Source organism: Vicugna pacos, chromosome 1, assembly GCF_048564905.1.
Source record: "Vicugna pacos chromosome 1, VicPac4, whole genome shotgun sequence".
Lineage (NCBI taxonomy): Eukaryota > Metazoa > Chordata > Mammalia > Artiodactyla > Camelidae > Vicugna > Vicugna pacos.
In genome coordinates this window covers 114,917,456-115,061,634 of record NC_132987.1, presented here as the reverse complement: position 1 = coordinate 115,061,634, position 144,179 = coordinate 114,917,456, and the positions used below count along the sequence as shown (strand labels likewise).

The following is a 144,179-nucleotide window of genomic DNA, read 5'->3' as shown; positions in this document are numbered from 1 at the left end:
TGGAGATTAGGCCTCAACATGAGTTTTGAGGGGACACCAACATTTACTCTATAGCAAACACACACCAACTTAAAACAAAATGATGACTTGGTTAAGAAAAAAATAAAGAATGGTGGTTAATGACATACAGACTAACACTAGACTATCTGGGATGGTGTCTGGATTTTGCCACTTAATTTTTGTGTGACCTTATCCAAGCTTCTCACCCTCCCCGAGTCTTAGTTTTCTCATCTGTAAAATGCCACCTATTTCATGGGACTGTGCTGATTAAAGAAAACAATAGACAAAGTGCTTAGATCCATGTCTGGCAAACAGTAAACTCTAAATAAATGTTAATAGTCGGTTCATGATGCTTGTTGTCATAGCGAAAAACAGAAGATCTATCCCGGGAAAGAGATAGGGGCTGACACTTTTGCCCAGACTTCCCTCTCAGACATCATGGACTTCTGATTGCTGTGTTCAAGTAGTTTTCAAAAAGGAAAAGATTTTTCCAAGGGAGGCCAAGATCCATCCACTGCATGTTAACTCTTGGCCATCGTGGCTTGGCTTGGGCCATCACGAGCCACGACAGTGGCAGGAACACAACAGTTTGTTTTCTGTGTGTCTCTCCTAATCTGCAAAACAGATGCGGCCTGGACGGTCTCCAGTCCGGGCTGTCTTCAGGAGGAATGAAGCCCCACACCTCTGGCACACGGCTCCATGTTCCCAGTGTGGATGGGATCCCCATAAATCAGGCCACTCATTCCAACCCCACAACCTGCAGTGGAGGAGTTCTTGGCAGAAGCTCCTATTTTCTTAGCCTATGACTTTCCGTCTAATCATTTCGTCCTGTAAAATCCAATTGGTTGCAACTAGAGACAGAACGATTTTAGCTGTGAATTTCTCGTTCACGCTGAGCATGTGTCTCCTGTCTGCGTCCCTTGGTGAGTTCCCAAGCCAGAAGAGCAGATTATGGCAAATTCCTCCCAGTGGACTCCAGTCCCGGAGAGAAAGCCAATTCAAGTAGAACATTCAAACTAAGAGCACTTAGGAGCCAAGACAGACAAGGGGGCATGAATGGCCTCCGGACCCTCACCCAGCAGGGAGCCCACCCAGAGAACCAAGACCTGGGGACCACCCCACCGTGGACTCGCCCCCTCGGGGGAGCAGAGCCAGACCCCCAGCACTCCTGCTGCTGTACATCCTGGGGGCTAGGGCGCACCCAAAGTTTTGCCCCTTCACCTTTCCAGAAGCTTGTTCCCTGTCCCTGCTTTGCATTCTCTCTAGGGAATATGTTTCCTCTTTTGTCCACATGTTCCCTGATCCCCAGACTTGTCGTAAAACAGCTGCATGGCCTGAAAAAATATCCGTTTGATTTTCATTCCATCTGCTGGCAAAGTGACCTTGGCTAAGTCACTTCACCCTCCTGAACGCCTCCCTGTCAATGAAGAGGAAGGAGGAGCAGGTGATACCTGAAGTCTTTTTAGCTCTGCACTTTCCGTCTCCCTGAGTGGATGGCGGTAGGCCAAAAGCAAAGGCTCACTGTGCCCGCCGATGGGCAGAGAACAGGGCATCCCTGCGGGAAGAGCATGTGTCCCCCAGCCGGCCTGACCGGGTCCCTTCCTCCAGCCCACAAGGCCAGAGTGAGACAGGACTGGCCCCTGAACCCCCTACCCCAGCAATTGGAGGAATGAGCCTGGTGAGGACCCTCCAGAATGAGGGGAGGCAGCTTGCCACCAAAAATAGAGGAGCAAACACATTCCCACCCTCTTACAGGGAGCACGCCTGGCCACAAAGCTCAAATCTGGGTTGGGGGAGTGTGGTGTGCGAGTGTGTGTGGTGTGGTGCGTATGGTGTGTGTGGTGTGTGGTATGTGTGTGTCTGCAGTGTGTGTGGTGTGTGTCTGTGATGTATATGTACGTGCATAGCCTTTTCAATAGCTAACGACACTAAGAATAATAGGTGTTTACTTGAGATCAGAAAAGAAAATTACTGTACAGGACATTTGTGGGAGCACTGGTGTGACTTGAATGTGGACTGTATAGCACATATTTCTATAGTGTCAGTGTTAAATTTTCTGAACTTAACTACTATATTGTGGTTATAAAAGTGAGAGTCCTTATTCTTAGCATTCAGGGATGAAGGATCATGGTGTCTGCAACTTACTCTCAAATGGTGCCATAAATAATGGTAATAATATAGTCAGTCTGCTTGTGGAGCTGACAGCACACGTAGCTATGTTAACCACTGGGCAATGTAGGTCAAGGGCAGACAGATGTCCACTGTGCTAGTCTCACAACTTTTCTGCAGGCTTAAAATTTTTCCAAATAAAACGTTAAGAATAAAATGAAATTTAAAAATTTAAAGCGTCTAGGGATTTTTCAAACATCTTAGTTCAGGGTTAAAAGCAGCGGGTGCAAAGACAGGTGAGAGCCTCTGGTTCTAATTAAGTTCACTGATCCTCTTGGGTTTCAACGTCACGACCAAGGCCAAAATGCTGACCTGGCCTCACACAGCTGTGTTTCGCTGGAGAGAAGCCAGTGGGGGAGGCCCGATCTGCCCTCCAGGAAGACACTATCAGTGGGGAAGAAAGGCAGGCCACGCAGTCCTTGATGGCCACCCAAACACAATGGGCCACTAGGACCCACGGCCCTTCAGCCTTGGAGGTGAGGGCGCTTGCTTCCTGAGAGCATCAAATCTGACTCCAAGTTCCAAATGCGGCTGCAACTTAGGCAAAACCTCCTCTCTCCCCACCAAGCTTCAGTGCTTGCTTTCCTTCTTTAATCTCCAATTTCTGTTTCAGTGACTGATAAGTGTGAGGCCAGCAGTGGACCAGGCTGCCCCTGGGAGGCAGAAGGGCTGGGCTCTTGGCTGTCTGTGCCACATGGCCTCAAACCAACACCTCTGCTCAACAGACATCAGCTCCACAGACATCCTGGCGATCCAAGACCTGTTAGGAGGGATCAGACAACCACAGAGCTTTCTGAATGTCATTGCATTTCTTAAATCATTCTGATTGTCCCCATAAAGAAACATCATTATGGACACAGAAGTGGGCACCTGCATGGACAGAGGGTCCTCCTGGTCACGTTGGGTGGGGTAGGGGCTGGGGGGCTGCCCACTAAAGGAGGGCTTGGAGGCAAGAGCACCCCTCCTCTGGCTCTTTCCAAATCTTTTGCTCCTCCTCTTACCCAGGTGGCAGCACCTAGTCATGCCTGTGTGGCTCTGGAATCTTCTCCCACACCTCATAGTTGCTTCATTTTCTTCTCCTTCATTTCCCTGATTTTCAGGCATCCTGCGAATCCATCTTGGTTTGATATAGCCAAGAAGAGGCCAAGCTGGGGCTCCAATTCCCAATCCTCTATGCCTCTTGCCTGGAGGCGGCCTCTACCTGGAAGTACCAACATGGCCCTCCCAGCTCTAAAGGTTCTAGGCAGTCTGAGTGGTTCCCACAAGAGACCACAAAAGGTAGACAGTTTTGTCTGCCAGGGTGGGCAGCAGGAAAGCCTGTGTACCCAACCCTGTGCTCCAAACAAGTGCTTGGGAAAGAGACAAATAATTTAAGAAGGCATAAATGAGGGAAGTCAGTAAGTATTCCTCCCTAGAAGTCATGGCACCAAGAAAAGTTCCTCCCACCATGTTCTCTCCCATTTTCTGACTATATGTGATGTCCCCAAAGTAAATCAGTCCCTTGGATTAATCACTAGATCCATCCCAGGTTTTAGTCTTACCCCTTCCAAATTTTGAGTTCAGATCCCTTTCCTGGCCCCCCCATATTGCTTTCCCCTCTCCTTTCCTTATCCTTGCATATAGTTCCACTGATATGCTTGAGTGTGGCATCCAATGACGAGAAGAGAATTCCAGCAGACCCCTATCACTTCTCTGCCCTGGTCCTCCCTCTTGTGGACCACAAACCTCTCTTCCCTGCTTCCATTCAGCTCCCCTAGGCTGGAGTCTCCACACCTTCACCCAACCACCCACCCTACCAATGAACCCCAGGGAGACTTCTCCTCACCCCATCCCTGCCTAGGAGAAGCATGTCCCTGGTCACATCAGCACCTCCCATCCACTATGGGGAGTAAGATGATGCAGGCACACTTTTCCTCTACATAGCACCTACTATAATTTACAGCCTCCTCCTTCCACCCATCTCAGAGTATGGTCTTGAGGATGATCTTTTAAAGAAAAAAAAATGTTCCTAAAAGCACCTTGAATTGTCTGAAGATGTCAGTAACACCACTGACATTATTTCTTAATGGACTTTATTTTTAGAGCAGCTTTAGGTTCACAGCAAAATTGAGCACAAGGTGCAGAGATTTCTTATATACCCCACCTCCACGCGTGCATAATCTCCCTCATTCTCTACATCTGTCACCAGATGTTACATCTCTCATGTTACAGTCAGTGAACTGACACACGGTTATCACTCCAAGTCCATAGCTTGCATTAGAGTGCCTCTCGGTGTTATACATTCTGTGGGTTTGCACATATGTATTACAACATGTATCCCCCATTGTAGTGTCACAGAGCATTTTCACTGACCTAGAAATCCTCTATGCTCTGCATAGTTATCCTTCCTCCCTTCTCCCTGGCAAGCCCTGATCGTTTTACTGTCTTCGTAGGTTTACCTTTTCCAGAATATCACAAAGTTGGAATCATACAGTATTGTAGCCTTTTCAGATTGGCGTCTTTCACTTAATAGCATGACTTTAAGTTTCCTCCATGCCTTTTTATGGCTTGATAGCCCATTTCCTTATAGCTCTGAATAATATTCCATTGTGTGAATGTACTAGTTTATTTATCCATTCACCCACCAAAGGACCTCGTGGTTGCTTCCAAGTTTCAGCAATTATGAATAAAGCTGCCTTAAACATTCATGTGCAGGTTTTTGTGTGGACATAAGTTTTCAACTCATCTGAGTAAATACCAACGTGGATCGTATGGGGAGAGGCACTGCTATTATCAGCTGTACTTTTCAAGCAAAGAGTCCCTCCTTCTCAGCTCCCCCTGGGGTCTGCCTCATGCCCCACAGCCCCCGGATTCTTAGCATCTGATTTACTTGACTATTTAATATAGCTTAAAAAACCTTTTTATTTTGAGATAATTGTAGATTCATATGCAGTTGTAAGAGATGGTTCAGGAAGGTCCCTTCACCCAGTTTCTCCCAAGGATAACATCAACTTGCATAACTATAGTGTCACATCACCGCCAAGAAATTGACCGAGTTATGCATGTACCAGTTTGTTTAACCATTCACCCATCGTAGGACATTTGGGATGTTTCCAGTTTGGGACTATTACAGACAGAGCTGCTATGAATATTTTTCTAGAGTTTTTTTTTTCTGTGTGTGAGCATAAGTTTTCATTTCTCTGGGATAATGTCCAAGATTGCGATTGCTGGGTCACATGGTAAGTGCATGTTTAGTTTTGTGAGAAGCTGTCAGACTCTTTTCCAAAGGAGCCGTGCCATTTCCATTTCCATCACAACGTGTGAGGGAGTCAGTCTCCCCCATCCTCGCCAGCAGTTGGTGTTATCACCGGTTTTTATTTTAGCCATTCTGATAGGTGCATGGTGATATCTCATCATGGTTTTAATTGGCATCTCCCTAATGGCTAATGATGTTGAACTAGTTTCCACGTGCATATCTGCCTTCTGCATATCTTCTCCAGTGAAACTGTTACCCCAAAAGGGGGAGAAAAAAGATTCTAGTTCTTGTCTTACTCAAAAGAATTCAGATGGGAGACAGAAGCATTGAGTAGTGAAAGATTTTAAAAGTTTTATTAGCAAAAGCGAACTACACCTCCAAGAACAGGAGGCAGGCTGATCCAAGGGTGGATAGAAATGGTCTTTGTTTGGCCCTTTCTTTTTACCCTCACTTGGAGATGGTCTCTTGATTGATTGATGGCCCTTGCCCCTGGAATGCTTAGTCATGTTTATCCCCTTTTGCGCATGTCCTTACCCATAATGCACACAGAAAAACCCAGGGGGGGGCCCTAAACCGCAATGCTAATTACATTTTTACAATGAGCACTGGATCATGTCCAATTGGGTCCTGGTTGCTACTGCCAGGCCATCAAGTTCTAACCTGTTTCTTGTCGGCACTCATTTAGACTAAGTAAAGCCCCTTTATGCTGAAGGCGGGCACACCGCAATCTTCCAGACCATCCTCCCTCTCCTTCGCCATAGCTGCCGGGTGTCCCCACTTATCTAACTACCTAACAAAACATCTATTCATGTCTTTGCCCATTTTAGAGCTTTTCTACTGTTGAGTTTTGAGAGTTCTTTCTATATTCTAGGTACAAGTCCTTTGTTAGGTATATGATTTGCAAATACTGTCTCTCAGGCTGTTACTTATCTTTCCATTCTGTTCACAGGGGCTTTCACAGAGCAAAAGTTTCAATTTTGAGGATGTAAAATTTACCAGTTTTTCCCTGTATGGATCATGTTTTTGGTATCAAGTCTAGAAACTCTTCATCTTGCCCAGGTCCCCATGTTTTCTTCTATTTTTTTTAAATTTTAGGTGGAGTTATTCTAAGTTTCATATTTTACATTTGAAATTGAAGTCCATGATCCATTTTTTTTTTCATGATCCATTTTGAGTTACCTTTTGTGTAATGAGGTGAGGAATAATGTGCGGAGTTGCAGTAGAGGTTCTTTTTTTTTTTTTTTGCCTGTGGACATCCATCACTCTAGCATCATTTGTTGAAAAGATCATCCTTTCTCCAATGAATTGCTTCTGCTCCTTTGTCAAAAATCACTTTGACATATTTATGTGGGCATTCACTTGACATTCACCTTGACTTTTTTCTTTTTAGAAACTCTCCTGCCTGGCAGAAGGCCACTGGCTGTGCACATCTGAAGTCTTGGAAACTCTGGATTGATAGGTAGTCATTACTTCAAGCAACCTGGACTCAAACTCCCACGTAGCTGCAAAGCATCAGGGGTATGGCGAATGGCATCCTAACTTAAGGAAAGCAAGGAGCAAAAATGGTCTGGGGAACAGGAAGTGTCCATCAGCTTAACTAAGATTTTATAAAAATGGGAACGAGCGAGATAGATCTTTTTCCAAGATGGCAGCAAAATGCGAGTGAATCCCAGCTTTCCTTTCTTGAAAGCACTGAGCTGTTCTGAAGGCCGGGGAGGTCAGTGATGGGGACTGTGGCACCGTGGTGTGACCATAACCCACAGTAAAAGCCCCATCTGGGAGACAAAGCCATTCTCAGCCTCCAGTAACAGCCAGGGTGCACCTTTTATAGCATGCCTTGCAGTTCAGTGCAGTATTTATCTTCAGAGGTGCTTTTCTTATATTTTTTTTGGTTCTCCTGGGAAGTGTCAGACTCAGTCTCCTCCTGAGAACTTCACCTGGAGCAGGAGGAGCCAGGTGGAGTTCATTCTGAGCCAAGAACCCACCTTCTTCACTTCTCTTCTGTGGGACTCTACTGAGACCACCACCTGGCACTTGTACCACCCGACAGCCTCCCAAGGTGGGGAAGGTGGAGGTGGGGGAACACTATAACCAGAAGCCTCACAACATGGGTCCATTTCCATTCCAGGTCCAAGTTAGAGAGATCAGGCCCCTCGGGACAGAGCGGATTCCCTTTGCCCTGCAGACCCAAGGCTAGGAATCACGGCTCAAGACTTTTTTTAATGTCAGAATGTCAAAAATTAGAACAAATTTCTCAAAAATCAAGATATTGCCTCTTCACAGTTCCCTACTCAGGCTGGCTTTCCGAACCACCTTAAAGAAATGCAGAGCTTCCTTCTGCATGCCTCAGAATCTCCTAGAAACAAAGGCTATTCAAGACATGGCACTTGGAGCAGCTTCTTGGGTTCCCAGGGTAGATTTTTCTGCCTCTTACTGGACCCAGAGCAGCAGAAATGCCTGGCAACCAGGGTTTTTGGGGGCAAAAGCTTCAAGAACACTGCAGCCCAAAACGAACACGTGCCAAAGTCATCAGCCCTTTTGACTCCCTCCTTGCCCAGATGTGTTCAAGAGGAACACCCCAGGGTGAACTCTTGTCACAAAGCAATCTCTTGCTGTTCCCAAGACAAGCTAGGAGGGCAGTCATAATTAGAGTGTCACAAGCACACCACAGCTAATAAGTGACATAAATAACCATATAAATGTCAAGCTGTGAATCTGAAGCTTGACAGGACCTTTCAAATCCAACCAGAGCTTGGCACCGAAAAACATTCCCTGAATTTGCACATAATCTGCTTTTTGCAGCTCTTTTGAGAAGGAGCTATTTACCCAGTAAGCATGTTATTCTCCACCGCAGATTATGGTCATTCCAAGTCAATTAACTGCATTCCAAAGAAAACAGGAGGAACCTAAAATACAGGACTTGAAGGTTTGGGAGGGAGCTAGAGAAGACAGGAAGGGGTCTTGTAAATTGTGGTTACTAATACGTCCACATTGCCCACAAGCTCTGGACAGCAGACAGCACCAAGCCATTTGATTTTTTTTTTTAAGAGAAAAAATTCCATGTTGTTGCTAGGATTTTCACTTGGCCCATGTGGTGGAAGCTGTCCTGGCCAGTTGCAGGAGGGCATCAAGTCAGGGCTCTCTCCAGAGTCCCCATCACAGAGGGTGCCCACAGTGTCATCATAATGCACTATCCATGGTTATGGAGCCCTGACAGCTTCTGATCCCCCAAAATTTCCCCTTTTTGCTTTTTAATTTTTGAGGTAAATTCATGTAACGTAAAATTAACCATCCAACATATACAATTTTTTCAGTGGCAACTACTGTAGTCACACTTTGTGCACGCACCACCTTCTATCTAGCTCCAAAACATTCTCATCACCATAAAAGAAAACCCCACCACATTAAGCAGTCACTCCCCATCTTCCCCTCTCCTGAGCCCCTAGCAACCACTAAATCTGCTCTCTGTCTCTATGGATTGTTCTACCCAGGACATAACGTAGAAACGGAGTCTTACAGTATGTGATCTTTTGTGACTGGATTCCTTCACTTAGCATCATGGTTTTGGGGTTTGTTTGTGATGCGGGATGGCTTACTATGACTGAGCAATATTCCGTTGTGTAGATACGTCACATGTTGTTTATCCATGCATCAGCTGAGGGACATTGATTGGGTTGCTTTCTCCTTTTAGCTGTTATGAATAGTGCTGTTAAGAATATTCACATACAAGTTTTTGTTTGAATGCATTTTCAGTTTGGAGAGGTATGTGTATTTAGGAGTGGAGTGGCTGGGTCAGAAGGCAATTCTATGTTGAACTTTTGGAAGAAATACCAAACTGTCTTTCCCCTGCTTGCTTTTAAAACCATGTCTTTCTACTATGTCTGAAGTTTAGGACAAGGGAAAGGAGGCTCACCGGTGGTTCACTCGTCCGTCTCAATACCAGAAGTCCAGCACTAAACTGATCTGCATAACTCCAAGGGGAGCTCCTGAAGAGGGCCTGGCCTTTCCACACCTCACCCTCCCTGCCCCAGTAAGAGCTGGGGCTGGATGATCATGGGGGAGAGAGGAGGAGGGACAGACCCAGTTGGGCAGTGGACTCCAGGAAAAGTACACACATTCCATGGGTACACCAGCCCGTTACCTGCTGGGATGCAGAGGGAGCCATTAGAACTTCTATTTTGATCTATTTTTATCCAAAAAGTAAGAAAATAAATGTTTTACTAATCTTTATGGGTTGAATGGTGTTGACCTTCAAAAAGATATGTTTGAGTCCTAACCCCAGCACCTCAGTGTGACCTTATTTGGAAGTCTGATCTTGACAGAATTAATCAAATTAAGTAAGTTTGTCAAAGTGGGCCCTAATCCAGTATGACTGATGTCCTTATAAAAAGGGGACATTTGGGTGGATGCAGAGAGACAGACAGAGAATGCCATGGAAGACGTAGGCAGAGATCAGAGTGATAAGTCCAGAAGCCAAGCAATGCCAAAGACAGCCAGCTAAGCCCCAGCAGCTGGGAGAGAGGCCCTGGAAAGATTCTCCCTCACAGCCCTCAAGGGGAGCCAGCCCTGCTCACACCTTAATCCCAAATGTCCAGCCTCCAGAGCTGTGAGGAAACACACTTGTATTCTGTAAGCCACCTTGTCTGTGATAGTACAGCATCTCTAAAAGCTAATATTCTAACCTTTAACATAAAGGTGCTCACAGGTGCCCTTGCGTCATCCCTCACACGCAGGAGTTGAGGTTTCTTGAGGGAGGAGGAGTTCCCCACCACAGCAGGTGGAGGACCAGCCCCCTTCCCAGACAGAGAGACTAGAAGCATGTGGAGTGCCACCTGGCACCTTCATGGCAGGCCCCGGACAAAGCAGCTCCCAGAGGGGGGCCAACAGGGCTTGCGTAGCTGGCTCCTCCTCCAGGCCTAGTCCCGCCTGCGTTGACTTTGACAGAAATATTTATACTAAAAGGCTGAAGCTGAGGGAAGATTTTACCACCTCTTATCTCTCGTAGTTTAGAAAAACAACCAACATTTCATTGACAACTGACCCCACGGCGCCTGTGTTTGTGGCTCGTTTCTCTGGGGAGCCTCCTCTTCCCAGAGCCCAGTCTCAGTTTACATAGCTCTGCTCACTTCCTCTCAGACTCCCAGGGGAAAACAAGATTCTCATGAACTTGCCACATCCCTGGTAAGGTCCCCTGAGCACTCCGAGTGCCCAAAACTTGAGATGGGCATTGCTCCACATTCCATCTGTGTGATGGCAGCTCCCAATTCTAGACCTCCGGCCAAAACATCATGAGTCTCTTGACGTGAAAGAGCCCTGGAGACCCTTCCACCCACCCCAGCCCCAATACCCAACTTCCATCCATCGACCCCAGTCCACCCATGCACTCTCCAGAAGACTGCAAGGCAAAGGCTCTCCAGCCTCACACCCACCACTGCACTTCCCTTTCAGTCCAAGGCAAAATTCTGCAAGTTGGAAGCACTCACCCTTTGCAAGGAACCAAGCGTAAACCTAAAGCAGAAATCTCTGTGCCCATCCACCCTCTCCCCATCATACCCTCTGCCATCTTCCTCTGACTTAGCCTGCCACTCCTCCTCCCTCCTGCTCTCCAAACTCCAGGCCTGTGATGACAAACTCCCTGCACCCACAGCCACTTCTTCACATGTTCCCTCCAACCCTCGGCTTACCTGTGTAACTCTCAGCAATGGCCAGACACACCAGACACCATCGAGAAGATTTGTAAAAGGGTGCTGCTGCCCAGACAGGCTTGGTTACCTAATTTACATGGCACAGTGAAAAATGAATTTGTAGGGCCTTTGATTCAAAAGTTATGAAGAATTTCAAAATGCCAACAGCAGAGGATTAAGCCAAGTGTAGGGCCGTCCTGAGCACAGAACCCTGTGTGGCTGCAAGATTCATGACCCTGAAGACCAAGCACTTGCCCTAAACATTAGATTTAATTAGCCTGGGGGCCCTGGAACCTGCATTTTCAAAGCTTCCCGGGAGTTGCTCGAGGGACTGAGCTGGTTGCTACTGGCTGACCCAGGGGCACTGTTTCTGTTGAGCCCCCTCAGATAGAAACTGTTTATTCTTACGCTCTTGACTTTGGGGCTAAGTGTTGGGCTCACATCTTTCCTGTTCCATATTGTCCTGCCAGAACATTTCTCTTTCCTGGTTTTGCAAATTACCTGCTCAGCTGAGGCTAAGAACATTCAGCTCTCTTCCTTGCCCCAGTCTAGGTTGTTTCTGGACTTTCTTTATCCAACCAAGACTTAGCACACAACTTTCTTCACCTCCGTTCAAGTTGCTACTTCAGAATCCCCATGGGAGGCTCATTCAAGATCCTGACCCCTCGGTCCTGTTCTTCTGTCTCCAGGGACCATCTTCCTTCCTCCTCCTCAGCACCCCACTCCCATGTGCACCTGAACCTGGCAGGCACAGAGGGGTCCTCCATCTCTAAATCTCAAACTCAAGTGCCCCCACTCTCTGACCGTAGTCTCCTATATTAATTTATCTCTCAATTCCATAATCCGGCTACATACATCTGTTACTCAACTCCATTAAAAGCTTTGGTCCAATGACCCCCCAGATATCTCTTCTCTGCTACTTTCACTCTCTTCACCTTCCATTTTATCCTGCTTAGATTCAATACTCTAGTCCTCCAATTACTGTCTTCCAAATACTATACATTCCTTTCCTCTTCTATCCTTACATCCCACTCATCTAGCAAATTCCAGCCCTGGATGAACAGCAACATCCATCTCCTCCATGCCTGCTCCCAGCCAGCAGAGCACTGATGGAGGCAAATCCCACACCTGCATGAACCCACCTGAGCCGTGCCCTCAGGACTGCATGACCATCAAAGCTTCTACATGCTCCTCTGGTCAGCTTAGGCTCCAATTTCACACAATCTGTACTCCAAATCTTCTCCAATCTCATTATATCTGCAACCACGTCTCCTTCCTTCACTCTGTGCAAGGGCCTTGCCTTCTATCTCACTAAGAAAAGAGAGCCAATTGCTTGCCACCAAATCTATAAACATATATTCCTGAGTTTGCCCCCAACTCTCCATCCTCTTGCTAAGTGTCAGTTTCTTCACCGATGCTCTCTGCCTCTCTTGCTGCTCATCTTCTCGGGGTCTTATGCCCTCAATTTTCCTGTCTCTGGACTATTTCTTCCATCTCTTCTCTGCTGTAGATCCTTCCCATCAGTACTTAAATGCCCTAGATTCTGCACCTCTTTAAAAAGAAAGAAAAGAGAAAGGGGGAAAAGGAGAGGAGAGGAAAGAAGATCAAAAAGAAAGGAAAAGAAAGGGAGAAATGAAATGAAAAGAGAAGAGAAAACAAAAGAAAAGAAAAAAAAGAGGCATCTCCCATCATGGCCACACTTATTGGAAATGTCTGTCTCTCACCTCCCATTTACTCCTCATCTCCTTCCCTGGCTTTCATTCCATCATTTCAATGAACCCATTTCTGATAAAGTCACCAATTACTTTCATTTTAAACAGAATGACCACATTTGGGGCCTCTTCTTTCTTGACCCCAAGCATCACCAGAACTGGTTGATGACGCCCTCCTTCCTGAAATATACACTCCCATTGGCTCCTTCACACTATTTTCCTTTCCTGTTTCTCTGGCTTCCTTCCCTTCCTCAGTCTCCTTGGGGTTCCTTCTTCCTCTGCATAACTATTATATGTTTGAGTTCTTTAAGGCTCCATTCGAGGTTCTCTTTTTTCCTCCCTCTACTCTCTTTTCCTAGATAATCTCATCTATTTCCATCTCTGTAAATATCATGTAAATGCTGATTCATTTTATCTGCAAAGACATAAAATATCAATGGCCATTTCTCTTGCATTATGTAAGCATCCTGGATTGATATAGCAGTGCCATGGTTATGGAGGCCCAGGCTCTTTCTGTCTTGTTGCTCTGCCACTCTCAGTATATTGCATTCATCTTCATAGTCCTAGATAACTCCATGCCTATATTCTAGCCTTCAGGAGGCAGGAAGGGAGCAGGGAGCAGATAGATCCCTTCCTTCTAAAGATACTACTCAGAAGTTGCATGTGTCACTTTTGCAAACATCTCATTGGCCAGAACTTCAACAAATAGCCATGCTTGGATCCAAGGAGGACTGAGAACTATAGGCTTCATTCTGGGTGGCCACATGCCCTTCTAAACTTCTCTCGGTGTGGATGAAGGCAAAAACCAATACTGAGAGAACACTAGCAGAATTGGCCACAGGGGTCAACTAGATTTGCCAACTTTTTATTTTACCAAATAAGAACATTTTTTAAAAACTACCACTCATTGCCATTGTTTCATAAAAGAGGACACATTTAATGCCAAAACTGGAGAAGATATAATCTCAGAATAGAGAACAGTCTTAAATTAAATGACTTTAGATTTATGGAAGAAAGCACTGTATCAGCCTCATTTTTCTCATCCCCCTGTGAAAGTCATCCAGTTGTCTCCTGACTGGAATTGGGAGCCGTGACTGAGGTGTGGCTGGTAGAGCTTGTCAGAATCCTCTTCATCTCCCTAGTTCATCCTGATTTATCAAGACGGCTGCGATTGGTCCCAGTGTGATTTGACTCCCAGCTCCCACCTAGTACTGATATGGAAATCCAAGCTTCCAACCACCCCATCAAGGTCCCTCCCATCGCCAAATGCCCAAGGGGACCCAGGTCCTATGTAGTTGGGTTCACTGCTGTGGCTGAAGAACCTAATCCCATTGCAAGACCCTCCATTATATCAAGGGTCCCCAGGAAGTCCAGCCACTCCCGAAGGGTGCTCCAGGCCAGGGAGTCTCCCCAGCAGAGGCAATGATGTCTGTCTCCTTTTGGCCAATTTTGAAAGGTCACACCTGTCCTAACAGCATGCCCTCTTTCTGCCTCACATCCCTTCCACATAAAACCAATCCCCAGGAGACCGGTCCAAGGACTCTTGAGGGACACTGGGCAGTGTCATCTATCAATGGCCATGTCTATCACAAAAAGACTCAATGTTTTGTCTTGATTTCTCTTAAAGTGAGTCTCTCCGGAGACCTCTTCTCCTCTCTTTGGTCAGGAGTTGTCTCCACCCCTAGGTCCTCCAAGATTTTTCTAGGAGGCCTGTAAGCCTGTCCCCAAATCCCAGAGTCCACTAGACAGTCATACAGATTAGGTCATGGAACAGAAGGAAAGCTGGGGGGCTGAGAAGTGGCCCCTGCTCAGGGAAGTGGTAGAAAGACCCCTGCACCCCTTTTCTGCTCCTGCAATTGCAGGGAATACTCTGCGGGGTTCAGGGCATGCTCTCGGCTGTCTTGTTGGAAAGGAAGCCTTGGAAGAGTTGGTTTTCTGACATTTTTTGTGTGTCCTGCCTTTTGAAAATGAAATACTTCACTCACACACAGAGTCCTTCACAACATATTCCCGAATCTTAAAAACTTAGATGATTTTTATCAAGAATTTTCCCCTGCTCCTTTTTTTTTTTTCATTGAGACATTGATGAGTCCGAATCCCAGAATTTCAGGCAGGAGGAGACTTAGAGAGTGTAAGATCCTGTGGCTTTGTTTTATGGTTGAGGAAACTGAGGCTCAGAGAGACAGAATGACTTCTGGGTCCAGGTCACACCATGGCACCCTCGGCAGGGTACACCGTGGGAGGGTGGAGGGCTTGTCTGAGAAACAGGGGCCAGCCCTGAAGGATTTGACGCTTCACCCCAGTGCATTCAAGGTCGTCTGCCTGTGGCCCCTGCAGTTCGGGGCCCCTAATTGCCCTCTGTGCCGAATGGCTCTGACACCCAGAGAGGAACTGCATAGGAAGCTCTCACAGGAGGGCTCTTCGAGCTTCTCCAAGAGGAATTTTCTCCTGTTTACAGCAGGATGCACCCCAGGGGCAACGCCAACAGGGTTTGCTTGTTTGTTTACTTTAACCAAGAAGGGAAATTAGTGGCAGAAGAATATTTTGATAATGAATGGAAAGTTAGTCATGACATTTTTGAGGGGAGAAAATATAAATAAACTTTTTTTTAATGAGAGCTGTCTCAACAGACGGTAGAAGGGATGCGTGAGTCTCAGCCAATTGGAAGAGACATTTGGGGTGCTTGGGGTGCCGACTATGGGCTTCTGCTTCCCCTGTGCATGTAGTATAAGCCTCTGAGGGCAGGGAGGGTGAGGCGTGTGTGTGTGTGTGTGTGTGTGTGTGTGTGTGTGCGCGCGCGCGCGCTGTGTGTGATCTCCTAAGGCAATCATTGTTAATGGAAAGGTTTTTAAATATTTGCAAACGGATCTCAGAACTCTGCAGAACACAACAGTATCTGTTTCAAAACAACCTAGGAGTATTTGGTGTCTGCTTGGGGCTGGTAAATTTCCACTGTAGGCAACGCTGGCCAGCTTTTCATTCCAGCCCGACTCACTTCAAGTGGCATGATTTGATTAAGCATTTCTTCACTTTTAATTGCGTGCCAAGGCCCTAGGGCATCATCTGTTGGGTGGCCCCGAGTGGGCTGAGTGGGAGCGGAAAGACATGTCAGTCCAGAAAGGCTTGTGCCCTTATTCTCCAGTGTAATTCCGCTCGGTACCTGGCAAGCCTTCCTGTTATTATGAACGGGACTGTTTTGGCTGACGGTGGTTCTCTACAGTTCAAGGTAAGGCACATCCAGGGGAGAGCCTGTATCCAAGGAGCTCTTGGCTGCACCAAAAGGTGGGAGGGCATCACACTGCATTTGGCTGAACTCCACCCACCACCTGGGAAATTACATCCCTGTGCTGCCCACTTGCAAACTCGAATACCACAGTATTTTAGAAAAAGGATTGTTTAATAATATCAAAAAAATCTTAACCTCTAAGCACAGTCTACGCCTCTGTAAAATGAGGTAATGATACCACTTCATGGGGTTGAGGTGGGTGTTAGAAACATTGCAGATCAAGTTCTGGAACACGGTGAAATTGCAAATCATATTTATAGGTGGCACCCTTGATTGTCACAGAATCTATTACCCCCATCTTCCTTCTTTAAAAAACTCCTGCTTTGTCCATACATCCACCCCACTCCCAGGTACCCCCGGCAGGACCTCAGGGAGACCCTCCATTTTCGATGGCCAGTGATTTTATCAGGATGAGCCTGAGACACAAGGATGGCCAAAAGACATGGACCTGCAGGTGGAGGTAGGGTGAGGCAAGAGTTGGAATGTTCTCTCTCCTAAGAGAAAGCCACCAAAGAGAGTCTCCCTCATTCCCCAGGGTGTTATTTCTCAAGTTGATGCCACCGTCTTGAAACCAAGATGAGGCCGACTTCAAGGATGGCAAGGCATAGAGAAGGAAAGAGACTGGGTCCTGGAGGGCAATATCATCAGGCCGGATGTCTAACCAACCTCAAATCCCATTGCCCCTCGTTTGTCAACACCCCCACCGCCCAGAGTGGTACCCCAGGCTACTTACAGTCCCCAGACAGGGGAGACGTTGCAAACCAAGGACACTCAACATGATTGGTCTTCTCTAAATCTTCTCTGGCTGGAAATCTTCTTTGCCACCCGCCTTGTGAGCCATTCCCCCAGGAGTGAGCCATCTGCCTGCTGATGGGCAGTGATTGGTTCATCTTCACAAACTGGAGGCTAAAGGGATGACATGCACAGGATGGGAACTTTTTCTGAACTTTCCCAGAAGAGTGGAAGCCATGAGGAATGGAAGTGACAAGGGCAGCAGAGGCAGGGAGGGCTGGCTCAAGAGAGGAGAATGTAAAGGACATTTCATCTCAGAGAAGATTTGCACAATAACAACAATGCTTCGAGTCTTCAGATGCTACTCCTGGGGGTCCTAAGAAGCTGTGGGCTTTGGTGGGGCTTTGGCATTATAAGTACTCTGCCCACTGGGAGGCTCTGGCCGCAAATAACAGAAACCCGAACTGGAACCAGCAGCCTCAATACCGGAATGTACTATCTTCTATAATAAAGACTCCCTGGAGGGGAGCTTTGGGGCCAGTTGAATTAGCAGTTCAAGGATGTCAACAAGGACCCAGATCTTTTCCTCTCTCTGCTTCCCGTGTAGGCTTCATTCTCTGTCTGGTATCAACATGGCTGTAGGAATTCTAAGCATTTTCATAATGACCTCCACCAAGAAAACAGCTGGCTTTGCATTCCATGCCACTGAAGGACTGCTGACTAACGATGGAAGGGCTTTGAAGGAGGATAAAATCCAAGGTCCCAGTACCCAAAGCGACATTTAGGTCCAGGGAGACATTTTAGAGGCCATGAAAAGACAGCCTGCAGCCAGCCACCAAGGACAAAGAAGGAGGCTTGGTCACACAGCTGCCTGTTCGGAATTTGGAAACAATTGTTTCCATATTTCGGAGTGTTTACTGTAACCTCTATTCCAGATTACTAGAAAAGTGGCCAGATTTGAGGGGCTCTGATAGCAAGACGCTTTAGAAGCAATGCGGGCAGCGGTAGAGCAAACCTTGCCCGGAGCCCCGGTCTCCCTCAGACTCTGTGGGATGACAGCGGTCCTTGCCTCTGCTGATGGAGCCTTTGGCAAGGAGGCACATTTGCCTTCAGCACTCCGCCAGTGTTTCTCAGCCTCTCTGTCTCAAGACCCTCTGCTGAAAGACACCCACTGGTCAAGGAAAAGACAAGCGTGACTGTAAGTCAAACTGCTTTTTCAAAAAAATTATCCAGAAGTTTCCAGAAAAATTGAGAAGAATATTTGCAACGGCTATGACAAAGGTTTGATATCCTTATTTTATCATGAACAGTTTTATCAATTTTTTTAAACAAACGCGCACAACTTACAGCATATAAAGACATACAAAATGCCACTATGCACTGGTAATAAAAAAGTAGTTATAAAGCAAGACACATTTGTTTCTCTTTTTTGTTTTTTTTCCGTTTTGTTTGGTTTTTCCCTTGATAAAATGGTAAAGAAATAGCACACAGTGGCAAGGGAAGTGCCTTTGGGACTATTATGCACTGCTAATGGCAATAAAACTCAGGCAACCTTTCCAGAGGTCAGCCCAGCAAAATAGAGCAAAAAGATTTAAAAATGTATGTACATGAACTTTGAACCAGCAATTCCACCCCCAAAAATATATTCTGAGGAAATAAGTGTGTGAGATACTTCTGTCTACTCGAGAATATTCAACATAGCATTGCTTTTGACATTCAAATGTTGGAAATTACCAAAATGTCTAATGAAATTTGAATTAGCCAAATGGATAATGGTACATTCATTCCAGAATCCACAGAACCAAAAAATAATACGAAAGAAGAATTCATGAGAGGGGCAATGTCAAGTTAAAAGAGAAAGTTACGAATCATTAAGGTTATTGTAAATTTTCATAAATATTTGCATGGTATAACTTCATGTCATCTTTACTTTCAAGCATTCTGCACACAGTCTACACACAAGAGAGACAGTCAAAGTATTTAACAACTGGTTTTCATGAATGAAGTGCCATCACCCCAAATACAGGCTCTGGGTTTATTTTTACTAACTACATTGTGTATCAGCTATCCCCACACAAAGTAGTTTTATCAAATTATTTAAGTACTTAATTAATTACTTTGCATTATTTAATTATAACTAAATCATTCAACTGTTCAAATAAATAGTATTATTTAATTACCCACGTATTAGTAACTTTACTAACTTCTTTGTGTGTTTTCATATTTTCAACTTTTTTATACTGAAAATAATTTATTTATCAAAAAGCAATAATAGTTAAATTAAAAAGATCGATGTTTGGGTATTTTTCATCGACTGTCCTTTATGCAGCCCTCCCAGCCTCTGATCCGTGTCTGGTCTCCATTTGGAATCCCAAAAGCTACTCAAGCAACTATGTTTCTCAAAAGCCATCAGAATCTGACCTTAACATCAATGACTAGATGTTTGCCCTTGACAGAGTGTCAGACGGTAACATCCCTGCACACCTGGGGGTGCCAACCAGAGGGGACAAATTTGGAAGCCTCTTAAAGTCCTGCTTATTGGGCAGTGCTCCCAGCGTTGATAACAGAATAAATCGCGGTCACAGTTCTGAAGAGCAATCCAACCCCGTCCATCAAAAGGTGTTTTGTTTGTTCGTTTGTTTTTCTTGAAGTAGTCAATTTACAATGTTGTGCTAATTTCTGGTATCCAGCATTACAGTATAGGGATTTATTTATACCATAATATATATGCATATACCTTTTCATATTCTTTTTCATTATAGGCCATACAAGGTATTGAATTTAGTTCCCTGTGTTGCACACTACATCAAAGCTTTAAGTGCACAAACCATGGACTCAGCATTTACCCTGCAGATTGGCCTATATCCTTACAGAACGGTGTCTGCATAATATACTCCCTAGAGTGTTTTTGGAAATAGCAAAAGCATGGGAAATAAATCCAATGTCTATTAATAGAGGCTCATTAATATATGGGAAATCCACTACAGTTGCCAAAAACGTAAAGTAAAACTACATGTATCCAAAATGTATCAATAAATAAAAAATTTAAATCTGCAGAACAGGTATACTTGATCCCATTTGTGTCAAAAGAGGGGGAAAAAAAAACCTGTATCTGCAAATATAACATTTCTGTAAAGGTCCATAAGAAGTGGGACTTAAGGGACTCCGGGGAGGGAGGGGTGACTGGTTGGGGCTCTTTTTCTTTCCACTTCACAGCCTTTTGCAGTATTTTAACTTTTTGTCATGAGTAACCATAGTTTTTAAAGATCTGCCTCCTGACATCTGAGGACAGGCGTAGACAAAACAGTAGACACAGGCCGCTGAGCCAGGCAAGGGCTCTCAAGTCTGGGTCAGTAATTTACATGTCAGGGTCTTGCCCACAGAGTGATTTCCATTTTAGAAGTCAAGGTCATCTCAGGGCAGTGCTTCTCAAACTTTTCCACAGAAGTACCCCCGATGACAAAACAGAACAAACACGTAACCTCAGGGGATGAAGGAAACTGGCCCAAACCTCTGCCTCAAGCAAAATTTCTTTCGTATTCAAACTACCTTAAAATTTCAAGCAAATTTTGACTTGATTTTACTCCACAATAGAGCCATCTTTGGCTTATTGTAAAAATTAATTTTCTCTGTATGACTGAAGCATGATGCTAGACCCCAGAAATTGATACAACATTGTAAATTGACTATGCTCAATAAAAAAAAGAATGCAAGTTTTTTTTAAAAAAAAAATTTCTCTTTGAATCTTATTTGTGGAATTCTGGTCACTATCTTGGTAAATTCTTAACCTCCATTTTAAATGGATAAAAATTCTAGATAAAATTTAAGAAGAAAAAAAAATGTATCCCTAGTCAGGAAAGTGAAATTGCTAATGGGAACTCAAGATGAAGGGCTCATGGAAAAGCAGGCTTTGATAGAGGCTGGAGGATGGGGGGGTTCAAATGTGATGTTCACATGAAAAGAGTCTGGATCTGACTCTAGAGGCCAAGGAGTGAGAACTGATCTAAATCATGGGCCGGGAGTCACAAACACTGCTCCAGACTTGAAATATGAAAAGGATTAGAAACATTCTACCCACCAGTCTGCGAAGTGACAAGGAAGCTGGTCATCTGCTTGGATTTCGGAGGAGAAAAAGATGAGAAAGCAGAAATCCAGGTCAGCACTGGGAGTGGAAGTAAGTTCCCACCCTGCCTAGCACAGTGCACTCAAGCCACAACATCAATGTCAAAAGTAGTTGAGCACCAGAGAAATTCGCAAGGGCTCTGGGAGAACAAAACACAAAACTGTTCGGTGGAGGTGGTCTTCAAACCCAGGAAAATGGGACTAAAACTATACAAATATAAGCCACACTGAAGATAAACTGAAATAAAAAAACTGCATGAGAAAATGGACCAGAATGAGGGAAAATCACAAATGCAATAAATGAGAAAAATTGTATATCAAAAACCAAATATAATAGGATGGTATAAAAGAGATATTTAACACTTTTAAAAATATAAGAGAGGAAATAAACTATAAGAACAGAATGAAAATAGAACAGAGATATTGCTAAAGGACCAAATGGAAGTTTGAGAAAGGAAACATAAACTTTCTATAGGAAAATGCAATTGATATGATCAAAGTTGCTATAGACGAGAGCACTGGTGGACTGGAAGATTAAAGGAAATTACCCAACACCCTTCAAAAAAATTAATAAAGGGATGGAAAATATGAGAGAAAAGTTAAGAAACATAAACAATTGAGTGGGAAAACCCAAAATATATCTAAAATGAGTTCCAATACAGAAAAGAAAAATTGGGCGCTATTCAAAGAGGTAATGGCTGAGAATTTTCACCATCAAAGTAAGATATGAACCCATAGTTAGAGAACTATATGGAAATCTGGAAAGGATCATTAAAATAGATGCATAGCTGTCATAGTGAAACTACAGAATACCAAAGACAAAGAGAAAAATACATCTTCAAAGCTCTGCAGGGCAAGTGGGGAAAAATTTACCAAGGTTAAAGGAGAACTAAAACTATGTAATGCATTCAAAAGAATCGTGAACATCTTCTTTTCAAGCGACCACAGAACCAACCTCAAAATTTCCAAAAAACAAAAACAGAACAGACAACATTCTTTAATGACAATGTAGAAATGAATGTGAAAAATCCAAAAGCCAAAAGCCCTAAGTAGCTGGAAAATGTTAAACATTCTTTCAAATAAATGTTGAGTCAAAGAAAAAAATACAAACATATTGCAGAATGGCAGAAGGTGACACCACAGAAGAGACGTCATCAGTTCCCATGGCAGTATGGTTAAAGCAGTGCTTATAGACTTTTATTAGTACAGAAAAAATAAAAGTAAATGAATGAAGCAACATAAAAATAAGTTACAAAAAATTAAATTGAAGGATACAATAGCTGAAGGAACAAATTAATAAAGTCATAATGTAATGATCATCAAACAAGATTGTAGAACTAATTAACAAAAATCAAAAGCTGTTTTTTGAGAAACAAAGTAACAATAAAGTATATAAGCTTATGGTTAATAACATCAAGAGGAAGGAAGAGCAAATATGCAAAATGAGATTAAATGAATCCAAATAACCAGACAAACCATGGAAATTAAGCAAATCATATTAAAAGTAGTTTGTCCAAGGTTATAAAAATAAATTTTCAAGTACATTTGAAAAGATGAAAGGGCAGTGTTCTAGAACTGAGAGCTCCAATACAATAGCTACCAGCCACATGTGGAAATTGAGCATTTAAACGTGGCTAGTTTACGCTGAGATGTCTTGTAAGTGTAAAATGCACACTGGACTTCGGTAATTCAATAGGGATTGCGCTGAATCTGTAGATTGCCTTGGGAAGTATGTCCATTTTAACAGTAATTATTCTTCCAGTCCAAAAATATGGCACATCTTTCCATTCACATCGTCTTCAGTTTCTTTCATCATGTCTTACCGTTTTTGAAGTACATGTCTTTTGCTTCCTTAAGTAGGTTTTTTTCTAGGTATTTTATTCTTTTTGGTGTGATGGTAAAGGGGATTGTTTCCTTAATTACTCTTCCTGCTATTTCTTTGTTAGTGTATAGAAATGCAACAGATTGATGTATATTAATTTTGTATCCTGTAACTTTACCAAATTCAGTCATGAGCTCTAGTTTTCTGGTAGTATCTTTAGTATTTTCTATGTATAGTATCACGTCATCTACAAACAGCAACAGTTTTACTATTTCTTTTCCAGCTTGGATTTCTTTTCTTTCTTTTCCTTTTCTGATGGCTGTGACTAGGACTTCCAAAGCTATGTTGAATAAAAGTGGTGAGAGTGGGCATCCTCGTCTTGTTCTTGATCTTAGAGGAAATACTTCCAGTTTCTCACTGTTGAGGATGATGTTAGCCATGAGTTTGTCACATATGGCCTTGATTATGTTGAGGTATGTTCTCTCTGTGTCCACTTTCTGGAGAGTTTTTATCACAAATGGAGGCTGAATTTTATCAAAAAGATTTTTCTGCATCTATTGAGATGATCATGTGGTTTTTATTCTTTGATTTGTTGATGTGGTGCATCACACTGATTGATTCTGCAAGGAAAAGTCCTTGCACCCCTTGGATAAACCCCACTTCACTATGGTGTGTGAGCCTTTTGATGTATTGTTGGATTCCGTTTGCTAGTATTTTGCTGAGGATTTTTGCATCTATGTACGTCAGTGACATTGGCCTGCAATTTTCCTTTTTGTGATATCTTTAGGGGGGTTGTTTGTTTGTTTCTTTGTTTTTATCAGGATGCTGCTGGCCTCATAGAATGTGTTCCTTCCTCTGCAATTTTTTGGAATAGTTTCAGAAGGATAGGTATTAACTCCTCTAAATCTTGGGTAGAATTTGCTTGTGAAGCCATCTGGTCCTGTAGGGAGTTTTTAAATTACTGATTCAAGTTCAGTACTAGTAATCGATCTTTCTATTTTCTATTTCTTCCTGGTTCAGTCTTGGGAGATTGTACTTACGAATTCATCTATTTCTTCTAGTTTGTCCATTTTATAGGTGTATAGTTGCTCATAGTAGTCTCTTAAGATCCTTTCCATTTCTGTGATGTTGGTTGTAACTTGTCCTTTTTCATTTTTGATTTTACTGATTTGGGCCCTCTCTCTTTTCCTCTTAATGAATCTGGTTTATCAATTTTGCTTATCTTAAAAAAAAAAGCCTTTAGTTTCATTGAGCTTGTCTATTTTTTTGTCTCCATTTCATGTATTTCTGCTCTGATCTTTATGATTTCTTTCCTTCTACTAACTTTGGGTTTTGTTTGTTCTTCTCTCTCTAGTTGCTTTACATATAAGGTTACGTTGCTCTTTGAGATCTTTCTTGTTTCCTGAGGTAAGTTTGTATAGCTATAAAACTGCCTCTTACAACTTATCTTGCTGTATCCCATATAGTTTGGGTCATTGTGTTTTCATTTTCATTTGTCTGTAGGTATTTTTTGAATTTCTCTTTGACTTCTTCAGTGATTCATTGGTTTTTTAGTAGTATATTGTTTAGCTTCCATGTGTTTGTGTTTTTTGCAGTTTTTTTTTTCTTGTAGTTGATTTCTAATCTCATAGCATTATGGTGGGAAAAGACACTTGATGTGATTTCAGTTTTCTTAAATTTACCAAGACTTGTTTTGTGGCCCAGCATTTGATCTGTTCTGGAGAATGTTCTGTGTGCACTTGAAAAGAATGTGTCTTCTGCTGCTTTCGGATGGAATGCTCTATAAATATCAGTAAGCCCATCTGGTCTAATGTGTCCTTTAAGGCCTATGTTTCCCTATTGATTTTCTGTCTGGATGATCCAACATTGATGTAAGTGGGGTGTTAAAGTCTCCAGTTATTATTGTGTTACTGTGAATTTCTCCTTTTATGTCTGTTAACATCTGCCATATATATACTATATATATATATATATATATATATATATAGTGCTCCTATATTGGGTACATATGTATTTACAATTATTGTAACTTCTTCTTGGATTGATCCCTTGATCATTATGTGGTATCCTTCTTTGTCTCTTGTAACAGTATTTTAAAGTCTATTTTGTCTAAGTATTGCTATTCCAGCTTTCCTTTGATTTTTATTCGCATGGAGCACCTTTTTCCATCCCTCAATTAGCTTTTTAATTGTACTTTTTTGTGTGCAGATTCTAATGTATATATTGCATATATACACATGCATAAATACATTTATAAATTCATCTACTTGTACAGTTTATGTTTGTGCATTTGTATACACTTAAGTTTTGTGCACTTTTACTATCAATAAAAATGTTAACAAATATATTAGCAAACAGAGTTTATCAGGAGATAAAAATTATAATGTACATCATGACCAAATAGAACCTATTCTAGGAATACAAGGATGATACAGCATTAGAAAATTCACTTAATTCTAAGGAGAAAATTATGTAGTCACCTCAATATATATTCAAACAGAATTTTGACAATATTTGACAATTCATTCTTGATTTTTCAAAGCCAATAGCACAGGAAAAGACATACCTTTAAGCTACATATAACCTCAAAACCAAATGTGTGCCTAATTAAGAAATACTAGAAGCTTTTACCCATAAACCAGAAATGAAACAAATATTTGCTCACTATCACACTCATGCTATTTAATTTTGTACAGCAGTAGTCGCCAATACAATTAGAAAAAGCAGAATTGAAGGTATAAAAGTTGAGCAAAAAGACATAAAACTATCACTATTTACAGGTGATTTGCTTTATAATTTGAAACCCCAAAAGAAATGAGTGAAAACTACTGCAGTCAATATGAGAATTCAATCGAATATCTAAAATCAATATACAGAAATCAATAGCTTTTGTTTACACAAACAAAATCAGTTAGGCAATGTAATGAAAGAAAAACCCTCATTTACAGTAAAAAAAAATATTTAAAATAAGCTTAAAAGATACATACAAGACCTACATAACCCTTTAAATATTCATAAGAGAAAGAGGGAGAGAGAGAGAGATTTCATAAATGAAAAGACATACCATGTTCTTGGATAAGTAGACAACTTTATGTCAACTTCCCTTACCTTATAAATGTTAATTAATAAGTATTATCTCAATAAATATATTTTAAAAATTTTTATCTATACAAGGTGATTCTAAGTTTCACATGGAAAAATAAACAAGAATAACCCAGATAATTCTGATTTTAAAAAATAAGAAGGAATAGCTATACTATATATTAAAGTACACTTAAAATCTTCAATAATTAAAACATTGTAAGAGTAGAATATGATTTGTCAGACTGACATATAGCACACAATTGAAAATCCTGAAAAATACCTAATTACATATGGAAATGTTGTTCAAGATAAAGGTGGCATCTCAGATACATGGGGAAAAGATAGACTATTCAAAAAGTGGTATTGATAACAAATATTTTTAAGATAGTCTTCATATCTACAGGAGAATAAATTCCAACTGTATCAAACATTTGGACATAAAAAGAAAAAATAAAAATACTAAGCAGAAATGGGAAATGAGGGATGTCTTGCTATGACTTAAAATCTAGAAGCCACAAAATAAATGGTTCACAATTTCAACTACATGGAAATCAAAAACTTATGCATGGCAGGAACCAAACTGATGTTTAAGAACACCCCATGCAAAGTTATTAAGTAAAACAAAACTATACATAACTCATACCATAAAGGGCTAATTTCTAGAATATTGTATAAAAAGCTCCTGCAAATTGATGAGACAAAAGACCAAAAAACAAACAGAAACATGGGCATGAGTGTGGACAGTTTACAGGAAATATACTTGGTTCTTAAACATACAAAATATGCTCAAAGTCAATCACAATAAGAAATATAAAATTAAAACCACATTGATTTTTTTTTTTAATTTTATCAGAAATGGCAAAAATTCAAAAGTTTGAAAGCAAATGCTGTTGGTGGGCTGTGGAAACACAGGCACTCTCCCTCCTATGTTGCTCCTGGAAGCGGAAATTGGCATACCCCCCACGGAGAGGAATTTGGCAACATCTGTCCACATTAGAGATGCAGTTACCCTTTGACTCAGCACTTTCACTTTTAGGAATTTACCTTCTGCATAAACATAATCGTGTGCTACATGAAGAACTACAGAGTTCTCCATGGCTACGTTGTTTGAAAGCAAAAGATTGCAAAGACTTAAATGTCCATCTACAAGGGATTGTTTGGGCACATTTTGGATAGTCACCATCAGTGAAGAAGAATGATGACACACTTCATGTACCAAGATAGAAAGATCTCCAAGACATACTGTTAACTGAACAGAACAAGGTAGAAAACGCTGGCTGGATCGTGTACTACCAAGCAAGTGGAAAAGGTGTGGAGAGCTGAGTGAGAGTATACATTCAATCTGCTTGTATGTGTGAAAAGAAGGCAGGAGGAAGAGTGGGGTAGAAGGAGGAGAAGAATCTCTAGAAAGATAAACAAATTAATAACAGCGGCTACCTCTTGATGGGGAGGGCTAAGTTCTGAGCAAATGAGAAAGAACGCTTTCCACTGTGTACTGTTTTATAATTGTTGATTTTTTGAACCATATGTTATATCACTTATGCAAAACATTAAATAAGTAAAACGTTTGGCTCTGAGAAGGAAGTAGAGGACAATGGCCCCTCTCCCCCTGTCTGGTGGCCCCAGGAGCAGCCAGGCTCCCACTGGGTTGAGGAATGAGCATGCATGGTTGTCTTGGTTTCACAGAGCCAGCCCCGGTGTGTGTAGCTGACTCTCTGGAAGGTTTCAGAACTTGTTCAGACCTGTCCAGGGAGGTCAAGGGTGATTCTAGAGCGAGAAGCCCAGGTCAGAGACACCCTGCAGTGATGAATCTTGCGATTTCAGAATGGACCCCTGCCCCCTAAGCTAGGAGGGAAGTGCCTGGGCGACCTCTGAGGGGCCACCACCGGTGTGTTTTAGAGCTAGCTGCCGGGAAGGAGCGCTGGGCCACCTGGCCAGTTCTGCAGAGGGCTGTGCGTGGCAAGGCATTGTGGCATTTTCTGAACTGGCCTCATCAGATTTCTCTTTCCCTCATCACCCTTCTTGCCCGTGAGAGACCTCAGACAAGATTACAAAAGCAAGGAGGGTCAGAGACCTGGAAAGGAGACTGGCCTGTCAGCAGAATGCAGCTGCCCCCAGGCCCTTGGCCCAGGACCCAGCACTGGCCTAGTTAAAGATGTGAGGCTGCAGCCTGGACACCGGATTCCATTTTGTAATTTCCCGAGGGGGCATTCCATCCAGCTGCCAGCATAGTCATTTACTACCTTAGGAGGCCTTGTCTCACTGTGTGGCTGGAGGACCGTCCCAGCAGCCTCACCTGTGGGCTGGCAACACTGGCCAGGTTGTGAGGGCTGCCAGGGCCTGCAGGCCTCCCTGACCAGGAGGGAGGGGACTCTGCTTCTCAACTTCAGGTAATCCTTTGGTCCACAAAGCGTTCCTGACACCTGCTAAGATCCCAGCACAATCCCGTGGTGCCCCTGGGGTTCCAAAGCCCCCAGCTTCCTCCTGTTTCAGGCCCCTCCACACAATTTAGCAAGTGGGAGAAACTGTCTTGTCTTGGTCACCACTTCCTTTTTCGCAGCTACACTTCATTCCCAACAAGACTGTGGCCTGCTTGAAGCATGGACCTGTGTTCTACTTCCTTGTGTCCCCCAGAGACCTCAGAATGCTCTCCAACACAGCAAAGCTTTTGATAAATGCTTACTGGTAGCTTCCCAGCGTCCAAGTTAGAAATAAAGTTGCAATGCAGTCAGTCAAGACCCAAGGTGGCTCCTCCGCACTGCTGTCCCATGACTGTCCAGAATCCTCACCTTCAAAGCCTTACCAGCCTTTCCTAACCCCTGCTCCCCACTTCCACCCGCGTCCAGCCTGACCTTGTCCACATCACTCACTCCCCTCCAGGGACCATGCCTGTTCCTCCTCCAGGGAGAGCCACAGTCCCACCTCAGGCCCTTAGCACAGTCTGGTACCGCCCCACCTGGAAAGTTCTTCCCCAGAAATCCATAGGGCTCACCCCCTCACCTCCTTGTCAGGCCTCTGCTCAAAGCCCACCTTCTCAATGAAGTCTCTCTTCCTTACTCTGTTCAAAATCACTTCCCTGTCCCTCTTTCCTGCTTTAGTTTTCTCCACATCACTTGTCACCACCTAAAATACTCTTCAGTTCTCTGATTTATTTTATTATCTGTCTCCCTCGTGACAATGGGAGCTTCTCAAGAGCAGGGATTGTTGTGTATCCGCAAGCACGAAGCAGGTGTTCAGTATACCTACTGAATGCAGTATATACATTAATACAGCACATTAATACACGTATTGGTTAATTGAAGTAGCCATGACTCTTTGTCACAGTTAATCCATCTAAAAACCATGTATATTGCTTATGCACATGGATTTAAAAAACATTTCCATATATTTCTTGACAAACAGTTTTATAGACATGATTTCATTTTATTTTAGTCTCAGGAATTGTTATTATTTGGATTTTTCAGAGGTAAAAACTAAGACTCGGGGAACTTAGGAGATTTTCCAGGACCTTTAGCTGGTCGCTAGCAGACCTGGGAAGGCCAGGTCTTTGTCACCTTAAGCTTAGCTTGGCTCACTTATCTCAGGCTTTTGGACCCGGGATGGCCCCTTCTCTCCTTTCTGTTCTGTGGATATCTCCTTTCAGAACAAAAACCTGTATTTCCTCCTTTCCCAGCTCTTTCCCCCTCCGCCCAGACAGCTGAGGCCCATCACCCCTCCCCCTTCCAGCCCCAGAAGAAGCCACTGTGGCGGGTTTGGGCAGAGGCCTCTTGGGCAAGGTTGCATTCTAATTTTTGGACTCTGTTCACTAGGTCTTTTACATTGCGAGGAGCAGAAACAGGTCTGGATTTTCTGAAATAATGGAGATTTATTGCAATAATTCACGTGGAGTTAAGAAAGACAGGGATCTGGTAACACAGTCCAGCTTCATGGAAACGCAGCGGCATGCCCACCACCCTCACCCCGGGGCTGGAACAGAACACAGGCTCCCAGGCGCCTCCCCTTTCTCTGTCTGGCTAACTCCTTTCCTTCCATCTCGGATCTGCATCCCCGCCTCCCAGGCAGTGGCAGGCTAGCAAAATGTCTCTCCTTTTTGGCCCTGGAATTTTCTGTGCGTCTCTGGGTCGAGGCTCTGATCCTATTGCTGATCTGGGTCTCCCTCTGCACCTTCATTACACTCACACCTTGCTAACCCCCTAACCCTTTGTTCTCTAGGATCCACCAGTCACTTCTAAAAGAGCACCGTAGTTCACGGGTGAATAGAACTAGAAAGGTGCCCCGTTCATTCATTCTACGAACGCTGATGGAGTTGCAGAGCCTGGAGGGATAACTTGGGGGACAATTCCGAACAGGACTTATATCTTGGGTGGGCAGGCCGAGGGCTGGGGACAGTGGTTTACAACACACACACATACACACACACATACACACCCGCAGTAGGGGGAAATGCCATCATAACCCCCTCTCCGAGCAAAGACTCAGACATGGCTGAAAGCATCTCTCGCAGAGGTGGGAAGAACAAGAGGGAAAAAAGACAGCTCCTGCACAGCGGCCCGGGTGCACGCGGCCCGACGCCGAGCGGCTCTGCGGGGGTCCCGCCGCCGCGGGCTCGGGAGCCGGGGGCCGGGGCTGCGGAAGGCGGAGCGCGCGCCACCGCCGCCAGGGGCCGCCGCAGACGCCCGCTCGGCGCGTGGAATTTTCCACCGCCCAGCCGAGCTTGCACAATTGCTTCTCATTGGCCGAGCGGGGGTGTCTGTCCCCGCTTGGGGACGGAGATTAGATTAGCCTGGGAGCCCTCCTCAGTGGGCTTGGCAGGGTTCTGATTAATCAGGTCAGCGGGGCCAGGGAGGGGAGCGGAGGGAGGGTGGGAGCCAGGAGGAGCGCGCGTCTGTTTTCAAACCCAGCTAAGCCCGGCCTTTGGATGTCACCTTTCTACACAGAAAACGCTCCAATGAGCCGGGAACAGTCGAGGGTATAGATTAGAATTTGCCTCTTCATAGTAAAATTCCCCTAGAAACCGTTGGAAAATAAGATTCCTGATGCCCAAGTCCTGCTCCCTCCTCCGTTCCTCGTCCCCTCCCCCCTTTGGTCTCTCTGTCTGGCCCCGGCATTTAACCCTTTGAGCAGCAATGCCATCCACAGATTCTATTTTGACAGTGACTTTCGCAGACTCCCCAATCCAATCAGAGCCTCAGAACCGAAAAGGTTTCCACGCACCCCCTTCCCCCAGCATCAGTCAGAAAATTACCGACAGTGAAATACAGAAACAAGGATAGTGGCTCTTTTCTGTCTGTTGGAGAATCAGCATAAACTCACACTGACGTTAAAATGCTTAGCAGGACTTGGGAGACAGTCGCTGTGCTCAGAAAGATTGTCCGTATAATGGAATTTATGTGTGAGCTCATCGTGTTGATTTATGATTAAAATACTCCTTTGGTTTTGTTTTCTCCTGAAGTTTCTGGCGTTAGGAAGCTCCTTTTTGAGAGTTATTGTTAAATCTGCCACAAAGGAGGGCTCTGGCCCTCAATGGATGTTTGGTGGGTGAATGAATGATGTTCCCTGAGGTCAGGGTCCTTAGAATGACAGTAGGATGAGCTTCTGGGTCCTAGTGCTGGCTCTGTCATTTGCTTGTCATGTGACCTCAGACAGCTCAATTTCTTTGAGCCTCAGATTCCTTGTTTTTAAAATGGTGCTAGTAGGTGCCTTAAGAAGTTAAACAGAGAATTATCATATGACTCAGCTCTTCCACTCCAAGGTGCATACCGAAAAGAAGTGAAAACAGGTACTCAAAACAGATGCTTGTACTAGAACTGCTGTATTAATCACAGCAGGCAAAAGGAAACAACCCAAGTGCCCATCAATGGATGAACAGATCAGCAAAATGCAGGGGACTATCCATACAACAAAAAATTACTCTGCCATAAAAAGGAGTTCATCCCTCTACAACAGGGATGAACCTTGAAAACATTACAGTAAGTGAAAGGAGCTAGACACAAAAAGCCACATACTGTACGATTCCATTCATACGACATAGCAGGATAGGTCAATCCAGAGACAGAAAGCAGTCGGTCCCCATGGGCTGGGGGAGCAATGGAAAGGAAACAACTGCTTAATGAGTACAGGGCTTTCTTGGGGGGGGGGGGGGATGAAAATATTATGGAACTAGATAGAAGTAGGTGGTGGTTGTGTGGACCAAAAAAAATGTTGCCTGCCATTTCAGTAAACATTCAGTAATATTGCCCACCATTCTGGTAAACAGGATACTGGCTCTTAACTAGACAGTTAAGATGCATATCAAAGGGATAATTTGGATGAGCCCAGACTCTTGCATCTTCTCATACATAGAAAAGCACTAAAATCATTAACCAGAGATGTGTGTTTTCTGTGATTGAGCAGTAAGCTTTTTGGGGGGTGGTAATTAGGTTTGTTTGTTTTAATGGAGGTACTGGGGATTGATCCCAGAACCTCCCGCATGCTAGGCATGCACCCTACCCCTGAGCTACACACGACACCTTACCAGTAACCTTTCAATTCTCCACTACTTGTTTTTGTTTTGGGTTTTTTTCAGCAACTCCTACATATCCTGGCTCCTCCCTTACCTCTTGGGAACAGCCCCTCATCTGAGAGGCTGTCTCCCGAGCTATAGTCTCAGTAAGTTCCCCGAATAAATCAAAACCTGTAACTTTTAGGTTGCTCTTTTGTTTTTGTTTCTTTTTTTTTTTTCGTTCCAACAGTTTTGCAACATTGTGAATGTACTAAATGCCATGGAAATATGCACTTCCAGATGGATAGTTTTATGTTATATGAATTTCACCTTAATACAAAAAAACGTAGTGGGGCTAATATAAAAATACCCTACTGGGGATTAAATGTGACCTCTGTGGAGAGATGTTTGAGCAAGTTCAACACTTCTTTGATTCCGTCTCCCTGATTCCCTGGGCCACGTGGATCCTTGAGAACAGGGGGCTTCATGATGGTGATCTGAGCCCCAGCGCCAGAGGTCTGTTCTGCAGGCAGGAGAGACTCAAGTGACTATGAAAACCACCGAAAAGTGGAGTGGTAGGATTGGAGTGTTTAAAAATCTTGATACAGATTCCTCGGAGTAACAACCACAGAAACGGTGCTGTGACTCGCCACTCAGACTGGGAGCCAGGCGGCTGGGGTCGCCAGCTCCACCATCCTCCACGCGTGGGACCTCCAGCCAAAATTCTTGCCAAGAATCAGTTTTCTCATCCAAACAATGGGGTTTATTGAAGTACTTACCGCATAGGGCTGCTGTCATAATTCAGCTAATTGATGCATATGCTGGAAATAGAGTATATTCTCAACAAATGTTAGCCAGTGTTTTATTAAGGAGAAGGTAAACAATGACCAAGAAACATTGGCGGCTTGGGCTCTGTTGGGGGGCTGATGGGGTGAGGATGACAAGGGGCCACTGTAAGCATTTAAAGCCAAAGGGGGCCTTTGACGTTGTTTCTGAAGGTGCTTTAAGCAATTTGCAACACTGCAGAGTGAGACAGGGTAAGGGAAATTGGGGGACAGAAGACAATGACAGGAAGGGAGAGAAGCTGAACATCAAAAGGATTATTCCGAAAATTAAGAAGGAGGAGCTGTCAGATGCTGGGAGTGGCTCAGAGGAGGAGATAACACAGAAATTCAGCAGTCTCCACAGCGCATAGGACTGGATTGCTTTTGTAGTAACTGTGAAAGGGGGGAAGAAATTTTGTCCCTTGCAACATGGTGTTCGGAAAGTCCAGCTCTCAAAGCAGAATCTGCTGTGCCAAGCAGACACCCTCAGAGGAAAACCGCTAATGAACTAAACTTAGTAGAGACCCACCACACAGGCGTCCCTGAACCCCGCGTCTCATTTCCACCTGAGTTGAAAGTCCCATCATGAGAGTGAATCTTTCTGCAAATCAGCCTTTAGCAGCAAAAGGGAGGGCTGCACGGTGCAGAATTTAATAGGAGTTGAGATATTTGATGGTTATCTATGGTGACCCTGACTCAGTTTCTGAAATATTGGACATCATCCATATCGTCCTGCTACCGTCCCTGTAACTGGAGGCCTCCTGCTGTCTCAGTCCTCGGCAATGTGCCAAGGTGAGTGCTGGTTTGTGATACAGCTCTCTGCATGGTCAGCCTGGGTCCCCAAGGCCCAGTTCCCCCCAGCCATGGGGTACAGGGTCTCCAGAGAGAACAGGTCACCAAGCCCCAGAAGTACGTGACATTTGGGCTTTGTTGGAAAGCATTGTCTTCAGACCATCTTTAGTCTTCATGGGTCAACTGAAAAAGAAAAATCACAACCTAAAAGTTGAGTTATGTTTTATTCGGGGACCTTACTGAGACTACAGCCCGGGAGACAGCCTCTCAGATGGCTCTGAGCGACTGTTTCAAAGAGGTAAGGGAGGAGCCAGGATGTATAGGAGTGGTTGGTTGCTGGAAAAAAACAAGTAATCAAACATCAAAAGATTATTGCTAATCACAAAAAAACAGACATCTCCAGTTAATGATTTTAGTGCTTTTCTATGTGTGGGCAGATGTGAATCTGGGCTCATTCAAATTATCCCTTTGATATGCATCTTAACCAGCAGGGCCAGTGTCCTGTTTTTCTCCATCCTGAATCCCCTCAGGGTGCACCACTGGGGGTGGCTGCAGTGGCTGATGGCTTGCTGACTGCCAAAGTTCATTGTTTACCAGAGTGGCAGGCAGCACTCTTTGTTTACTGAAATGGCAGGCAACGTGGTTTTTTTTTTTTTTTGTCCACACATTGATAAGAATAGAGATAGAGATAACAAGCGTATCAAATCAATACCGCAGCTTAAACTTAAACAATGTTATCTGTCAATTATTTCTCAATAAAGCTAGAACAAAGATGCAGATACAGATATACACAGTTAACTGTTAACAGTACATAGTTACTGGATTCTATGAAGGACTGAATATAAAAAAGACGAAGTGTCTGCTACTAGAAATCATTTGAAACCACAGTTCTACATGATCATGCTTGTTTTATATCTCCCCTGTCTCCCTTCCCTCTCCACTCCTACCCACACGCCTCTACCATTGATGGTAAAACACTCACTTTGCCTGGGATGGCAGGAAACTCACAGTGAAATGTACCGAGCAATTAAGCATATTCAGTGCTTTGGAGTCATAATTGATTTCAAGCATATCTTATTTTTTAAATATAAGTAATACATGTTTATTGTAGAAATTTAAAAAACACAAGTAAGCAGGAAAAAAATTAAGCCCTCCAATATTGCCACTCAGAAATTATTACCCTTAAAGTTTAAAATTCCAATTTATATTGCTTTAATAGTACTCGCAAGCGTGTACGTGTACACACACGCATCCGGAAGATCAGCTGAGGATGAACTTGGGGCCCCCCATGAGCTCTCGTGGGCGTGGAGAGAGCTAAGGGGTTTACGCTGGGTGCATGGCGGCATAGGGGCAGGCAGCGCTGTAGCAAATGAAGAGGTCAGCGTGACCACTGGCAAGGCAGCCTGCCCCTGAACTGCAGCTCAGCCCCCAGGGAACAGCCCCTGTTCATCTTCCCCCTTCTTTGCAGAAAGCAGCTGACCCCGCCCAGCACAGGACCAAGGCAGGTGTTTGCAGCAAAGGGAGTCATGCATCTGGGGCAGAACACTTTGAGGTACCAGCAGCAAGAGTGGAGGCTGGGACCGTCCCCACACACCTCAGCACGTGATGGAAACCAAGAGGCCAGAGAGAGAATTTGAGGGCATTATGCAAATAAGGGCCACCAGCCAGGGGAATTTGAGTAATTACAATTAATGTGACTTCGTTTTTTCCAAAGACTGGTGAAGCCTGGGAAAATTAGCACATATATATACACACACACACATATATATAAGTACTTAAATATAAAATTGGATCATACCCTAATTTGATAAGTAAACTGTTTTCTTTGCTTAACAAGATCTCATATTTTTTTCATGTAGAGAAAGAGATAACTACGATAATTGGTTTCAACACTAGAGACAAATGAAGGTGTTTCAGGGCCCCCATGAAAGGGACAGTAGATTTTGCAGATGGGAGAAGGTGTGAGTTGCCACAGAGTCTACTTTTAACAGTTCTGTATACTAGGATTCTACAAAAGACTGAATATGAAAAGCAGGAGGTGTCTGCTACTAGAAATAACTTGAAACCACAGTTCGACATGATTTTTTATGCCATGTGGCATCTCACTGTGTGGATAAATGATCATGTATTAACCAGGCCTCTATTTTTGGACATTTCGGTTGCTTAGAAGTTAGGAGTTGTGTTCAGATGCAGATATCGCACTCCTGAGACACCATGAGGTCACGGTGAACAAATTAGGATTTTATTTTTCGCATACAATGAAAAATCTGGAAAGAGGCAGTGCAAACATCAGGTTAGCGGGTAATGGATCTCCAACAGCCCATCAGTTCTAGGCAGGATAAAAAGGGAGAGAGGGGGGCAGAGGTCATAGGTCAGAAGGGATCTGGTAACTGAGTTGATTTTCCTCACAAAGAGCTTTCCTGGAGATGCATCTGAATGACTTCTCCTTACATTTCATTGTCCACCCCTATTTTCAAAGAGGCCAGAAAACATTTTTAGCTAAGTACCTTACTCCTCCCCCAAACTGGGGTTCTGTTACTATGGAAGTAGGTTAGAACAACAATTAAACCCTTATCTCAAAATCCTTTTTATTATATCCTTGAAGCTACATCACAACCTAAATTTTAACAAGATCACAGCACAGAAATAAAATTGTTCCTTTAAAGACACCTCAGCAGTATCTAATAAAAAAGTCACAAAAATATTGGTATAATCTCTTGCTATTTTGGATCTTTGTTATTTTAATAACTAAAATGTTTACATGATTGTTTTTCTGAATTGCTTAAAAATGTTTTTAAACGATGGAGTCATCTTGTTTCCATTCTTATCAGTGTGACATGAATGCTTTGGAGCAGGGCTTCTTAAATTTTAATGTATGTACAAATTACCTGGGATCTTATTAAAATGTAGATTCTGATGCAGCAGGATTGGGGTCAGCCTCGAATCTGCATTTCTAAGAAGCTCCCAGATGACACTTGCTGGTCCACAGATCTGGCTTTGAGTAGCGAGTTCCTAGTCGCCCCACTAGTGCAATTTCCTCATCAGACAAAACACGTCTGTATTGTTTTTTAAATTTTTTTATTGAAGTGTAGTTGATTGACAGCATTAGTTTCAGGTGCACAGCAAAGTGATTCAGTTATACGTATACATGCTTTTTTTTCTTTTCAGATTCTTTTCCATTATATGTTATTACAAGAAATTGAATATAGTTTCCTGTGCTATACAGTAGGTCCTTGTTGTTTACCTATTTTAAATATAGTAATGTGTGACATTAATCCCTGGCCCCTAATTTATCCCTCTCCACCCTTTCCCCTTGGGTAACCATAGTTTGTTTTCTATGTCTGTTAGTCTATTTCTGGTTTGTAAATAGAATTTGTATCTTCTTTTTTTAGATTCCACATAGAAGTGATATCATATAATGTCTTTTCTCTCTCTGACTTACTTCACTTAATATGATCGTCTCTAGGTCCATCCATGTTGCTGCAAATGGCATTATTTCATTCTTTCTTTTTTATGGCTGACTAATATTCCTGTGTGTGTGTGTGTGTGTGTGTGTGTGTGTGTGTGTGTCTCACATCTTCTTTACCCAGTCATCTGTTGATAGACATTGAGGTTGTTTCCATGCCTTGGCTATTGTAAATAGTGCTGCTATGAACACTGGGGTGCATGTCTCTTTTTGAATTATAATTTTCTCTAGATATGTGTCCAAGAGTAGGATTGCTGAGTCACAAGGTAAGTCTATTTTTAGTTGTTTAAGGAACCTGTGTGCTGTCCTCCACAATGGCTGCACCAATTTACATTCCCACCAACAGTATTTATAGGAGGGCTCCTTTATCTTCACACCCTCTCCAGCACTTATTATTTGTAGACTTCTAAATGATGGCCATTCTGACTGGTGTGAGGTGATACCTCGTTGTAGTTTTGATTTGCATTTCTCTAATGCTTAGCGATACTGAGCTTCTTTTCATGTGAGAGCACATCTGCATCGTTGAGTGAGAAGGGCTCTCTTCCCTGAACACAGAGGAGGGTCAGGACCAAACATCCCCAGTGAGGATTTGGTCCCCAAGCCAAATGTATACCCTTATGCTGCTGCAGAGAAATAACTCAATTCAGTGAGACTTCTGAGTGACCTGGGAGGTCCCTGGGAAAAGTGAGGGCTTCCTTAAACACGTGAAAGTCTGAGCTGCCAGTGGGGAGAGATAAGAAAGTCAGCTCCTCTGCATCTCTAATCCAGAGACCCAGAGACTGAAACAGCCCAGGTCAGAAACCAGGAGCTGCTCTGGGCCTCTGGGGCCGGTGGCAGGACATGGGGGTGGGGCCGACTGTTAAAATGCTGATTTGAGCCTGGTTCCCTTCATTCCACACCCACACCCATTTCCAGCTGGTAGCCAAGCTTCACACTTCCCTGCCTCTGGGATTTGGGCCAGCTGAAATTCTTCCCTGCTTTTGTAAAAGCTAAATCCCTGGATGAGATTATGCCAAGGGCCTGGAGGGTGAGAGAAGGGAGAAGAAGTGGGGAGAAGCACTCCAGAGCGGGTAGTGTAAGGAGGAACTGGGGATTATGGACCCCAGAGGACCTGTAGGGCCCCCAGAGGCGTGGCCCCAGGTGCCTCTCTCCAGATCGCAGTCCTGCAGATGCAGCTGAACCACAGGGTCTGAAGGACCCCGTGCCCAGGCAGTGCGAGGGTAGGGAGAACGGGTTGGGACCCGGGCATTTGAGGGGAATCACCTCTGTTTATACTCTGTCTCCTGAAGCCTACTCTTCTGGATCCTAAGACAGCCACACCAGCTTTCCATGTATGCTTTGAGTTTGCGTCCTCCATAAATACCCTTTTCATCAATGAGAAACCAGAATATGGGCGAGAAAATCTCCCTAGATTAGAAGTTGAGGTCACGGGACTGCAGTTCCCATGGTTACTGGAAAGCTTGGGTGCCCAGCCAGGTGATTGGTGCCGGTAGACTTTCAACCTGGGAAGAGTGTGTGTGTGTGTGTGTGTGTGTGTGTGTGTGTGGTGTCCACTTCCAGGTGGGCTCAGCCCACGCCATGCCTGTTTCCCTAATGGGACAGAAATAGTGAAACCCCATCCCAGGAACGTGAACACTCTTCGGTGGCCCCTAGCCCACACCGAGGAATGTCATAGCACCACTCGCAGAGAGAAGAGACCCAGAAATCCCAGAAAACACAGCTGAGAGATAGCTTTTGTGTCTCTAGGTCAGGAGTTCCCAGCTCTGGCACCTTAGAAGCACCCACCTGAGAAGACTTTTTAAATGCTAATGCCCAGGCCCCATTCTCAGGTGATTCTATTTCATTGATCTGAAGTGGGACTGGGCATCTGAACTTTTTAAGGTGATTTCCATTTGAATCAATATTTTTGAAGGCCAGCTAAGTTAATCTAATGTTCGATCAGACTGCTTTGTAGACTGCAAATATTCCAGAAGGGAGCCAGGTAGAAAGTCACCAGTTTTATACAGTCAGGTATCTGTCATTCGGTGGCATTACCAATGACACCAGGGCTGGCTGGTTTGAAGGACAACGCTACTAAGATGTCACGTGACCAGGCAGAGCCAGGACGCATCCAGCACACCCGGCCTCCTTGGGAACGGCATCAATACTGCAGCTCCCTGCAGGAGAAGATCGTGGCTACAAAGCACAGAACAGGAGCCCTGCCTGCCCCTCAGCAAATAATTAGGGCTGACCTGCAGCATTACTTGATATCCACCTCCAAGGTCAATGCGAATGAATAGGTGTCTCTGCTCAGTTTCTTCCCCCAAAGCAAATGTTTCATTCATCTCCATTTCACCCTCCATTCAGAGTACACTGTCCGGCACTTCTGAGTCACTCTGAAAACAAGCCTGTATGAGGATATCGTGGAAATAAAGCCATTTCCATGAGACATAGTATTTCTTGTTCAACACCGCTTACGAGAGCTTACTAAACCGGCAGAGGAAAAAACCCAGCGATTTTCAAAGTATAAAAAACTACCCATTATCCATTAGAGAAACACTGGTGGAAGTCAGGAGCTTTTGGCTTCAGGCAGAACTAGGGACTTTGAGGCTCATTTTTCAAATGGAAAATGCTCTTTTCTTCTGTGCTGCTCACAGCACCTAGTTCATGCTAGGAAGCCCGAACCAGACCTTTTGAAAATGATATTGTTCTAGGACTAAATGACTGGGAGAGACAGAGAAGGTTTTCAGTCCAAGGATGAAAACTTCTGAATCCTTAAACTGAATCCCACCCACTTTTCCAGTCCAAGGATCCCATCCCTGCCTTCACTGTCCCCTGGTGCCAACTTGCTAGGTATCATTAATTAAAACCAAAGCTTCCTGCTTGTAGGCACCAGGCCCCACCTGCTGCCCCATCTTTGCAATATTGATCCCAGGCCTTCCTCGGCCCAGCCATCCTTCTCTGCCACCAACTCCTTGGCTCCCGCAGAATGGAGGCAGGTGTGTGAGGGTTGACAGGCCCCCAGTGGGTGCACCATTCCCCTCTCCATTTTCTGCAGAAGTGTCAACATGAACATGCTTGGGATGGGAGGCTGGAGAAAGGGGGAGGGTCAGAGGATCATGCAGGGATCATGCAGCTGCTGAAGCCCAGAAGAAAATTCCCCTCTGCTACTGAGAAACGGCAGGAGAAGGTCACAGCTGCCACCTCCTGAACTTCTGACCACTTGATAAAGGTGGCTGAAGATGAAGAACATTCCTTCACCAATCTTGCCTTCGCTTTCGATGAACAGTCAGGACACAGGTTCAAAATTTAATAGCTCAACTGTTGTCTTGGACTGCCAGCCAGCGTGGACATTGTAAAGGCAAGAGAGGGTGGGAAGAATGTGATTTCTTCTTCACCCCAAGTGGCTTTATAAAACAGAAGGCCTTGAGAGGGAACGGACTGAGTCCTCCTCGAGGGCCAGCAGTACTGAGATTACACTGAATGGCCCTGGAGACTCCAACCACCAACAAAAGCAGGGTGATTTTTGCCCTCGCTTACGCAGAAATTCTACCAGTCAGACATCCGTGTTCCGCTCAGGAATCAATTTTTCAGAGGGTAATTGTCCAGGTGGGAATTGGCAAGGTTCGACTCTGTCCCTGTTGCACTGTTCTCTGTAGCTGAAATTCACCACCTGGAATTTGAAGAACAAACGAACAGCAGCAGGTCCCTGGTGAGCCTGGGACTCAGAGGCAGGCCTTTCTGCATAGAAGGGGGACTTAGCTGTCACAGATCCGGAGACTAATGACTCCATAAAGTGGCCTGGCATCGCCACCTGTGGCAGTTCTGTGGGTGCCTTGGGGAAGAAGCACTGAAATGACATGAGTGGGCCTGGATTCTGACCTGGGTCTTGAAATGCATGTGAAGGGTGGCGTGTACACGTGTGTGCGTACGTGTGTGGGGGTCTATGTGTGCAGATATCTGTGCCCCTGCATGTAGTCATGTTCATTTTCCAGGTGACAGCACCAGATCCATCCCCCTCACAGGATTGCCTGGTAGATCAAATAAGAAATGAGTAGATTAGGGCTCCCCAGAAAAGTAGAACCGATAGGATACAGGGATAGAGATGGAGATAAAGATGGAGATAAAGATGGAGATGGGGAGAGAGGGAGAGAGATCTGCTACAGGGAATTGGCTCCAGCGATTGTACAGGCTGAAAGTTCCAAGGCCTGCAAGGCGAGCTGGAAAGCTGGGGACCCAGGAGAGCCCAGTGACAGCGTGCCTGTGCAAGTCCAAAGGCCTGAGCGAAAGGGGAGCCAGTGGCGAAGTTCCAGCCCGGAGGCTCAAGACCCAGGAAGACTTGACGTTTCAGTTCAAGTCCAAAGGCAGGAAAGAGCTGATGTCCCAGCTCGAGCAGCTGGGCAGAAGGCGTTCTCTCTTACTCAGGGAAGGATCAGATTCTTAATTCTATTCAGGCCTTCAACTGATTGGATGAGGCCCACTCGTATGTATGAGGGAGGGCAATCTACTCACTCAATCTACAGATTTAAATGCTGATCTCATGCAAGACCATCCTCACAGAGACACTCAGAGTAACGTTTGACCAACTGTCTGGGCACCCCACGAGCCAATCAACTAACACATAAAGTGAACCATCACAGTGGAGTCAAAGGCAGCATCGAGTACTGAAAGAACCCCTGTTTCTGGAGCCCAACAGCCCAAGGTCAAACCTAGCTTTATTACTTGCCAGTTATGGGATTTGTAGGTTACTCAGGCTCTCTGGGGCTGCCTCAGATGCCTCTTTGGTAGGATGAGGATAACGAGAGAGTCAACAATGTACTGACATGACACATAAAAGGTACCAAAGCATTTGCTGTTTTGGGTCCAAAAAAGTACGTTTCTTAAGGTGCAGTTTGTCTTTTGCATTCAATGTACATCATCATTTAAGGCAAAAGAGACTGCTGGACATAGAACATATAGGGGGATAAAGAGAAGCATTCATAGCAAGGAAAAAAAGCAAAAGACCAGAGGGTGACACAGACCTTGTTAGCACATCTTTACTGTTAAATCAGTAGACCAGGATCTGGGGTTTGGAGGAGACATCAGAACTACTGGACTGCGGGGCTCCTCTGCTCTAAGGGAAACTTTATTTTCCCAGGAGGTGTACGGGCCAATATTTACCTTGGAACCACAGGGTGGCTGTGCTCTTTGCAGAGTATGTACATGTTTTACATTATATGCATGAGTGTTGGATGATAGTGAAACCTAATACATTTGGGACCTGATACCATCATCCTTCATGAAAGCAAAATATTTTCCCACTCTAGAAATCAAGTTGGAAAACCTCTCTCACAGTTGGTTTGGATTTTAAAGTCACAGTAATGGCTGCAAAGATGGACTGTTGGTCCAGATAAGACTGGAGCCAATCTAACACCTCATTGCAGGGTTGGTCCCTCTTCAAAGTCCTGTTAAGCATGTGGGTGGTGTTAACAGCATCCTTCTGGCAAGTAAAATGGACCAAGAGAACGGCCTAATGGTTAGAGAAAACCTAGATGGTACAACAAGGAATGCAGCGGCCGGACCAGCCACATGAGACTGTTGGGGGCCAGCATGACGGCTCTCTCAGAGTGTGAGATATTTGGGGTTTGGCAGATCCTGAGAAGCCAGCTGCCAAGCTCCACTGCCCCCTGCCCCCCTGGTGTATTTCAAAGGAAATTAAATCCACATGTTTCTGATTTGCTGACACTTACAGCTCATCCAAAGGTGGTTTTGCAAGAGTGGTTTGGACACGAGAAGCCTAGAGAAACTTTAATTATTATTGCTTTTTCTCATTTTGAAATGCAGACCTGTGCGCTCCCATAATAAATGCCAGGCCTACACTATCAGAGCCCAGTTTTGCCTTCTCAAAACTTTTCGTCCTGGGCCCACCAGAGACAGACAATTGAAGTCAACTAGAGAGGACAAACACTGACTTTAATATCCAATCTAGAAGTTCACCTCGAAAATGGTCGCTCTGAATGGCCCCTTTTGACTGAGCTGTACCTAGACCTGCCAAGGCTAGAATTCAAAAATGGAATATGCCCAGCATGGACTGAGTCCACAGATTCCATTGTTGCCTGAGACTCTGGCCAAGAGGATGGAAACCTATATTCAAGATGGCATCCATGGTAGGTTCTGGGGACCTGGGTCCAAGGACATGGGGCAAGAGGCCTCAAGGACAAGAGGCCATCACAGAGGTGTTCTTTGGAATGTTCTCAAATGTCCTGCCGTGTCCCTGAATGAAACTTAGACAAGCAGCAATCCAGTTTTGCTTCAGGGCAACCGAATCATGTTATACACTTGGAAAGAATGAGCGCTCTGGATGTGACATGTGACCCCTACAAGTCCAGTCACATGAAAACTATTGGCCAGAGAGATCAGGGACCAAGGGTCCCCGTCTTCTGAACCAGGGATTAACATTTTTGGTTTCTCCCATCCCAAACTGGGACATTTTTGAGAATGAAAGGGGGCACTATTAATAATTTTGCAGGGTCAACAGGCATAAGCCAGGACTGTCCCAGGCGTGCAGTCTGGCACGTATGGCCACCGTCCACGGTGAGGCTCACTGCCCAGTCTTTCCCATGAAAGGACGCGTGTACCTTCACCTTCAGATCCCTCTTTGTTTGTGTTCCCAGCGAGTCCGGTCTGTTTTATACACAGACGCAGCGATACTGAGGGATTAGCTGTATTCCGGCTGCAGTTAATTCACTGTTTTCAGTTCCCAAATGCAAGCCCCATCTCAGCAATTAATTTGGCCAGATGAAGTCAGGCTCTCCTACACCTGTTCCCCTGTTTAATTAGGCTCTAATCTTCCCGAGGGAACTGGAGGCACCGGGGAACATCACCTAAGCCGTAGATTAGGAGGGCAGCGTCAGACACCCTGCCGTCACCATAATGCACAGGCGACACCCCTGAAACAGCTCCAGCCCTTCAGTCTAGAAATTCGCCCTGACAACTGTGATCCCCCAGCATGGCTGGGGAAACGATCCCTTCTTTTGTTACAGATTCCCTTTCATCTCCTCCCAAGGGGAGGAAGTGTTCCCAGTGATGCTTCTCTCTGAGGTAATTGTTGGACCGGAGTCACCAGTTAAGGCTGCCTATCTAATTAACAGAGTCTGTTATGATTTTCAGGATAATGAGGTGGGAAACAAAGACATCAATTTTTTTTTCCGTTCGTGATATTTTGGCCCCTTTTCTTCCTTTTGGAAGATGACCTGACATTAATGAGAAACGAGTACTTATTGTTGGGGTGCAAACAGAGAGATAAATGACATCGGTAATTAAGTCTCAATCCCTCTTTGGTACACAGAGCGATTTGTCAGGCAATATTACTCAATTAATTAATTCCATTAGAGCTACCACATTTTCCCCAATCCAGCCATTCCACCATCAGCAAGGACAATGGTATGGTACAAAAATAGAATGGTTAATAAATGCACAGTGAACTTCCAAAAGAAAGTATTTTAGCCACCCCAGGAAACCTAGCCAGAAGCATCTGATTTGAGAACGTGTAAAGTGCTCCCAGCCAGCCATGCACCTCTTCCTATCAGGGACTGAACAACATTTGGGTATTTCTGAGCTCAAATGCCTAGAAGGAAAAAGGGGGACATGGGGCTGGTCCAGCTCATCTTATTATGCTATATCAGCGGTCACTGTCAAGGCCTCTGGTCAGCTGCCTGTCTGTGGCCAGAGAGGGAACAGGATGACATGAAGTGTGGCTGTTAAGGGCCAATTCAAAGGGCAACACGATTGGAAGGAAGGCTTCCAGAATGGCAGCTCCCAAACGGTGTGGTCAGTTTTCTGTCTGCTTTCTTTCCTCTCTTTTGTCAGAGGAGAACCCTGACCCTCTCCCTGCCCATCCGTCTCTCACTGCTCACAGCTCAAGTTAATTCTGCTTCCACTGATGCTCGTGTTAATAAAAAACAAACCCATGTTCTCTTCTATTCCTTTCCTCTTTCCACTTTCCTTTTCAATGCTTGCCAACTTGTCTCAGAATCCTTTACCTCCTTCTTAGTGAGAAATATGACTGCAGAAAAAGATAAAGTGACAGTCCAGAACCACATTTAAGAAAAATCTAACAAAATGGATTAGTATCATGACATTCTAAAGAGAAAGGCAACCCCTCCTTCATAAACTTACAAACACCCATTTACCTCTTTATGTCTCCAAATCAACCTTTCCTTCCACCACTAATGTTAGCATAAATAAAACACTATCCCTGTGTATCATTCATTGCTTTATTTTGCGTTGATTGCTTTCCAGCCCTATGGGAGCACTGCGATCTGCTCTACCTCATTGCGATGCAGCAGTATTTCAGCTGGATTCAGGATGAAATATGCCTTTGTGTGCGGTTGTGGGAACCTACCTCTCATTCCCAGGAAAACAGCTCACTTCCAAGGTCCAGAACATAGTCTGTTTGTAAAGTGGGTAGCTACTACCTATACGGTCCGAGCCCCTTTCTCATCTCTTGGCTATTCAAGGTTTCTTTTGTTCTCTAAGCCTATTCTCTGGGCAGGGGTGTGAAATCAACAGGGAAGGCCACCAAATCTCAAAAGCCAGGCTGGGAAGGAAAACGCCCAGGGCAGGGGTTTTCAAACTTGAGCCAGCAGCAGAATCACCTGGAAGGCTTGTCTGAACAGACTGCTGGGGTGGGATCCAAAAGTTGGCATTTCTAACCTCCCTCCTGTGGAAAATTTGCTTTCAGAAAAAGACGGTCTCACCCAGGGATCACCCTTTGAGAGCTACTGGACTAGATCATGCAGGTACAGAGAGGTACAGGGAGGTAACTAGGTTTTCAGAATCCTGAGCATCTAGCCAACAACTTGGTTGATGCAAAGGCTGCGTTTCCCTTTGCATCAGCCAGGCGTGGATCATGACAGAAGCAAAGAAGCCATCCCTGCCTGAGTCTCCCCCACCTTTACCTGTAGACAGAGACCACGCCTGGAGTGAGATCAACAATTTCCCTGGAATAGGCCAGCATCACTTGCGGTTTTATAATTAGATCTAGAAATAGTGCCGAAGTCTGCTGAGACTGTGGGATTTCTGAATGTTTGTGAAAATGCTCTGGTTTGTTTGCCTCTCTGCTTCTCCCCGGTGTCACACGTGCAGAAGTTCAACAGGCTGGAAAGTCTTGGGGATCTTCTGCTGTTCTTCGTGGAAAACTCAGAAACTCATAAACCCGTTAGAGCTGGATGGGGACCTGACCACTCTCACTCTTCATGCTGTGATTCCAATGGTCATCGGGGCCAGCGCTTCCCAAACACCTCTTTGAACCCCCTTCACAGAGATGGACAACCCTGCCAGTCCCTTAACAACTCATCTTCATGTCTTCATCCTTGTATATTGCTTTAGCGTCTTAGCTGGGATTCCTCACAGAAAGCAGAGCCTATGACAAGGGCTTTTGTAAAGGAAAGTTATTTTGGAGAGTGAGCCCAGCAGACAGGAGTCACGGGCAGGAGGAGGAGAGGGCGGCCACGTGATTCATCACGTCTCCAGTGAAGACCCTCTAGGAAGCTGTGTCCAATGAACATCAGAATTTTCAGCCTGAGGGAAGAGAGAGGGAAGCATTAACCCACAGGCTCCCTTTCCCTTTTGGAGGGTTGTCCCATGAAGTGTTGACTCCCTCACAACGTCCAGGTTGCACACCCATGTATACCAGGATACTGTCCCAGGAAAGCCCAGGGCTCAAAGAGAGACACAATGGGTAGCTGCAGTACTGTGCCATCTGGTTACAGCTGCACAAAGCCGGTTGCCCAGCCATGCCTGGCATCAAAGGTGGGCCAGAAGGTGAGAGACACGCACAGAAGATGTCCAAGATGGTGTTTTATGAAAAAGAAACTGGGGGGTAAAAAAATATTTATATTTCATCTACATATGTTATAAATCTGATATTAATATACTCTTTAATATCCTACACATTCGAACATTTAATCAATGTGAGGGTTAACATCGAATTTCAGAAGTAAGTGTCTAAAACCCATAAAACTTACAGTGTGTCTACATGCCCTATTTCTAGAAACTTCTACCATTCCTGTACCCTAAGGTCACTAGCAAACACTGACCAGACATAAACTTTATGATAACCATTTTAAGGCCATCAGATACAGGGAGAAAGTCAATAAAAGAGTTATTCTGTAATAACTATTTGGTGTTCGTGTTAAAATACAGGTTTGGGGCATCAAAAATTGCTTGCATGACCTCATGTCTGAAATTTTTATATTTGGTGCTTAAAAAAAATCAACTAGCTGCTATTTATAATCACTTTTGTACAATCATTTGTTCCTAATAAATGAAAACCAAATTTAGACATAATTGTCACTGTCTTTTTTTTTCTCCAACACTAAGTTTCTGAAGTCCAGGGGCCTCTTCAAAAGGACAGATTTCTGACGAGAAAAAGACCATCTTCAGATAAAGTGAGCATGAACATCAAGCAATTTACTGGATTATTAACATGAATCTCAGCATCTGTGCTGCTGACGCTTCTAGTCTTTAACAAATGGGCCATTCAGGATACGGACCCAGGAACATATGGCGAAGGAGAAAGGCTTTTTGAAGCTGGACGTCGGCGACAAGCGCTGCGGCTCAGCTGTCGGGGAAATCGGCCGAGGGCAAGCCCGCGCATGCTCAGCGCAGCTGCCCGCCCCTCCGCGCATGTGTACCTGACGCCCACTCCGGGGCTCCAGCATCGTTCTGAGATGAAAAATAGAAGTCTATAAATTCTAACAACTTTCTGTCATTGAAATTTTTCAAAAATATACAAAAGTGCTAGAATAATGGGCCTGCATATACCTCACCCAGCTCAATTATGGCCAATCGTCAATACGGTTCTTTCTTTTCTTTTTCTTTTTCTTTTTTTTTTTTTTATCCTCTTTAACAGGCATCGTTTTTTGCTTCTAAAGACAGGAAACCCGGGGGAATTTTCGTGACCCCCTGAGGGTTTGTGACCTGCTGGTTCTTTGGTTCACTGACCTTGTTCAATCCTCTCTTTATACAAGGGAATGCTCTGCTTCTCTCATTCTCTCTGGCTATCTCTCACGCTTGCAGCCAATTAAGTGGACTCTGTCTATGATTTCAGCAATGGTGACATATAATCCCAGTGTTAAAGGATGGAATTTTCCAATGCAAGGAGCAGCAGAAAACGAACAGAGGAAACATTGCCATGAGCAAAGGCTTCTCAACACAGTATCTCTGACTGTGCTGCAAAGCAACCCAGCGTTTGGATGAAAAGTGAAAAAAAAAAAAATCTGACAATGGAGTGATTGTTCTCCCTCCACAAGTGATCCGTACTATTTCTAACCCTTTCATGAGCTGTGCTGGCAACAGGCAGACATGGCTTAGGTCTTCCTCAAGTGGTCGGCAACCCCAAAGGCAAAGGGAAGAGAGACCTGTGTTTCCAGGAGACCAAGATCCCACACCAGGATTGCAGCCGCCAGAACCTTTCCTCACCAAACAAAGAGCAGGGCAGCTACTCACCTCCTCTCATCTGTTCAGGAGGAACCCAAACCCAGCCACATGGATCTGCTTCTTGATTTTTGTCCTACCGCTTGCCTACTACTAGAAAAACAACCGAGGTCTGCCAAGAATCTGCAATCTTCTAAATCTCTAAATAATGACTAGCCTATCCAGTGTTTCCATCCAAGGAATTGTTGGTCCCTATACAAGAAAACCCTTTGGGGTGAGAGTCAGGAGTCCAAGAAAGGCATGTGGTTATTTTTTGCTACAATTTGGAAAGAAAGGGAAATCTATTTTTGACATCGGCTATTCAGCTTTCCAATCACATCAGCCCGTAAAACATACCTAATTGAACTGTTGATTCCAAATTGTACTTAACTTTAAGGCTTTTTGGTTTTCTAGTGTGCTTCAAACACACACACACACACACACACATACACTTTCACTTACATTCTCTTGCCTTGGCAAAAGTTTTGGAGTAAGTTAGGGAAATTAATGCTCCTGTTTCCATCTGACAACTTTCATCTTTAAACAAAATAATAATAAACAGGAGTGATCAAGTGGAGAGTTCATTGCTTTGTTCAGATGACAATGCTAAGACTAGTCGTGGCATTTGGTACAATTAGTCATTAAAGAAGGAGCGATGTGCTCACGGCTTATGAGGGGAAAATGAGATGCAAAGGGATAAGGGGAGAAGAAGGGACTCCTACAGGGGTTTTGGAATATTCCAGCAGGTGTGTGAGTCATTACATTGTCAACCCTGAACTGAAGGCAGAGATCAAACATGAAGTTCACCAAGGGCTTGTGAAAACTAATAAGGGTTGTAATATTGCTGACAACTTAATCAAACCCGTTTGCATACAGACTCGAAAATGATTTCTCCACGTGGGGGCCCCTTGCTGGAAGGGAAAGCCAAAAACACGTGTTTCATTGTTTTAAAGAGAAAGCATATATGTATTTCTCATAGTCATGAAAGCATTTGCAACCCAGAATTCAGCTCGTCTTTTAGCTGAAAAACAGAAAGCCACACCGAAACGATTCCTAACATGAAAGAATGGAGTTAGTTTTGCCTTCAACTCATGTCAAAGGCAAAAAAAATTACTCTTCTACAGAGATGTTGGTTTGTGTTGCTTCTCCAAAATAAAATAAAATCACAAAATGAAAGCATTCCCTGCCCTTCTCACCTCGGCTTTATCAGCCACCCACCTTCTCTGAACCCCTGGAGAATTTGGGGGACTCTCACTCACGCCCCCACCATATCGTCCTCTCGCCATTTGTGGACAAGCCCCCTCAGCGCTGACAGCCAGCTGGATCTATCACTGCAGCCCCCACAGGGCTTTAAGTAGGACCCTAGTGTTGTTGAGTGGTTCAGCGCCTTTAGTAATGGTAGGATTTAAGTCATAGCTATCAAATTCACCTCTTTTATGAAAATAGGAGAGACGGAAGTGAAAGAAAATAAAAATCACAGCTGGAGGTTTGGTATCAAGCTTTATTAGACGTGGAAATAGTAATACACATATTAAGCTAAAAAGAAACCGAGTTAGAACCCCTATCGGGTGACCAGCCTTGCCAGTGTGCCTGGGACTGCTGGGTTTAGGACTGAAGTTTCCACACCCCAGGAGACCCTTCTGTCCTGAGCAAATTGAGACAGTTGCAGGGATCACTCTGTAAGTTCTCAGTGACTCTCAGAGACCGAGATCCAAATGTTGACTTCGCTGGAATTCAGCAAGATCTGAGAGAGCTCATCAAAAGTGCACAATACACCCTATCTCCACCCCACTGTGAGTCTCCATCTCAGCCCCCTATTTATTTCCTTTGTTCCACTTTAAAAATGTGATTATTTTTCTGTTTATTACTTACTATCTGTTCTCCTTACTCAGTGTGAGCTCCATGTTGTCAAGGGAGTCATCTAACCTGTCTCCCACTGTAGCCCTGGAACATTCCCTGGCAAACAGAGGACATTCAAGAAACAGGTCTTAGGAGCAGAAATCTCCCCCCCCCAAATCATGGACTCCAACAGAATTGCTGTACTTTGCTGATTCTGAGATACACAGTTTTATGAAGTTTAACATCTCTGCAATCCAGATGCATCTCAATCAGTGTTGTCTTTCAAAAGCCATCAGCCAAGTGGTGTCATGACGTGGTCATTGGCTTTGCCACGCATGTACTTAGTGGTAGATGCTCACACTGTCCTCCCTTCAGCTGAGGTATGTGTGTCTATTACTTTGACCTGTGAGCTTAACTGCCATTTAGAATGGCCTCCAAAAAATTTCACTATGATTCAGCATTGAAATGACAAGCTATTTCATACTCACAAAGGCACAGAAGCCAGGCAGCAGGATGTAAATGTGATATGAGTGAAGAGTATTTGTCACAAAGGAATGATCGCAAGTCCACATCTTCTTGCAAAGAAACAACCAAGTGCCTTAGACACCTCAGAATGGAAGATAGCCACGAAGTCAGGCAAGCTGTGTTACTTTCCTTTACCAAAATATCTGTTTCACCGCCAGCTCTCACAGAGATGAAGATTAATTTCAAAGGAATCTGATGTGATTGATTCATATGTCGCTCAGGACTGTTGTTAGAGGCACCTGTCACAGTCTATTGGAAGTGTTTTTCCTTTTTTATCAGTGCATAAAATAATGGTAGATCTTACAATCAATAGCATCTTAGTCTTGACTTAATGGAACAAGGTATCAGCCTCTCCTAGCCTTTTGTTCAGTTCTGTGGATCACCAAGGAGGTTGTTGGTACATGACAAGGTCAGTAAAGTCTCGCAACTCATCCAGTCTGTGCAACTTTTCCAGAAACTTCTGGTGATTGAGTTCTCTGGCTGCTACAGCCTGAGCCTGAGAAGGGCTCTCCAGTTCCAATACCAACTTCAGTTTTCAGGTCTCCATAAATTTCCCATTGGTGCCCCTCATGCAAACTAATGTATTGCGCTGGCTCAATTCTGCCCCACAGTCCAGGCTCTTGCTAAGCCTGAATGATGTCATTTACAGAATCTAATTATAGTCTCAGCACTGCACCTACCAAATCCTGTTCTACAGGATATGAGAAATCTCAAACACTAATTCCAATGTGTACTTTCTGGGGGACAGTTATCTACCATCTTTGATGACAACAGCTGCATAATTCTGGAGAAAGGATTTGTATATTTAATTATGTCTCCCCTACATGATGGAAGCAGGAGATGCTCAGAGACAATGCAGGTACCACAACACAAGACAAGAGACTCATTAGAGAGAGTCCAGTTCATAATTATCAACAGTGAGCATATGTTGGGTTAAACAAAATGTGTCCATTTTTCTTAAAGTCTTTAGAGTCTCTCAATGCATTGTTATATGTTTAAGTCATTTCACAATATGTTCATTCATTTATTCTTTTACTTGCCAAATAATTGAGGGCCTAAGGGCATGGAAGGATATACAAAAAAGACATTTTCTACACAGCGTGTAGCATAGGATAGGTTTTTAACCTGGGGTCCCCAGACCTTCTCCCAAAGTGGTTCATGAACTTGGGTGGGAAAAACTTACAGCATTGTCTTCACTAACCTCGCTAATGGAAAGCATTGATTTGTCTCCGTCATTATCATTTTATTTTTTCATGTAAAATTTCTCATAGAATTTCACATAAATGGGATCATACAGTATGTAGAACTTTCGAGACTGGCTTTTTTCACTCAGCATAACACCTTTGAAATTCATCCAAGTTGTGTGTGTCAGTAGTTCATTCCTTTTTATTGCTAAATTGAGTAGCATTCCCGAGGGATGTACCACAGTTTATTTACTGATTCACCCATTGAAAGGCATTTGGATTGTTTCTAGTTATTGATGATTATGAGTAGAGCTGCTGTAGACATTGATGTACAGGTTTCTGTGTGACCATAAGTTTTCCATTTACTTGGGTAAATACCTAGGTGTAGGATTGCTGGGTCATCTGCTAAGTGTGTGTTCAGCTTTAATGAGAAACTGCCAAGTGGTTTCCCAGAGTAGTACAATTTGGCATTTCAGACTGGTAATATATGACAGTTCCAATCGCTTTGCATCGTCATGAGCACTTGGCATTGCCAGTATTTTTTTATTTTCACCATTCTATTTTGCTATTCTAGGTGTGTAGTTATATCTCTTCGGGGTTTGATTTGCATTTCTCTAATGGCCAATGATGTTGAACATTTCTTTGTGTGCTTATGTATTGCTGGATATTTGTCAATATTTTGTCGAAAATTTTTGCATCTGTGTTCATGAGATATTGTTCAGTACACTTTATTTTATTGTACCATCTTTGTTTGGTTTTGGCATCAGGGTAATGCTGGCCTCATAAAATGAGTTGGGAAATGCTCCATCCGATTCTGTTTTCTAGAAGAGACTGTGTAGAATTTATTGTATTTCTTATTTAAATATTTGGTAGAATTTGCTAGTGAAATCATTTGGGCCCAAAGCTTTCTTTTACAAAAGGTTTTAAAGTACAAATTCAATTTTCAGAATAATTTTAGGACTATTCAGTTTATCTATATTTCATCTTGAGTGAGTTTTGATAGTTTGTGGTTTTGGCAGAATTTGTCCACTTTATCTAAATTGTCAAATTTATGAGTAGAGCCTGTAATGATAACCCCTCTTTCATTCCTAATATTCATCATTTTTGCTCTCTCTCTGCCAGTCTCTTTAAAGATTTATCAATTTTATTGAACTTCTCAAAGAAGCAAGTTTTGATTTTATTGATTTTTCTTTATTGTTTTTAAAATTGTATTCAATTTCATTGCTTTGTACTCTTACTTCCATTACTCTCTATCTTTTGCTTGCTTTGGGTTTATTTTGCTCTTCTTTTTCTAATTTCTCTAGGGAGCAGCTTAGACTATTGGTTTGATATCTTTCTCTTTTCTAATATGAGCATTTTAATTACATAATTTTCCCTCTGAGCACTGCTTTTCCTGCATCCTACAAATTTTGATATGTTACATTTTGATATTTATTCAGTTCAGAAAAGTCTTCTAATTTCCTTGAGACTTCCTCTTTGACTCATGGATTATTTAGAAGTATGCTGTTTAATTTCCAAGGGTTTGGAATTTTTCCAATCATTCTGTTATTGACTTCTAGCCTAGTTCCATTATAGTCAGAGAACATACTCTGTATGATTTCAACTCTTTAAGTTTTTAAAAAACGTATCTTAGGATGTAGAATCTGGTTTATCTTGGTAAAGATTCCATGTATACTTGAGAAGAATGTGTATTCTGCTGTTTTGGGGTGGAGTGTTCTATACATGTCAATTAGAACCATTTATAGTATTGTTCAGGGTTTTTTTGTTGTTTTTTGTTTTTGTTTTTGTTTTGTTTTGTTTTGTTTTGTTTGCTTTTTTGCTTTGGGGTTTTCTGTACTATACCCCTGTTGGTTTTCTGTCTGCCAGTTCTATTGATTACTGAGAGAGGAATATTGAAGTTTCCCAATATGATTGTAGATTTGTCGGTTTTTTTATTTCAGATCTGTTCATTTTTGTTTCACACATTTGCAAACTGATTTATTTGGTACATATCCATTTAGGATTGTGTATCTACTTGATGAATTGACCTTTTTATCATTAAGTATTATCCCTTTTTATCCCTGGTAATTTCCTTTGCTCCAAAATCTGCTTTGTCAGATATTATTCTGGCCACTCCAGTTTTCTTCTGATTAGTGATCTATATTTTCCATCTTTTATTTTTAGCTTACCTAGGTCATTATATTTAAAATGTGTTTCTTGTAAACAGTATATTATTGAGTCATTTGTTAAATATATCCTGACAATCTATCTTTTAATTAGCATGTTTAGTCCACTTATATTTAATGTAATTACTGGTATTTAGGATTTAGGTCTACCATTTTATAATTTGTTTTGTTTGTCTCTCTATTTTAATTTCTATATTTTCTCTTTTCTTGCTTTCTTTTAGATTATATGAACATTTTAAAAATGTCTATTTTAACTTACTTATCACATTTTTACTATATATCTCTGTATAACTTTTAACTTATTGTTTTAGGGATTAATGCACACATACTTAAGTTTTCATAGTCTATGTAGAATCAGTATTTACAACTTCAAGTGATGTATTACCACTATATAGGTACCATTACCCTCCCTCCTTTATGTTACTGTTGTACTTGTTACATCAACATACATTGGAAATCCTACTAGATACTTTTGTAACTTTTGTCTTTAACCATCAAACATATTTAAAGAACTCAAGAGGAGAACAGTCTATTACATTTACCGAGATATTTATCATTTCTGTTGTTCTTCCTTCATTTTTGATGTTCCAACTTTCCTTCTGGTGTCATTTCTCATCCTTAAGCAATACAGCTGGTGACAGTGAAATCTATTATGTGTCTTTCATCTAAGAGTGTCTTTATTTCATCTTCATTTCTGAAGGATATTTTTACTGGATATAGAACTGAGGGTTGACAGTTCTTTTAAAATGTTATTTAAAGGGGGAGGGTACAGCTCAAGTGGTAAAGTTCATGCTTAGCAGGCACACGGTCCTGGATTCAATCCCCAGTACCTCCTCTAAAAATAAGTAAAACCTAATTACTCCCCCTTCCCAAAATAAAATAAAATATTCTTTTTAAAAGTTCTATTTCCTTCTAGGGAAAGCTGTGGCTATTTGAATCATGTTCCCCTTATAAGTGTTATTTTTTTCTCTGGCTGCTTTAAATTTTTTTTCTTTAGTTTTCAACAGTTTGATAATGATGTGTCTGGGCATAGATTTCTTTGGGTTTATCTCGTTTGGGATTTCTTAGAGTTCTTAGTCTGTAGGTCTATGTCTTTCTCCAAATTTGACAAGTTTTCAGCCATTGTTTTCTTCATACATTTTCTATGCGCCACATCCTTTCTTTTTAGGACTCCTACGACAAGATTGTTACAATATTTGGTACTTTCCCACCAGCTGATGAAACTCTGTTCTTTTTTACTTTTAGTCTTTTTTCTCTGTATTATTCAGATTTTATCAATTCTATTGATCTAAACTGAAGTTCACTGACTCAGCTCCATTCTGCTATTGAATTGCATCCAGTGAGTTTTTTTATTGGCTATAGTATTTCTCCACTCTTGAATTTCCTTTTGGTTCTTCTTTATATCTTTTATTTCTTTTCTGAGACTTTTAATCTCCTTATTCATTTTAAGAATGTTTGCTTTTACATGTTGGGGTATTTTTGTAATACTTGCTTTAAATTCTGTGTTATCTAAGCATTGGTCTCTGTTGACTATCTTTTCCCATACAAATTGAGATTTTCCCAATTCTTCATAGGTGCTGAGAAATTTTTAATTGCATCTTGATGACTATGTTACCAGACTCTAGATTTCTGCCGAAATCCTATGGAGTATTTTGTTTGTTTGTTTGTATTTTAATTAGAATCTACCGGGTTGAGTTCAGGTCACATGTTCCAACCAGTCTTCCATGGTTTGGGTTCTAATATAAGTCCTGTTTCCCAAGATTTCAGCTCTTTCCTGTGTACACTATCCAGTAGCCAGTCTGAAACCTGGGCAATGCTCTATTTTGTAGTTCAGTTCTCAGAAATTTATGGTATGCTATTTGAGGTCAGGTCTATTCTTGTGTTTCTCAGGGGTGAGCCGAGAAGTTCATAAACAACTTTACGGGGTTGCTTTCCCTGGCTCTTCCTTCTCTCTGGTACTTTCCAGTCCCCAGGGGCTCAACTTTTTAGTCCCCTGGCCAAAAAGCTGGGGCTTTACTTAGCCTGCTCTTCTATGCATTTCCCACAACTGCATCTGTGTCCAGGGACACAGTAGTGGGAGGACATAAAAGGAAAAAAAAAAATTGAGAGTTTGCCCTGCACTCTTGGGACCAAGCTCCTCTGATCAGAGGGAAGATTCTCCTCACTCAGTTTTAGGATCCTGTGCGCTCTCATGTCCCTGACACCACAGGATTGCTTGGGGTCTGGGCACAAGAGGATGGAGAAAAGAAAAACAAAACAAAGGAGGGAATTTCTCCACCATTTCTTAGTATTAGGGGACCTCCTTCCTGCTCCCTAGGGCAGGACCTGGGTGGGGCTCTCTTTATAGGCACTAGTGTCCATTCCTAGGTTCAGGGCTGTGCTGGATCTAGGCTGGGGGGTTCTGGAAGGGAAAAAATAGTAACTCACAACATGTTCAGGGATACTTCAGAGTCTGTCTTCTTCACCAGTCTGCCAACTACCATTTGCTTTTCAGACAGGGTGGAATGCGCTTACTTCATTTTGCCTTGAACCAGAACCCAGTGCGGTTTTTTTTTTCATGCACTTAAAGACATAATTTTAACATAGGATCCATAGGCTGCATCAACTTCCCAAGAGATGCATGGCACAGAAGGACTTTTAGTCAAAAGGGAGAGATAGACATAGCAATAGCTGCTTGCAAATCAACATTATACTTGCTCAGCAGGAGCAGCTGGGAGCTTTGGGAGCCCTTGAAGAGCACGTAGGCTAGTCTGGGATCAGAGAAGGCTTCCCAGTGAGCACAGGAGGAAGTGTTCTCAGCAGACAAAAAGTCATGCTCAAGAGCCAGAAAAGAACCAGAGTGTAGAAATGTGGGTCCTAACAAGTAGTTTAGAATGGCCAGGACATGAACTTCTCTTGGCTCTTGAGACCATGTGCAGAAGAGAATCATATTTGTTTCGTTAGACAGCATTGGTAAACTCTTAAATTCAATGAAATTCTAAGTCCATTGGAAGCTGTCATCTTGTTGGTATCCATGATGGAATCCAATTCTGGATCTCCATCTCAGTTCTGTACGTAGACTCTGCTATCTAGGCATTTAACATTTGAATAAGGAATCCATTCATTTTGTATACCTGGCAACAAACTCGGTCATGGATACATATACCATTGGATAGCTATTTAAAATCGCTATTTCAGAGATCAAAAATTCAGTGAGGAGACTGAGAGCAAAATACAAAAATTAAGAATGCCAAAGAATAAAAATAGCCAAAGGAAAAAAATTTTAATTCCATTTTCCGTTATTATACACTAGAGGAACAACCGCAAATAACAGACACAATCAATATAAGATGCTTCTCTGCGCTTTTGGAACAACTCAAATTTGTCAGAGCTTGAGACAGAGCATGGAAGGAAACATGATTAAACAGAGAAAGCGTGCTAATAAGTAAAAAAGGAACTAAATTCCCAAGGCAGGTAGATCCAGCATGCAATAATACAGATTCAAATCTCCATAGACCGGAGACAAACACCGGCCTGTTGTGAGAAATTTAGTGGCTTTGCCACAAAGCCTATGGCCTGAATCTGACCTCAGGCATAGAGCTCATTTCATTACCATGCAATAGGAGGTTCTTTAGGGGGAGGAAAAAAGAAAGGATCATGTATTTACACCACTATAGAGTTGCTTACACAAAATGTGACTGGCTAAGCATAAAATAGACAATAAAGAGTTTGTTCATTTAATTTATCTTAAGAAAGCACTTACCATCTCACACATCACAACTTGCTCAAAGATCAAAATAGGGAAAGAGGACAAATTGCTTTCATTTAGGCACTCAACAAACCCTTAAAGAGCATCTACAGATCAAGCCTGCACTACGCTCCAAGGGTGTGTTAAGGACTGCATTGTGGCCCTCAAACTCGTATGTTGTACCCTTAACATCTAGTGCCTCAGAATGTGACTATATTTGGAGACAGGGCCTTGAAAGAGGCAATTCATATTAAATGAGGTGTTAGGGTGGGCCCGAATCCAATCTGATTGGTTCCTTAAAAGAAGAGGAAATTTGGATGCCCACAGAGACACCAGGAATACACACACACAGAGAAAAGACCACACGAGGACGCAGCAGGCAAATGGCCGTCTGCCAGCCAAGGAGAGGGGCCTCAAAAGAAGCCAGCCCTGCCAACACCTTGATCTTGGACTTCCAGCCTCCAGACCTGTGAGAAATAGATGTCTGTTGTTTAAGCCACCCATTCTGTGGTATTTTGTCATGGCAGCTTGAGCTGACTAACACAGGTGGACAGAGAATGGAGGTCACAGATGCAGGAGAAAGCTGACCAGGGACAAAAGGTAGCAATACTCAGAGCACATGGTGGAGGATGAGCGAGTCTGTGGGCCCATAAACAGAGCACAGAGGGAGAAAAGACATGTTTCCAGGAAATAACCAAGAGGATCAAAGGGTAAACTCGGCTTCAAAACTGTCAACACTGCTACTTCCTCTGGAAACTGGATTCATCCTGGGTTTGGTCAGTCTGAAAACAGCTCAGAATCTGAAGCTGCCCCCTTACTGAGGTAATCTCCCCATCAAGGGGCTTTATCCTCTTGCCTTCCAGGTGTAAACCATCCCCAAGCAATTAGGGCAAAAGTTTATATTCCATCCCTCAGCCTTGACCTTTCTTGTGATGGCACCAGTAAACAAGCTGATCTGAATGATCAATGACCTGACTGACCCTGGAACATAGAGCAAAAATTCAATGAAATGAAAACCATGAATAAAATATGAGAGCAAGGGAGTACATATTCAAGAACACTGCATAGTGGGAGAATATTAGCTGTTAAATATTGAGAGCTCCAGAAAAGGAGAGAAAAACAATACGGAGAAGCAAAGTTGAAAAGCAAATAGAAGAAAACACTCCTTGAACTCAATAAAGACCAATTTTTGAACCAGAAGATAAATAAACTCCAAGTGCCAAGCAAGATAAATAACAATTTGAATAGCAAAAAATAAAATAAAATTTGAAAAAAAGAGTCACACCTGGACAAAATCTGGTGAATTCCCAAATTCCAGCTACTAGAGAACAAAGAGCAATTATTTACCTAAGGAAGGGAATTTGAATGGCACCAGAGTTCTTACTGGAAACAGCTGGAACCCTGAAGCAATGGAGCCAGGTTAAGGCTTTTGAGAGATAAGACTCTGATCCAAGATCCCTCTGCTTGGCCAATATCTTGCATCTGGAAGGCCAGAGGAAGACACTCTGGGACTTTGCAAGGACTTAAATAAATATACTACCCACATCCCATTTTTGAGAAGAGACTAGGAGTACTCTGGATTAAGAAAAATCAAATTATTTTAAAGCGATAACACAGGTGAACTTCCAGTTACCAACAAGGATGGGGGAAAGATGGGCAGAAAGAATTCTTTTAAAAACTGACTAATCCAGGAAGAATAAAGAAAGTAAAAAAAAACAGGACACAGAAGAAATTTAATAAATAGTGAAAAAAGAGATAAGGTGAAAAAATAAGACCAAGGATATTGAGACATCTCAATAAATGTGACTAGATTAAATTCCTCCACTGAATGAAAAATATTCTGAAATAGAATTTTAAAGCACTATTTGTTATATGCTATTTATGAGAAGGAGCCAAACAAAATTACAAAGAAAGCTTGAAAAGAGATGGGAAAACATACAAGGCAAGAGAAAACAAAAAAGCAGAGGCAACATGAAGATGAGATGAAGTGGAATTTATGACCAATAGCTTTAAATAGGACAAAGGGGGTATTTTATAATAATAGGTACAACTCCAAATAGAAAAAGAGTCATGAACCATTATCTATTCCTTATGACACTGTTTCTAAATATATAGGGCAGAACTTCTCCAAAGTGAAAGAAACAGATGAATCCACAGTCAGTGTAGGATACTTCAGCAACTCTCTTTGAAATTACCAGGTCAAGAAAAGATCTGGGGAAACCGAGTAACCAATAAGCCACAAGTCATACATCTGTGTAGAACTTCAGGCTAAATTTAGAAAGCAAATTCTCTTCAAACACTTGGAAATGGTTTTACAAAAATTGACTGACTAATGTCTTAGCTCAGGCTGCTTTAACAGAACACATAGACTAGGAAATCTAAACAACAAATGTTTCTTTCTCACAGTTCCAGGGGCTGAAGTCCAAGGTCAGAGGGCCAGATAGTCAAGCTCTTGGTGAGAGCTCTCTTCTTGGCTTATGGAAGGCTTTCTTCTCGTTGTATCTTCACCGGGTGCGGGAAGAGGGAGGTGGGGGAGAGAGAGAGAGTTCTTTTATTTCTTCTCATAAGAACACTAATCCCATTCATGAAGGCTCTTTCCGCATGACCTAATCACCTCCCCAAGGCCCCGCCTCCTAATACCATCACACTGGGGAGTAGGGCTTCAGCATGTGAACTGTTGGTGGGGAGTGGCACACAGACATCCAGCCCATCACAATTAGGCCCCAAAGGAAAAGGTAAAAATAAATAGACAGTCTAGTCGATGTGGAAGACTGACATGATGAGAAAGGCCATCCTACCCCAAATGGATGGAAATCCAAAAACAGAATTTTGTTACAGAGCCGATCTCAAAACCAAACAGAGAGAAACCAGAGAAAAGGGGGTGACATAAAGCAGTGAACAGTAGCTAAAGTATTAAAAACAATCTAAAGACTTACAGAGTCAAAAATAGGTCGGGACATCTGGGCAGGGATTGGGGGTCTGGACTGGACAAGGAGCCCAGGCTGCTGGGCCAGGAGAGGCTGGGAGCTAGAAGGAGCCACTGGCATGAAGCCAGGAATTACCAAGGGTGACTTGTCTCCAGAAACCAAACTAGAAAAGCTCTCTAGCCATGGATCCAAGAAGCTTGCTTCAGACCCAGACGGAGCCACAGATAGAAAAAGAATTACCCAGGAGTAATTGGAATGAGTGAATGAATTAATATATTACAAAGTTTCCTCCTGTCCATGAATTCAGAACTGCCCCCACAGTCCTTCTCAGGACACAGGAGCAAAACTACTTGCTGGTGCCTGAATCTGTTCCCTAATTACCACCCGGAACTGTACCAATCACAATTACAGAAAATTGCACGTATCTGTGGGCCCTGCCTCTTCCAAAATATTTGTCTGAAAACATGAAACCACACTGTAACTGGTTCTTTCCACCATTAACCCCACCCTGCTCTGCCAGCCTGTGGCCAAGTGTATCCCACAGAAGATGACACACTTCTGACGATGCCACCATCGGTGCCTGTTACATGGTGGGCATTGCACACGTCAGATGCAGTAAGGACCAGGCTTTGGAGACAGGCGAGCTGAGGGCTACAGAAAGTATTCTTTGAACCTTGATTTCCTCATCTGAAAATGGAAATGATAATAGCTATTTTTGAAGGTTATTAGGAAAATCAAATGAGATATGTAAGAAAGGTAACTATAAGAAACAAATTGTTATTATTATTATATGTTTAGTGTCCTTGATTTGAAGTAAAAAAATTGCCCCAATGATTTATTTTTATTTTTGGCTTACAGATTTTATTAAAATTCTTTTTTTACTGCCAAATAATAGTCCACTGTATGGATATAGCACATGGTATTTATTCATTCATCAGTTGAAGGATGCTTGGGCAGTTTCTCCATTTTGGCTATTGTGAATAATGCTTCTGTGAACACTTATGTACAAGTTTTTGTGCGGACATAAGTTTTTCAGTTCTCCTGGGTAGATGCCTATGAATAGGACTGCTGAGTTGTGGTAACTCTCTGTCCAGCTTTCTGAGGATCTGCCAGACTCTTTCCAAAGCTGCTGCACCGCTTTCCACTCCCACCAGCAGTGCGTGGGGGTTCTGATTTCTCCACGTCGGTAGGATGCTTTTTAAGGTAACCGAGGAACAGGTAAACTACAGGAAACTGGGACTTCGGCATCCCCACCTCCTTCCTGGAGAGCATCTGATTCCCTTTAATTTGTACCAGGGAAACAATAAAGTCGGATCAAAGTCTTTCTCCTAAATTGTGGGGATTTCAGGCAAGGCAAGCCTCTTTCCCTGTGATTCCATTTTCTCTCCTAGAAATGCAGACAGAGGCAGAAGCATCTCCTTAAAGTACCTATTTAGTTCAACATGGTAGAAAACATGGTAAGAACATAGTAGAAAATAGTAAGAAATGTGGATCCAATCCTAATATTTAGAACACGTAATAAAGCTTCAGGTGACGTACGACCAGCTCTTTGGCAAACCTGCTTGAGCAGTGAAGGAACCTCCTTGGTTCCAAGGAGAGATGTCTTTTCTTGTCCTCTTTCCAGGCCTAAGAAAGCAAAGGCCAGCGTGATGGAGAAGTAACCTGGAGAGCCAAGGTGGCTGTAACCAAGAGCGGCAGCAAAATATGTAGTGAAGTTATGCCTTCAGCTGGTTTGCATAGTAAGAAGAGCCAAATAAACAGCATGCTCAAACTTCCCTTCGAAGCTCAAACTTCATGCCCCACAGTCTACTGAATCTTTGGAGAGGATCATCAACCAGGGAGGAAGTGGACTTGGGGTGTGATGCCTGGGGCTGGCCAGAATTTGAATCTTATGACCACCTGTGTTGAATTGAAAGGGTTCCTTCAGAGACTTCTTTTGAGTGTAAAACATAATTTTGTTGGTCACAGGCGAAAAGCCATCGTGGTACAGAATAACTAATAGGATGCTACACTTTTTTTCCACAATCAATGGCAAGAGGGAAAAAAAAAACACAGTGGCGTATTCTTTCCCCATCCAATTCAAAACACAAGGTGGTAGAGTAATAAAATTAAATAGGCCGTAATGAAAAAAAAATAATTCCACCATAAATAAGCTTTGTTATTCCATCCAAGAGAAAAAAAAACAGGGAGCTGGGTTGTGTGTGCCTCTTCCCTTTCAAAACCAAACTGTAATCAAAAGTAAACAGGTTTGAAAACTCAACAGAGATAAAGCTGGAATTCGCAGCTGTGAAGAGAGGCGCCCATGGAGTGCAATGGCCGCCGCGCAACGCGGGCACGGAAGGGTGGCCTTTTGCTCTATGAGGGAGGTGCCTGTGAGGCTCGGGCCCCTCGCGTGGGGGCGCCGGGCACTCCACGGGTGGGACCCCGGACAGGGACGCATTAGCCGCCCCGGGGGGCGGGGAGCGCAGTCCCGCAGCGCCCGGCCTGCCGTCCCAGGTGAACTCCAGCCCCGCGGGTCCGAGGCCGCCAGGGCCGTGTGCTGCCTCCTAAGGCGCGAGAGGCGGGTCGCCGCCGCCTCCGCTTTCCCGTCCCCGGACCCTCCCTTGCGAGCTGGAGGAGGCTGTTTTCTGAGAAACGCGCGGAATGAGACGTCGGCAGCATCCCAGGTGGCGTCCGAGGTTTCCCCGTGTCTCTGTGCCTTGGGGTAGGGCAGGCAGCGACCTCACTCAGACACTGCCTGTTTGTCTCCCACGTGGCAAACCGTCCTTAGGATGGTGGAGCCTCGCGTGGCTGACTTCCTCCATCGGTGCCTGTCACCAAGGAACTGTCGGGCACAGCCCGAAAAGTTCCCTCCCCTAGTCTCCAGTCCCCTCCTAGAGCCTTGATCTCCCCACAGCTGCGTGGCATCCCTGCCCTCACCCCCGTCCCGTTCTGTTTAAAGGAGCCTTTCTTCGTCACCCTCGGCCCTTCCGCGTCCCTCCACCTTCTGGCCGCGGCTGAGACCTGGCTCCCGTCCTCGCACCGCACTCCCTCCAGCGTCACAGGGCCAGCATTCCTGTTGCCACCTCCAGGGTCTGTCACCACCAGGGAGGAGTTATCCCCACGGGTGGCTTCTCGGGCTCAGGGCCGCTCTCTGCCTCGGTCCTCTACTCCAGGGAGCCCAGCCCCTGCCTCGCTCACCTCCCAAATCACATCAGGACCTTGACGTCCCCTGAACCCCTCTGCCTCTGAAATCTGACTCCCCAGTTGGACGTTTGCATCCGTCAGGGTTCCCATTTCAAAGTCTTAACTATTCCATCACTCAGAACTCCCTCCTTTCCATCCTGGAGGCACCGGCTTCACCCAGACCCAGGCCTGCAGACCTCGCTCTCAGCTAACTGTTAAGGTTGGAAAAAATTCAGTTACTCACCAAGGATTGGCCAGTCATGGATTACACAAGAGCAGACGCATCCTTCTCCTTCCAAGAAGGACCGTACGAGCATCTATGCAGACAGCAATCAGTGTCATTCTCCTGATGGCGTCTCTGCTCCTTCCTCTCTCAAAGTATTCATTTTCAAAACGTTAAGCCCATGACTCCCATACAGACATAAAATGAACATGTGACATGAGTCCAAGATTTATGTGACTCATGAAAACGAGCAAACCAGTAAGATAGGAAAGATGGTTCAAAGAGCATTTGCAGAATTTACTGGCATTTAGAAACCAAACAGAATGTTAGAATGACTGCGGGATCATATGGTAGATACAAAACTGGTTAATGCCCTTCATGGGAATAAAAACAGCCTTTGTCGTTCTCTTTTCTTTTAAGGGACAGAAATTGACGCATGAACATGGAACTTTAGTGTGTCTGGGCTTATCAACCAGCGAATGGTTAAGTCAAACACAGGTAGATTGTCCTCAAGAATTAAGTGATCCTGGGGTGAGCCTGTCAAACAATGGCTCCATGTGACATTCAGAGGACATGCCCTTTTGCCTTGTTTCTATGTTTTGGGTACTTTTCCTGAAAATTCCTAAAAGAGAGAAACTCTAAACTAGTTATCTCAAAATCTCCACACTCATTCCTACTTGACCTTAAGAGAAGAAAGAAGCCTGTAAGTGCATCACTCGTGCTCCATCGGGCTGTTGGTGACCAAGCCCGTGATTGGCACCTGGGAGAACTTCAGACAGCATGACTCGGCGGGAGGAATGGTAACTTGGCAGCCCTCTCATTACACAGATGGCCACCGGCTCTCCCCAGACCAACCCTGGCTAAGAACACAGGCACTTCGCGTTCCAGGATAGGTTGTTCAGGAATAGATTCTGTGAGCTTATACCTTCATCGAGACATCATAGGGTTGGAACTTCAAGGAAACTTCTGGAACGTCTCCCTGGACCTTCCAGGACAGATGGTGTTTCCTATATTTAGTTCTCCTCGTCCTGAGCAAGCCCATTGTCTGCCCAGGCTGGCTCTCAACAGCCTCCCTGGCAAGGATCTCTGCTTCACGCTCTCTCTTAATCAATTTGAGGCCATTTTTTCTTCTGTCCTCTGTGAAAATGGCTTACAATTGATCAGTGTCTTCATCTGAAACCTCTTGACTTACTTCAGGCAATTTTTAAGCCATAATTTTTTTTAGGCTAAATAATCCAAACTGCTATTATCTTCTTAATTCTGTCATTAGTTGTGCTTCGCTGAGCCCTCTTGGGTCTCTCCTAAGGCCAGGAAGAGCAGAATAAAGCCCCCAGGGATGATGACTTCACACACCAGGTCCACCATGCCCCGCGCCACGTGAGCTCTCTCTGAATCACGCATCTGCCAAGTAGGAAGGTTGCTGTGATGACCCTTTAGGTTATTTCTCATGCTGCTTTTCTTGCTCAGTCTTCCTTCATTGTTACTGGAAATATTTCTACTATGTTCGTCAGTACATAGCCCTTTATTGATTTATTTTTTTCATACCCATCATCACAATTCTTAGAGTCAACTACAACTGGTACGTTGGCACTCAGCATTCCGGTCTTTTTCTCCTGATTTTTTTTTTAAAGACTCGCTCAGACTGTACTGTACCGCCGTTAAGCTACTGCTTTCATCCAGTAACAGCCGGGGGCCCCCACTCTCCCCCCGCTCAGGGCTGTCTCACTCTTTCCCAGCATCAGACCGTCACCATCACGACAACCCAAGCAGCTCCTAGTCTGAGAATCAGTCCTAGCAACACTTCAGACTGGCTTAGGAAGCAAACTAAAATGAATCTACCAACACCGATTTATTCAGCTTGAAGAGAAACCAGCCCGGTGAGTGGGAAACACCAGCAAGCCCTCAAGAGGCGTTCCCAGGAAGACTTGTGGTCACACCACAGCCTCTCCTCTGTCTCATCTTCTGAGTCCACCCAGGTTTACACCAGGGACCTTCTCCGGGACACTCTGGGCCCCCATGGGGGGTTTGCCAGGCCGCCACGTAAGGGCCTTAACGTGAGCTCCAGCAGATCGCCAGCGGAAGGGCTGGCCGTCACCCTAGACTCGCCGGCTTGACGCACACCCAGCCCTCCCTCGTGGGTGACCCTCATGCTGGTTGGTTTTCTTCCAAGTTGGTGCCAACCTGATGATGTTTCTGTGTTCAAAATTATGCCAAGAGACACTGATTTTTCTGTTCTATCTGTGAGCTCTCATTGATAGACTGACTCATCTCTGTATTTTTTGCTATCCTTGTAAAGCTGGTTCTCTTTTTGGGTGCAAACCTGTTTTATTTTCCTATTAAGTCTCTGTATCTAAGACACATTAGGCATTGTTTAAATTTCACATTGCTCCTATCAATAGATCATAGCCGTCATAGGCCGTTTCCTCGTGCTGCTCTGTAACGGTGGTAAGTCCATGTTAGCAAGTCTGTATACAATGTATTTCAATTAGTCTCCTACTGTAGAACACTGAGGTGATATTCAATGTTTTGATTTTCTTAAAGGAATTTGATGACCATCCTTGCACCTTACGCTGTGTGCCAATCATGATTCACGGTAAACGCCCACCAGTGGGACTGCTGGGCCACAGGCCAGGCGTCTTTCACTACCTGCTGCAAACCCAGCCTCGGAAATTTGTGATTTTACATCTACAGGTATTTCGCTGTACTCACCTTGACTAATCTTCATCCAGTTTTTGACTAATCTGTTCTCCACCCAGGACACGTGGAAGACAGGGCTGTGGAAGCTGGTGCTCTTAGAACGGGAGCTTTCAAAGCCTAGGACACTAACTTTAGATCTACCATGTTCTCTCCGAAAAGTCCTCTTTGTTCATCTGACTGCAGTGGGTCAGGCACCCTCCTACACTAAGGATGCATCCACGAACCAGCCAGAGAAAATTCATACCCACTGGAGCTTATATTCCCCCTGGGGGAGGGGGACAGACAGTGTAGATGTAAGTAAATAAAATATACATCAGATGGCAAAATAAATGCAGTGAACAGTACAGCAGGGGAAGGGGGTGGGGAAAGCAAGAGGGTCAGGAAAGACCCCACTGGGAGGGTGACACTTGGCCAAGGCCTGGAGGAGAGGTGGTGCTGTGCCCCTATTAGGATCATTAGCTGTGTGGCCTTAGGAGAATTGCTTAACTCCTCTGTACCTGGATTTCCTTCACTGGAAAATGAGGGGTGTTAGCACCCATGGCATAAGGTTGTTGAGAAAATGAAAAGAATTAAGCAAGTAAATGTTCATAAAATACTTAGAACTGGGCCTGGCGTATTAAATGTCAGATGTGGGTCTGTTAGATAAGAAGACTGCAGGAAGGGCTCAGGCAGGCAGAGGGCACTGCCCGAACAAAAGTCCGGGGTAGATCAGGTGGGAGGTTGACAGGGTGCCCAGACCAGCTGGGTTTTATAGGCCATTAGAAGGACGTTGGCCATTACTGCCGGTGAAGTAGGAGCCTCTGGAGGGTTTAAGCAGAGGAGCCATGTGCTCAAGCCATGGGGCTGAAGTCAGAGCACGGGGTGCCAAGAGCAGGAAGAGGGGGCTCACAAGGGGGTGGAGTGGACTGAATAGTGTCTCCCCAAACTCATGTCCACCTGGCACCTCAGAATGTGGCCTTATTTGGAAATAGTCTTTGCAGATGTAATTCATCAAGGATCTGGAGGTGTGATCCTCCTGGACTCCCAGTGGGCTCTGCATCAAAAGCCCAGGACGAGGGGAGGAGACAGGCACACAGGGAAGGGGCCGCTGAAGACAGGCAGACACTGGGCGATGCCACAGCCAGGGAACGTCACGAGCCACTCGAAGCCAGATGGGCCAAGGAAGGATCCTTCTCCAGAGGCTTCGGAGGGCGTGTCAGCCCTGCTGACACCTTGGTTTCAGACTTCCAGCCTCCAGAACTGTGAGAGAATAAATTTCTGTTGTTTTAAGTCACCCAGTTTCTGGTGCTTCGTTACAGCAGCTCCAGAAGACTAATAAAGAAGTTATTATGGTCTAAGAGAGAGAGGGTGCGGTTTGGACCAGTGGGATTCTAGATACCTACTGAAGGTGAGAAGACAGGAGTTACTGCGGGTACCGGATGGGGGACGTGGAGGAAGGTGAGGGGTCCAGGATGCCTCAAGGTCTACATACGAATATATATTTAGAGCCAGAAGAGTGGATGACATCACCTGAGAAGCAAAGGAGTGAGAGCAGACAGAGAGGAGGTCTGGGCTGAGCCTGGCACATCCCAACTCTAAGCGTCAGGAAAGTGAGGAAGAGCCAGTCAAGAGTCTGCAGAGGAAACCAGAGTCAGGAGCAGAGTCCGTGATGCCCGAGAAACCAAGAGAGGAGGGCGTTTCAAGGGGGAGGATGTGAGCAACTGTATCAGTGTCTCTGATGGCAGAGTGAAATCCGGGCTCAGAGGAGCAGTGGGGTGGGGGCAGAAGCAAATTCAAGGGGCAGGGGTGGGCAACGGGCTTCAGTACAAAAGGCTGGACCTCTTTTTGTTCCTTTCATTATTATCTTCATTAGGGAGACTGAAAAGAGAAGAAAGGACTAGTAGAGATAACCCTTTTGAGTTTTTTTTCCCAGAGAATGAACAGCATGTTTTTGCTGATAAGAACGACCAGAAGTCTGGGAAATTGGATGATGCAGGAGGGAGGGGGTGAAATTTGCTGGGTGATGCCCCAGTAGGTACAAGGAGACAGAACCCTGGGCACAGGGGAGACATGAGCTCTCTGTAGCATCATGGGCCATCCGCCCAGGATGGGGGTTGAAGGATGCAGTTACAGATGCAAGCAGGATAGTAGGTGTGGTTTGAGCTTTTGTGGAACTTTTCTTATGATTGCCTTAATTTTTTCAGTAAAATAGGGACTGAGGTCATCAGCTGAGAGTGGAACTGGGGCAAAAAGACACTAGAAGTTTGACAAGGGAAAAAGGAAATACTTACCTGGGAGGCGGGGAGTCAATGGACTAGGGAGGTGGTGCATTGCCAGGCATCAAAGGCCCGTGTGTGGTCTCTCAGAGACCAGGCAGCACAGACGGGTTTCTCTCCAGCCACATTCAGCTGTACACATGCAGGCACAGAATGGGTGAAGTATCTGACTGTAATCAGTGAGAGAGGATCTAGAGAGTGAAGGAGCGATCACAGTGATGGAACTTAAGCTGGATTAGGAAGGGAAGTGACGGTGTGAGGGAGAAGAGACACCAAGGGAAGGTGGTAGGATTGGTTGGCAGGTCCCAGTGGGGTTGACAGAATGGATTGTGGCAGCCGGGCTACAAGAGGGAGTGAGTTGGTAGGTGGGAGTGGAGAGCTTGAAACTGAGATGCCAGGTGATGTAGTTACTGGTATTAACAAGGTCTAAGGTATAACCAGGGAGCAGCTTACAAAGGGAGGGTGGATGGCATGGCCATCGGAGGGGAGGAGATCAGGTAACGGAGAGGCCAGGGTACTGGAAAGGATCACCTGCATGGATAAAGAAATCACCCACAATCACACGCGGGTGGGTGGAAAGAGTAACAGTGAGCTGAAGTCGTCAAAGAACAAGAGAGTGTGGCCGGGGGTCCTTAAGTGAGATTCAAGTCTAGGGGGTTTAGGACAGGTGGGACAATGGTCTGGATGGGGCAAGGGGCCAAGGAGGACACCTACTCTGCCTCCAGGCCCAGAGGGAAAAATGTTTTGGGAGAGAAAACAGCCATGACCAAGAGGGATCCGGGGCGACCCCAGTTTCAGTTGGGGCAACAAGAGGAGGAAAATATTTTAGAACAGCTGAGGAGGGGCACAGAGAGCAGGTTTCAGGGTAGGAGATGGGCTGGAAGACGGTTATATTCTGAGTTCAGTGGGGATTGGGTTCCTGAGGGTGAGGGACAATGTGGAGATCCTGGCCTTCCAGTGGTGACTCTCATAAAGCAGAGCAATAGCCATCGTCATATTGGTTCCCAGGTCTCCAAGGCAGGTCACAGAGCCAGGCAGGAGGGAGCGGAGGAGGGGGGAAGGCAAGAGTGAAAGAGGGTGTTGCCAGAAGCATGTGGAATCTGGGGCCCCCTCTTCACTCCTGCCAGTGGCAGAGTGAAGCCAGGGCAGGGTCCTAGGCCTTCATTTGAACTGCACTTGTACAGAAAGCATTGCCCTTGTTTTCTCAGATTAGAAAAATGACAGACAACCCAGGATGTAAATTAGCAAAGTATATAAAAAAGCAAATAATGGGGGAAAAACCAGACTGTAAGTTCATGCTTATTAATAGAGAAAATGTAAGTTTAAAACAGAGACAGCTCTTGACACTTGATTGGCAAAGTTTTCTTTCTTTTTTTTTAACATGATTCCTACCATATATGGGGGAGGGGGGAGTTGAAAGCAGGATCTCTCAGATCTGGCTGTTGGGTGTGTAAATTGGTACAAAGACTCTGGAGAGAAATTTGTCAGTAACTAGTAAAGATGAAAATGGAAATACCCAATGAACCAGGAATTCGATGTCTAGTGAAACACTCACACCACGCCCCAGGAGACATCTGCCAACAGGTTCACTTCAGCTTTGCTTGAAACACTGTAAGCTTGGACATGCCCATTAACAGGCAAGTGGCCAAAGTGTGCTGCAGTCACACAGGGCACCTTACAGGACAGCAGAAATCAATGCACTGGATCTATATGACAGATCTCAAGAAGATCATGTTGGATGGGGAAAAAAATGTTGAAGCTTCCATATCATGAATCCAGTCAGTTCATTAAAAATCCACAAAGCAGTATTACAAATTATGACCACATATATATGGAATAAAACATAAAAGATGGATGTAAATGGTGCACACTGACTTGAGAAGGATGGCTCCCTCTTGGGAAAGAAGAAATATATATGCTGCCAAAGTGAGCACTTGGGAAGGAAGAAATAGATGAGAAGAGGTACAAAGAAAGAATTTCAACTATAGCTAACGTTTTATTTCTTTAAAATAAAAGACCTGAAAGAAGTATGGCAAAAATACAGTTGTCTATTCAATCTGAGTGGTAAGTACCTCAAATTTGTTACAGTAGCATCTGTTCCTTTAGGGACGTTTGAATTTTTTTTTAAGGAGAATGTTTTAGTGTATCTATCCATGTGCAAGTTTTAAGAAAGCAAGCAGAGTATGAATAACGCTGTAAGGTGAGAACAGTCATTGTTACAGCATCATATTTCACCACAATGAGATGAACCCAGAACCATTTCATGATCAGGAGGGATAAGGGAGTACTGGGCAAACAGAGATTTCCTTAACATTCTGCTTAACCACACTAAGTAACTTACTCCATCCTATTTATTTAGATGTGGTAAGAGATACTGAAAAGGAAAATGCTTTCAAAACATTGGTCATAACTGCTAACTTCATAAAATCTGCACCTTAAATTCCTCGTGATTTTGCTCTGTGAACAACTTTTTGCTGTTGTTTTAAAGGTAATTAAAATGTATTTGATTTGGAGAGTGTTACGAAAACCCTTGAGATATCACAGAGCCCTGAGGGGGCCTCCTCCACTATGTAGATAATTATCCCTTTCCATGGCCTTAACTAAACCCTACTGAGTCTCCTGTTCGAAGGCTGGGAGACAGACGGACACCGCGTCCAGGCTCTCCTCTTACAGTCTGGCTCTTTCTGGCCACATCACCAAACCCTTCTGCTGCCGTACCTTCTAAGTGTTCCTTTCAAACAGAAGGCCCCTGGCTCTCTAGCAGACAGGAGAGGGTGGGAGAGGGAAGGCAGGATGGTGGGAGACAAACCAGACAAGCAGAGTAAGAACATTGGTGGGAATAAAAATCTCCTTTGCTGCAGATAAAAGTTGAAGAATTACTGGAAGATGCCAACGAGGTGCTCAACAGAAAAACAAAGCACAAACCCGAGTCAAATACAGTCAGTTCTCATCTTGCGTGCTAGTTCTGTCATATAAAGTTGCTGCGAACACTGATTTAGGTCATACGAAACCACTGCTCCCAGGGGAAATACAGGGTCAGGTTCCTGCGAGCCTCTGGTCACAACATCCGTGTCAGCTCATCAATACATCATCTTGCTTTATGTGTGGAGACACCTTATTTAATACACATTGTTGATCCACTAACAGTGAACAAGGCCAACAGCACCACAACTGGTATCTGAACCCAGCTACCCTCACACACATATTTTCTCCATCAGGCACATCCCAGCCTTCCTACACTTCGGGACAGTAGACAGAATTTCAGTGTTATGCTTGGAGGACGTTTTAATCAGCAAAATCACCAACAAAAACCACACAAGTGCAAAAAACATGACACTAAACTGAGCGAGAAAATTTTAGGCACTTGTTTACAGTACAAAAGCTGAAACAAGAAGTCACCTTGTTCAACTTTGGCTGGAAACAGACTCATCAGAGACTCAAATTTCTGCCATTCTATCTATGAATAACTGTGAAGACACTGTACTGATTTGGGGGTTGCAAACAAATTTTTGCAAGTAGGCAAATCCACAGAAACAGAATCTTTGAATAACGAGAATTGGCTGTACCAGTTAACAGTACCAGGTAACCTCTGTCCAAAAAGCAGTATCTAACCTTCCACAAAAAGGAACTTGGGATCCACACGGACAAACAGTGCCACAGCCAAGTCCCAGGTCACATCACTTAGCCTGATATGAGTTTATGGAAACTCCACTGAGTCTCCCCTTTATTTGGAATGGAAAGGTCAGGAGCCCATTTTGCACAGTCCTTACTTCTGACACTGTCCACTGAACAACCTTGCCTTTTCCACTCCCAGTGCAATCAACCTGGGGCAAATCTCCTCTGGGAAATGAAGTGAAATCACATTTCCTTCCACAGAGGGGCACAGCATAGCACTGGTTACTTCTAGGGGAACGGGTTCAATCACAGTATGCAGACAACTCTGCTCCCTTGCAGCCGTCCAAAGGTCTGGCTTCAGGAGTCTGACTTTTGCTAAGCTCCCCGTTGGGTTGGGGGGAGCTGGGAGAGTGTAAAGTGTTAATGTTAGTATTAAGTATAGGGGTTGATCTTTGGGCTCATGTCACAGTTTCCAAAACCCAGACTTCACCACCACCCAGGGTCTCCCTGGTCGCCACACCCTTTTTCTCCTGGGGACTAATAGAATGCCTCGTGCCTGTGTTTGGGTCTAAGTCCACGTCTCTTAAAGCTTTGTTCTCAGAGCAAAAAGAATGCTGGCAATTCAAGCCCAGCGAGTGAGCGTGCTGGCCTCTGGGGCTCCCTTTGCTGCTTGCTTGTGATCGAGTACAGCGCCTGCTCCGTTTAGACCCCCACCCCCACCCCCACCCCCAGCTACCCATCAGCAGGCCATGAAAACAACAGCTATTCTATCAGAAGATGAAGTGTGCGCGAAGAAGCAGCCTCTGAGAAATTCTCTTAACCTTTCCCCACCTCCCTACCCCGCCAGCTACCAGGTCCTCGAACCACTGACAACCCCTCAGCACACCGGGCAGTGGGACTCAGTCCAGGGCCTTACAGACTGGGGAGGGCCCTTCGAGTCCCGCTCGTTCACGGAGGCTGAGAGAAGATAAGGACTTGTCCGTGACCGCGTGGCCCATTGAGGAGGCCTCTGACCCCAAATTCTGTGCTCATCCCACTGCTATGTTGTTTTCGAGGTGATCAAGAATCTCACAAATTGCCCTGGAAACTTTCCACCATCAGCACCATACTGGCCTGTTCCCAGATGCAGGAGGCAAGCAGGGGTTGACAGGTGACCTTCCAGGTGGATTCCAGGTGCAGCCACCTCTCACTGAGCTCTCCAAATGCAAGTGGCAACAACCCAGACCACAGGGAGAGAATGGTACATACTTTTCAAATGCTCTCCCACCGAATTTGAGAGCACACCCCTGAGCAAGCATGACACTGTCCAGTCCACCCTGTCTAGCACTGGTAGACATCGGACCTTGCCTCGGCCCTCTGTGTACTTCTCCACGGTGAATTTGCATAATCATTTCTTTCTCACAAACATGTGGGCAGCATGGGGCAGCTGGTCCATTAGGAGGCACATTTCATAACAAGTTAATATGCACAGTACATTCTTGGCTCTTTGAAATGGTCCCTGCAGCTCAAGAAAGCCTTAGCAGGCATGAAATGCCTCCTCACCAGTAGATGGCAATTTGGTCCCTCCCTGAACTCCCCTACACCCCAGGCCCTTTCCCACCATCAAACCGTACTTGCCCGCTCCTAGGTGTTCCCAAAATACACTGTGTACTTTGGCCATCTCCCATCTCCCACCGCCCGAGCTCCGCACTGGTTGCTTCCATGCCAGCTTAAACATCACCTCTGCTGGAAAACTCCCCCTCTGTCCCCAGTACTCCAAGAACTAAGGAATCCAGCTCTCCATTTCCATAACACTTGGTTTGGATCTCAACGATTATTTTCTTTTATTATGGTGTGTTTTCAGAAGGCTGCATATTTCCAACTCCTCTATCTGTGAGAGCCTTGAGGTCAGGGACACAGCCCACTCATCTTTGTATCCTGCCCAGGGCAGCACCTGGCATGTGTGTGCCCTATAAACACACCCCTGGAGTAATGTGGGGATAAAAAAGCTCTGTGGGAAATTATGGAGCAGTTTGGAAAAACATGACAAAAGCAGGCCTGGCCTCCAGGGTACACTAAGGTTTCTTCCGTTGTTCTCAGGACTTCCCTTTGAAGACCTGAGATTAAACACACTCCCGAGGAATCCCAGACCCACTCCCTCTCCTCCTGGAGTGAAGCCTGGGGCTTTGGTCTAGGTGTGGGACAGGAAGGGCCCAGGGAGAGGTCCCTCCGAGCATGGCCTGGGCCGCAGGCACTGGCAGTGTCCACCTCTAGAAGGGTGCAGCAGCCCCAAAGTGGACTTGCGAGTCACCAATCCCAACTCCCCCCTTTGCAGCCTGGGAAGAGTCACTTATTTTCTCCTAGCCCTTGGGCACCCCATCTGTAAAATGGGTGTAAGACTTGCCTAGTGGACTCGTGAGGAGGGGTCACACCAAGCATTTGCTGACGGCATGTGTCGCCGCTTTCGGGTGTGCCCAGGCAGACAACTACTCTTTCAGGCTCGCCCAGCAGCATGGACACAGCTCGTGCTTTCAACATCTAAGCCTTTCATCAAACATTTCTTCTCAATCAATACAAACGTGGTCTTTCAAAAATCTACACTGCTCACTTGGCTTGACGGTCCTCCCTTGTGGGCTCAGTCATACAGGACTTAATCATCTCCGACCCGGCTGCTTGCCGAACGCCTCTGCGACTGCAAATGTCTCCAGGAAACAGCTTCCATGGTGTGCCTGGGACGAGCTTCTTGGGCCCACAGCCTCCACCTCATTTTCTACCTTCCTCAGCCCACTTCATGCAAAAAACAAAGTACTTTTGGAAGCTCAATCCTGTTGGAACTGGACCACAAGCAGTCAAGGTAACAAACCCGAAGGGAGTGCTCAGCAGTTGCAGCTCCAAGACCTGGCCTCCTGTGCTGCTTCGAGTCATCTCATTTCGGCAGACTCCTATCTGTTTATTCTCGGGGTTTCCAGTCTCCCAGATGTGCCCCCCGTCCTGACTCCCTGTCATGCCCCCTTCATTCTCTGGTCTCCAGGTCAGGGCCTCGGGGCATCTGTGTGTGCTGTACCCTCTGCCGACAGCTTCATGTCACATGAATGGCTCTGCATCCTTCAGGTCTCAGCTTCCCTGTCTCCCACCTTCTACCCAACATCCTCTGCTCTTTCCCTTTGCAGCAAACCCCCTGCCCCCGATATTGGCAGCACCCGCACCTCCCTGCCTTCCCGACATCAGCACACGAGGACAGGGGCCATCTTTGCTCACAGACCTAGGACTTTGCTCACTTCCAGGACTTCACTCGTAATCGTCCACTGAAAGAGCGGACCGACAAAACAGCGCCTCTGACCACCCCCCCACCCCGGGCAAGAGGATCTGATGCTCTTGGCTCTGACGGCGAACATGCAGCCTGGAGGTAACCCCCACACAGGCCCTACTCAAACACCCGCAACTGACAGGCTGCAAGGGGGCAAGAACCCCTTCGTGGCTGAGGGTCCAGCTATGAATCATCGCCTCAGGGGGAAGGGACAGTGGCTTCATTTGGTCCAAGGAGCTTCCAAGGAGGGGAACTGGCACACCGCACAGCTGTCCTACTTAGCCAGCCTCCTTCCTAACGCTCTAAACTGTGCCACAGGGTTCCGAACACTCCGTGACCTGGGAAGCCCAAGAGCATCGACTGATTTCCCCGGGACGAGCAAGTGTAGGAAAAGAAAGTGCCTGCACCGCTCAGGCCACGAGGACAATTGCTACTACCCCGGCGGCAGTGGCTCACCTGACACCCAGGTGCCTCGTTTATCAGAAGACAAAGACCTCAGTGTTATGGATGGAAAAGAACACATGGCATCAGGGTCCCTAGTTCAAGGTCCCAGTTGTCACCTGGTAGTTGTGGGGTCAAGGGCAAATCTCTGAGTCTGTTTCTTCAGCCAAAATTACATCCGGCTATGAGGGATGTAACACTCCCTCACAGAGCTGCTGAGAGGACTAAATCAGGTAACAGCCTCAATGTGTGCAACACAGCCTACAGCCTGCAGCACACACGTAACATACTTTAAGGAAAATGGAAAACTTCCCCCAGATAGCACCTGAGTGAAAGTACATCAGGACACAAACCATTTGACAGAAGAGGCTGTGTTCCCGCCAGCCCTGGCTGAGAGCCTGCGCTTGCAGGAAACTCCTAATGAAACAGGAAGTAGCATATTTTCCCAGATAATCTCCACTTTATCCCTTTTATTTCCAGTGCACAGTTCCTAATGACCCTCTTTACTGAACTACTGCTCTTCAAAGAGACTTTTCATAGCCTTGTGCCTCTGGAGGAAGTTGAAGATGGATGCTGTCCTGGCTCTTAAGATAAACAAAGTTGAGGAATCAGACCATCTAGGGTGGAGACAGGCAGCGTTACAGAGAGGGAAGCCCTGGATCAGCTGGGCTGGGCTCCTCCTGGCTCCTGGGCACCTGACTTGCACATCTGACTGTGCTTCCATCTCACCACCGTTAAAAAGTGGTAGAAGCCAGATCTCTGAGTCCTCTTCTATTTCAACATGGTCTGAGCGTGTAAATTAGCATAACCAGAGGCTTGACTTAGTAAATGGCACTTTTCATCCTCTGGGCTGCTGACAGACACCCTGGGCGGGGCCCCGCTTGGGGAAGATGGAAAGGCTGCTCAATTTCTTCCAATTCACCAACTCTGAGGGGACCGAGGAGGAGATGCCAGGGACGATTCCAGGAAAAAGCCTCATCGTCACCCACCACGGAAGCCATCCGGCAGCCCGGGACCCTGGGTCCTCAGCTTCCCAGGCCTGGGGCAGAGACCACATATGGAACTGTCTAAAGGAGAATTCTCTGACTGTGGTGTCAAGTCAGGCCCACAGAGCAGATTATCTGGAGCTAAGCAGAAATGAAATTTCAGTTAGTTTCTAGATCAGTTTCCTGGTGTGAGAGGATAAGGGTCTGAGGCAAATTAGAGCACGCCAGCTGTGCTCTCTTCTGCAGCTCCCGATGGTCTCCGGCCTTGCCGTGCTGCCGCTGCTGTCAACTGAAAATCCAGGATGCTGGATGCTGATTTCATTTCTTTCTCAGTTTGGCAGTCTCTGGCTTGGTATTGCTTATTCTTTTATGTGAGTTACACTAAAGTTACTACATTAAACACAGGATGCCCAGGTAAAACTGAATGTCAAATAATGCATCATTTTTTGCTACACGTATTATTTCATGCAATATTTGGAGCATATTTATGTGAAAAAATGACATTATTTATCTGAAATTCAAATTTAATTGACCATTCTGCACTTTCATTTGCTAAATATGATAACCATAAGTCATATCCAAATACAGTCTCAAACTATAACATCTCAAACCCAACTCCTGCCCCGCCAAGACAGAAAACTCTCAAAACTTGTCTTATTTGCAGAACATGTTAAAAAAAAAAAAGACCTATCAGTAGCAAATCAAAACAACAAAACGAAAGATGCATCTTCTTACAAGTCCCCCTAAATTACGAACTCAGCACACCACTGGCCAAAGCACTGGCGCCGCTGGCTCTGTGGCCTCCCCCAACTCAACAGCAACTGGCTTCCGACTCATCAGGGGAGTGGGAAGAAGGGAGGGGGTGCAGAACTCAAAGGTGGCTACTTCCCCAAAACAGGTCTGCCGGGGCTGAGGGACAGTGAGGAGGCAGGTGCTGAAGGCAGAGGAACGACAGGAAACAGGGCCAGACCTCAATGGCCACAGAACACTCAGGTCCCGCACCAAGGGTGGCGCCCACCACAGTGACAACCATGAGAAGACGGGAAAAGCGACTGCCCAGGAGTCAAGGGTCAGACACATCCCACCCACCCTCACCCCAGCGTCTCCAAGTCTTGAACTTGGGCTGGTAACCGGGTAGCCTGACTCCCAGACACTGCTGCCATTCTGGACAGACTGAGCTGTGAGGCCGGCGACAGTGCCCAGCGCTGGGGTACATGAAGAGACAAAAACACATCCCCCCAAGTTTTTGAAAATCACACTTTCACTCTGATCAAAAGTTACTCATAAAATACGATGGTCTTAAAATTTTATTTTGCATGGTTGTATACAGTCTGAATGAGTAGCTTGCAACCCAAGGCAGTTTTTATAAGCTTTGCTCTTCAAAATAGTGTTAGTGTTGTTGCAGGACAAAAGTCCTGACAAATTACATTCAGGAAACAGAATCGAGGAAGCCTTGCGGGGACCACATATCACAAAGAGGCTCTAAACAAGCCATGCCCCTACTTCCCACAGCAACGAGGATCAAGAGCTAAAAATATCTCAGAAAAATCAAGTGGCACCTGCAGCACCTTCTTATATAAAGGTCAAGCTTGTAAATTATTAATCCACGGTGCTCAAAAGTAAGAGAATTAAATATAGGGCTAAGATCTGGCGAATCTTCTCACTTCCTCCTCTTCGTGGAATACAGCTTCTCTTCAAGTGGGACTGGGACGATCCCTTCACACTTTTTCACTTCCTGAGTCAGAGGGTGTTTTACAATATTCGGTCTAATCACATCAGTGTCTCGAGACAGATACTCCATTATGCCGTCAACAGTTGTTGTTGGTGTATAAAAATCCACCAAGAAATACCTGCAACAAAATAAAAATTTGTGAATATCCTGCATTCTGAAACACAGCAGTTTCACTACTTTGATCAGTGTTTTCACTTTACTCCTCCCCAGATAAAGACATCAACCCCCCGACACACACACACAACACATCTCTGTCAAAACAGAAACCGCCGGCGGACCCGCTGACCCCGATTGCCGCAGCGCGCCCACCTCCCTTTGCGACGGCCTTCCCCCTTACACTTTTGTGAAAACCTGGACCCAAACGAGCTCAGTGGTAGAAAAAAAGCAATGTGACATTACATGCAGTAGGAAATACTAGAAAGATGGTAAAATTATGGTACAAGAACAGAATTTGCTATTCAGCAAAGCCCGAATTTTCTAAATTAGCTGATTTTTTTGTGTGTGGAAACACCTACTAATCTTCTAATTTTCCAAAGGATTTTACAAGTGACTTAATGCACCAAAGAGATACAGAAGGAACCACCGGCCGTACTTCACAAACAAGGAAAAAGAAAAGGCCTGGGACTTGTCTAAGACTACCTTGCATGGTCAAGAACTGACAGAAAACAACAACAAAATTACCTGAGTTTTGGGTAAGAGAAAGAATTTCATATTCATCCACCCGGACCAGACTAGTACAGACAGGCACCTCATACAGCTCCCTGGTCTTAAAAAAGGAAAACAACTTCACAGCAGTCGGCCGGAGGACGGCACGCAGGAGGAAGCATCTCTGGGCCCTGCCCCCACTCCGCTCAGTTCTAAAAGTATAAGCCTCCCTTGCCCTGTTTAGTTTGGACTACAGTGTTGTTAAAGGACAGTTTTCAGTGCAGTATTTCAGAATTCTACACCGTTCCAGCTGGCTAGGATGACCTCTGACACCCCTCATTTTGTTCCAGCCACACTCTTCTCTCAAGCCTAGTCCCATCCTCGGTCTTCACTGTGCCTCTGCCGGAAGCGGTCTTCGCCCGCCTCCACACAGCTCCTCCCTCGCTTCCATCACGTCTCTGTCCAAAAGTCAACTGGTGAGAGAGGCCTTCTGTCCCACCCACCCAGCCATCACTCTTATCTCCCTTACTTACGCTTTGCTTTTCTCTCCCACAGCACTTTATCACCTCTGACACAGCACACGCTTGTTTACAGTCTGTCTCGCTCCACTAACAGATAGCTGCCCTAGGAAGGGCCGTGTTGCTACAGCCCCAGCACCCTGCGCAGAGGCTGCCGTCCCTCCGTCAGGCCCGCAGTAAACATCTGACAGCGGTGGTGCAGCATGAAAGGCGGGATTCTCATAGAAAGTAGGAAAGACAAACTTAAAATGGACAAATTCAGCAAGAAAGTTATGACAAAAAGTATGGCATTTTGTATAATTCCATACAAAGAGGGTTCAAAACTTGAAAGAAAATTTGCCGTGTGACCATTCACAAGCCTAGTGGGAAACTCAATCTAGTAAAAATAATTAAAAGGACAGAAAAACATGTATCACGCAAAAATACCAATCAAAAGACAGTTCCAGTGGCTACAGTAATATCAGACAAAGTAGACTTCTGAGCAAAGAGAATTATCAGGGGAAAAAGAAACACTACATAGTGATGAGTTCACCAAGAAGACACAACAACCCTGACTGTGTGTGACAGATAGCAGAGTTTCAACACACAGGAAGTACACGCCGACAGAACTGAAAAGAGAAAGACACAAATCCACAATTAGAGTTGGAAACCTTCAACATTCCTTTCAGTAATCAACAGACCTGGTACACAGAAAATCAGCAAGGCTATGGAAAAAGCAAACACCATCTTCAACCAACTGGATCTGATACTTGTAGAACCCTCCACCCAACAACAGCAGGATACATATTTGTTCTCAGGGGCACGTAGAACATCTGCCAAGGTTGACCATATTCTGGGCTATAAAACGAGTCACAATAAATCTAAAGGGATTCAAGCCACACAGAAAAATCTCGGGAAAATCACCAAATACTTAGAAATTAAACATACATCTCAACAACCTATGGGTCAAAGAAGAAATCAAAAGAGAAATTACAAAATACTTTAAATTGAATAAAAATGAAAACAACACATCAAAATTTGAAGAATGCCACTAAAGCAGGACTTAGCAGTAAATTTACAACACTAAACGTCTATGGAAAAAAAAGAAAAAAGGCCTCAAGTAAATTACCTCAGCCTCCACCCTAAGAAACCAGAAAAAGGAGAGAAAATTAAATGTAAAGTAAGACAAAAGAAAATAATAAAATCAGAGCAGAAATCCCGGAAGCGGGATACAGAAAAACAGAGCACATCAATGAAACCAAACACTAGTTCACTGAGAAGACCAACAAAAGTGATACACCTCTGATCAGACTGACCAGTAAAGAGAGAGAAAACAGAAATCACCGATACTGGGGACAAGACAGGTGCAACGACTACAAAAGTTTACAGATATTAAAAGGATAGTAAGGGAATATCATACAAAGTTTTTGCAATATATTTGACAACGTAGCTGTAATTCCCTGAAAAACACAAACTGTCAAAACTCACTCAAGAAGAAACAGATAACCTGAACAGCCCTGTATCTATCAAAGAAATTAAATCTGTAGCTAAAAAATCTTCCCACAAAGAGAACTACAGGCCCAGTCAGCTTCACTGGGGAACTCTACTAACTGCTTATGAAAAAAAAGCCAATTCTGATACAAACTGGTCTGAAAAATAGGAAAGCACTTTTCAACTTGTTCTATGAGGTCAGCGTTACCCTGATACCAAGACAAGACAAAGACACTACAAGAAGAAAGACCTATATCCCTCATAAACATAAATGAAAAAATTCTAAGCAAAATTTTAGCAAATTGACTATTATAATATATAAAAAGGACAGTATATCCTGACCAAGTAAGATTTAGTCCAAAAATGCAAGATTTGTTTAACATTTGAAAATCAATGAAAATCCACCATATTGACACACTAAAAAAAAAAATCTTTTGATCATTCCAGTGGATGCAAAAAGAAGCATTTAGCAAAATCTCACATCCAATCTTGATTAAAAAAAAATCTTAGCAAACTATAGAAAGAAGGAATCTTCTTCAATCTTATAAAGACCGTACTGGAAAAACCCACAACAGCATACTAACCAACCAAAGTCCGAATGCTTTCCCCCTAAGAGTGGGAACAAACAAGAATGCCTGTTCTCACCACTTCCACTCAACATTTTACTGAAGTGTCTTCCCAGTGCGATAAGTATGAAAAAAAAAGAAATAAAAGGCATCCAGATAGGTAAGGAAAAAGTAAAACTGTCTTTATTTTACAGATGTCACCATCACGTACACAAAAAAATCTGAAGAAACTTAAAAGATACTAGAATTCTTTAAGTTTAGCAAGGTTGCAAGATACAAGGTCAACAAAAATTAACTATATTTCTATACACCAGCAACAAATAATCAGACCTTGAAATTGAATATGAAATACTTAAGGATAAATCTGACAAAAGATGTGTAAGACTTGTACGCTAAAAACTACAAAACATTGTTGAAGGAAACTAAAGAAAACCTACATAAATGAAGAGGTATACCTTGTTCACAGGGAGGAAGATTCAATTTATTTAGATGTCAGTTCTCTCAAATTGATCTATAAATTCAAGAGAATCCCAATCAAAATCCTAATTGACAAACTGATTCTTAAGTTCATATGGAAATTCAAAGGATGGAGAATAGCCAAGACAATCTTGATAAAGCTGAAGGACTAATACTACCTGATTTCAAGACTTACTGTGAAGGGACGGTAATCGTGGTGGTGCAGTGCTTATGTAAAGATAAGTAGATCGATAGAACAGAACAGAGTTCAGAAATAGATCCATACACATTCACACAACTGATTTTTGACAAAGGTACAAAGACAATTCAGTGGAGAAAGGATACTTCTTTCAATGAATGGAGTCAAAACAATTTGATATCCATATGCAAAAAAATGAACTTTGATCCATATTTGTACTATATACAAAAATTAACTCAAACTGGAACATGAATCTAAACATAAAACATAAAGCTATAAACGTAGAAGAAAACACAGGAGAATATCTTTGTGACCTTGAGTTAATTAGGCGAAGGTTCCTTAGACATGACACCAGAAGCACGATTCATAAAAGAAAAATCTGATCATTTAGACTTCATCAAAACTAAAAACTGCTCTTTGTTAAGATAACAAAAAGACAAGCCATATACTGGGCCTCGCACATCTCATATTTGATAAAGGACTTATTCCTGGAATATTAACAACTCAAAATTTAATTAAAAACAATTTTTTAAATGGGCATAAAATTTGAAAAGGTATTTCCTGAAGATATACAATGGTGAAGAAGCAGGTGATGAGATGCTTAATACTGTTAGTCACTAGAGAAATGTGAATTAAAACCAGAGATGTCTACTAGAATGGCTAAACAATGACCATACCAAATGTTGGTGAGAATAGAGAGGAACTGACACTTCCACACACTGCTAGGAAATGCAAGATGACACCACAACTTTGGAAAACAGTTTGGCATTCTCTTAAAAAGTTAAACATATACCTGCCATTATGATCAAGCCATCCCATTCCTAGATTTACTCCCAAAACCAAAGTATATGCCCATAAACAACTTGCACATCAATGTCGACAGCAGCTTTCCTTGTAACAACCCAAAACTGGAAGTAGCACAAATATCCATTAACATGTAAACTAATAAGCAAACTATGGTACGTCAACTAAATAGCATACTACTCAGGAATAAAAGGGAAAAAACTATTAATACAGACCACTAATGAATCTCATAATAATAATTTTGCTGAGTGAAAGACACTAGAGCAAAAAAGAGTGCATACTACTTCTATCCAAATAAGACTTTAGAAAATATAAGCTAATCCAGAGTGAAAGAAGGCAGGTCAGTGGTTGCTAGGTGTGGGGACAAGTGGAAGGAAGGCTCAGAAGAGGCAGGAGGAAACTTTGGGGGTGACCAATTTGTTTCTCATCTTGACTGCGGTGATTTCATGGGTTTATACATCTGTGCAGTTTATTGTGTGGCACATATCTCTGCAAAGCTGTTGATTTTTAAATGCTCTGTAGGAAGCTGAACGGCCAGGACTTGGTAAATGGCTTGCTGTGGGCGGTGGTGATGAGGGAGCAAGTACAGCTTGACGAAGACCCCCAGGGTTTTCCAAGAAATGAAATAAAAATGATATAAATTCCTCCACTAACTGGCAAACTTCTTGAGGGAGTGACTTGCACCTCTGCTCACGGATGAGACCACCGTTAGGGCTTACTCTGAAAATTACGCACCAACTAGGCCAAATTTTCCTAGGTTTCGTTCTACTTGTTTATTTCTACTCCACGTAGCCCGTGCTAGGATTGCAACCACCCAACTCAAGAACTGCTCGTTTGTTCAACATTTAAGTAAGGCTCTGGAACAGAACCTAAAAAATAAGTGTAATCGACCTCAAGTTATCTTCCCCTTGCCAACCCCCAGCCCTTTACCCACTCCTCCAGCCCCCAAATAATTATGGCCGCCTGGTGGCCAGGGCGCGGAACTCTCACTCAACATAGCCTCCAGTGTCTTTCTTCCCTTTTTATCCATTTGTTTTTTCATCATATTTTCGTCATTCATCAAATGTATTGCCCGGCTACTGTGGACAAGTTATGACCTCACCCTCTGTCAGCCAACATCCCACCATACTTAATTCTATAGCAGGTAGTGTTTCCTTAAACATACGCACAGCCTCTCTGAGCTCCTTCCTCTTCCCTTGCCTTTGGCTAGTTTCCCGAGAAGACTCTTCCTATTTGCCTTATCACACTTAAAGCCCTGTGCTGACGGCCGGAGGGAGGGAACATGAAATGCCATCTATTAACAGAGGGTAAGATGGAGGGAAATGCTGAGGCCCGACACACTCAGGGCACTCAGCAACCCAGGCCACTGCCACTGCCAGCCCTGGAAGTGTTCCAAGTCCCCTCCCTCCAGAAAGCCCACAGGTGTCACCTGCTCTAGTGAGGTAAGCCTGCCCTTCTTTATACTCAAGTATTCAAGTTATTCAAATATTGTATCTGGGGTTCAGCGAGCATTGTTTCCTTTCATTTTCCATTCAGCCACACCACAGAGGCATTTTTGTGGGCTAGCCTCCAAGCCTAAACATGTTTCTAAGAGAGAGAGTGTTTACGGTAGCCAACAACCAGCTCAACTGCCCACAAACCAACTTTCCTGCAGTCTTCCTGAGCAGCAGCAGCCTCTTTACACTGGCTCTCACGAAACGATGCTAAGAAATACACCCAAAGCTTCTGGATATCATTTTCTGATAAGGGTAAAAAGGATACTCAAGGATGGAAACTAGAGGCCAGATATACCAGAAACCTCTTATTTCAGAAATTAAAAGAGAGTGTCTTGGAAATCTCTTTTAAACAGCTCCTGAGGAAGAGAACGAAGAGGTGGAAGCCCCACACCATGCGGCAACCCAGCAAATGGAAGCGGAGGAAGCGGGGCTGGGTGCGGGGCTGGGTCCAGCAGCCCTCTCCCCAGCAACTACTACTGCTCTAGCAGTTTTCAAAGTGGCTTCCTGCACATTACCTCCTCTGACTTTTATAATAATTAAGTCACTGATTCAAGATCACTCAGCTACAAAGTGGTCAGTTAGGATTCTAACAGAGTGGTCTTTGACTCCAAGACAATAGAAGCCACAGAGAGCTCTGGGGCCAAAGGCTTACAGAATCACAGCATGCAAGTGCTGGAGCGGACCATGAAGACGACACAGTCCAGCTGATCTGCAAGGGGCCACAAAGTGAGAGGCAGGCTCCAGACCCCACAGATCCCCACTCCGTCAACCACATCTCTTGCTACTTAGCAGCCAGCATTCTGGAGGTTTCTCAAGGATAAAGAGAAGTCCTAGACAAAGGCCTGAAAAGGCCTCCCGGAGCTTCTCTGTTACCATCACCCCCCTTCCCCCCGACCCCGCTAGCCTTTACCTTCTTTTACCTACCCTGCCTTCCCTGTACCGTGATGCTCATCTGGCAACCAAACCCAAACAGGACCACTGGCCAAAATGCAAATGGGCTTGTGTTCACAGCCACAGCTGCGACAGTCATTTCATGCTTATCACCCTGCTGATCTATGCCTGGGGCTCGTGTGGGCAAAGACTGCTTCTACTCCCAGGCTCCTTATTACACCGTGGAAATTTCCACAAAAAGGAAGTACCATCAAAACAAAGGAGAGGAGCAGCTCAGAGGCGGGCAGCTCTTGCTGTATTCGGCACTCCTGGTTGAGAGCTGAACCTCCTTCCTCTGCCTTAGTGACCCAAGCACACAGGTCAGTACCCCTTTACGGCTTTCCCACACAGGAATGCCATGACCAATTTCTGGCTGCTGCCAGCACCTACTCTTTTTCTCACCTACATATCTCAGGCAAACCCAGTCAGTCAATGAACATCTACTGTGGGCAAACCTCAGAAGAAGGCTAAAAAGATGAGGTACACAGAGCCTTGATCTCCTGGAACTTCAGTCCAGCTGGGGAGAGGAAGTCACCAGGGCTGCTGTGCCAGCAGAAACCGGCGTCCAAGACCTGCACACACCTCCCAGTCCTGAAGGAGACGGTGGGACTGACGTGGTGGTTGTGGACACCCAATTCCTAGCTGCTGGGCTTTTCTAACCACAGTTGACCTGAGGAAGGACGATGACACTTTTTACAGATGTGAGAGACTGAAAGGGGCACATCCCTGCGTCTCCATCTGAACCAGTGAAGACATGAGGCTTAGAGCAGCCTACTTGGAGCTGTAGGCTGGAGCAGCTTCAGAGGCCTGCAAGGATCCCTTTCCCTTGACAGCACAGGTCCATAACAGACCTGTAAAAACTGGGAATTAGGTTGATAGAATGACCTTGGAATGCCCTACATCCCACTGAAAGCTGCCATGGAGAAGCCATTCTGAAATTCAGAAGAGCAGCTGTTTAAAGCAAGGGGGCCAGAAGAGGGATTCAGTGTCCCCAGAGGAATCTGCCCCACTTTCACCCCAGCCCTAAGCAAGGAGAGGACCAAGAGGATTCAATAGCCACAATGAGGTACCAGCGTTTGCTTCTTGCCCTATCCTAGCTAGGCAGAATCCAAACACAAGACCCAAAGTCACAACACATGTAGTCTATTTCTTATCTTCATCCTCATGACAAGCTCCTCACTCAAGGTAGAAGAGTTTAGAATCATGACTATAATCTCTACTGCCTAGCCATGGCCAAAAGCTGACGTTCCAATAAAAAGTAACCAAGTTCTCCAAATAGCTAGTTTCCACTCTCCACTTTTGCTCTAATCAACGATCGAATCAGTAAATGGGCAGATCATTTTGGAAAAATCCAGTTTAGCAATCTGAACTCTAATTATAGTATACACTCCCAGCCTCTTCAGCCACGTGTTTGCTGGCACCAGTGAGATGGTTCTGCACACCAGGTAGCCAGGGTTGAATGTAAGCACTGTCATCGCCTTCAACACAAAACCCAGTGGTGGTGACATTTCAAGGTGTGTTTTCCCACACGTGGTTCTAATTATAGAATCACTTCATCCACAAGGCAGACACCAGCTTCACCCAAGCATCTCTCTTTTCTATAGAAAAGCACTCGGGTTTTATGCAGCCCCAACTGTGCACAAGCAGAAGTAAGGAGATGACTGATACCAGGGAAAGAGAGAAACAAAAAAAGCTCAGCACACTAATACATTTCTCATCACAGAGTCCCATGTTCAAAAGTTGGAGGAACAGGGAACCATCTCATACGCAGAACTGCCCACGTGGTCTTGAAGGTGATAATTAACCCTCCTTTGTATTTCTTAAGACATTCACTACAAACTCTCCACTACCATGACTGAAACCCCACAGAGATTTGAGAAGACCCAGAGAAAGGGCTTCCCCAGGACAGACTGAGCCCAGTGTCACCAGGACCACACCATCCCCAGCGCGGGCTCCCGAGGGGCCAGCAGCCCTCAGCGTCCCTTCTGCTCCTCCTCTCTCGGGCCCGAGCCTCAGTACCACTCAGTCCCCTCCTGGCACAAGGCTACACGGGCTGCCAGCCCCCACCCCACCTGAGTGGCTGAGGGAGGAAACGTGTCTTCTTGCGCGCTCCTAAATGTAAAGGCTGTATTTGGTTTTTATTCCACTTCTGTCTTAATCCTGTATTTACAAGTTTTCCATAAAAAGTGCTTGGCTGAATTTGAGTTATATTCTTTGTCTGTCTCTCTCAGACACAGTCACACACTCACTCACAGCCTCCCCTTCCCCCTAGCAGACGAGTGGAAATTTCCACTGAAGCGCTCAGTGGCTCCAGTGAGCAGGGTGGGGGAGGGGGAGAAGAGGGATTTGCAGCCATGAAGCATCTTCAAGCCTTTTTGAAGACAGGAAACAGATCCGTTTGAATGCCAGTTCCTAGCCTGTATCGGTTAAATCTTGCTGGATTCAGGCTTCGCTGAGGCAGTGAATTATTCCCCTTAAAACGAAGACACCCTCTGCATGGAAAAGCCCCATTTCTTTTTATATCTGTTGGGTCTCATACATTTTAAAAACCACTAAACCTGCTGCAGAATCCTTACAAATCTTGGGACACTGCCACCAAAAAGAAACCTGCAAGGCCATGGCAGCCTTGCCTTGAAACCCTGTCACGAAGCACCTACACACAAGAATGGGGTCAGGACGCTGGCCTGGCCTTAGCGCTGGCAGGAAGGCACAAGAACATGGAAATGTTAGCTAACGGGAAAGCCACAGAGGAGAATCAGTCTCCTCTAGAGAGGATGCCAGCGCTCCCGGAGGGCGCTGCAGACACACTCTGGGAGCGAGTCAGTAAAATTCCACTGATTCGCCACAGAGCCAGTTATTTTTATCATTCTGCTTACCCGTAAATAGAAGGGCATCTTATATGTAGGCCAGCAGATCTCTGCTATAAGTACCTATCCACATTTTAAAGCAGATGAGAAAAGAGAAAGAAGGGACAAAACAGGCAAGAAAAACCTCCCTCATGTCTTAAGAGCTCTTATACACACGCATTCTGAAGTCAGCCCAGTCTCACTGCAGTAAAATCAGGCGTGGTAAAAATAGTCAAAGCCAATCTGGGGCATCCTCTTACAAACAAGCACAAGCCCAACACTGAAATATGGACCACGGTTTCTTTTATAGTTCCCTCTCCTGCACCAGAAATCACTCTCAGTCTCGGTCCAGCCCCATCTAGTGGAAAGAGAGCCTTAAACCAGCCTGTGCAGCCCTGGAGGAAGACAAAGACGCCGACGTAGTTCTGGCAGAATCTGCTACTATGATTCAGTAAACTGCCCGCCCCTTCTTAGCAAGGGTCTAAATGAGCACTTACTCCTGCTGCTCCCTTCTGCACATGTGACACTGTCCCCTTTTTAGACTCCAAGGAATATAGTAAGAATCTTCCAAGACACCAACCTTGCCTTTCCCACAGAGTCAATCAAGGTACCAAGATGAGCATGTGACTATACAAAGGAAAGCTAATTGGGGGCCCCCAAGAGACTAGAGCAAATCCAGAGCTGAGAATGAATCCCAGGCCTTCTAAGACACACTCCACTTCCCCTCCCCTCAGCTCCAAATCATGCTCCAGTGGTTTCCAGGCGCTGCCTGGTGAAAGGGGTGGTGAGTGAGGCCAGAAGCCTCCACCTGGAAAACTGGTCTAGAGGATCCAAACTTCTTAACCAGCCCAACCTGGCCCAGACAGCAACAGGGGCATCTGGTCAGCTCCTCCCTGTTCCTAAATGCACATCACCAGAGGGACAACTGACAAGGGAACTGACTTCCCCTGGAAAAATACTCTTAATAAGTTACAGGTATCTGAGATACTATCCCTACTCCTGATAAATAAAGGTGACTCAACCCAGGCTCTACTCTGCTGCCAGAAGGAACTCAGAGCAGCATTTTAAATCTAAGTTTTAGAAAGGTGCTCCAGCTGTACATACATAACTTCCCTAGTTCTACTGACCCTCAGAGATTCTGAGCTCAAGCAAGTTTCTGTGGATCAGACTAGGAACTTAACCATCAAGTTCTTCTAATGGGAAAATAGGTTCCCAGTTATAAACATCAAACTTACAAATCCCGTATGTAACCTGGAATGTAACCTGTTTCCAAAGTCAGGGCTGACCAAGTTAATATCTGGACTATAATGATTGTATTTTGGGGGCATAAACCAGTAACAGACTTGATATAATAAACACCAGGTACCACTTTCAAGGTACCCCCTCCTCTTTCTGGAAGACCTCCCAAATAACCCTAAAGTAACAGGATCTCTCCTACCTAAGCATTTTTCTACCCTCATCCTTCATTCAGGCCTACTTGCCATGTGTGTAGCCAGGGAACGGATCTGGGGGGAGGAGGTGAGGTAGTCAGCCTGGGGGGTGCTGAGCTCCAGCCTGTACACCCCCTTGGCTGCTGCCCCAGTGCCTGGGTTAGTCATACACATGCAAGCCCCTGATTCAAGTGGAAACTTCTTGAGATCAGGAACCACAATAATCACGAGAACCATCCTGAGACCTAGGAGTCCCACTGGGATATGCCATTTCTTCCTGTAAAATGTAAAAGCAACTAACATGTATGACCAACAGCACCACAACGCAACGTGGGTTCTTAGAGGGCATCCTGGGCCCACTAGTTAGCCAGCTGAAAAGTTGGCTCTCACACACCAACCTAAGGATCCAAGTCAGTGCCCCACCAAAATTACAGACACCTGTCATGGCCTCCGGGGCTGCTCAAAAGAGTCAAAACCTTCCGAATGCTAATAAATACATGACAAACAAGTCCACTCTGCTTCTTCTCAACCACTTCGTAAAAGTGAGCCTTCCCAGCACCTGGCACACGCTGGGCACATCTGCTTAATACATGTTTGTAATGCCTTCTGTGGCTACATCAGTGCACAAAAAGAGCTAGCCATGTGAACAAAAGGCCTAGCACAAATGTCACTGGGGTTAGTGACTATGGGAGGACTAGTGGCAGCCAATATCAGAGTAAACTTAAGCTCCACACTGCAGACATCCGACACACCACTCAACTCTAAATCTCCAACCCCCGGAGGTAACTCGCAACTACCCTAGCCCTACCCTAGCCTCATTGACCAAAAGCCACTGTGAGGAATATTAATGAGTGTTACAAAATTAAAAGTTACATGGTCAAAGGACACTGACAAACAAAGGCATCTTACTGCAGGGCGTCTCACCGTTTACACTCTACAGCGTGCGGTGAATCTCTAAAAGGAGTATAACATGCAAGGCTTCCCACATCTAACTGATCACAAGCACATCCCAGTTTTCGGTGGAGTATCACCACTCTTTGGAAAACATTATCTCAAACAAATAAATACCAGATATTGATTTATTCCCAGAAAAGCAAGCTTAAAACATGAACCTCCCAGCCTGGGACTGGGAATCGCCTTTCTGTGTCAATGCACAATATACACAACATAATGCACTTTAACAATGTGGCTTCTCCTTTGCTGAGAAGTCTGAAAGTAAAAACAACAACACAACAAAAATAAAACCCTTAGCTACAGAGGCACTAAGTGCCTACAACACAGTCTTTGGTGGGGCAGAGGCACCGTGTCAGGAATCCAGGACGTAGGGCCAGCGTTGTCAGCAGTTCTGCCTTAATTCCAGGTGGGCTCTTCCTGGATCTGAATTTATTCTCTCCGTAAGAGAGAAAGAGCACCACTCCACCCCAGCGTATGCACACAGAGGCCTGAAAACTAGATGAATTAACACAGCAGTTCTCCAAGTGTGGGCCTCAGACAGCAGGAGCAGCGGCACTGCCCACACTGTGAGAAGCGGTAAGTTCTAGGATGCTGGTCACACCAGCCGCCAATAAGGTCAAATCCTATACTTGGAAAGAGGGCAGAAGAAAGCACTCCTACTGACCTCCCTGAAAGCTGACTTCTCTCCCTGTTCAGTGCCTTCCATCACAGAACCTGACTAATAATTCTTGGCCAAATTTTACATACTCCTCTTAAAAAAAAAAAGAGGCAAAAGGATTCATAGCCTTGCTATTATAACCAAACCTCTTTGTGGTTATGTTAAAAAAAAAAATGTTACACACACAATCGGCATGGCTCACTGTTGTTATGATTGTGGAGCAGGAATAAGCCACCGTGCATTTCATGTTGCCTAGCAACACTTCAGGCACACTCTGCAGAGGTGCTCTCAAGAAGCTGAACACTAGCACAAAACAAGGTGAAGCAATCAAAAGATGCAAAGTGCAGTCTGTGCCACACCTCGGCAGAAGGTTTACAGGCAGTAAGAAAGCCCAGTGTGACGCGGGACTTCACTTGAGCGCATCACTTGTATCAAAACTGCATAAGAGTGCTCGCTCCGTGTGCCTAAAAGCAGCTCACACAACACTCAGTGCTGTCCACAGAGCACATCTTCAGAGATCATCTCATTTGATCTCTGTGACAAAGCGGATGGGAGGTCATCTGAGTTCAGTACCCAAGAAAGCGGGAAACAGAGAAGCTAAGTGACTTGGTCTAGGCCACACAGCTGGGAACACAAGAGGGAGAATCAAGTCTCCGAGTCCGGGCCTCTCCCACTATGCTAAAAACTGATTCCCATCTTCCCTGTCAGCTACTTCTAAGGAAGCCTAACAATGTAAGATTCTTTCTCCAAACCAGAAACGATGGGGTAAGCAAGCTACCATGAGAGCTTACAAAGCTTCAAATCAACTTGACAAACTGGCCTCAAAGAATTTCTACAAGGATAATTATCTATAAGGTACTATAAAATCAAACCTTTGACAAATGTGAGAAAAAAAATCTCACTACAGAAATTTTGATTAAAATTGGTTGGAGCAGATAAAAACATTTTCTATTGTGGGTTTTAGGCTCTGGTTATATACGGCTGTAAAAGAAGTACATTCGGCTTATTATCTCAACCTACATTCTTACAAAGGATGCACTGAGTAGGCGGACAATACATTGCTCAATGAGGTGTTTAAAGGCAAAAGTGAAAGAAATGCCAGGAGAAAACAGTGCTTAAGTTGACAAGAAACGTTTCCCACAATCAAAAGCTTATAAATGTGTTGCTGCTGGCATGACCAGTTTTTATACCCTGATTACAGATGATTACGGGTCAGCACAAATGCATCCCATTTGCAACACAACACTGCTGGGGTACGTACCTGCACACCACCTGGTAGGATGGGGATCTGACTGTTAAGAGTACAGTAACTTCTGAGCTGAAATACACAGTGTTCCCCACCGAACCCATCAAAGGCAGCTGTCAAGTGACTCATGAAGACACTTACCCTCCTCGGGTGTGCTGCTGACTATGCGAGGACATCTTGTAAGGAAGCGCCCGTTCGCCCAGGTTCTCCAGGTTCCTCACTACTGCCCCTCTGTCCATCAGGGCTTCTAGAGTACGTTTCAAAGCAGCAGCAGTCTCTGGCTGTTTGGGGGGTTTTGTTTTTAAAAAGAAGAAAAAACAGATCAGAATCATTATTAGAACTGGAATGATTAAGGGTGGTCAGTTCCAATCATAACAGCTCTATTGGGAGGGATCTTTGGGGAAAAACAACAGAAATTATCTTTGGCTAAGAAAGTTTAAAAAAGAGAGAGAGATATTTATTGTAAGGATATGAGATAGCTCACAGATACGAAGGAAAATCTGAAGAAGCAGGCCTCGGAGAGTCCAGGGACCAGAGCAGCTCCAGGGATCTGGGAGGCAGGAACTAATTGAGTGGCTTCTTCAGAGCACCTTGGCCAGGATGAATCAGCGCCAATCACTGCCAGTTCTTGTAGCCCATGGCTCAAAATTCAAATTCCAAGGGAAGAGCATCCTATTGGCAGGACACTTTGATTGACCATCTCACCAAAACCACATACAGACAGTGGGAAAAGGGGTTGTCCCCCAAAGAAAAATTGGGAGATTGTAACCAAAAGGGGGAAAGGATGAGTAAGACCCAATCTCTGCCCTCATGGGGCTTACAATCTAATAAAGACACGAACACAAAAACTCATGTAAGAAGACCAGAAGGCAGAGTGCAGGAAGTGACACAGGGACCAGAGAGCTCATGAAAAGAGAAAGCAGATTCAGTTGGAAGAAGGGTTTCATTAGGAGAGCTGACTTATAAGGAGCCCTGGAAAATGACAATGGGAGATGCAAAGAACAAATGAGCCAGGCACTGAGTAAAGGAGCAAAGACAAGAAAGTATTGAGGAAATAGCTAGGAGTCCCATCGGTGACGTTCAGGACAAGGGAGGATTGAGAAGTAAGACTATAGGTTGGGTGCAAGTATATAAATAATAAATATCTGTTATGAAAAACAAAATTCAAACAAAATAGAGTCCCATCATCCAGAGATAAAATTCGTTAAACATTCTGATGAACTGCTTTCCAGATATCTCTCTGTGCATATGTATACACCAAAAACTTTTGGAAGAAAAGACACTTTACAAGGGTAAACAGGAAAACACAACTAATGAAATGTAGAAAATGAGGAAGAGGTGTGGCAAAGGGGGCACTAAATATGGTAGCTGGGAGAATGGGGTTGTTATTAACAGCTAAAAAGAAATCTGGAGTAGCTGGCCAGGGACCACAGAAGATGAATCTGGTTTAGGACATGCTGAGTCTGGAGATACCCACAGCTTCTCCAAGTTGACCTCTCAAGATGTAAACCTTAAGCTCAAAACAACAAGGCAGGTTAGTCATCTGCCAAGAGGGGCTATCTGAAACCTTGGCAGTAGGTGAGATCACTGAGGGGAGTGTGGAGATCACTGAGGATGAGATCCACAGAACCTTGGGGAGCACAAACACTTGGCGGACTGACAAGAGGACGTGAAGTAAGAGAAGCAAATAGCAGAAGGTAAATCAGATCTTCCCTGTCACAGAAACTAAGGGAAGAGGCAGCCTCCAGAATGACAGGATACAGGGTGGAGATGAAGAAAAAGCCACAGCGTGGTGACCACATGGTCAATGGTCACTTAGCAAGATGGGGCTAGAAGTCAGATTGCAAAGACATCCATGGTAGAGGTGTGATGGCAACGACAACCAAAAGAAAGCTCCAGAGCCTGAGGGGCAAACACATTCAAGTAAAGTGTTTGAGGAGAGAGAAAACTTAAGCAAGTTACTAGTTAAAGGGGGAATGAATCAGTCAGAAGATAAAATGTAAGATGCTTTAAACAACAACGTCATCGATGGCCAACATGATTTGCTGCATGACTGCTATATGCCCAATGCTAGTCTTAGTGTTCTAATGTCACATAGTTAATCTTCTCACACACACACACACACACACACAAAACAGAGTAAAGAAGGTTTACAGATTTGGAAACTGGGACCCTGAGAGATGCCATAACTTTGAGATCACGTGGCAGTTAGCAGGTGGTAGGGCCTGAGGCAAAAAAAAAAAGGAACACTGACAAAAGTCAAGTCAGGGAAAGGAGGCCAGAGGACTCCTGGGCAAGCAAAAGGGAACTTCTCCTCAAAGACATAAATGAAGAAATGCAAGTAAAGAAATCGTGAAGTGCAGGGGTGAACTTACAAAAAGCCTACCTTCCAGTGGCTCATTTTAGATCAAATGAAAAGAAAACTGCAGAACAAATTTTAAGTATGCATTCCAGTAACCCAAGAAGAATCCACAATATAGCTGTATATTTTCTTTCTGACAAATACTGCTGAAATGCTGTGAATATACTAAGTATTAGTTTAAGGTTCAAAAATAAAATTTCTCCTTTCATTCCTATTGTAGCCCACTATAGACTTCAAAAATACCTAATGAAAATTATGTGAATTTATATATTTAATCACCCTTATGATAAATGGAAATTTCCTGAAAATAAATACAGGAGCCAACTATCTCTGCATTAACACTAACTAGGTAAAAGTCTACAGCAATTTCTCCTTATGATTGCAAACAAACATTTTTATATAGTTCCAACAAAATGGAGACTAAATTCTCCTCATATTTCACTAGCAGGTATTTACAAATTTTGCAGAAACCTCATTCCTAACAACAGTTAATATTTCATTTCATTAAAAATACTATTTACTGATAGAATGAACTGATACGGTGGATGAACAGTCTATCCAAATAAAGAATGGGTAAAAAAAAACATACTTTGATTGATTATAGTCTTCTGATTAGCTACTCAAAGCATTAATTTTAATTTCAGTTTTGCCTGATTAAAAAGGAATATATCTCAATACCTCTTGTTTAAATTCCAAGTGAAGTGTTTACAGTGTGAAACATGGAGCACCCTCTTCTGAAGTAAGAGCTTGTAAAATAAAAGATTTTCTTCTGTCCAAAAAAGGGTAAAGGCTACCTAACAAGAATGTAACTTAGGAAAATATCAGAGCACACTTCGACCTCAGTAACATCAAGGTCAAACTGTAGACTGCTTGAATGACCAAATTCACTTCACTGTAACTTCAGAATACCCAGAAGTGCAAAAAGAAGAAGGGGCTAAAAGATTCCCTGTTTATTAAGGGAGCTCAGCTTGTACCTTACACCACATACCTCACCTTATCATTCTAAATCAAAGGTCAGCAAACAAAGCCTGTGGCCCAAATCTCGCTCACAACTTGTTTCTGCAAATAAAGTTTTATTGGAGAGCAGCCAGCTTATGCATTTATGTAGTGTCCGCGGCAGCTCTCGTGGTAAAAGCAGACCTGCAGTTACAGCAGAGACCGTATGGCCCACAAGCCTGAATTACTTACTATCCGGCCAGCTTCTGCTCCACCTTCTAACGGGCTGAGGGATGCTGGCAAAGCCTCAATCCACTCACCTTAAAATGCACCATGTGAACCTGGGCCCCTGGGGTACAGACAGTGCACTCCCGTGGGATCAGTCCTCGGGGAGACACGCAGGGCACCAGCCTAATAAGGAATATCAGCCTAACTGTTCAGATCATCACAGGACTCAGAAAGGATTCTGCAAAATCAGCGCTCCATCCACCAGGCTCCTAATATATCAATACAGGCTTTCAAATTGCCTCATTTGGTGAAACCTACGTATTTATTAATATAAAATTTTAGGCTTCAAAAAAAAAGTTCTGCTCAATACAGCACAATGTTCAATTTGTAAAAACATATGGTCTACAGGAAGCACATGATCTTGCTGCAGTAATTCTCATTTACAAGGTCTCTGAACCACTTAATTCCAACTATTCTAAGAGAGGTTGTGCACACGCGCTCCTTACAGGCTTCTCTCACCCCATCTGAAAGCAGCTCCCTCAGACTTTCCTCCAATCCACCATATGTCAATGAAACACAATTTTGTTACAGCACAGATTGGAAGGCGGAAATCGCTCACTTGAAAAAAATATGGAAAAGAAACAGTGAATGAATGTGAATGGGAGCTAGGAAAACTGGACTGCAGTCCCTGCTCCTCCACTAACGTCAGACAACCCTGGATAAATTATTAAAATTTATCCATTTTAAATTGTGCCTCACTTTCCTCGTGTGCTACATTAGTGGTTCTCAACAAATTTTCTGTTTCTATAAGCTTCACGTATACATTTATGTCACAATTCTCAAAATATCCTGGAGTCACCCAATGTTTTTTAAAAGTCTCTTTTCTTTCTGTGTTCCTCATTCTGATCTCCTCATCACCCAGAAGTGCCCCAAACCCCAACCCCAGGGACTCCTTGTGTCACCCCGTTTACTTCCACACAGCAACATTCTTTCATCACTAGAGTGGAAGCTTCAGGAGAGCAAGGACTTTTGTCTATCTGGTGCACAACTGTACTCCTTAAGTCCACATCACGAAGCTGGCGCTAGAAATGGCTGTTGAATAAATTAACGCATCAATTGTACCTCCCAAAGAGGGTCTCTTGCTTACGTACTCCAGTTTCCCTGCTCCACCAGGAATCTGAAGCTTCCTCCTTTCTCTAATACAATTTGAAGCTACTTTTCATAAACACAAAGCTCACTATCAGGGTAGTGACTGCAATACTGAAGCAAAATTATAGTACTAGTGTTTTTATGTTTACTTCACGTAGCGCCAAAGTGTTTTTTTTTTTTAAAATACAAATTTGCAGTTTAAAAGAATCTAACAGAAGGAGCTCAGTGGCAGAGTGCATGCTTAGCGTGCATGAGGTCTTGGGTTCAATCCTTGGCACCAACATTCAATAAATAAATAAGCCCAATTACCTATCCCCAAAAACCTTAAAAATATGTATGTATAACTAAATCATTCTGCCGTACACCAGAAATTAACAAAACACTGTAAACCAACTATACTTCAATTAAAAAAAAAGAACCCAGAATTCATCTAATAGAAGTGAAACTAAATATATTTCAAAAATATAAAGTTCAAATATATATAAACATAAATGTTAAACTTAGATTGTTCTGATTATTTGCTGATAACGTAAGAATTTACACTAAACAATACTTCAAGAAAATTCACCCTAAGACAAAATTAAAGCCAAATTTTGATCTTATTATTAATGATTACTCGAACTACTGGTACCCAGGCCACAAAAGCCCACCTAGGGAAACCTCAACAGCTGACTTCAAATATTTTCAGGGCTACTATGCAAGCGACAGATATGTCTTATTTTGATTGGACCCTGAGAGTCTGACTGGAATCAATGGGTAAAAATTACAGAGACACAGAGCCTTGACATATAAAGAACACATTTCTGAAAATTACAGCTCCATGGAAGTGAAATAGGCTGCCCTGTGAAGCAATGACCTTCCCATCACTCAAACTGCGAAGACTGGGATGACCATCGGATCAATCTTCCCACTGGGTGGGAGGTTAGACTTGCCAACTTCTAAAGCCCCTGCCAAGATTAAATTCTAATACTATTCCGGCACCATTCTGAAGGACATTCTGAAGTGAAACTGCCTTTTAAAAAACACTACGATTGCATGGTGGTGAGGAATATACTGACTACTAATAAAGTTTGGTGCTGGTGCCTAGATTTATACTAAGACACCAGCTGTTTTACCCACTACTGCTTTTGCAATGATCCCCTGAAAAGGTCTCTGAGAAGTCCAAGGCTTTTCAGGTCACTTTTTATTTTAATTGAAGTATAGCCAGCTTACAATGTTGTGTTAGTTTCTGGTATAGAGCAGAGTGATTCAGTTATACATATATATATTCTTTTCATATTCTTTTTCATTACAGGTTATTACAAGTTTTGAATGTAGTTCCCTGTGCTACACAGTAGGACCTTGTTGTTCATCTATTCTAAATACAGTAGTTGGTATCTGCTAATCCCACTCAGATCACATTTTGAAAACTGCAGTTCTAGGAATTCTAATGGGCAGTTTCTATGACAACAAGGAGACAGGAAAAATAAAAGGAAGTACATCTCCCCTTGCCCCCCAAATAAAATCCCAATTCAGTAAGGTTATTATTAAGCTAAGAATTCACAGAAGTACCACAAACACCACCATAGGTCAATGACCAGTATTTAATCTAATTCAACGTATTTTCATCCCAGAAGAGAAGCATGTCAACAAAATTATCTTGTAAATTAGATTCTCTGGCCAAGACAGTTTTGAGCCAGTGGCCCTAGGGTGCACCTGGCTATCACTACAAAACCCTCACAGCCTACCAGGAAATGAAAATGACACAGAATCCACAACACTTAGTGGCATGTAGCATCTACCTACCTACACCCTGCCTTTCTCACGTTACAAAGGGCCGTGCAGCAACCAGGAGCAAGTCTAAGATTTAGGAAAGCAGGAGCCAGGTCATAAAACTGTTAAAATCTGTGAAAATGTAAATGTAAAAGCCTTTCCCACTCTTTGTTGCATCTTAATTCCAAAGTTTAGCTCCTTAAGAAAATGTCCTTGAAATTTGCATTTCCAAATACAGAGAAAGTCCCAGGAAAGTCTGCATTGAGATTCTCACAGCAATTTGGAAGAGAAAACCTGTGAGTATCTTTCAACAGTAGTATTAGCTTCCAGGGAAGTTCTGTCACTAGCAGACCTTGGTGGGAAGAACAGAATGGACACCACCTACCTCAAAATGTGTGAAGTGCCGGCCCTGCCTAACACCATCTACGGTGCCCAACTCTGAGAATGATTCCATAGGAACTGTTTTATCAAATATTTTTATGACTCAAGAGAACCCCATTACCCCACAATTTATTGAATCAAGAGCTGTAGTTCTCCTGGTAATTAAGGGCAAAAACTACTAAGCACAGAAGCTATTTTAAAAATTAGAATAAAATTCACCAAGAGCAAGTCTAGAACACTAAAAAAACAAAAACAAAGCTAAACAAATACATGCTGGAACATGATTATACTTACCTACAGTGGACTATTATACACTCTGTAACTTGTAGGTAAGTGACTAGAAGAGTAACTTACAGACTCTTTGAAGGTAAAAGATAGAAAACACTTTTAAGAACTAACTGCTATACTACTTTGCCCATGAATCATATTTAACAGATCATTTACCAAAAAGAATAATCATGAACAAAGACTTTACAGACTTTAAAAAGCGGGGGAGAGAGGGAAGAAGAGAAGGGAACCCGTCAATACCCATCAAGTATACTAGGAAAGTAACAAATATTGTAATTCAGTGAAAAACTGCTGCTTTTTATAAGCCACTGCTGTGTGCTCTGCAAAATGAAAAATACCTCAAAAATTTTAAACAATGCTAAATACTGCAGATTTACAGTTCAGACATATCAAGTGGTCATTTAACCGTTAAAGCAACAGAGCTCTAAGAGTTCCTTAAGTATGTACTAAGTGAAAAGCACTCATGAATATGATATTCAACTTACACAATCACCTTTTTGAGACACAGTTATGGGAGGGGGGCACCTATAAATCCCCACTGGGGAATGATTTTAAAATAATCTTAATGGCATAAATCAGCTGTAAGAGAGAAGGTGCATACATCCACACCTGGAAATGGAGTGAGAGCAAACTGAATGATCTCTTATAAACACACCAAACTCTGTGGGTATCAGAAATATAGACTTTAAGAAACTGCCATTTGAGGGGATCAAGAACAGTCCAAATATTGACCATTTCTTAAGGCTTAACCTAATATTTATCCACAAACATTCCTTTCAAAGTGTGTCCCTCAAGACATGTATTTCCAAGTTTCTCACTATGAAATCCACCTCTAATAGGGTAGCCATGGGGATATGAAATACAAATTCCCTGCCCTTTAGAAGTCTGTGATGTAGATATGCAGACACACATAAGTCACTAATAAAAGGGAGGGTGAAATATTTCTGACTGGTGAGTTAGAGATGGCAGACTTCAGCCAGATCCAAAAGACTGAGCATCTCTGTAAGAGGTGGAAGGACAGTCAGTCAGCATCCTCTCAGAGCAGGTTGCACTAACAGGATGACAGGAAGACGGTTCCAATAGAATTTATATTTGGGGTGGAATCGATGTGGGCACTGTGCTGGGTATAGGTAGAAGCCACTGCTTTTTTCCACTCATGGCAATTTTTTGCCTACATTAAGATTTCAGTGTCTTCAAACACACTATTGGTAAAAATGTCAAATTTCTGGAGATCAAATATGGCAAGCTATATTAGTTTAAAATGTGTATACCTTCAATCCTATGGCCATTTTTAGGAAATTAAGAAAACGGCCATACCGAAGTATAAGGATTTAGCTATGAAAACATTCACCACAAAGCTACCAGGACAGTGAATAGATGGAAAAGTATTTGTCCACTAACAGGAGTCTGGTTCAAAACAGTATTTTCACTGATTGAACAACTACTATGCAGCCATTAAAAAACAGGATGTTGATCCTTATACATGGACATGAAAATATTTTAAAAATAAAATTAAAAAAACAGCATGTAGGGTCAATCCAGCTTTTTTCCAAAAGAAAAAAAAGTACTAATGTACATGTACATTTAGAAAGTCTGCATGAACATACAGCTAAATGACATTAGTTTTCCATAGGCAGTAAGATGAGAGGTGTATTCTATTCTCCTCTTTGCTTTATTATCTGATTTCTCTTACAATGAGCAATGAAAGATGTTTTAAAAATTAAACCTGGGGATGGAGAGGGCGGATTCAGTTTTATTTTGTTTTAAGAATTTCTTCCCCTAAGTCTATGACAATATGCCATAACTTGTGAATTCTGTGTCAAAGCCCTGAAACTATGCCTCAACGTTTACAACTCATTCACTGACTCCACATCATTTACATTTTAAATAATGTAATAAGCAGAGAGGTACAGATGGAAAGCTTTCAGTGGTTCCTGAAAGAGCCTTGCAAGCTATACTTCCAGCATCATGAGCTATTACAACTGGCTGCTCTGCCCCTTGGGAATCAGAGGGAAAACTGGAATCTAGTGGAAGACAGAAGCCCAGAGATCTCTGTTTCTAGAATCAGGGCAACCAAAGAGATGTTATGGGACAGGGCCAAGTCTGGCCTTGAGAACACAGCAGCCAATAAAAGCAAGGTGGTAAGAAAAACAAGAAAAGAGGAGCCTGCCTATTCTATGGTCATGCAGCCAGGACTGAGATTCTGGAGATCTGGGAAATGTAACAGAAAAACGTATTCTCTGAACAATGTGATGAAAATAAAAAGAACCCAGGAAAGAATGGAAGAAAAGAAATCAGAGGAGTAAGGGTCCCACAATTACCAAGTTTGGCAAAGATCAACGCCATGCCAAAAGCAAAGTGCAAGAAATAAAGCAGAGTCATAGTTCACAGCATTGCTGAATTTGTAACTAGAAAAGCGGTAGGATGGTTGGTAAAGCACTTCAGCTGCAAGGTAGGTGGAATGCCTTTAAATCATAAACTGGACTTACTTTAAATGTAGTGGGCATCCAAGGGACCCCCTGAAACTAGTCTGTGCTGAGACATTAATATCAGTATTGATATCAAAAGATTACAAATGAATAAATTTAAATCCACTGGTTTTCAAGGTCTCAAGTCAAAGAATGTCATTCAGAGGCCATTTAAGGGCAAATCTGGGGGCTCATCAAGGCATTCCTCTAGAGTACATTAGAATCACCTAGGGAGTTTTAAAAGTGAGATGTCTATGTCTCACCCTCAGATATTTTTATTCAGTTGGCCTGGGGATTCATAAATCTTGGGCACTAGGATTTTTTAAAGCTCCCCAGGTGTGGACGAAGGTGAGAACCACATTCTAGTAGGAAGTTGGCTGGCTTCTTTCTTATCACCCCTAAGATGAATGATTCTGGCTGAACTGCAGTTTATAAAGGATTTTCAGCAATGATCTCCTCCAGCTCTAATTTAAGGAACATAAAAGCTCCACTTTTCTCACAGTAATAATGTAGCCCCCCGAATATGAAATGACAGTCCCCAAAGGTCACTACTTGTGGTTAATACTACCTGAACAGCTGGAGAAATACCAAAAATAAGGTACCCAGGTTCACTGTTCTGAGAACATTCCAAAATTCACAGTCTTTTTACTGGGAAATTTCCATTTCTATCCTCCTCATTCCCTTCCAGATGCACTTACGGATGAATAAAAGATGGGAAACAGGAAGACTGGCAGGAGTCCTGGTTACTATGGCAGCAAGTGAATGAAATGCCACAGCTCATGAAACTGATAGTGAGAGCAGGCATCAGGTAGACATCATCAAGCCGTGCCTGTCCTGCTGATCGCTCTCCTTCATGCACAATTCAGTTCCCTGCCTTCACCTTATATTTCAACCTGTTCAGAGAGGAGGGGTGGAATGGAATGACAGGAAGATCAGGAAAGGTGAGAATCAGCAAAGGATTCTGATGAAGAGACAAAAGGGTTAGAAGAAATCTCTATTTAGATCATGTGAATCTTCTAAGCATTGGTGTATGGGTTTAGCAAAAGTATCAGTAAGTTGACTGGGTTAAGAGAAATTTTTTAAAACATGCCTTGATACATACAGTCAGAAACTTGGGCTTTGGCAAGACAGTCAGATTTGCATACCTTGCTGAACAACAGACCAAAAGTGTGTCCACCACCAAGCCACTACAGTGGTGCTCAGTGCAAGTGATAGGACAAAGGTACCACTCTGAAAAGCAGGGAGGAGAAAGGGTATAAAAGCACAGACGAATTAAAGGAATAAGACATCCTTCAAGATTCAGCTACCTCCTAGGAAGTGTGCCTTTCCTCCATAACCCCATGTGTATCTCTCTCAATCCACATACATCTTGCAAGTGTAATTATGTAGAAGTACATCCCCTTCCCTAACTAAGCCTCTTCAAGGTTGCTTCTTAGTCATCTTAGTAAAGATGCTGGAGATGCAAAGAATCTGGCACAAATTCAATAAATGTTTGATGAACATGGTATGTCAAAAGAATAAATGGAAAGATGAGAGATGGAAGTTGCCAGCTGTACTTTATTCAACTGAAAAGAGGATTAAACCAAGTAATAAAATTCAAGGAGAAATAAGACCTTCATTGCAAAAAGGAAAACAGCACCTTACATATAAATTTTTTCTTTTAAAGGCGAAGATGCCTAACAAATTTAAGCATATCCTGTTAGTCAAACACAGAGATGTACGATGTACAGTCAAGGAGCTAGGAGCAGGTGAAAGATGGAAACAAAGATCCAGTCAGAAACTCAAAAAGGTGCCTCCAAACTTCTAAAGATTCTTGGGACATAATTAAAAACAAAAACAAAAACAAAAAACTGGACAGTAGACTCCTACTGTGTACAGAAAATATCAAAGCAAAACTCAGACTATGAAAACCTCTGGAAGTGGAGTCAGCAAGTCCCATATAGATACAACAGTATTTTAGAGGGTCTGACAATAAAAATTCATATTAGAATTGGAAGAAGAATAAAACCCAAAGGAATGGTAGCTCCCATTCTTTTTATTTATTTCTCATTACAGTCTTACATCAGTAACATCTCCCCTGGTGTACTGTATTCAACATGGAGGCCACACATAAAAAGGGACATCAATTGCCTCAAAGCTGTCCAGGAGAAAGAAAAAAAAAGATGGTAAAGTATCTGAAATCCATGTCCTGTAATGCACACACCAGAGAATGGAGATTAAGCCTGATTCTGAGACTGAAAATTGAAGACTGTATTTATCTTGAATATTTATCATCAGATACTCAAAGAGAAAGCAAGCTACACTTCAGGGGCATAACTTGGACTACCGAATGAAAGTCAGAGGCGAATTTGAGGTCATAAGGAAACTCTTTAAAATCAGAACTTTTACAAAATGAAATGAACATTCAGGAGTGGGGACTGATAAAGTTCTAGTTCTCATGCGTAGTGGCTGCATAGATGTCTGCTTCAGTTACAGTGGATGCTCATTATTTGTGGATTTCAAATACGCCAATTCACCTCAAAATGTCTGTAACCTCCAAACCAACACTCCCACTGCAGAGTGGTTAACAGTACGCACATTCCCAGCTCAGGTCCAACGTGATGCTCTCTCTTCTTGTTTCAGTCCCCACTATGTATAAGGGTTCTTTTCACGGTCTATGTAGTGCCATGATTTTCACACTTTTCTGCTTTTTGTTGCTGATTTCACTGTTTAAAGTGGCCCAAGTGCAGTACTGAAGTACTTACTGTCTAGTGTTTCCAAATGCAATAGTATATGATATCCCTTATGGAGGAGATACGTGTATTAAGTAAGCTTTGTTCAGGCATGAGTTACAGTGCTGTTGGCCTTGAGATCAATGTTTATGAACCAACAATATATTTTAAATATGATGTCTTTAAACCAAGACACATGAAACACAGTTATGTACTGACTGGTTGACCAAAATGTGGTGACCAGCCAGAGACTGGCAGGAATCTAACCATGCATTTCTCCAAGGGGCAATGACTTCATATTCACTAATTCAAGTGTTAGGCGCAACTTCATGGACTGTAACTACCACAAATAACAATAATCAATCACATTCACTACTTTGTACACCTGTTCATGTTTCATGGACTGAGAATGTATGCCAAATTTCACAAAAATATTTTGATAGGTGGGATTTGTGCTTAGTACAGAAAAATCAAATAGACAACTTCTAAGGCCCCTTCAAAATGGGAGTAATCATTAACTTTGCACTTAAAGAGATAAACAGAATTTTGAAACTCCCATTGTGCTTCTGGTTGTCAACATGTTCTTTTAAGATAAGACAGAAATGGGCAATAGACTCTGAAATATCAAGTTTCAAATGCTAAGTGGAGAATGGATGCCAGGATTTCCTAGTAAGTTAAGAGGATTCAACACAAGTATATACAAAAGAGTTGGAGGTCTTAAAAATTAAAAACCTGATAGAAATTTAAAAGAAATTCTTCTTCAACAGAAAGATTGGAAAATAAAGTTTAGACACACCTCTACAAAAACCAAATAAACAAAGATGTAAATTAAAAGACAAAAGACTGAAACCAACTGGACCAGTCCAGAAAGTCCAAGAGCTGGACAAAGGAGGTTCCAAAAGGGAGAAAATAGAAGAGAAAAATTATGCCAAGACTGAAGGACACAGGAATATCAAATTGCAAGAGGCCACTGACAGCCCATACAATGAAAGAAAAGCTTTCATCAAGGCACGTAATCGTGAAATTTGAGAACACAGGAATTAGAAGTGAAAAGGTGTTATGCTTAACAAATTTCTGAAGGAAAATACTCAATCCAGAATTTTATATTCAGCCAACTTTCAAACAAATGAGTAGAATAAACATTTTTAGACACACAAACTTTTTGATTCTAAGAGACTGTAAAATTGTTAAAAATGAGTAACAGTGTTAGTACTATCAGATTTCTTGCCGTTGGAGAAATGAGATACCAACACAGAAGGGGGGAGGCCAAAAAGAAATCTCTAGTGCTGGTTTAGAATTGGAAGCATCAGTAGATGTGCACACTGAAAAGGGCCCAGAAGTCGTGAATATGTTTACCTCTAAGAATGAGCACACCCAGACCTTGGTTTCTAAATACCATTCCCTAAGTAAATGCCTGATCCTGAATGGGGCAGGGAAATTCCAAGTGAGCCTAGAACCCCTTGTTGTGCTGGAAAATCAGAAGTACTCAAAAAATAATGGAAACATGTTACAAAGAACACAAACTAGCCAGAAGGGAGACCTGCTAGATAAATCTGGAAATGTTTGAGCAAAATAATGACAGTAATGAATTATAGCCCACTAAATAAAATAATACATGAGTTCAAACTAACATATAAATGGGGAAGTGGGGAAACTCATTTCAGTAAATTCAGAAAAAAAAAGTTAGAAAAATCACTGCTATACACCACTGTAGTAATAACTTACTCAAGCAAGAATTATCAATGGATGCTAAAAGTAGGGGTTCAAGTTTGATGAGGAATAAGTTACTTACGTAGTCTCAAATTATCTCCCTACAAATTACTTATTACCAAAGGGGCAAATGTTAACAACACAGTGGAAAAATCTGGTATATACCACTTCAATCAAGTATCAAAGTTAATGTCAACAATTATGGGACAACACAACATCACAGGCCTCCCAACGTGAAGTTCTGGGGACATATTATTGCTTAATGTTGTAGTCCCGCCAAAAACACAGTGTGAATCTAATCACAAGGAAACAGATAACCGTAAATTGTGGAGGGGCATTCACAGTATGACTGGCCTCTAAACTTCAAAAATGTCAATATCACAAAAGAAAAGAAAAGCTGAGGAACTATTTCAGATTAAAGGAAACAGACAGAAAAGCTAAATGCAATGGACTGGGTTCTGAACTTTAAAAAAAAGAGAGAGAATGGTTGCCATAAAAGAACATTTTGGAACAGCAGCATTTGAATAAAGACTTTAGATTAAAATATTGCACTACTGTTACCTTCCAGATTTTGATAATCATATTGTGATTATATGGGTGACTGTCTTTGTCTTAAGAAATATACCTCTAAGTACTTAAAGAGTAAAGAAGAATAACGCATGCAACTTAGGTTTTCAAATGGCTCAGGAAAGCATCTAATAAGAGAGAATGCCAAAGCCAACATGACAAACTGTTAACTACCATGAATCTGGGTGAAGGTGATTTCTGGGTTCATACTATTCTTACAACTTTCCTACAATTTGAAATTATTTCAAAAGTAGAAGTAAAAAAACTTAAGGATATTTTTATTTACTCAGTGTTATATATGCAACTCAATTCTCAGTCATTACCTGCTAGTCCATGTTAACCAAGGTAAATAACAATAATCAGCAGGGTTCTCATTGGAACTATTCATGAGATGAGAGAAAAGAAACAGATACACTCTCCTGAGGGTAGACGTGTTCATACTGAAAATACTTAGTCACAGAAATGTAAATTTTTCCTTTTATTCAAAGTTGGTACAGAAGTGCTAACATTTCCATAAAATAATTAACTATACTTCAATTACAGGACAAAATACCACAGAAAGGAATATACTTTGCAAGAAATGTAGTTCATCTTAAGTTTCCAAATACTTGTAAAGGCTAATGCAGCAGCTGGCAAAATAACACACAGTACACAAAGAACAGTGTATTTTACAGAGTCAGTAATGAAAACTGACAGCTCTTTAGCAGATTTGCTTCAATTTTTTTTCATTTTTTAAACAGTAACACTTTTAAAAACACATTAAACCAAGATCATACATGTCTACAATTTTAAAAATCAGGTTGTATACAATAGGTTAGAATAGTCAAGTTAGAATTGTCATGTATGGTTAACAATCTTAAATCTACAATTTCAACTGTACTCCTTTCAATATGGAAGTAACTTGGTTTATATTCTACTTTCTGCTTGCAACTAAAACATTGTACAATGAGATGGACCTGATCAAACCTTAAAAAAAAAAAACCGTGGACAATGAAGAGTACACCAGAAATTAGTTTACAATTCAAAAAACTCACCAATAACGCAACAACTTCATTTATAATCACATTTGGTCTACAACGCATAACTGACAAAACGATCCATGTACACAATACAAACCCCCAGTGCACAGACTGGTCTCTCACAGAGCATCTGAACAAGCTTAAGAGGCAGGACACTGGGAGGAACATTTTTCAATGTAGACATCTTTTAAAAATGCTTTAATACATACATATCAAAATTACTAGATAAAAGCAGCAGTACTCTGCTGACATTTGGCTTAAAAATAAAGAAATGAATGAAGCAATTTCACAGGATATTAGAAAAGGAATTGATTTTCTTCTTGAAGAAGACTACTAACTTTTGCACAGCAACTATTTTTGATATCCACCTTATTAAAAAAAAAAAGAAGAAGAAGCACGGAGAAGCATAACATAGTTCATAATGTGATTGCCAACACAGGTCTGAGCAACAGAAAACGGGATGTCCAAGCAAAGAATGGGTAAATCCCCGCTCTATTTCTGAACTCTGTTGGCAATCTATAAACTAAAGCAATATTGGTGGGGGAAAGGGCAACAGATTCCACACCATCATCTGACACTAATGTAATATGTCGTTATTAAAAAAAATAAAGCTTTTGCATTTTAACAACCCCACAGAAAAGTCCATGAGCAAAAAGACTTTGTTGATCTGTTTGCCACTCAAGTTAGAGATCTCACAGTGAAATTAGAAAATTCTAATTATACATATTTACATCACTAGGACTACTTTCACCTAGACTAATTAAAGCAATTTTCCTTGGGATTATAGATGAAAGATACTCTGCCAAAGGAATTTTCAAAAGCGTTCTTTAAGGTCTTAAAAACTATTTGAAATTTAAAAACAACATTTAAAGGTACAAAACACATTCTATACAGGCCTAACAGGTTACACGGCTTTGCTTTATCACATATTGCTAAGTCAAAGATGTTCCTCAAACCTCTCCATTTTCCAGCATGTCTGGTACTCCTCTCTCCCCTCGTCCTGCCAAAGCCTGAGGTTTCACATTCTAAAAGAACGCCGTAGGTACACACCTGGTGACTTCTTGCTAGAGCGGGGAATCTCTCCCTCCAAGTGCTCAGATTAATTCTTCTAAACCATGTCCCATTAGTCTACACCAGCTATAATCTTCATTCCATATATTATTAGAGTTGATTATCCCTATGAAGATAAATATACAAAACAGAGGAGAGTGGGAACAAAGGTTCTTCTCTCCCATTTTGAGAGTACTATCTTTCGACATATGGGCAAAATTGAAGACACAGATACACTTATTCCTTGTTGATAAACAGGGACTATACAGGTGAAGAAAAGTGGGGAGTACAATAAAGGCAATGCTGAGTACAAGAAAACACATTATGTCCTACTTTTGCACGCACATTCACAGACTTCATCTAACCTAGTCTCAAAGTGGGTAATGGGGCAGGCAAACGAATCCTTTAGGCTCTTAGGATCATTGTGAAATGCAAAGTATAGATCATTCGGCAGATCTGTCTCAATTAGTTAGATACTCAGTACGCTTGGATCAAATTCTGCTCTATTAAAAATGAAGGGCAATCAAGCATATGAAAAAAATAACTTCATTAAGTTTAGATTTACACAAAGATTAAAGATTAGTATTTGCTCTATTAAAAAGTGAGATTTCTCCATATTTACAGGATACTACTGACAAGAGGTAAAGTTTCCTAAAGATTTAAGATTAAAAAAACAACTACAGACTCCAATGGCCCTACAGCTTAAAACAGGAGCTTGTCACAACGTCCCACCCACCAAAGCCTCGAAGTCTGCTCCTGCTTCTTTAGTTCCAGCCCACAGACCCCATCTTAGCCAGTCACCCCCCACTATGACTGCAGCATTCTTGACACTGGTGTTCTCTCCTCCATCAAAGCAGTACAAATGTACTCAGATTAGCACACTGAATCACTTAGGATTTAGGACCCCCATCCTGGGTACCTCGCTGTCTGGGGCTCTTAGTACTGCGGTCCTCAGCCTAACAACTCCAGAGACAAACACATGGTGGGCCTTCCATGCCTGGCACTTGTGGGATACTGAGAATACTGTTAGCCTTGTGCTTTCTACATGTGGAGACACACACATGAGGGAACACGGTTTTGTGCTTTCTACAGGCCTTTAAGCTTTTTCCTTATCATGGAATGTGAAACGGTTGCCACATATATGTTCTCAGATATGCCTATCAAATCTACACTGGAAAAATGATAAAGTTAAAACATACTCACAGAATAAGCAACCTTATACTTTTAATTAAAGATAGAAAAGAAACAAATACAGATGAATAAATAACATTTAAGCTGCAACACAAAGTAGAACTACCTGGTTTCCTTGAACCTAAATGAAGGCTGCATATAAAGTATGTAAATATAAATGTATTTTCTTCACTAGTTATAACAAAATTTAAAAAGAGAAATTGTAACAAGTAAGAGTTATCTATCAAGAAAGGGAAAGGTGTAAACTAGCATATTCAATATTGGCAACAGGAAGGCACTAATCAAAACACAAATTTCAGAAGCTGATTATATTATGGAACACCCTACAAAATGGCCTTTGCTAATTTGGGATTTCAGTAATATAGATAGCAATGAGCTTAGTTTCAGTTTCCAACTATTATAACAAAAAAGTAAGCTATTAAGGAACATTCCACTTATAGACGTATAAGCTACTTTGATATATTGAAAAATTATCCAGACTGGTTTGTCCAGAGGCAATTTAAAAAAGTAAACACTCCTTTATCCAGCAGCACTAGCACTAGGGTACAAGGTGAATTTACCAAGATAAACATGTCTCCAATAAAGCTGTTGGTATCTACTATCAACTTGTGCTGTTGCCGAAGTCACTGCAAAATGTATTTCCCTTATCAATAAAGTTCACTGACTGTAAACTGTTTTGAACTGGGGGTGGGGGGGGGCTCCATTATCCCGGGCAACAATTACATACAGTACAGTGCTTCTCCTCTGAGGACAGCAAAGCCACTGCTCCTACACTAACAAGAAACCGAGACCACTATGCTTTGTCTTGACTTGCTCTCCAGTTGCTTATTTATTCTCACGTCACTTTCTTCAAACATGCTATAAATCTAGGTAACCAAACCAAACTTTAAAAGTCATTACATAAATTAAGGTTATTGGTTAAGTCAACAGTCTCAGATTACGTCCTCCCCAAAAAAGTAAAGTGCACGAGATGAGTAATGATCCAGATACAACCAACCATTTTCGTTCACTTTTGAGTAAAAGACTATAATGCTAACGTTTAGGGCCGTTAGTTACCAGATAAATGGGGTGCTTAACACAAAACAAAAAGCTAAATCCTATCTTTTATAAAGGATTTGAGATGGAAACAGAAACATAAATTATATCAATTCTCACAACATTCCTTTAAAGGTGAATCAGTAGTTTAAAGCCTTAATTCCCAGCTCTCGAGAGAATTTTAAATAAAAACATTTATATGACTGTGAATAATGGTGTGGGACTCAGCACTGGTAAAGCCTATTAATTATTTTGAACCTTAGCTAAATCCTGTTCTGGAGTCAAAGTAGCTGAATATCTATCTTCTCTTCCAAGAGAGGTGAGTGTGACAAAAAGCATGCCAAATTAAGAGAAGTTACCTTAATGGAGGCAAAGGGGTTTGCAGCCCTGAGTTATGTCAACCAAGTCTAACCAACTGTAGTAATCAAAAGATCACTTTGTAACTTAATCCAGCTTCATATCTAACTAGTACAAAGGATTTCTCTAAATGCCAACTGACTAGTTCTAACTTTTTACCTTTAATTACTGCTAGAACAAGGCTTTTTGGCATCAAAACAAACTCCATTCCTCTCTGCACTGTGATATCGTCATTTCAAAGGGGCTGGTGTGAATTTTAATTATTGTTGCCTCCTCTCTAATTTTTGAAAAAGGCGTTTTGAGAATAAAATATTAATGAATCATTAGGGCTCTTATCATTAGTGAAAACAAAGTCTGAGAAAATAATTCTGGAGAATAAATGGTTTAAACTAATAGAAATTTAGTGTATTTAAACACAACTATATTTAATGAATCATTATTTGGATCCAAGTCTTCAAAACTGGGGCAAAGCAGCACTTTTGCACACCATGGCAATAAGTCTGAAAGTGAATTAAGCTGACAAAAGATCAAAATGGGAATTTGATAAGTGTTGAAAGACAGAACAGGTGAATAATTAAAGCAATGTTTGAGGGCAGACAAATAAAGGGGAAGACCAGTCTCTCTGAATAGCAGGTGGACATACATACAAATAGGAATATAGCGTATTTGTAAAGTCTGCTCAGGCTAACATCAACACTGAAATGACTTAAGCAATTTAAAACCTAGCTAATAAGAAATTCTATTAGCTAAAGTATCAGTATGGAATATTGTCATTTTAACCTCAAATATGTTAATAAACTCATACTTTACAATATTTAACATCAAACCAGGGTTTAACAGGCTGGATCTTATTCATTGGTACCCTAGTCTATACGGGGAGGGGTTTAAACTAGCTGATAGCAAAGATACTTCAAGTTCTAGAGTTCAATGAACATGATTCTACATCTAACAGATATTAAGTTAATTTTGTCCTTTACCAACTTGTTAAGTGTGTATCACCCAGGTACTTCTCAGTATCTCTCTTAATAGTTTTTATGACTTTTTCGGACAGTTTTGTCCTGGCAAGTCTCTGTAATCACATAATTTAACGGGACTGGTACTTATACATCTCTCAACCCAAACTCAGGGAATGGTGAGGTGTAACTACTAGATACCCACGTGGTCATTTCCAGCCATCATACCTCAGAGAAAAACAATATAAGAGAGTAAAGTATAAGAAAAGCAAGTAAGGGGGGAGAGTTAAGCTCAAGTGGTAGAGTGCATGCTTAACATACACAAGGTCCTGGGTTCAATCCCCAGTGTCTCCTCTAAAAATAAATAAGTAAACCTAATTTACCCCCCCAAAAAAACAAACAAAAACAAAAACAAAAACAAACCAAAAAAATTAGAAAAGCAAGTAAGACAAACACTGCCAAATGGGAACATAGATGGATCTAACCTTTTAGTAGCTAATAATACAGCCAGTCTACAGGGTAGTAAAAGAATGAGAATAACCTATACGCTGCATTAAATTATATGTAAAGAGAAAGGGAAAGATCCACACACCCCAAACAGGGAAGACAGCAATGAACTGAGAAACGCAGAGGCTAACCACCCTGCCCTGGACTTTCAAGCTCTGCCTTAGGCTCAGGTTAGAGAATTGAGTAACAATCTTCCCACTCAATTCTTAAAATGTGAAGTTTCATGAAGTGATAGGTCCCTGCAAATTACTTAATGTGCCATTCCTAAGAGCTAGGATTTTGTGACCCTGGCCAGCCTTTTTTATTCAAAAAGACAAATGATCCTTTGAGCCAAGTGAAAAGGAAGCCTTGGGGATCAAATCTGCTGGATTTAGGCCAAAGGACACAGCACCATTCCTACTGCTTGATGCTTCTCCAACCTGAAGGTAAGAGTGATAACCTCACCAGGAAAGAAAGGCTGGGAGGAAAGATTGGCTCAGCCGTTTCAAGAGCACTTACTATCTCAGGGTGGGAGGACAAAATATTCTACATGAACAAGGAAATTAAAGGTCCCACAAAGGAATCAATAATCATTCTGCATGTCAGGGTAATAATCTCTTCTCATCAGATCTTAAGACTAAGATTGCCTAAGAGAACAAAAATTTAAGTCCTGGGGATACCACTAACAGCAGGTAAGAATGTATTTCTCCACTTCTGAACACCACTGTCCCCACTTCATTTTGACTCTTAGCTATTTTCATCAATATCATTCTTAGCCAATTCTGAACCTTAACTTGAGCCAATATGAAAATATATACATGTTAATGTCTAGATATCAATGTCATCATCTAGGACCCATTTATTGATGTAAAGTATCACTACTTTGCTGGCTTTAAGACAGATCACGTATCATTCCACGAACAATCATTCTTATGAAACACGGACTTCAGAATGGTCCCCTGAAATGAAGCTGCAATCAGGAATTCACATACTTATTCAAGCACATTATCTATTACTGGAAAGCAGTAAAAGGGCAAGCTTCAGGGACTTCGGTCTAAATAAAGTGATGTTTATACTGGCAAGAATAAACAATCCTAATGGATATGCTAATAATCATTCCTTATTTACAAACATTAGTGCTCTAAACTTGACCTAATGCTATATACACACAAATAGACACGAGATGACGTATTTTATGCATCATACTTAACAACAGCAGAGAGAAGGCAGGGGGACGCTAGTGCTCCAAACTATTAGGGCTCAACATTAAATAAACGGGGGGAAAATCCACTTAAACACCACCTACTTTTTTATGCTTTTAATAGAAGGGGTAAGAAAGCTGCCCAGTCATTATGTCAATTCTCACTGCTGAGTTACACAGCAATGTGTTCAGAGTCAAAGGAAATTTTAATTCCTATAACTTAACGCCAATTTGAAAAGTCTAAGGTCCTATTATTTCCCCAAATACCAAAGGTTGTCTCAAAGGAAGGACAGTTCCTTTGAGAAAAGAAGAGGACAAACCAGGAGTCCAGATTTGGACACCTGATTTTCTGCTCTTCCCAATAACCTTGTAGCCTTGGATATGTCACAGCTTCAGCCTCCACACAAGAAAGGGATGGCCCCTATTTATATGGCCCCCAGCTTATAAACCTTAAGAATGAAACTGAGAAAAAAAATTCTACAAGGCACTCACTCTAAGCTCTCAGAAATCATGCTATTCATATATGAATTTTTAATTTTTTTTCATATACAGACTCAGTCCATCAGAAAGCCTCCTGGAGATGGGAAGACATTATGCTACCTGATAATTTCTAAAATCAACTTTGGACAAATCAAGTCTATCATAATGAAACTAGTTTACAGAAAACAAAAAAATGTAAATTCATTAGGACTGAGTTTTGATTCAAAATCTACAAAAGTATCTAAAAAAGTAATAATTTTCCCTAAAGAATACAAGATTAATAAAATCATGCAATTTAAAAAAATATCAGAGATTATGGAAAAGTCAAAGAAAGTAGATACACAAATAGTTTCCTTCATCTGTCACGGAGGAAGGACAGTGTAGAGCACACACAAAGAACTACATATCTGTTGCACTTGTCTCAAACATCTTTTGTACGTACCCTGTCCTCACAAAGGGGAATCAGTCTGTGAAAAACAGACTCTCATCCACAAAGGCTGCAACTGGGTACCAAGCCATGTCAAGATAGAGGGTCTTGCAATTACACAAGTCCTGTAATCTCCACAAGACACACTACTAAACCCAGAAGTTCTTGTCCATGGCACCTTCTGAACATACTATCCATTCTACAGAAAGACCATCTGACAAGCTACCAATGGCAAAGCATGCACTCTTGAGTTTTCTGCTACTAATGGCCAGTTTGCACTGACATATCCTCATGCTCTATGTCACTAGGTTTTTAAACAAAAACGTAGAGGCTGTGTACAGATGGCAAGCCTTTTGAAAAAAAGTAAATTAGGGAAAAATAACTTATCAAGGATACAATATGATCTTAAAATTAAATTTTCACTCTAAAAACTCAACCTCAATATATCATGATACAATTAAGTAGAGCAACCCAGCCAAAAGGCAGTGTTAATTTTTCTTCAAATTTCTGTACACATCTTCCAAATGGATCCACTTGGGAAAGTACCTGGCTAGTAAAGTATGTATGTTACCAATGACAAGAACAAAGCTAGAGAATTAATGGAGTATGAGTAATCACCTGTTCAGCTTAAGCTGCCTGAATACTGCTTAGGGGCTGCTAATTCCCAAACTATATAAACAATCTTAATTTGGTCAGTATTTTAAATTTGGGGGTCATCAGCAACGTTTACTTCATTTTCTCCCCCATAATCATTTCACAATACAGTCATGACACATAACTTTATAAAGACAGACTTGGTGGTCATTTGGGTATGGTTCACTTAAACTTCAAAGAAAAAAGAAAAACAAAATAACCGGAACAAAACTGTTTCCCAACATTCTATACACTGGTGGTACAAGAACAGCTACAGGAAAACATTCTTCTTTTCTTTCAGCATTCCAAATCCATAGGCTCATGCTAACAAAATAAACCTGGCAAACTAACTTGTCCTGAAACAAGTTCCCCACAAGCACATGTTAGATTTTCAGTACATAATTGATTATACAATGTCTACAAATTCACTTTTTTTGTTTTTAATGATAGTAGGGATTATAGACACAGAAAAAACTTTAAAATGAGCAAGTCTTCTACTTCAGGGTAAGAAGGTCTACCAAGATTTGGCAGTGCAGACAGTATACCTTATTCATGACATCTTAGCATATATTCTGCTCTAAATGTTCTATGAGAATAATTGGTCTCTCCTTACTTTGGTATGAAAAATTTTAAACCACATGTGCACAATTCAGTCTGTTAAACAAGTTTTACTTCATTTAAGCTGAAATTTTACTTTCATCCATCTCTGGGAAAATAAAGTCTTGCAAATAGATGATTTTCTGCTAAGTAAAATTTGGCTAAAACCTACAGCGTAAACAATGCCTGAGAGATGCAACAGTTACATAAGGTGTTTTTTTTTTTTCAAAGACCAGTATTTTCTTTAAGTTAGTGTCTCATCATATCCTTTAAAGTTCATAAGGAAAAATAAACAAACATGAAAATTCCAAGGGAACATACAGCAAAAAGTCCAATATTTAGTATTAGTTTAACTTGTGGAGGTTCTTCCAACATTTGTAAACAAACAGCCTCCTCCTCCATCAGGTCTCTGAGACTCCTCTTGCTGAGGCTCTTACTCTTAAAGCCACAGAACCAATCTATGAACTTCCAGTACCGGCCTCCATCCTCTGTTTCTTTCTTTCTTTCCTTCTCACCCATGAGAGCTGCTTGCCCATTGGAATAAGCATCAACTGGTGTTTCCGCTTCTGAATGACCTAAGGAAGCCACTGGGTTGCCCTCCTCTCTGCAGGTCACCAACAGATTAACATCTTCAGGCTGCAGGCCCTTAATACTATCTTCAGATTTCCCATTGGGAATGACATTGTTGATGGCCTCATTATTCTCACTGCATCTCAGAATGCTCTTCTCTTGCATTTTGTATGGTTCGTCTTTTGGGGAGCAGCTCTCCTTCGTCACCAGGATCTTCTTAGACCAAAAGGTGGTGGTACGAATCTGTTCCTTCGTGGGAGGTGGTGTGAGAAGGCTAACAATTACAGTAATAAGTCCTGTGACCCAAAACAATGCTGTGGCCACATACATGTAATGGATGTCTTTGATGAAGCCTGGCCTGTTATCAGGTTGGTCACATTCTGGGGCACGGTAGGCAAAGGCCAGTGTCAAACGGACTGCTCCAAGAATAAAGCCAGCCATTCCACCATAGAAAGCCCCTTGTTCATTGCAGCGCTTCCAGAAAATTGCCAGAAGGAACAGGGCTGCAACTGGGGGCGTCAGGTAATCTGCTACCTCCTGAATATAAAGGTACATCTGGCCTCCTTGCATCTCCACGATGATGGGCACCCACGCAATGCTGATCACCACCATAAAAGCTACAAATATCCTCCCCACAATCATTAGTTCTCGGGAGCTTGCGCTTTTGCGGATGAGTTTGTACACATCGAGGGTGAATATGGTACTGGCACTGTTAAAGATAGAGTCCAAGTCACTCATCAGAGCTGCAATCATCACCGCCATCATTAAGCCCCGCAGGCCCACAGGAACCAGCTTCATCACCAGACGTGGGTAAGCAATATTAGAGCACCCAGCTCTGCTTCCACACACTTGCATGCAGTGCTCTGGGTTGATGCAAGCTATATCATCAGCAAACAGTATCCTGGAAATCATTCCTGGGACAACTATGATAAACATTGGCAGAAGCTTCAAGAAGCCAGCCATTAGAGTAGAGCCTTTGGCATGAGCAATGTTTTTAGCCGCTAGGACCCTTTGCACGATGACTTGGTCAGCACACCAGTACCATACTGAAGCTGGGGTCTGTCCAAGAATGAATCCAGGCCAAGGAACATCTTCATCTGTTGGATTCCGCAACATTTTCAGTGCATCTTTCTTAGGGTGGACATTACAAGAATTTGTGTTGGAAAGGTTGTACGTCAACAAGATGGAGGTGACATTGGGTGAAGCCAACATGTACCTTCTCTTAACTTCCTCAAACCCGCCAATCTCCATCATGCTAATAATCATAAGTGTGAGTGCCCCCACGATCATGAGCAGAGCCTGCAGAGTGTCTGTGTAGATTACTGCAACAAGGCCTCCGGTGACAGTCAGCAAAGCAGTCATGCCAATGAGCAGGATGACAGACACATAAAGGTTCCAACCCAAAGACTCCTGGATAAAGAGGGCACCCGAATACAAATCCACTGAGAGCTTGGTGAAGATATAGAGAATCAGAGACAAGGCTGCAAAATATACCTGAATCCTATGGCCACCAAATCGCTTGGACAAGTATTCAGGCATGGTGTATACCCCTGACCGGATGTAAATCGGGATAAAAACCCATCCCAGAAGTTGCAAAAGCAGTAAGGCATTGAATTCCCATGCGCCCACTGCAAATCCACTTGCAGCTCCAGATCCTGCCAGACCAATGAAGTGCTCACTCCCAATATTGCTCACAAACAGAGAGGCACCAATTGCTACCCAGGTCATAGAGCGCCCCGCCAGGAAGTATCCACTCACGGTGCTTCTATTAGATTTCCACATGGCAAAAAAACCAATGCACATGACCAGGATAAAATACAGGGCCACTATGGCAATGTCTGCCGTCTCCAGCACAGCCCTCATTTTGGAAACTTTGTGAATAAAAGTGTCCAATGACAGAAGTGTCCAACTTTTTATTTACTCATTAGTAACCCCAGTCAAGTCCGTAAACCATACGTGAACCGGACTATACAGAGTGACACAGCAGGTCAAAGTCTTTGTCCTTTGGTTTGCTGTCTTGATGGTGGTGGTTGTGATAAACTTTGAAGGAGACAGTTTAAATTTTCCTCCGCTTCTTAATTGGGATTGAGAACTTAGCTCGTACTCTTAATCCACTCTCCACAAGACCATCAGCATTTACTCAGGTGCTGGAGGAGAAATTCTGAGTTGCAGCTAAGTCTAGTGAAGCCTACTGTACCAACCCTGCAAGGCAGCAAAGACAAAAGACAAAGATTGAATTAGCGGAGGGGCTCACCAGGCGAGGAGGAAACTTTCAGTCTAGCAAAACGGCGCAACAAGACATTCTTTATAAAAAGAAAAAAAATTTAAAAACATACGTACTTTGGTTCCACAGGAAAGAGCAATCTATACCATCACATCTGATACTTAAAGTCAGTGAGAATACTTAATATTTTTAACTAAGAACAAAAATTCATCAACCTCCTAACTAAGTGGCCTAACTTCTCTAGTAACTAAGAACCCACCATGACATTGCCCTTTCTTGTCTTACTGTGGTAGTCTCAGACTGGGGGTGGGAAAAGGGAGCGGCGACACTAATCATTCATAATAAGGGCACCAAAACGAATCTTCAAGTACTGTGACTCCTAAGAGTAATGCACTTTATAGCCAGTTAGGGGCCTGGATAGATACCAGGCCAGTGGTATTCTCAGGTGTTATCATTTACCCCCAAACACAACACCAAGTTATCACTTGGTCTATGCAGACTACTGCTACAAAATTTTCCTAAATTCCTACTACAAATGTCCATCTGTGGTAGTCATTGTACAGCAACCTAGAAATTGTGAAATGACTCTTGGCCTAAAGGGAAACAAGAGATTCCACACAAAAAAACTAGGAACATACAACTTATAACAATCCTAAAATTTTATTCTATTAGCCTGAAGTAAGACATTGAAAAAAAGATTTTTTAGTGTTAAAAAAAGTAACTTCCTTCCTTTCCTTTTCATCAGCCATTATTTCCAAAAGACCCCCCCAAGAGGATAAAGGCACTGACTCAAGGTTTGATTTTGTTGAATATTTTTTCCTTTTAATACTTTCTTGTAGAAAGCAAGGAGAGGAGGGAGGAGAAAAATTTTCTGGAAGACTGAAAAATAATGTGATTATTATCACATCTTCCAAAACTAAATGAAACAGACATTTGTAAGCCATTAGATAATAAATTCTCTTCAATAAATCAATCAGATTGTTTCAGTCCTAGATTAAGAAAATCAATGACAAACAGACATTAAAATTTACCTAAAACTGAGTTTATGAATATGACAGTTTTTCTCCTGGAAAAAGACAAATTCTGAATCTTCAAAGTTAATTGTAATTGTAGCTGGAAGATCAATATGAAAAACACTTTGTTACTCAACCTAATGCCTTCCACATGGTAACTTCTAAAGCGATTTCTCCTTTTATAAGGCATCCTCAGAGTGCAATGCTTTCCTATGCTTGGCAAAGCAGATGCTTTTTCATGAATCTAGACATTTTCCTTTAAGAATTAGGAGCAAACTTATTAAGTCCTACAAATGATACTAAAGGTTACCTCTTTTCAAAACTGTTCAAAATGGACCACAGTACTAATCTCACTGGCAAAGAGCTAAAAGTAATGCCTAAAGATAAATGCTCTACCGAATGAGGTTATTAGGTCTATTTAATAATGCTATCATGTAGAAATGACTCAAACCCATCTTTATGCCTTTTTCAAGTGTAAAGAGCTACAACAATTATACTAAAAAAGCTAAAATCCTTTCTCTTAAAAGCCAGTGTCAGTAATAACTGGCTTGAGTAAAACTGCCATACACAAAAGCATACAATACACTGAAAGTTGGGATTTGTATCACTTCATATTTGCCAAATACTGAAGCTGGTCATATGTCTATGACTACTTTCCCTGCCCTCCAAAACATTCAAGTTATTAAAGAAATACTTTGGACATTATTTAGGAAGAATTGCCTAAATTTTTTATAAAATCTAATCAGATGATTAATAAACATTATTTTAAAGGATGTTTTTAATCTTTCAGTATAAGAGTCAGGTCCTCAACTACAAAGAAACCTGTAGTTGGCAGTTAATGTGAGCCCTGCCTTCAACAGAGCTCTCTGCCATCCAGCATCCAAGCCATACTCTTGCCATTTTGTTCCAATTTACACAGATCTAGCTGTGTAAGCCGAGCTCAATGGTCTGAAGGACCATTTCAGGTTTCACTCTTCCCACTGGCAGTAGTTGACTATGTGTGTCCTCAAGAAGGGACAAATATGGAGTGTTTTTGTTTCTGTGTGGAGAGAAGGTGAAGTGGGATATGTGTTGTAGTGGCTGCTGCAGCAGCTTATTTGTTCAAACAAAGTGCTCAGAAACAAAACCAGCCCTCCTTTCTCCAATCACTAGGAGGCACTGCCAAAATCAGTAACACTGCTCTTCATTGTCAAATACGATGCAAGTCAGATACCTAAGCCATATCCTGCTCCCGGATGAACACGCAGAGTGATCTAACCCCTAACTTCTCTAAAACAGCAGGCAAGCTTGAGAGAAAAGATGTTCTGCCCACAGGAAAGGTAGCAGAGAGTGGCCAAAAACTAGCTCAAGTCCGAGTTCTCAACTCTTTCTGCCTCCTCAGACCCTTCAAAAGCCACTGCTGGCAATCCCCGTGTCTCACTGGATACCATACCAGTCTGTGGGCAGATTTAAGATTTTTTTCAATTTAAACAAAAAATATCCAGAGACCAGCACCTGGTAAAGACTGGAAAAGGAAAAAAAAACAAAAACAAACCAAAAATAGGTCAAATTAGTTTGCAGAAAGACATAAAAATACAATTCAGCCAAATTTCACATTCTAGTCATTAGTAGATTTGTCACAGGTTTGAACTTTCAGGAGAAAAACTGTGTGATTCCTAAAAATGGTTCCAAATAAAATATACAATATAAATTTGGCATATTTTTCCTCATTTTTCTAAAGAAGTAAACATTTTGACAACAAAAATACAATGAACATTATCCACAGTTTATTTTAAGGAAGAATATACACAGAAAAAATTATTCTTCAGCTAAAAATGAAGCTTTTTAATTTATGTTTTTGTATTTCTAGGACTAAGCTGGTTCAAGTTAATGAGTGAGAAATGTGGGACAAGTAATAAAGTAGGCATAGTAATGATAAGTATGTGAGTCGGTTCCACAGTAGTGTATTTTTAAGAAAGCAATTATTTCTATAATGAGAGTAGTATCTGTAGAATGTATAAAGAAATGGTGCCCTGGTTGTGATGGCTAGTGTAATAAATTTAGCCAATTTCAAACACAAGGGTGGTGAATCAGAGAGACTCCCCCACCAGGAAAGGTCTTCCTTCTCAGAAAGTAATAGTTTTGTTGATAGTCCTGCACAAAATTAGAATACAATTTTGGTACTATTTTCATGTACTTGGATGAATTAAATTACAACTGTAGAATTAATCCAAACTGTAGAAGTGTACATGAATATTGGCTGTGTTTGAACAACTAGAAAGAGTAAAATAGAAGACCAAATTTAAATCAGCTACTAAACTCCTTCAGGTAATATAATCAAAATATAATTAGTTATAACCACTAAATCTAACATCTCTCTTCTATTATCCAGGGAAGTAACTAGGAAGTTACTCTGGGACAATCTGTAACTTCCAGCATCACTCTTAAAAGAAGTCATCTGCCATTAAAATTCAAAAAAAGGACAAGAAAAATAATCCCTAAAGCCATCAGGGCTCCAAGTCATAATTCACTCTATGAAGACACGTGGACTAACAAAGGGTAGAACACAGTGACCCTCATAGAGTGACCAAACCATAATCTTTTTAGCTTTGGGGTCGATTTAGAGACCACACAACCACACACTCAAAAGGACAAGCTGAACAGGCAGAGCTTAGTGCTGTCAACAGTAGGCTTGCCAAGTCTTGCTCATTTTCTGATCCAATGGAAAATACTCCCTTTACCAATCAACAATTTAAGGGTTACAGAACATACGGACACCTCGGAAAACTTATTTGGGTAGGTGATGTGATCAGAAAAAAGACAAGCCTCGAAGGGCTGGGATCCAAGCTCTGTCACTTGTTAGCTTCAGAATCTTAGGCAAGTAATAATCTCTATGAGCCTCAACTCTCTCACTTGTAAAATGAAACCGCCACCTAGCTCCTAATGATTTATTAAGGAACAACACACAGTGTGTAATACTGCCTACTGCTACAGGCAGGTGCTCAGTAAATGTCACTTTACCTTCCACAACTTGGATAGACCGGAAGTCAAGGTACTGGCTTCTTTCAAATTAAACTGTCAACTATCCACCAGGCATTTTAGGATCCTCATAAAAGTTATTTATAGATAAAGAACTAAAAAAAATACTGTATTAAATATGCAATTCTCTCACAAATATTTTAAACAGGCTCCCAACCACCTTATCAACCATTAGCTTCAATTTACATCACTTCAAGTACAATACAACCCTTTCTCCAGCCCCAAGTTCACAGAAAATTCTACTTACAGACTTTTCATACACATTTTCACTTTTGTCATCTTGATTCAAAATCCAGTAAAGCAAATTCCACTAATGGAATAGGTTGATGGTGCTTGGTATGGAGTATATACGTACTCATATAAGACCTTCCTCAAACCTCACTTTAAAAATGTAGAGCTTGGTTATGCTAGCAGTGTATCAGTGACACCTGAAAGTGTTTCTAATACAACTGATATGAATTCCAGCCAATTTTAAATTACAAGTGGGCTGAGACAACATTGTATATAATCATATGAGAAAGCAATCCTTAAAACATTTCAAGGAGTTTGCCCTTAAATCTCTTTGGCAAAATATTTCTATTATACCTCCAACCTCGACTATTCAAGTTTTCAAAAGTATGTAAGAAATGTATGAAACCTTAATTGAACTCAAACGGCATCCAAACTATATTCTGAGGGTTTCTAGTCGCCATGTACCATCACAGGGGTGAGAGTCAAGGCAGAGTGAGCAGGATAACTCCAGCATCACCCTACCAACCAGAACAGTTCTACTTTTAGCAAATCATTGCAGCAGGTGGTTGGGAGGGATAGTTTCCCATGTAAGCAAACCAGATAAAATCTTATTCACCTAGAAAAGTTCATAAACCACCAGATTTATTTTATATATATATATAAAATAATATATATATATATATAGTCCCCAAGATATCTTCACTTTAATTTGTTTCTATGAATGTAGAAGTGTGGCTCACAATGTTGTGTTTTTGTTTTCTTTTGTTTCATTTTTTACTTTTTAAAGATGTCTCAGAGAATGAAGACCCTTTGGCTATGGGGGCAACTTTGGAACTCCCACTGGTTTCAACCTTCATGTGGGTATCAAAACATGTGCATGGAGCAAACTCCAATAATCTATTTTTTTTGAGAGACGTGAAAATGTGAAATAACAGAACAGTAATGCCTATGATACCGTATCATGTAATCCCAATGACTAAACATTTGTATTAACTTTTAACGAGAAGAATTTAAGAGGCTCAGCTTCTTGAACTATTATTTGCTTCCAAAAGACTGATTATCAAAGATAAGTGAGTTAGAGATAATGGAGATTAAAAAATAAAAACCTGACAGTGACCAGATCCTAATATCCTGTAGGTACTGTCCCTAGAGTGTAGAGTGCATTAATTTAATCCTCACAACAATTATGGAATAAGTACAGTTATTATGATCATTTTACAGATGAGAAAAGTGAAACCAAGGAGGTAGTATAATGTCCTGGACACAGTTATTTGCATTATATCAGGATATGCACTCCCATCTATTTCTAAATAGCTTCTCTCCTTAATTGTTAGGCAATACTACCTTCCATGAAAAGGAAGTTTATTGATAGAAACATAAACAATACTAATTAATAAAGGACCATGCAACATCATCCATGTTTCAAATGTCTGTGCTTGCAGAGAAAACACCTGAGATGTATATATAACAAATTTTAACAAAACAGACTGCAAACAGTGCATGTGCATAGGATAAAATCCAACTGAAGTATTTACATATGATTATATGTGAAGAATATATTTGATTTAAAGCAAAAGTCCCAGGCACAGGCTTCTAAGTAAGTGAAAACACATAGAGCAGAAAATTCAGGGCTTAGCCAGCTTCTCACCATCCAAGTCCAAGCCTTTTGCCTTCATTCTCTTTATCAGTGTGAATTAGCCCTCCAGAGATTAAAAAAAAAAATAAGTCTCAAAGTCTGTTCTACACCTGACCTTGTTACCATGGGCTATATGAATCTTAGTCAATCTTCCTTCATCTGCTAACTCTCACATCTTTTTAAGACATTAGCTAAAAGAATCGGCTGTATGATATACAGATACGAATTATAGTAAAATCTATAGACCACTGTTCTTACTGAATCAAGTGTTTGTAACCACCTATCCTTTTCTTTGAGAGTATGAGTAATTTGGCTCATCCCCCTTAAAGCTGTTCTACTCTCAATCTTTGTCGTCTCAGAGAATGGCAACTCCATCCTCACTATTGCTCAGGCCAAAAATGATCAGTCATCCTTGAAGGCTTGTTCACTTTTTCTCTCAGCCCACGCAGAATCAATTCATTAGCAAAGTCTGTTGGCTTTACCTCAAAAATAGATCCAGAACCAGACCCCTTATCATCTCAACTGCTAGCACCCTGGTCCAAATCACCATCCCATCTTGTCCAGTTAACTGCCCCAGACTATCAACTTGTCTCCTAGCTCTGGCCCTTGGCGCACTACAGGGCAATAACACAGTAAGCCAATCACCTCTTCACTCGCAACACAGAACATACCAAACACGCCTCTGTGCCTTGACACTGCCACTCCTTAGGCAGGGTACACCCTGCATCCCCAGACTTTCCCAAGACTTGCTCTCCTCTCATTGCTATCTTTGCTCAAAAGTAATTTTCCTAGCCATCTCAATCCTTCCATGTCCTGTTTTACTTTTTTCCCATACCACACAACAGCTTCTAACATACTACAAAACTCCCTCATGTTTACTGTCCCCTCACTACCAGAATGTAAACTCCATGAGGGCAAAGACTCTTGTCTGTGTTATTCACTGATGTGGTCTGTGTCTAGAACCCTGTCTTGAACATTTCAGAAGCTCAAGTGTTTGTTAAACAAATGAGTATTAATGACTAAGTACCTGATTAAGAGTGTTAAATTTCCAATATCCCATATAATCATCAATAAAAAAGTCAGGGTTTTTTAAGCAATAAGAGATGGCAGATGAAAAGGCCAGGAAGGAGTAGAGCATTTCCTCCCCTGCCACAGTGATTAGGAGTCTCCATCAGCTCTGAGAGTGTGCAGAATAGCAAAAGGCAAATCAGACTAGGCAAGAATGCTGCCCTTTATTCAGATACAAATCTCAATCGGTCACAACACAGTAAAAACCTGTGTCTGGAGCCACTTCATCCCACCTACCAAACTACTTCCCTTCACTGTACTAATTTCATTCCAGAATGTGCTCCAGATTTTACCTCTACAGTTGTGAACATCCAGTTCACAATGTGCAGTGTTACACACAGACGGTCCATACACAAGTGCTTCTTGTACTATGGCTGTTCCCATGCAGACAGAAAAGGAAAGGCTGCTATGGGCAAGCAGCACTACCCTTCGGTTCACTCTAAACAAGGCCAAGACTCCTGTTGATGTCAACGCAGGAAGACCCTCTCTCATCTCTGTCCCTCCACTACACTTGAAGAGTTAAATGTTCCCACAAAACTGAAAACATTATATTAATAACTAGCACTTACCAACACGAGTGCAAGGTACCATTTTTACACTACATGTACCAGCTCATTTAATCCTCACAAAAATCCAAAAGGTAGGCATGATAATCATCCTCAATTTACAGATGAGAAAGTTGAGGACATATCAGAGTTACTAAGAGAGTCCAGAAACATCGTCTGTGAAGTAAAGATGAAAAATGTATCCTTTACAACACTCCCTAGGAAGAGATATATTAAAAAGTAGAAATAAACGTAAGTCAGAAAAAAATCTAGCTCATCAATACAGAAGGAATGATGCAATTAGAAAAATCACCATTTGTAATCCCTAAAGAAATAACATCCCCAGGCAATGATACAGTGGATGCTAGAACTCTTAGGTGAAAGGTTGATGGGGGAACTTTAGAATGGATGGATGAGGCTGACAATATTTGCACCCACCAAGACTTAATCTTATCTCTAGAAGGCAGACATATGTGTCTCCTCATGTGATGCTACTCCCAGGAACACTTGTAAAACAAAATACAACCTGAATTTAATCAAATGTCTACCTGCCAGTTCACAGAAAATACCCGCAACAGAACAACACATAAAACGTCAGAAAGTGATCAACCAAATTCAAAGGGAGGAAGGGTAGAAAAGCTATTATAGAGTAAGACTTAAGAGGTCATCAAGTAATTACAACCTGTGAACCTTATCTGCATTCAGATTCAAGCAAACCAAATGCAGAGAAACATGTGAGACAATTCAGGGCATTTGAACATGGATATTAGATGCTGAGGAATTACAGTTAGAGTTAGGTGTCATAAAGGCATTGTGGTTGTTTTTAAAGCCCTTACCTTTCAGATACATACTAAATATTTACAGGTGAATTTTTATATTTGCATTTGCTTTAAAGTACTCCAGCAATTACTGATTCAGAAATATCAATAGATGCCAAAACCAGTGGAAGACTGCTGGAGAAAATATTCGGTCTCAAGTTTGTCACTCCATAAATCACTTAATAATTACTAAAGGAAAAAAGGTACATTTATAATGGAGCAATCTGGTGGATATCACCTAAACCAAATGACTACCTGACATTCCCAACAGTGGGACAAATCGACATGCCTCCTGACATGGGATACTGACATCCCTATTTAACATTCCGGCCAACCATGTTTAACCTATCTCTAATCATGAGAAAGCAACCCGACAAATCCGAATTGAGGGATGCTGCAAAGCAGCAGGACTGAACTCTTCAAAGTGCCACTGTCGTTAATGACAATGGCTTGAAAACTGCTCTAGATCAAGGAGACTAAACAACTAAATGCAGGATCCTTGATTGAATACTGGATTAAAGAACTAAAGAATATCACTGGAATAACAAAAGTAAATTTGAACACAAGTTGAACATTCCATAATTATACTGTATTGATGTCAAATGCGTGTAATGGTTATGCATGCTGTAGTTAGGAACAAAGCCTTTATTCCTAAGAAAGGCACATCAACCATGCCTGCAACTCCCAAATGGTACAGATTTTTTAAAAAGAACCAAAAGGGGGGGGGGACACAAATAAAGTAAATTCGAACAATTAGTAATCTAGGTGAAAAGTATACAGGTGTTAACTGAACAGTTCTTATAACTCAATTCTTAAGGTTTAAAATTTTAAGTTAAAGTTAATATAAAATACTCCAGCATAAATAAATGAGTGAATGAATGAGAAAGGTGGTGGAGATAAAGGAAGAGTGGTAAATGTTCATTAACTGTTGAAGCTGGGTGATGGGTACAATACAGAGACTCACTAAACTAGTCAGTTTTATGTATGCTCAAGTCCATGTCTAATTCTCACTTCTACAAAATGGGAAAAACGCATACTTCAAGTCATCATCATCAAAGTAAGATTATTGAAAGCCCTGTAGGAAAAAAGGAGGCATTAAACAACTGTCACATACTGCCAGTTCTTTCAGGAAAGACTTGAAGACGACCTATAAAACAAAAGCCTGCTGAACTGAATGCATGTTAATTTAACTGCTCCAAGACATCTGCACCGGTCCTGCCCTTCTGCCCCCAGTTAACAGCCATGGCACAGTCCCTCACTGAAGTCTCAGCCTTGCCTGAACACTATAACGAAAACAGAATTTGCCGTTTTGTCCCCTTATCCTGCTGTATTTCTCTTCAGAGCATTGCCAGTGTGTCTCCCTTACTCGAATGTAAGCCCCACAAAAGCTGGAACTGTCCTAGTTTACCACTGTATTCCCCAAACACATGGTAGTGCTGGTACCTAGTAGGCACTCAAAATAGATGTGAAATACTTCCTTAAGTCTAAAGGAATCTTTAGCTCCACTACCAGTATTCTGTGCACTCTTTTTCACAGATGCAGTGATCAAAAGTACAGCTTCCAGTTTGAGACTGCCTTTAGACTTGGCCACTTGCTGAACCGTGTGGTCCCAGGTACCTTTCTGCTTCAGTTTTTTCATATGTAAAGTGGAGATCACACTATCTACACTTCAGATGGCTGAATGTTCAAGGAAGGAAAAAATACACATACACACACACCCTGCTTATTAAACCAGCCACTAAGAATTAGGTATTACAAACCGTAAGATTTATAGAGGTAGAATACCTAACCAGGTCAACTTGGTGGTTTACCTTCATGTTTTCTGTTCTCATCCTACTTGGTTTCAATTTTATGTTCCTAGAAGAACAAAGGCCAAAAAAGTTTCTCATTTTCCCATGTGACTGAGGCCAGAAAATGTAAACACAAGAGTCTTCCTGGTAGACCAGATTCTAATTCTCCCAAGAGGCCAAGTCATAAATTAGAAGATCCTGAAATTGGGATGCTTCCTCAGGCAGATATTTTGTTAGAAAATTTTAAAACTGTCTAATTTTCCTTAAGGTTGGGGAATATAAGATTTTCAAGAAGTGAAAAATAAGACCATAAACAGGATAACTTTATAAAATTTTGAAGGACTGGTAGAAATTATGTCCTGAATTGACCCTAAGAAGTGAACATAAAACTGAGGCATGGTGCTGTAGATTCCAAATGCAGCTGGATTGTTCTCTTGCATTTCCAAGAGAGAATAAGTAGACTGGTATGAAAATTCAGAGAAGTAAGATCAGAACTACTTTCCTTACATGTCAGAAAGTGGGAGATCTTGAAATTACAAGTGGCTTCCAATTATTTCATCCTAATCAGATAAAACATTTAATAAAGGAAATGACATTAGGAGGGATTTTTCACTTTAATCTTACACTGAATTTGCACAAACTCCTGGCCCTCAGGCCATATAAAGAGTGGCATTCCTGAGACCAACAGCACTGCTAGAGTCTGCTGGACTAAAGACCATCCCTGATGGAAATCTGGTGTCTAAGGTTTTCAAGATACTGTACTTCACATAACAGCTTTCTCATATAACTGCTAACAAAACAGAAGGCAAGTAGTATACCAGCAGCAAAAGGATGACAATCAAGACAATCTATAACTGGATCATAAGTTTGCTTAATAACAGTTGAAAAGATTTTTAAAAAGGACACAAGTATAACTTCTCTGTAACATATGCCTAGCAAAGATCTTACCCTCAAATTCAGCTTTTCATTCAGCAGCAGAAACTCACCTTAAATCCTAATCAAAACCAGTACTGAACAATGTCTTATATTCATAATTTGCACATTAGATATCTGAACACAAACTGAAAACAAAGCAGGTATCTGGGACTCTGGTCCACCATCCTTCCAACAGAAGCAAATACTGCCTACTGGTTCCACACAAGGACCCTCCCAGCACCTGAAATCCAAACTGAGCTAAGCCCTGACCACCTGGCAGTGTACTCTTCATACATCCACAGCAATCTGGCTGTTATAGCGGCACGTGGGTTTCTTCACCTGACAAAATTAAAACATTTTAACAGCCAGGGCAGGTGTCAAGAAGACGTTTTAAACACTGAAGTCTAAACAAAGACAAAACCAGGAATTCCTGAGGCTGGGGCAGAAGCAGGCAAATGCCAGTTTATGAGCACTGAGAGACTCCAGGTTGAGGCTTTGTTAGTAAGTCCCTGCTTTCACTTGCAATCCCATTTTTAAACTCTCATCCACACCAATCTCTACTGAAGTATTCCCAAAGTGGGTAGGACTCCCTTAACAAGGGCACTGTAATTATAGCAAAAATGATGGGTGGGGAGTCGGGGGAGGATGGTAGTGTACCAAACCAGATCAACTGTACCCTGGACTTGAAAGCTAGGGAAGAACAAACTGGACCTGAGTTTATTTCCAATTTGCTGTTAGATCTGGAGTGGGAGTGGGGAAGTAACAAATACAAAAAGGGAAAGTCAGTCAAGGTAATAACTTGGCTTCCATTCTATGGAAACATGAAGGCTGGCCAAAAATAAAAATATTGTATCATCCTCTTACTCTATACTCTTGACTAGAAGAGCAACTAGTTTTTTTCATAGTAATATTATATTCCAAGGATTATATGTCATATAAGCTCATGTGAACCTCATAGATATACCCTGAGCAAAAAGTGTCATTTTCTAGATAAAAGTAGTCTTTTCCAGGAAGCAGTATTTCATACCTCTAAGACTTCAGTACACTGGGTATAAACCAAGCTACACTAATGCATGCTTAAAGTGAGCAATCACCCAGACATGCAAAGTGGACTATGAAGACCAATTTCCGACAGCTTACACCAAGTCATGCTTCAGTCTTTGTGCAACTCTCTGAAATCTACACATGTACTTTAGCCTAAATGGGCATACATAGTCCACTAGTCCAAAACTAGAAATTGATACTACTTTTAAGAATTAAACATGTTTACAATTTACTAAGTAATTACCAGTCATATTGTAAATCAATAGCCAATTAACAAGGTGGGTTTTGTCAATGTGTAAGCAGCAATTTTTGAAACCTAAATGCTAAAGGAGGTCTAAAGGTAACTAAGCATGTCTTTAAAGAACCTCAAAAGCCCTGCATCTAAATGAGAAATTACAAGATGGTAGCCATATCTGACCAACAGATACATTTCATTAGGTCCATGGTGCTTAAATATTTTTAGTTGCCAACATCTTAAAAATCAGACTTCTTGTAAAATCTGGGTTTCTGGCTAGGAACAGAATAAGAAAAGGACAAGGTGGCAAAAACCAGGCCCACACTCCCATGGCAATTGGACTGTAGCAGCAAGCACCAGTACCACCAGCACACACAGGCACCCTCAGCAGCTCTTCCATTTTGCCACAGGCCCACCCAACCCCTTCCAATCTTGAATTACAATACTCCAAACAATGACACGGTAATCTAAGGCTGATTCATACTTACCCATAGTATAAGAATTCAACATACAACCTGTCTATTCCTTAGACAACTTTATTAAACAGCTTGTATTAACCTATGAATACATTCGTACTTCACACTGCCATCTCCAAACACAATGAAAATGATTTAAAAAGTTACCACCATTACTATTCTTCTTGGTCACATTCTTGTTTCTTCATTATACAGTCACACACACATTTCTCAACTCTGCTTCATACAGTGCCCAATACCCTATACCGCCCCGTATCTCATTATGCAGCTTCAGAATAAAATAATCAGGTACCAAAAAAGTCACAAATTAAGTCTGAAACAAAGTTGGATTTAAAAGACTAACAGTTACATACACATGAAAAAAAAATGTCTCTTATAAAGGGTCTTACTTTGGACTTGGTCACAAGTACCCCTGGCTTATAAAACAATTACTAAAAAAAAATCAAACATGTTAATGACATATATACATTTCAGCCAACATTTGCTATAATGCAAAATAATACTATTTTATTTTAATTCCAGGAATGGAAAGAATCTTAAAATCAATTAAAAAGAAAGATATGTTTCAATACATTGCTGCATCAAAAAATGAAAAGTAAAATACTAACTGAAAATACCATGTAGCAGCAGAAATCGATGGGCTATATAAATCCATCTGCTCCATGTGTTGATTCTATTGAGAAGGGGTCATCCCTAAAGCTTCAGCAGTTTGGCAGTTAGCAATCAAACATTTACTGAATAGATTAAAATACTAAGTTTTCCCCCTACTTGCCTCAAATCACCTTGATACAGCCTATCAAAAGTAATTCTTTTTAGAGTCTTCCCATTCTTCACTTTTCCCAATCGTCTCACTTAAATAATACACTAAGTCTTAACTAAGTACTAGTTACACAGGGTCAGATAGGAGACGAACACAAAGCCCACATGCAAAGAGTTTAGTTCCTGATGAGGAATCCCAGTGCACACAGCCTGGCAAAGGCTGGTAGCTGCTGAATAAACACTACTTATCTGTCTAACAGAGAATCTGTTCTAAGAGGTGAGTTCATGGGATCCCTCACAAATACATTCTACATCTCACAGTTGCAAAACCTCAACCTTGTTCATTACTGTGCAAGTTATTATGCAGTATGCCTCCTGTCCACTGATTCAAAAATTTTTAAGCAAGCACTGTATTCCAGGTTTGACTCAGTCTTGGATTCTGGCAACTTACATGTAATAAATTTCTTTTGGAGTCTCTTCATCAATAAAGTGGGAATAATGAAAAACTGGACCAAAAAGTTTGATAACTTGCCTGAGATCACAAAGCTACTTTAATGACATACTGAACACCTACCACTTCCAAGATCATGTTACCATTTTATCTTCAAACACTCCCCAACTGAGGGATTGCTCCCATTTTACAGATAAAGAAATGAGGATCCAGAAGTGTTAAGATTCCTAGGAGGTAGGTGCCAGGAACCAAAACCAGGTTCACTGTCTCTAAAGCTCTTTCTACTCTCCCAGTGCCAGTTCTTTGTTTATTCCAACGTAACACAGCCAGTATCTTCATTTCAGATCTTATGTTCTTCTATTCATTAAAAAAACAAAAATCAGAGCATGTACTGAAGCAGAAGCCTGTGTAGCCAAAACAATCATATCCAAAAGAAAGAAGTAAAAAGGGATTAAAGCTAAAGTAAGAAATCAAGAAAATCATACATACATACCTTAAACACTTTATTTAAGTTAAACACATAAATGTATATTCATCTGCCAATCATAACATGGGGTCAAGCACTTGGAGAATGGGGTCGATGATGTGGAGCTCCTTGCTCACTGACGTTCCTTCTGCTTGATCTAAACCATATCTAAAAATGCATCATCTACAATCTCCATTCCAGCTTCATTAGAGTGGAAAGCTTTAAGAAATCCTTGTAAAGCAGTTTACATGTAGAATCATCCTGGACTACTGTTGTTACTCTTCCTCCAAAACTTTTAGTTATTGCAGCCATATCTAATTCTACAGCCATTATTTTAGTGACTCACCTTTATCAAGGTTTTCCAGGGAATCCAACTCAGTTTTCAAGGGTAAAAAAAGTTTGCACTCATTTCTTCAGTTTACATGATATTTAAGTTATTATAAAAGCAAAATGACCTGCCATGAAATAGTCTTGGAAACCAACATAACTTCTGGTAAGCACACAACTCCACCAAAGGGCACTGACTTGAAAGCAACTTACTAACACAAGAGACCAGCAGGCTACCTCATATCTGAGAACTGTCTGAGAGAGATGAGAATAGTGACCCCCATAAGGCAGGTAAGTGAGCACTGACCTATGTGCAAAGCAGAACAGAGGACAGAAATGAAAGACCTGACCCTCAAGAATATGTAACCTTGCAAAAGGAGATACGGAACATCCACCGATTAACTGTAATATAAAATAGAAAGTGGTCCCTGTGATCAGACACAGAAACACACCGTGCAAGTCCAAAGGAGAGATTATACTTCTAACAGTGCAAGCCCTCAATATTTGTTTCATGTACTAAATAGTTAAAACATGAACTTGAGGCACATTATCATGGAGATGATGGGGTAACACTGGAAAGCATTCCAAGAAAAGCAGTGTGACACAGGCACCAAATAAAAGGGAATGGTATTTACAGGGATCTGCAGCAGCTTTCTTTACTCAGTACTATATGAAATGGAGAATGAAATAGATAAGGTTTAGTTAAAAAAAAAAGGTTGGCATCATATTACAGGTGGCCTTGGATGCCATACTTTGTTCTGAATTATCTTTGAAAAAGAGCATTATTTCTGAATGTGCTGTAATTTGGCAACGATGTTGACACAATCAAGTGACAGGAGAAAGTAATGAAATAATCAGAAATGGTCACTATACAATGCTTTGTATTACTTCCTTATTAAAAACACATCCCAATTCAATATTTCAAGAACTTATATTTTTGCACCCTAAAAAGTGTATTTACAGACATTAATTATCCTCCCCCTCAGTAGAATGTTAGAGAGACCAGCTAAGAAACTGCAAGAATCCAAGAAACATGAGTGGTTCAACTAGGGCAGAGAAGAGACTATATGGGATTGAGAGTGCAGCAATAAAAGAGCTGGACTTGTTCAGCCCCAGGTACCAGAAAACAGAGAAGCCATGAACAGAAGTAAGTTAGATGAAGTTTTGGAGTAAGCCACTCATTCAGTTTGAACCGCACTAAATTTGCAGTGCCCAGGGAACATCCAGGAAGCTACAGGCAGCACAGGTGAGTACAAAGTGCCAGAGTTCTTGGCTTATTGCCAAAAAAAAGGCAAATCATGTGAAGGTCAAACTATATGAAGGTCAAAGGTATAGTACTACATAAAGAAGAGTGAAAGAAGGAATCAAAGCAGAAATCTCAGAAAACAGCAGCATAAGAAGCTAAGAGAAATACTGAACCTGGGAAATCATGTGTCTCTATACTCTAAATCAAGGGTCAGCAAATTTCCTCTGTAAAGGACCAGATAGTAAATACAAATAAATGAACAGGGTTATGTTCTGACACATCTATATTTATGGACTCTGATATCTGAATTGCATATAATTATCATATCATAAAATATGATTCTTCTTTTAATTTTTTTCCTTACTAAAAGTGTAAAATCCTTAACTTCACAGGCCATACAAATGCAGGTGACAGGTTGGAGCTGGCCTACGGACCATATAGTTTGCCAACTTGTCCAAGTTAAAGTAACAAGGAAATAGGACTGAATTAACTGTCCTTTTCCAAATTTCTAAGGGTATTTTTTTTTTAGATAAACTGACAACATACCACATTCATTAAAGTTGAATGATTTCCTTAAATCTGACTAATTCCTTAAATGTGATTCCCCTAAGAGATTACATGTGTTGACAACAATCCCTGTTGGTTTAGAACTGCCTTCCACTAAAAAATATGAAAACAAATATATGTATGTATATGCATGACTGTGACATTGTGCTGTACACCAGAGACTGACACATTGTAATTGACTGTACTTCAGTAAAATAACAATAAATAAAAGAATTGCTTTCCACTAAAAAGATGTATACCTTATTTTGAACAGATAAATTCTACCTGTACTATAAATACAATGAAGGTACTAGATGAAAAACATTACTTTAGAATTCCCTAATTGCTTTCAAACTCTTAGTTCTGTTTTAAATTATTTTATAATCTAAAGGTGAGAAGATTCAATATCAATCTGCATATGAAACATCTAGATTTTAAAAATCAATAAACACTGTTTTGAATGTGTGAGTTACGATTAACAGGAAAAAATATTTAGTGCAGAATGTCAAACTTCTGACAAGCAGTCTTCATACATACAAACCATGTCTGGTAAGGAAGGACTCCTTACCCCCAAGCCACTCCTGGTACCTTAGCTGTAGCTCAGGGGCAGGAACAGGACTCCTTCTTCAACCACTTGCTGCGGCAATAAGCTGTAACCCAAGAAAACTTTAGTACCAAGTGAAAGTACAACAAGGCTCAAGTCTTTCATTTCAGGATAACTATTTTAAGTTGCCTGATTTCAAGCAGACAAAACACAAAGGGTGACTATTAAAGATACAAGCTAAGCTGTTAAGGGAGGGCCCATGAGAAGGGAAAAAAAGACTAACTTAGCCAGCTGACAGCTAGAACAAAGACATCTCCATTTGAACTTTTCTCTGCCACCACCTGAACAGAAATATCACCGGTTCCTAGTTATCGAATGTTGCCAAGCAAGCCAAGCTACATCACCTAAGGGTGGCCAGTCCCATACCTGAGTTCATTAGCACTCTGTGCCTCCGAAGAGTATCTAAAATGCAAACATTTTTTAGGTATTTCTTCCACAAGATTGTAAACTTGGATACAACTCTAGAATACACAACTATTGCCAGTTTATCTAATCAAAATGGCTTGACTCAGAAGAAACAGAAAAGACTCTTCACTGCATAATCAGAAAACCTACTGCTTTGTATGTTTTTAGGAACTAGAACTACACTTGTATTTCTAAACGTATAAAACCCAACTCATAAATTAAGCTCAGTACATCATAAAACTCTTTACTTACAAAAAACTATTTCAATGAATTAGAATTAAAAATATGATTTTCAATGAAATTAATAATTAGAGATACTGAAAGTAAAATAACTTGTGAAATCTGTTTTAATGAGAAAGAATTTAAAGATGTGAAAAGTAGCTACTTTTATTTCTATTACAAAAATATATACAAGATATATAAATGGTATTTTATTTTATACACCTGCATTCACTTAGAATGAAACTATCATTTACATCATTAACCTTTAATTCTTCATGTAAAAATTCCTGAGTAACAATGAGAAGATTTCAGGAAAAAATACCTTCCCAGGGCTTTCACAACTCTAAATATGCCAACTGTGATCATCCTCTGGGCAAACATAATAAGACATGATAATTAAAGTGCTCCTAAAGTGAGTAACCAAAGAATATAAATGTTCTGCATAAATCTTTTTTTATCCTCAAAATTCCTCTTCCTGATCCCATCCCAAACGTAAAAATTTTCTACAACGTTTACACAGCTTTTTCTAGGCTTCTCAACACAGTATGTGGCCTTAGAATTCATAAACTGGCAATTCAGTTCTATCTTCTACCTTGATGAACTAAGTATCAATCTTTCAAATCTAACTTCAGAGTGAAATCAATGGACTATAAGCCATTTCTCAGACTCTGGAGAGAAGGAACCTCAGTAATCAGTGTCAGATCCCACCCCTCAATCTACCCCTCCTCTATCTACCAGAACATTCTCATTGCAAGAGGTCAGGAGGTGGAGAGAAAACTCGCCCTCTCACATGAAACTGGCTTCGTTTTCAGCTGTTAGGAAAGATCTACCCAACGCTGAATTGACGCCGCCTGGAACCTGCAGCTTGTGGTCTCTCCTCTGTAGCCTATGTCCTTCCATACTACAGCATTGAATACTGTGTTTGCCAGAGTGAAAAAAAACTCTTCTGATACAGGCACAAGACTTCCAAAATCTTTTTATTCTGGAGACTCTTCTATAAATGGTCTAAGACTGGTCTAAGCAACCACCTTTTCAAATGGCTTTAGTCATCAACTTTAAAGGCCTAATTTTGCAACATCCACTACTTCACTGCATCAATTTTTAGAATTTAACCTCACTTTTACCTACTTTTCATGCTAAATTACAAGAAGGGGGAATACCAAAATAAGACAGCTGTATATACACACATTACAGTAGAAGTCAAGCTAAATGGCACCTGCAAATAAACTTCTTCTTGGGAGGATTGATATCTACACTCATAAGGGCACAAACTTGAAAGTGCAACAAAAGCAGAGATCCATTATAATTGCCTCCCAGTTGTAAACCGAGAAAGAAATAGCACTGTAACTTCTAAGTGACTAACGCACAACTGTATCGTTCAATAAGGACTCATTCTACATACTACACCCTGAAGTCTTTCAATGGGGACTCCCACACGAGACGCTGGTACAACACAGTGGGTCTCCAACACAAGAAACGCTGTGAGAGCCTCACAACAGCATCTGCATCTTAAACTTTAATACTCTTGTATGCTCAATGTTAAAGAATCAAGCTTGGAGTCAAATAAAATAAAACAGTAGGGAAGGGGAAATAATACACTTTAAAGAGACTAGAAATGCTCTTCAGGCTTATAGAGTATCACAGGAAAAAAACAGACAGGAAAACCTTTCCGGAAATCCAAGAAAAGGCTGCAAAAACTACCATCTCTCAATTTCTCAATGTCTGTTCTAAAGCTGTCTAACATAGTGTATTTCCTCAATTCCAAGATACATAAATGATTTGGGAGAGGAGGAGAAGGACAATAAGCCCTTAAAGGGGTAAACTTTAAGAGGTACACATTTTAGAACCTAAAAATATAAATATGTGACTTGAAATTGAGGAGTTACCTACAACAGGCAATCTGCAGCAGAGCTACAAACCGCCGCATATTAGAAAGGAGAGGCTTCCCTAGCGCCTGCCAAAGCTCATGGTGGCATTTTTCATTCATTTTCCCTAAAGTATTGATCTTACTTTAGAATCCAATTTTCCTAAATCGAAAGCAACCAAAACTATTCAGAACCAAGTCTTTGTGATTGTTACACATTGACAACCTACTCAAAAACAAGCTTTGTCAACAATAAGTTAAAAAAAAAAAGTTTATTTGTTGTTTAGTCTTACTTTATTTAGATCAAGGGGTTCTTCAACACAACTTCATCGTTGTTACAATGTCCTATCTGCAGCCATGGAGGCCTCTGCCTCCAGGGAGGATTTCACCTTGATTATCTGTAAAGGTTTCTTTTTACCCCCTGCCCTCTTGCCAGGATTTCAAGGAAGATAAATTGAATTATTATTTTAACCAAACTGCATTTCTGTGGCTTATCTTAATTCGAGTAAAAAGTATACGCTCCACACCAAAGTCTGTGAATCCTACTTGTAACAGGATAAAAAAACAAAAACAAGAAACATAGTGGAAATACATGTAACTAATACACTTAAAGCCTTGTTAACAAATGTACAGTACTTGGCAGCTATGCTAAACACAAGGAAGAGTTCAGAGTCTTCATTTCAAAGGTTCATGGATACACTGACTCTTCAATGATACCTGTTTCATCCCTAAAACAAGGTGAAACAAAAGAAATTTCAAAACCTGCATTTCCCAGATTCTGGTATCTCCTAAAAAGCGTAAGTTAAAGGGAGGGCTTAAACAATTACCACATAATTTAAAATGTTTCCTTTTTCGTAACGTGCTCTACTTCTCTTCATTGTTCCTATTCTTTCTAAGCAGTGTCCTAACATAGAGAAGGGCCAAGCTGGGGGTAATACTCAGGAGGCTAAACAATGCAGTCTTCTCCTAAATTAGAGGAGAACAAGCTTGAGGACACAGTGGTATACCAGACCAGACTCCCAAACCTGATCAAGAGGCACTGGTGTCCTCTCCCACGACACAATGTACAAAAAAGTAGGGATTTTCCAATGCTCTGTGATTGTTAGTTTCTCAACAGCGCTTGAACCGAGACCCTAGGCTTAAGTTCAACCAAACTTCCTACACAGCTCTTCTTCAGAATTGACCCAAAGTATAAAATGTGTCCAAGTCTCTGGCGCTGTAGGAAGCCATGTATCCAAAGTTCGAACATAGGTTTTTTTGTTTTTGTTTTTAATACCTGCAAGAGGAGTTAAAAAAAATAAAATAAAATAAAATAAAATCATACACCACGCTCTACGTTACCCAATTCACGGAAGAACGGGGATTTCGGCGACGGCTTGAGGAGTACCTGACCCAGAACAGAGAACGAAGGGCTGCCTCCGGGCCGCGGGTCCCTGTCCTCGGCCACACCATTACCTGAAGTGAAAGGGCTGCAGGATCGCTTATCATCCCTCCAAACCTGAAATCCCCTACCTCAAGAGCAATCAAAAGCAGGGGGAGCAAAGTTTCTTCCGGAAGGCGCAAAAAAGGCCACAACTTGGATGAATGAAACTGGGCTAAGGGCACTCGGAGCAGGATTTTCGCTGAAGTCAGAAAAAGAGATGTCAAAGATTTTTTAACGTGAGCCGGTTATACGCGGCCGTGGTCCAGACAACTGCACAAACACGCTTGGAAGAAGGTTTTATTGAGCGCGGACGGTTCCGGAGCGGCCGGCGGGCGCTAGAGTGGAGGCGGGCGGCGGAGGCGGAGGCGGGTGGGCGGCGGAGCGGGGCCGGAGCGGGCGGCGGCGGCGGCGGCGGCGGCGGCGGCGGGGCCGGCGACGAGGCAGCTTCGCGACGACAGGGACGGGGCCGGGGCCAGGCGCTGGCGCGTGTCCTCCCGCGGACCTTCCACTGGACTCCCGCGGGCCGCCCCGCCCCCCGTCCCCCGCCCGCCCGGCGGCCGCGTGCGAGGCACACCCTCCCGCGGCCGCGCTCCCGCGCCGGCACACCCCCGCCTCCCGCGCGCACGCGGCCTCGCCGGGCCAGCCGGCCCCACGCGCGCCCCCTCAGCCCGGACGCCCGCCGCCCGCCCGCCCGCGACCCCGGCTCCCTCCCGTCCGCGCGGGGAGGGCGGGAGGCGGCGGCCTAGAGGCTTCGGGAGCGCCCGCGCGGGAAGGCGGGCACTGAGGGGAAGGTCACTTACCCGCTGCATGGCTTTCAGAATCAAAGCCAGCTCGTAGCGGGGCATACCCGAGCGCACAGCGCGCAGCTCCGAACCGAGCCGGCTCCGGGGACGTACGAGGTCGGGGGCCGCGGGGACCAGGCGGGGGACTGCGCCGGAAGGCTCCCAAGCGGCGAAAGCACGCTCCGGCCGCGCGAGCCCGGGCTTAAAGGCTCTGGCAGCTGCGCAGACGGCCCGCCACGCCCCCCGGCGAGCCACGCCCCCGCGCCCCACGCCACGCCCCCTCCTTAAGGCGGCAGTGCCGCGCCCCCTCGACAGCCCCGCCGCCCCCGCCGGGACCCCAAGCTCTGCCCAACCCGGCAGCCACTGCGTGTGGGAGGCAATGTGGGTTCGGCCCGGAGGGAGGCCAGCCGGAGCTACACGCCCCCTCCGACCCCACCGCCGCCGCCCCTGCTGCTGCGCTACGTACGGTTCTCGAACCAGCTGGAACTTTCCATGCCTTCCGTTTCATCCTGGGCGGCAGGCGAGCGTGCGCCCCCATGTGCGCGTGCGCTGCGGTGCGGTCTGGTCTGTGCGCGCACCCCTACCCCGCGATTCCGCGGCGGTGGGGGATTTCTAGGCGGCCGAGCTGCTGGGTGCGGGGTCTCGGCCGGACTGGGGGCTCTCTCCGCCTACGACTGCACACCAGGATTTCGGAACGTTCTCGCTTGGGTCTACGCCCCCCGCGCTGGGGAGTCAGGGCTGGCGGGGGATACCCGGGACGGCCTAACCCTCGCGCCCCCAGCCCACAGCTCGTCGTCCCGGCGCGGCCGCGGGCGCAGCTTCCGGGGGCCCCCTCCCTAGCGAAGTGGGCGCAAGGCGAAGGCTGTGGGCCGCTACGTGCAGATCGGGTTGTGCCCCATCCCTCGCCGGCTGCCTGACCTTGGGCAGCCTCCTGCGAAAAGAATGTGAAGGGCACCTACTTCCCAGTGATGTGATGTCTTTGAGTGAGCTGATGCTCATAAACCGCTGAGAACGATGCCTGCACGGACGTAATGAGGGCGCTGCATGGGCATTTGTTGTGCAAGCTGGGCCTTACCCACGTGTTGTTGCCAAGGGTAGACTAATACTTTGGCTCAAACCAATATTCTTTAAATGTTTACTGGGCATTCATTTAGAGGATCAGCTGAATGCTTGGAAAGTCATTTAATAACCGTCTGGGATCGTGCGCGTGCCCTGGAAGGAGGGGAGTCTTGTCCTGCCTTTCCCTGACTCACCCGCACCCCTCGTGCACCCTCCCCAAACATGCACACAGGGCTCACCTCTCCCTCCAGCCTTTGGCTGTACACTCCCTGACAGTTGTACTAAATGCATTTTTCTCCATCTCCACTCTTGGAACTGTCGCCCCTGCCCATGCTTAGCCCATTCAAAGGGTCTGTAGGTGAAATGTTTGTCAACTTTAAAGTGCTTTAATAATAGGTAAAACTTACTGAGCACTTACTGTGTATCGGGCACCATGCTCCAGCTTTTACATGTGTCTCATAAAAATCTCACAACAGCGCTATGAGGCAAGAACTAATATTAACTCCACTTTAGGGATTTAGAAATACAGGCACGCAGAGGTTATGTAACTAGCCCCAGGTCAAAGAGTAATAGGACAAAATTTGGATCCAGACTATATGGAGGCTGAGCTCACACTCAAGTAGATTTACCA

At 42.7% G+C, this 144,179-nt stretch overlaps 2 protein-coding genes across 2 annotated transcripts; both read right to left on the bottom strand.

Moving 5' to 3' along the window:
• Positions 1-79,169: 79,169 nt before the first annotated feature.
• On the bottom strand, positions 79,170-143,027 carry MRPS6 (mitochondrial ribosomal protein S6). The gene is made up of 4 exons (XM_072970885.1): positions 142,956-143,027; positions 142,508-142,852; positions 93,972-94,111; positions 79,170-79,730 (listed from the first exon to the last, which is right to left on the bottom strand). Exons 1-4 carry the CDS (start codon positions 143,025-143,027, stop codon positions 79,541-79,543), a joined length of 747 nt encoding a protein of 248 aa, XP_072826986.1. The 3' UTR covers positions 79,170-79,540.
• On the bottom strand, positions 108,848-120,967 carry SLC5A3 (solute carrier family 5 member 3). Its single transcript, XM_072968853.1, has one exon. The coding sequence runs from the start codon at positions 120,242-120,244 to the stop codon at positions 118,088-118,090; it is 2,157 nt and encodes a 718-aa protein (XP_072824954.1). The 5' UTR covers positions 120,245-120,967; the 3' UTR covers positions 108,848-118,087.
• Positions 143,028-144,179: the final 1,152 nt, after the last annotated feature.

Coding starts and splice junctions, on each gene's coding strand:
- SLC5A3 (XM_072968853.1), bottom strand. CDS start 120,244: ATGAGGGCTGTGCTGGAGACGGCAGACATTGCCATAGTGGCCCTGTAT.
- MRPS6 (XM_072970885.1), bottom strand. CDS start 143,027: ATGGGGGCGCACGCTCGCCTGCCGCCCAGGATGAAACGGAAGGCATGG. Junction 142,853..142,955: donor TTCCAGCTGGTTCGAGAACC/GTACGTAGCGCA, acceptor TCCCACACGCAG/TGGCTGCCGGGTTGGGCAGA. Junction 79,731..93,971: donor CAGCAGCACACCCGAGGAGG/GTAAGTGTCTTC, acceptor ATTTTGTTGCAG/GTATTTCTTGGTGGATTTTT.